The following is a 119,302-nucleotide window of genomic DNA, read 5'->3' as shown; positions in this document are numbered from 1 at the left end:
CTTTTATCCCCCGTATTACGGGGTTGTTTTACATTATTCATTTATAATCTATAATATATACTCTCTCCGTCCCATTATAAGTGTCCATGTTTGAAAAACACAAAGTTTTAGGTGGATTGAATGATTTCCTTTTTTTCTTGTCAAATGACAATAATGCTCTTGAAAAGTGGGTCCATAAATATTGTTTATTAATTTTAGTTGTGTGTGTTTAAGGATAAACTTGAAAATTGTCTAATTAATTTTGAAAGTGGACACTTGTAATGAGACAAATAAAAAGGAAATGTGGACACTTATAATGGGACGGAGGGAGTGTAAATGAAACCTTAAAAAGCTCTCTTGTATAATCTATAAATTGTTTCTTAATTATAAATAATATTAAATAAAAGAAATCATATATTAATTTTTAGTATATCTCTATTTTATAGGATTTTCATATCAAATATTTAGTGAGATTAATTTTTAACTTAATGAGATCTTATAACCCATTTAAGAAATATCTGGGTTCGGTGAGACCCATATCGTGAATTCGGGTAAAATGACAGAGAAACCTCCATTTACAAATAATGCAATCTGGTGACTTGAGAGAATGTAGGGAGTAACCAGAGAGCTTTTAAAGGTTTCGTTTATAGGGTTAAGTTATTCTACAAAGGCAAACAAAAATGAGAAGTGTGAGAAGCCATAAATAATTGACATGTGTCAAAGTGGGGACCAAAAGAAAAAGAATATAAAAATAATAGTATATATTTTCTCTCTTCACATGCACATGTTAATACCCCATCATATTAGAACGTCTATAACTTTTTTCATATGATATTTAAAAATAATTCATCTTGATAACAAGCGTTTTTTTATCTTTAATACGAGTATGATTTTGTTATATAAAATTTAAAACAAAAATTACGTTATTGTGTCTTTTCGCACGTCATTGTGTCTTTTTTGGCATTATGTTTTTTTGTCATTGTGTTTTTCAACTCATCATTATATTTTTTTAAAATACTAATAACACCGTTGTGTAATAATAATATGTAAAAACAATGATAAAATTACCACAAATTATCTAATACATAAAACACAATGATGAATACATGTTACACAATAACTTGAAACGTAAAACACAATGGCGAATTCGTTTAACATAATGACCTAAAAGGTAAGACACAATGATGAATACATATAACACAATAACTTGAAACGTAAAACACAATGGAAACAACATATTACACAATGACTTGAACAAAATATACAATGAACAAAATATTATTTTTTCAAATTAAGTGAATGTCATATCTCAATCCGAATAAAAGACAATGAACGTATTACACAATGACTAAAACATAATGTCGAACAAAAAGACACAATGATGTAATCTTTGTTTTAATTTTTGTCTTTAATATGAGTACAAATTGAAAAACACAATGATCAAAATCTATAACACAATGTATATGCAAACTCAATTAAAAGACACAATGAACAACAAAATAACACAATTAAAAAAACTAATTAACTTTTTTTATTTTTATATAACAATATGATACTCATATTAAATATAAAAAAAACGCTTGTTATTTTGGTGAAAAAAAATGTCGTATGAAAAAGTTATAAACGTTTTAAAATGATGGGGGATTTGACATGTGTCTTGCATGTGGAGAGAGAAGTCAACAAACGTGGGTTATTACCTTCATGCTCTTCCCATTAAATTTTATTTATTAAATTAAGAGAAAATTCCAATTTGCCTCCCTGTGATATATCAGCGGTAGATGGATTAGCCCCTGAAAACTAATCTGCACATGTTGTGCACCTGTATTTCTCCGGCGAGTTCCTCTGACTCCTACCGTCAGTTGACTTACCGTTGACTGTTAATGGTGAAGGGTAAACTCGTCTTTGCACATCTTTTTCTCCCCTGCTCCATTATAACCCCCGAATTAGGGCTATTATCATCACAAAATTGATTTCTTGTCCAGTGTTAGATCATTGAATCCCCCATTTTTTCCGATTGTTCTTCACGTCTTCAGACATCGCAATGCCGAGCTCGTATTCTATTAGGCCGGACAGTGAGTATTGTGACCCGGACGACCTATATGGTAAGGTTTTATTGTTTGCACAACATTTCCGTTTTTTGCTTGATTGTTGTTAACGACTGAATGGTTGTTCACCATAAAACTTTTCCATGGAGGGCATTTCACTACCGAGGGGCAGCGAAGATACGAAGGGGGGAAGATAACTTACGTCGATGAAGTTTGATGGTCGGTTAAGTTGTATATGTTTTAGTTTCTTTATTATTTAGTTTTAACTGTTTATTCTAGAACTATCGATACTTCATACGTGTATTATTGGATTTCAGGTCACAGGCGTTATACTCAATATGGACCTGTTGTGACACGGAATGAAGACTCGGGATGTCCAGCACGCAAAACGAGGAAAAGAATAAAGATTGGCTGTAGCAGAACCCATCGCGGTACACGATGGGTGTGCTGAGGGTCCCATCGCGTACCGCGATGGGACTTAATGAAGACTTTGACTTTTTGGTCAATCGCGGTACGCGATGGGCCATAGAAGACCCCGTCGCGTACCCCGACGGGAGTGCAGACGGGATTTTGAGTTTATATCTTCTTTTTCATCAAACAAGAACGCTAACTCTGTTTTGACGAACGATAGGCGATTCCAGCAGTCCAAAAAGGCGATTTCTACCATCCTAGCTCGTGTCAAGACCCTACATATGATTTCTATCATCCATATCGAAGATTCAATCATGTCTAGGCTCGGCTAATCTCCTAGAATCGCACCTGGGATGTATAGTTTGTAACTCTTTACAGTTTTTCTCTTGTGATTAAGAATACTTATGTTTTGATTATTGATGATTGATATATGATTATTGATGTTTAGTAATTCTGTGTGTTCGGCCGGTTTAGGTTTACGTTGGTCTGAACGATCTGTTACCAGTTGCTAGATAATTAGTCATATAACTGTTTGGTTAGATTGAATACGATAAAACGTGCAATTACCCTTAACTGAGTCACACTAGCAAGGACTGTTTGATAACCAGTGCCGTGTGTAAAGTAATTGTTGGCGTCTAAGGTTTTGTCTGGTTGATCAGTTTTCAGTTAATCATTGATAATCAATCTGTTAGGTTGCATAAGATACTGTTTGGTTGCTTACTTGAATTCCCGGGTGTGATTTGCTTTGTTAACTGTTTACAACTCGTTTATTTGTCCCGGGTGTGATTTGCTTTGTTAACTGTTTACAACTCGTTTATTTGTTCGTTGCTTAGTTCTCTTAATTCAAAATATTGCTTGTGTGATCAGCACTAAAACCAGTTACTTCATAATTATAAATATGTTACACGAATTTCATTGACCACATACTCCTTGTGATACGATACCCTACTTGCTCTGTCTATTTAGAATAATTAGGTTTTTGATTGACTCAAACGACAGTCATCAAAGTTCAAGTTTCTGAATTTTGTAAAAGTTTGTTGGTTGGAATACTTTGTAAGTTACAATATGGTTGTGGTACAACTTGTTGTTTTCATTACAAACATCCGCGTATTAGTTTGGATTTGGGTTTAAAGCCATTGATTAAAGATTATCATTTTCTAGATGTTTTGTGCTATGGTTAGAGGTAGTGATGGTGTAGGTAGTAACATTGTTGAGATTTTTGTAGAACATGGCAGGACTAGTGGTACTGAAATTGTGGTCTATGATTCTGGATTTGTACCTGGTTTTGAAAGTGTTAATGAATTGAGTGGTGAAAGTGTCCATGAAGTGAGTGGTGAAAGTAGTTCTAGTGAGGAAGATGATGACAATTATGATAGTGATCGATCAGATGAAAGTGATCCTAAGTATACGGATGTCTTTCAAACACCCTTGGAGGATGTAGAAGTTGACATGAGGTTGTATAAAGCTGTTGTAGATTTTGATGTGGAAGAGGTAGTAGGTGATCGATCATAGGGCAGCATCGGCCACTTCTATCCCATACTTCAACATGGCAATGGAGGAGATTAACAAAACAAATCTTAATATGTTTTTCTAGCTTAGTGAGATCCCGGCAGCAAGATGGTCAAGATCACATTTTTTTGACAGGGCAAAAAGTGATATGTTGTTGAACAACCTTTGTGAATCTTTCAACAAGCAACTTGTTGGAGCAAGAGACAAGCCGATCATTACATGTTTGGAGTATATTAGAGAGTATATGACCATGAGTATTGTGAATGGGAAGAAGATGCAAGCTACTGCCAGTGGCCCATTAACACCATAAGCAACTAAAGCATGGGATGAAATCCAAACAGAAGCAAGCAAACTGTCGGTTATGATGGTTGATGAAGTCACTTACCAGGTATCATTATTTGCCTTACTATGATATTACAACCAAACATTTGTTAATATGCAATTATGTTCATAGGTTAAAAGTCTGAGAAGCCAATGTGTGGTGAATGTGGAGGATAAGACATGCATATGCAGGAGATGGGACTTGACGGGTATGCCATGCAAACATGCGGTGGCAGCCCTATATGACATGATAGAAAATAACATGCATGTCGGTCTATTGGAGAAGTGGGTTGATGAAGATTACTGGTTAGAAACTTGGAAGAAAGTGTACAACCACCAAATCAGGCCCATACCAGGCCCTGATATGCAGACCGAAGAAGAGCAGGAAGAAGGTACTCAGTGAGAAGAAGAAATTTGCAGCAAGCAAGAAGAGGAAGATGAAGATTGAAGAGGTTCGGGAAGCGTTTTCTGTAGGAGGCAGGCTTACTAAGTTGGGGCAGTCCAAGAGTTGTGGTAGATGTGGAGGTTTAAGACACAACATCAGAACTTGCAAGGCACCGAGTCAACCATAATGATGTCAACAAGGTGTCTTTGAGTAAGATTGATGGTGCGTGTTATCATGGTTTGTGGTTGAAACACTAGACTTGTGGCATGTATGTTTCATTTGGGATATGATGGTTTTTATGTTATTTTGACAGTTTATGTTTAATGCTTTTGAGACAGTTTGTGTTTATTTGACAGTTTTTTTTTACTCAAAACATGCAAACATTTCAATACATTAAACCAAGTACGATGCTATTTTCAATGACAATCGTCATTTGACCAGCCAGAGTCCCACACTGGATCGTCTTCATATGAATCATGATAGTAATCTTCCTCCGGCTCACTGGTGTAGTCGAAAGCTGCTTTCAAAACCTCAGGGTCATAATCATCACCCGGATCCATTTCATGTTCTTCACTTGGTCTAAATAATTCATCTTCTTGCACCAAATAAGCCAGCAACTCATCTTCTCCCAAATGACATTCTTTGTCTCCCATTTGACTTGCTTCATTGTCAAACTGCACTACATCCTTCCCAAACTCAACATTCTCATTGTCATCCTTCTCAGTTTCATCATGGCTGCAACATGACTAATAATGTGGAACAAAGATTCAAAGTAAATATATGAAACAAGAAACTCTAAACATTTAACATAAACTACAATAATAACAACAAAGATTACATTATCCAATACTAAAAATACAATGTTAACAACTAATCAATAAACCCAAACATAAACAAGGAACAAAAACCAACTAATTCCTAGCAACATCTTCAAGCTTGTTACTTCTTTTGTTTTCATTCTTGCAAACTCATCTTTTTTGTTCATCATCTTCACCATTGCTTGAATTACCTTTTCACAACTAGGGCATGTGGGATCATCAACCCATTTTAGCCATCCAAAACTCTCATTCTGTAACGGACTAAATATATCAACAAAGAAACAACCCTAATTCGATTCACAGACTAGAACAATTACCCCTAAAATTGACCTAAGCCACACGACAGCCGGAATCATCATCGATAAACATACTAGAACCCTAATTCGTGAGTAATTAAACACTTACACAACATAAGAATCGACGACTCGGGTTCGCATCGGTCCTGGATATCCGGTAAAATGTCCTGGCACCACATGGGCATCTCACACAACAGTCGTCTACACGGGAAGGCTTGGAAGGTGACCCCGAGGAGTATTGACTTGACATCCGATGTTAATCGATGTTTATTAGATTAACGAAGATTATACGGCAACAAGATGAAGAAGACGACCAGGGAAAGAGAGGGAAACAGGGTAGGTTATGTTATAATAAGGATAGAAGGGTAACATAGTAAATTCGCCAATTTTTAACGAGTCAACGGTAAGTCAACTGACGGTAGGAGTCAGAGGAACCCGCCAGAGAAATACATGTGCACAGCATGCGCAAATTAGTTTTCAGGGGCTAATTCATCCCCCGTTGATATATCACAGGGAGTCAAATTGGAATTTTCTCTTAAATTAATTTCAGTCATTCAAATCTAAGATCAATGGATTGAAATCTTTCTCACACTTCTCATTTTTGTTGTTATTTGTATTTTAACTTTATCCTTTATTTATATATATTATAGATTTAATCCGGACTATTAATTATCTGCCAATAATAATCCCAACTAACATTTTAACGAGTGGCAATCTCAATTTTTAGTTTTGTTACCAAAACAAAATCAGTCTAAAAAGTAGTTAAATAACTGAATTCGCGTGGCATATGACATGACATGTGACTGTTTAAACCGGGTTGAATCGGTGTGACATGGCATGTGACTGTTCAACCGGATTTAAAGTTTAAAAACCCTATATTTCCTATAATTTCATTCATTTATTTCCCATAATTTGTATGTTTTCATTCCTACAAACTTATTGAAATTGTTTCAAGCATACCATAAGGGTAGGAAATGGACCACTCCAAAGAATACTAAATTGTCTTTTTATCAATTTATTAATTATGAGGGTGGGTCTTATATCAAGCGGTAAAGTTGTTGTTTTGTGACCTACAAGTCATGAATTCAAGCCGTAGAAACAACCTCATGCATAGAAAATTGTAGAGTAAGGTTGTGTATATCATATCGTCAACCCCTCCCCAGACCTTACGCAAACACAATTAATTAATAACATTTCAATTAATTAAATATAAAATAGCATTTGCATATATCGAGAAGACAAACATAATTAATTGTGTATACACAATTTCAATTCTATGAAAATTTAAAAAAATACAAATTTAATATGAGTAATAAATGAAAGAATTTATACAAATTTAACAGAACAAAAACATTTTTCTGAAACGAAACATGTAACCTCACTAAGTGTTTAACCATAGATCGACTAGAAGACATGCGATTCAGGTCATTCACTTCAGAAATGTTAAAACTTGTCATAACATAATAAGCATACTTTTAGATTCATAAACATTCAATTTTCGAACTTAGTTATCGTAGATATTTTAAAACTTCATAAGCAGGGTCAAAATTGCCTTAAAGTAAGATTTAGACAACCCGGTCTAAGCGCAGTTTCTTGTAAAAGTTCCAGAGGAGTTGTGTTTGGTAAAACTTTCTTCACCCCATGAAAAACAAGTCTAGACTTGCCATCAAATATCAAAACGTCGCCCGGTTTCAACAAAACACCCTCTGACTTGTATTTATCTCTCGTACGCCCATACAAGAATTCCACAGTGTCACCAATAGATATTGAAACCATTGGTTCTATCGTCTATCTGGTTATATTTTCCCGTTTTCGTATTGTTATCAAATGGTCTTTCAGAGCAGTTGGTTGGGTAATGGTTTGTTGGGCTGGAAGGCTCGGGTTTGAGACCCCTCCAAGCCCGTTTTTGTTATATTCTTTTTGTGAGTATCCTTTTAGCAAATATATTAATGCTTTAATCAATTAATTTATATTATAAATGTTATAATTATTATAAAACTTGTAATTAATTGATATTTTGTTAAAAACCGACATGTTATCTAGTCACGTTTCCGAACTTTGAATTAAACACTATTTATATATAAATATGTACGTATAATAAGTAAAGGTTTTACAAAATGCTAAAGATTTAAAAAGGTGAATCTTTATACTTATGTATATTGACAAATTAATTAACTATAAAAGATGTGTTTTACTTTTACGTAAATATTTTTATATAATAAAAATATCATATTAAATATTATAATATACTTTTAAATGGATTAATAAACTAATAATATTTTTAAGATGAGTTTTACTTATATTTTTATAAAGTATTATAATATACTTTATTTGTAATTTAACCAAACCAATAATTTTTCATATAATATCTTTATATAAAATAAAACATCATATTAATTATGATTAAGGGTTTAATAGTGACTTAATAATAATTTTAATTATCGAATTCACTTATCCGATCTAGTTCATTAACTTAGCGTATCTTCGTATTCTTTTTCCTTATTAGGCCTTATCGTCAACGCGCGTGATCCGCTTTCGTCATTTTTATTGTTATCTATTCACTATTGTTCGTCTACTAAGGTGAGTACCACATTCTCCTATTTTACTTGTTTTCAACGTTTTGGGGACATATGCGTAAATTGTATTTCTCATATATATTTATACTCAAAACTGCAACTATTGTCTTATGTGTTAACAACTTATACTTTACTTGTTTATGTGCTTATATGCCGCATTCGGAGAGGTCCAACGTAATCTCAGTCTAGTATTATCATACGCCAGTCGTTATAGCCTTTGTGCTTCTTGACATCTCAGTTATCCTTGCTCATTTGGTTAATTTGTTATTCTCATATGACATGTTGCACTACTTATTTTTATACTACACTATATGTACATTTAAACTGGTGTGTTACTCACTCAACCTTGTGTTGACAAAACTACTTTATTTTCAATGCATATGCAGGTTATCGTTTGATGTGAGCTAATTGAAGTTAGAAGATCACTTAAGGATTTATGCTAGAAGAAATTGATTGAGATAATATTAAATAAGATTTTATAATTGTTTGATGCCTTATTTGTTTTTGAGATATTGTAATGAATATTTGTTTTATTTGAAATTATTAAATAGATATTGAAACTTATATTGTGCATGATAGTAACTTGAGAGCTGTGACAATCAATTCGGGCCCCGGCATTTCCGTCGTAGGTTGGGGTGTGGCAAAAACATTGATTTATAACTATTATATGTTAATCAAAGTTTCGGTTTTAATTCAAAATCGACTCAGACTGAACCGTATAGTAAAAATATATGCTATTATAAGTATTAAAATATATTCTTATAACCATTAAAGACATATTATTGTTTTTTCTTTTTAAAGTATCCTAATAAAGGATTATTCTCAAATCCTCAATAATATATTACAGATCATTAAATATAAGGTCCAATTCATAAATTAAACTAGATACAAAATGGGACTCTAAGCCCATGTGAGGCCTCATATTGTTCACAACCAGTATCAAGTAACAACCCTACCACTCTTCCTAACCTCTGCTTGTCTTGCTCACTGCAGCCAGCCGAAACAAAAGGCCAGATCAAGTTAACAATCATAAATTTTATCACTGGCGTCATCTCTGGTTGCTTATCCGACACAATGCCTCTAGCTAACCCTCACCCATTTCTCTGTTATCTTTTACTCCATCTACAATCAACCGGTATGGTGGTCCGGACTGGTCGTGTAGACAATGTTAATGAGAAGATTTATGACGTGTTTTTGAGCTTTAGGTATGCTTTCTTTTTGCTAATCTTATTATTAATATTAGTGGCTTACTAGAGATTGTTTTTATTTAAAAGGTTTTGTTAATATAAAAAGTTTTATTTATGTAAAATAATAAATTAATGTAGCATGTATACTCACTAGATCTACAATTCTATGTGTTTCAGTTCAACTTCACATTCATAGTAGAGATTAAATGTAGCATGAGTAGAATGATTGGAATATGTGATTGAATATGTGTTCCAACCGTTATTTATTGACTGATATATTGAAGCTTTGATGATTAATTGAATATGTGTTTTAAACAATTATTGATTGATTGAAGCTTTATTCAATGAATACAGAAAACCCAACGTGATATTTCTCATCGGGTCACGTGACATAGTTTATGTTGAAGGCTACAAAGTTAAGCAAAGTTATTCTTAAAACTATTTTGAAGAAACACGGTGACATTACAGCAGAATGTGTATTGAAAACAAATTCGATAAGATCGGCAATCCTTGAGACTGTTTGTGAGGTTGCGATGCAGATTCAAGCTAGTGATATTACTGAGAGTTGAAGATTTAGAGCGGATAGGGTATGGTTTTTAAAGACAATACCCGAACCCGACCCGGGTCTTACCGATACCCGGTTTCATACCTGAACCCGGGTATTTGAAAAACCCAATTTGTGCACCTCTAGTTCTATGAGGACCTCCTACAGACCCTATAGGTTATAATATCTAATTCTTGTTCAACTTTTTCAAAATTTTCACCTTCACTCGTATACACATTATAAGACTCATGTAGGTTTTTGTCAACAACATTTGACACCATCACGACTTGTTTGTATTCATCATCTCCATCACCAATCGACTTGTTTACCAACCTCTCTATCATCAAACGACTATGTTAACTTACACCTTTTAACTAATTAAGCAAAAAAATTTTAAAAAAAGTTATATCTATTTGTTTTTAACCATCCTCTCCATCATCAAATGACTTGTTTTTAACCAATTTCTTTGTTGTATTATCTTTTGTGTTCTGCACTCAATATATGACCACTTTGCACTTATGCCCCCATGAACTTTTGTCCCATCAAATATCCCATTTATGGACACCAGATTGGCTTCCATGAGTGCTTTTGTACACATCTCTTCAGAAATCTTGATTTACATGTTTTTTTTTAATCATTTCGCAACAAAAATAACCGCAAGTTGTATAGTTAGTCACCACATTTCGTTTTCTTGGTCCACTTGGCACGATTAGTTACTCAACACGATAGGGATACGCGTGAAACTATAACAAAACCCTCACGTCACGTTCTTTTCATAAATATTATAACCGGAGAATTTTTCGTACCTAATCTTGAAGAAATTCTTCTATGTAAAAGCAAAGAGAATGATACCAAAAGATGATACCTAATATGAAGATATGGAATGAAACTAGAGGATGATTGGATTATAGTAATCAAATCAAAACAATGGAAAAAGAGAAGACAAGACATAAAATCCAAGGTAGAAGGTAGTACATTAATGGATGTTCAATAATTGTATTCATATAATAATTATTTAGAGAGTGAAAGGAAGTGCTAAAAGGTCATTACTTTTGGTTCATCATGTAATTCTTTTATGGGGAAAGTCAATGAGCTAAGGAGATGAAAAAAAATTTGGATGGTCCATTGCTTTGAAGATCAAGTACAGTCCAAGAGTACTTATTGACTAAATAGTTTTAATTAATTGATAGCAATGACAACCATTATTGGAAGTCCAATTTCTTATTATCCTTGTTTTTAGATAAATATGTATGGGGTAACAAGTGAAAATGGTAGAATATGAGAATAACATGAGTTATGTAACATATAACATATAAATGTAGCATTTTTTCCTTGTTTACTAAATTTGGATTCCATTAAAAAGTATCGTTTGCATTGATACAAAAGACAAATGAGCAATAAGTTGCGTCAATAAGTCGTTTAAAAATAACATTCACAGAATGTGAGATCATAACAAAACTAAGCAGTTTAAAAATAAGAATCATAAAACGATGGGTCATAATAATACTATTCATGAACCGCTGAACACGACTAAGTAGATCTATAGCCTTATGGACTAGGAAACCAAGTATCAAATGCAAAGGTAGAAACACGTGTTGGTTGTCAAGACACGTTTATTATCTGGTAGTTTAATCATCCGATCAAAGCGACCTTTATTTGATGCATAAGATGAATGAACCATGATTTGGTTGATCTTCCAACCAGATTAAAGTTCAAGATGAAAGCGAGATTTACGTAGTACTTGATAATGCGTTATGTGTTTCTAATTCTACTAACAAGACCTAAGCCTCTGTTCGGTTCAAAATTTGGCAGCCCAACGAGTGTGACAGATTCGGCTTGGAAAATTAAAAACTAAAAAGAAAAAAAAATACCGCAACCTAGAAAAACAGGAAGTCACTTGGTCGTTCAAAAACCAGTCAGCCGCCTAGAAAATCTGGCAGCTGGAGGGTGAGTTTTTAAGTTAAATTACATTTTTTATTTGTTTCCTTCGACTTGGGAGAAATGACATATTATGGCTTAAAACTAAATAGGTTAGTTCTTGTTAAGAAAAGGATCAGTGGGGACCGATAATGAAAGTTATGATTAATCTAGGAAATTTCTTAAATTGATATTAATATCGACCAATAGATCAAAGTTTGGATTATTAAAATCCAATATCCCTATTTTTTTTATATATATACAAGCTTGGTATTGTACAAGAAGTCCCTGGGCTCTTATCTTGTGGACTGATTTGGGTAAACAAAGGAGCTGGGCTGTAGGCTGGTTGAACAGGAGAAGCCCCAATTGGGTTGTTATCAAGCTCTATAAAGTTCAAATGGAATGAGACATTGAGACTAGGGTCGTCCAAACCGTTCGTCGTTCGAACTCGCCCGTCACTCTATCACAAATTGCTCGGAAAATGCTCGCTCTTTTTTTACTCGATTGCAAACGAGTCGCCCTGCTCGGTTCGGTTTGTAAATGAGCTAAGCAACTGCTCGGTTTGGTTTGATTTTTTTTATTTTATTTTTTATATAATTATAGGAATAAGTATATAAATATATAGGCGAAACACATAACGTTTTAGCTAAACAAACACAACACATAGTCTAAACAACATATACACAAGTAATATAAATAAAGAGTTAAGATATTCAATAAACAAACAACAAAAATATGAATCCTGTACAAAATAATAGCCAAAGATCAATCTTTATATTCTGTTAACATATTTTAAAAAAAAAACACGAAACTGGGACTAAATACTAAAAAAATAAGTTGGTAATGTTTAAGATAATATCGACACTTGTATAGATATGTATAAAAAAAGAAACAAAATAAATAATATATAGCCAATGACGTGGAAAAAATTGGCCCCTAGGTGGCATTATTGGAAATCTACACTACCACCGACAATGTATTTCTAATATAAAGTTAGGTAACAAAAGCTCTACGTTGCTGTGATTGCAACGACGCTAAATACAAAAAATAAGTTCGTGACTATCCAAAACAGTTTTGATACATATACATCATATGGTTATAATGACACAAACTCAAATGGTATTAGTTAGCTTCATTATAGTATTGACCTAACCCAAAAAATTAAATTAGTAAACACAAAGAATACTTGTATACTTTATGATACATAATAATAACATTTTTTAAAGGGCGTTAATTTGATCCTTAAAACCCGGACATTATGGTGACGAGTGAGTGCGAGTCGACACAATTTTATCGATTTCGATTACACTATTTTTGTATAGGAACTAAAAAACTAAAAAATAACTAAAAATTACATATTAATGCAAAAAGAGAAAATAAAATAAAATAACTAAATAATAATTCTGCTGGCCGGTAAAAAAATACTACATGCATGTGTGTGGACCATTGCGCGTTTTGTACCCTCCTTCAAACGACACCGTTTTGTCTTCAACTTGTTCATAAAAGGACACCATATTACTTTTTAGTTAAAGATGCCATTTACTTTCCGGTGATAACGACAATACATGTGAATTCAACAGATTATTTACTTTTCTTTTTTGTCTTTTCCTTTTTTTTGCCATGAAATACAGAACAAAAATGCGTGACTTTATTATTGTGTGTTTAAAATATTTGATTCTTTTGTTAATGTTAAACTTTTCTCTCTGATTTTGAAAACTCTACACACAGCAAAGTTATTATTCTAAACTGAAGAATATATAAAATGTATAATGTGACCCTTCAGAGTTTAGTGTAATTCGTCACTAAATTTTTTTTACCCGTCACTAAGTTTGTGTAATCCGTTCAAATAGCAAAGACAAAAAAAGAAAAATATATAGCCATACAATATATAGCAACTCGGGCATAAATCCTTAAATAAAGTTTAGGGTCTAGGACACATTGACCGACCATGGTCAAATTAACTGTATTATTCATTGTAAATCTATGTCTTAGTTTGACACGCATAATTGTTTGAATAGTTGAAGTGAAGAACCAAAGAGAGAACTTATTAGAAATTTACCAGTCATGTGTGGCCTATGTGGTGCTGTTGTATTTCTTGAGGAAAAAGAGGATTGCGAAAAAAAGAAGAATATATGGTATAAGTTGTTTATTTTGTTATTATTATTATTATTATTGGGTTTAATTTACGTGTCTAGTCAAATGAGTAGTTTCATAAAATTTGGCACTTATGAATACAATTTGATACTGGTAATTTACTTATTTTTATCAATTTCTCTTTTTAAATATATTTTTGTGGTAAAAAATGTAGTTGTATTTTAATTATATATATAAATAGAAAGTTTAACTTATTTAAAGTTAAAAGACCAGTTAAAAAGAGAAGAAACATACAAAGTAAAAACAAATAAATAACACAAAAAATCAATTAATCTTTTTATGTTAAATAAATTATTAATTCACTTTCCTTCTTATTCTCTCCACATCCTAGTGAGGTTAATATATATATATATATATATATTGGGCTTGAGCCTTAAAGGAGGCCCGGTTTAGTTATTATATATATTAGTTTATCTTCTTCACATTTATACCATTTTTCCCAATATATATTAGTAACCATCGGCACCATCTCCGGTGGCTTCTCCGTCACAATGACTCTAGCTAACCCATCTACAATCAACCGGGCTGTCACTAGCATGGTGGTCTTGGCTGGTCGTGTAGACAATGTTAATGAGAAGATCCATGAAGTTTTTTTAAGCTTTAGGTATGCTTTCTGTTTGCTAATCTTATTATTAATATTAGTAGTTTACTAGAGATTGTTTTTATTTAAAAAGTTGTGTTAAAATCAAAAAAATTATTTATGTAAAATAACAAATTCAGAGGCAGAACTAGAAAGTTACAATAGGGGTCATAATTAGGCTTGTAAATGAACCAAACGAACATGAACATGCATGCACATATAGCTTTAACTTAACAAAAGACATTATGAATAAGTTAATAACGGTTCGATTTTCGTGTTCATATATTTTACTTAATAGTATAAATGAACGGTTCATGTATAGGAACACTAACAAAGATGTACAGCTTTAAATAGATGATATAACGTTACTATACGAACACCAACCCAGGGGGTGTTTGGGATTGCTTGTTTTAGCCAACTTAAAACTTTTTAAAAAGCTATAAAGGTGTAAGTATTGCTTATTGTGTGATATTGTAACTTATCAACTTGTCCCAAAAATAAGTTACAAATAGGTAAAAATAAAGAATCCCAAACACCCCTTAAAACTAAACGTAAATATTAATATGTTATACCTAAAAACATAATTAGATTAAACAAATTTTAATAAATTATATTTTTGGTTTTATAGAGCTCAATTTAATTTATGAGTTTAAAAGAACTTAAATGACTGTAAAAACGAACGTAACCAAGCCAAATTAAACATACGTATCTGATTATATTTATATTGTACATATTTATCTTTCTAAAGAGATCTGCAAATTATTAGAAAAATAATAGTATCTGATTATATATGTATTTTAAAAATCTTATAAAACAAATTTGTCATAAGTTATATGAATAGAACCCTAAATCAAACTACAAGATACAAATTTGTCAAGTTATATAAACGAGATCGGTACCAGTACCAAAATATTCGGTTCGGTACCGGTATTTCATACAAAATTCGGGAAATATCGGTTCTGCACCGGTACCGAATACCCAAAACTTGGTACCGATTCGGTACCGGTACCGAATTTTCTCATCCCAAGATACAACCGGTTATTTCATTAGGCCAAGTGTTGTGGCCGAAATTGGGCGCAAACATCGCCCCTCCAGGCACTTTTTGGGGCGAGAGGGGGGGATATTACTCGCCCAAACATCCATTTGTTTTAATATTATATTCAAATGTTATATTGCAATAATTTGATTTCTTTCTTGAACTTAAACCTATATATATATATATAGGGGCTACAACACCACTAAAACAAAACCCACATTCTACTGACCGGGTATCACATGACACAAAACGCCCCATTTTATAGTCCTTCCACTACACGTAGCCTTACTATTTTTGGAGTTGGCTTCTCGAAACCAAAGATAAAAAATGTATATGAGTGGAAATTTGAGGGGGAAAGTGAATGGCACACTAGGGTAGAATTCATCATGTTGATATCACACTTTTTATGGCCATCTTACTTTAACATGTATAACGAATCCACCACTACACCACTAGGGTAGGGGGGGTATATGACTCGCCCAAACATCCATTTGTTTTAATATTATATTTAAATGTGTTATATATATATATATATATATGGGCTATAACACCACTACACCCTTAAAACAAAACTCACATTTTATTGACCGGGCGTCACATGGCATAAAACGTCCCATTTTATAGCCCCTTCACTACACATAGCTCTATTTTGGGAGTTGGCTTCTCGAAACCAAAGATAAAAAATTGTATATGAGCGGAAATTTTTAGGATATGAAGGGGAAAGTGAATGGCACACTAGGTAGAATTCATCATCTTAAAATAACACTTTTTTTGGCCATCTTACTTTAACATGTATAACGGATCCACCCTCAACCTTATGGAATAAGTAAAATAAAGAGTTCTTAACTATAGTTGGAAAAATGTTTTAAACCATCATTGATTGATTGAAGCTTTATTATTTTTTGAAAGGCTTGCTCCAGTGGTTATCCTGGATTCCCTAAGTGCGCCGAGACGCTACCCACCCGAGTTCGAAACTGCGTGCAAGCATAGGCAGCATAATCCCCTTTGCATGAGCTAGCTGGGACTCGAACTCGGAACCCCAGGCGGGAACCCCACAAGTGGATAAACCCTCCTACCTCCATCTTACCACTGGGCAAGACATCATTGGCGATTGAAGCTTTATTTGATTGAATGTGTGTTTTAAACTATTATTTATTTATTGATTGAAACTTAAGTGAATTCGTGAGAGTTTACCTAGGGTTAAATGGCTGTTAATTATAGTTTTGTACTCATTAATTCACTGTCTTATACCATGACAATGAGTTACTCTTCTTTAGTTAAAGTCTTCTTAAAAGAATTCCAAACATGTAAGAAGGTTCTTAGGCTATTCCCATTGGAATGAATTCAGCCGGTCAATTGTGGATTTTACCATTAAAGAAAAATGAAAATTCAATAAAAGTTGGCGACTTGTTCGGTCAACCAACTGAAAGTCGGTCGTTGAATGAAAGCAAAACACAATATCCTTTTTTATTGTATTTGATTGTTCTGCACTTGTTCACCAATTATTGATTTTACATTTATCAATCAAAATTCATAAACTGAAATTTTATATAATTTAAACAAATAAAATTTTAAAATACACTAATATAGCTAAACGCAATTAAATATTAGAATTAAACAATAAAGTATGATACTAAAACATAATTATTTTTAATTTAAACCGTCGTTCGACCAATCCAACGATATTGATATGTTTCTAACTCTTAACTAGTCATCTAATCATCTTCGTTATAATAATCGTTATTTATATTTTTTCTATTGTTTTTAGTACAATAAATCCAATCATAATAGATATTTATCCGTTAAAAAAATTGATTTGGTTGGGTTGTTAGTGGGGGTGAAAATCTTGGGTTTGGTTGGTTGTGTAGATGTAAGAAAGAGAAAATATTTTTTTAATAAAAAGTAAAATTTGATTGAGTTGTGAATAGGAGTGGTCTTATAGTGAATGAAACCAACTTGATTGGACAAAAAGCTTTGTGAGCTTACTGGATCGAGGTCTACGTTCTTACCCCTACTCCCTAGCCAATAGTTAATTTAAAGGAATTTTTATCTTTTTTGCCAATAGGTAATTTAGAGCAAATTTTATTTGTTTTATCTTTTTTTAGCTAGTCATGTGATTAATGAAGTCCTTGCAGGTGGCCCTTCAGTCAAACGCTTTGATGTGAAACGATTTGAAATATTTGAAAGCTAGAATTATGACTATTGTACCCAAAGTTTTAGTAAATTTCATGGACACTGGAGAAGGGATTGCCATTGAGAGAGTAATTTTGGCTGACAAAGATGTGATATTGCCATTGCACTACAACAATATATTTTCATCAAACCTCCTAATGTTGAGATAGCCAACCAAATCATCAAAAAGGCAGAAAAGATAGCAACTAATGAGCTTCTCTTTATCAACCCTCAAAAGGTTTGACCACACAACCTGGAATCTTCAGCATCCATCAAATCGCTAAAGATCACAACAGGAAGTTTGAGGAGCACACCGATGATTCGGAGTATTTTGGAAGATTTAAAGTTGGTGTGTAATGAAAATTAATAATGGCATCCCTATTCATTGCTTAATGTTTCCAAATTACAAACTTTAAACATATTACATTTGCTATGTTTTTACAAATGTTACTACTCTTGATGCATAAGTATACTCTTGTTGAGGTTATTCTTGCTACTTTTGCACATTGTTGATTTTTTCCATCTTTACATTTGCATATTGTTAACTATTATGCTTCCGTTTGTCATTCTGACCACTTCTAAAACCTGAGGAAACATGTTGCTGCTGCTCAAACTTGGCTTTATCTTCTAAATGAAGAAGACTTACTCTCATACCCTCTAGACACCCTTGACTGAAAGCTTGAGGTTGACGTTTGGGCTGCCAATGAGAAGAACGATTTTTCTTTTGAAGAAGCAAGTCTGTCTGTATGGTCAACCTCCACTTGTGCACCACTTTGTGTTTCTTTGGCCTTTGTAAGCTAGTTTTTTTCCTTTATTCGCGCTTCTACCTTCATCTTTCACAACAGGCGTAATTTTAGTTGTTGGATGCTCATCTGACGGTTGAGTTGTAATTGGTAATCATAAGTAGACCAAACCAATTTGATTAAACAGTTGTTACTATAATTTGTAAGTTCAAACAAACAAAAGTTTCTAAATTGAGACTCATAGTTATCAATAAGATGAAATATTGTACACCCATCCTCACTACCTGTCATTTATGCAAGCTAAGAAAATAAAACCCCAAATTTAATTTAAAAGATTCCTCCTGGAATAATCAATCATCAAGAATTAGGGTGTAAAAAATTGAGGATTTAAAGATGCAAACTTGATGTAAGGGAAGATGGTCGGTTGGAGGAGATTGAAGTTTTGGAAGGTGGTCCCCATCCGGCGGTGGTGGTTCAGACTTTAAACCTGAGATGACGGTGAGGAGTATGGATAAAATAAAAGGATAAGATACGCAAATTAGAAAAAGGCACGAGTCCAAAATGTGTCAAGACCAAAGTAACCAAAAACGATGTTATCAGCAGCCCCCAATACGTGTTTGGCGTTTTGTTGGTGTAGTTTTGGACTTTTGGTGCCCTTCCAAGGTAGGGGAATGAGATGGCTTTTAACGGGAAGTCGGTGCAACTAAGGGATGTTGGTGTCTATTCGTCGTATAGGTATGTAGGAGTCGTATAGACAACACGTGATTGATAAGTGTACGAAGGAAATTAAGAGAGTTTTTCAGCAGCCTATACGACTAGCCTTATGTCTCATATAGTTAGTTCTATGTGGACCTCCTACAGACCCTATACGCCTTTTATAATTCTTCGTGGGTGAACCATACGCCTCGTATAGGTTATAATATCTCATTCTTGTTCAACTTTTTCAAAATTTTCACCTTCACTCGTATACACATTATAAGACTCGTGTAGGTTTTTGTCAACGTCGTTTGACACCATCATCAATCGACTTGTTTGTATACATTCTCTCCATCACTAATCGACTTGTTTTTAACCAACCTCTCTATCATCAAACAACTATATTAACTTACACCTTTTAACTAATTAAGCAAAAAAAATATTAAAAAAAAAGTTGTATCTATTTGTTTTTAACCATCCTCTCTCCATCATCAAATGACTTGTTTCTAACCAACTTCTTCTATTTCAAACGACTATATTATTTCTATAACTTTTAATTAATTAAACAACAATTAAAAAAAAGTTGTTTTTACAAAAGAGTTAAATCTAACCCGACAGATGGACTTGCTTTAAACACTAATTATACTTGGGTATTATTGAGTAGAGAAAAATTGGATTTTATCTATTTATTTATTTAATCCGGACTACTAATTATCTACCAATAATAATCCCCACAAACATTTCAACGAGTGGCAATATCAAATTCTAGTTTTGTTACCAAAACAAAGCCAGTCTAAGAAGTAGTTAAATAACTTAATTCGCGTGGCATATGACATGACATGTGACTGTTCAAACCGGGTTGAATCGGTGTGTCATGGCATGTGTTCAAACCGGATTTAAAGTTTAAAAACCCTATATTTCCTATAATTTCGTTCATATATTTCCCAGATTAATTTGTAGATTTTCATTCCTACAAACTTATTGAAATTGTTTCAAGCATAACATAAGGGTAGGAAATGGACCACTCCAAAGAATACTACATTTAATTTTTATCAATTTATTAATTATGAGGGTGGGTCTTGTAACAACCGGTAAAGTTGTTGCTTTGTGACCTAGAGGTCACGGATTCAAGCCATAAAACAGCCTCGTGCATAAAAGAGTGTAGGGTGAGTTGTGTATATCAGATCGCCGTCCCCCTTCCCAGACATTATGCAAACATAATTAATTGCAATATTATTTACAAATTTACAATAATTAATTGTGTATACACACTTTCAATTCTATAAAAAGAAAAAAATACAAATTTAATCTGAGAAAATAATTAAAGAATTTACACAAATTTAACAGAACAAAAACATTTTTCTCAAACGAAACATGTAACCTCACTAAGTATTTAACCATAGATCGGATAGACGACATGCGATTCAAGTCATTCACTTCAAAAATGTTAAAACTTGTCATAACATAATAATCATACTTTTAGATTCATAAGTTTTCAACTTTGTCATAAACATTCGATTTTCGAACTTAGTTATCGTAGATATTTTAAAACTTCATAAGCAGGGTCAAAATTGCTTTAAAGTAAGATTTAGACGACCCGGTCTAAGCGCGGTTTCTTTTAACAGTTCCAGAGGAGCTGTGTTTGGTAAAACTTGCTTCACCCCATGAAAAACTAGTCTAGATTTGCCACCAAATATCAAAACGTCACCGGATTTCAACAAAACACTCTCTGACTTGTATTTATCTCTCGTACGCCCATACGAGAATTCCGCAGTGTCGCCAATAGAGATTGAAACTACTGGCAATCCTCTTCTTAGACTATCATTACTCTCATCACAATCCTACAAAAACACATAAAAACTAACTCTATGTTTTACATATTATGTGACAAATAGCAAGTAATATTAAACTAGAGGTGGTAGATGGGTTGGGTTGGGTCGAATGGGTCATGGGTCTAAACGAGTTTGGGTCAGAATGAGTTTGGGTTAGAACGGGTCAATTAAAAAAAAGGTTATTTTGGTTTGGGTCGGAATAGGTTAGGGTCCAAACAGGTTTCAGGTTTTTTTTTTGTGAACGAGGAAAACGGAGGAAACATTTTAATAATTCCAGAGGAGCTGTGTTTGGTAAAACTTGCTTCACCCCATGAAAAACAAGTCTAGACTTGCCACCAAATATCAAAACGTCACCCAATTTCAACAAAACACTCTCCGACTTGTATCTATCTCTTGTACGCCCATACAAGAATTCCGCAGTGTCACCAATGGAGATTGAAACCACAGGCAATCCTCTTCTTAGACTATCATTGCTCTCATCACAATCCTACAAAAACACATAAACATTAACTCTATGTTTTATATATTATGTGACAAATAGCAAGTAATATTAAACTAGAGGTGACAAATGGGTTGGGTTGGGTCGAAGCGAGTCATGGGTCGAAACGAGTTTGGGTCAGAATGAGTTTGGGTTCATACGGGTCAATTAAAAAAAGTTTATTTTGGTTTGGGTTTTTTTTGGTAAGCGAGGATAACGACGGAAACATTTTAGTTTTTTAAGATTTTTTGTTTTTTAATTATATTTTGAGTTATGATTTTTTTATTATTTATTTGAATTATTTTTGTGGGGTTTTCTATTAACATCAAAAACCCTCAAAAAAAATTTAAAAATAATAATAAAAAAATCATAACACGAAATATAAATCATAAACAAAAGAAGTAAAAACACTAAAATGTTTCCTCCGTTGTCCTCGTTCCATATAAAAAAAATAAAAAAAAATACCACCAAGAATCGAACCGAAACCGAAAAAATTGACGAAAATGAAACAAAAAGCCAAAACTGAACCAAATCAATCAAAACGAAACTAAAAGACTTCAAACCGAACTAAAACGAAACTGAAAAAACCGGACAAAAACGAGTCCGAAATCGACCAAAAAGAAACAAAAGAAACCAAAACCCAACCCGTCCCTTGTGAAAACTCGTATTGGCTTGAAACCTGAACCAAACCCATTCCAATCTAAAACTCGTTTCGTTCCGAAACCTGTCTTGTTTGAAAACCCGTTCTGCTCCGAAACCTGCCACATTTCCTTAGGACACTAACCCACGTCGACCCATTTCTTTAAACGTGTTGACCCATTTTGACCCGAAAATAACAAGATGGAATTTCAAATGACTCATTTTGACCCATTTAGTTAAAACTTTTACCCAAACCAACCCATTTAATTTTTAAAACAACCCAAATTGACTCATTTGAAAGGGTTTGGGTCAAGATTGCCACCCCTATATTAAACTAACCTGATGAAGGCCAAGTCGACCATAGATGGGTGAATAGAAATTGACTATACATATATCCGGGCACATTGAAGGAAGTTTTCGCAAATGGGCTCGAGCATCTTGAATAGTGGCTTCAGTCAATGAAATAAGTTCATGTGGAAGCGGTGGTGCTTCAGAACCGTCACTTCTGCAACGTTTCTTATATTTTGTGACGGGATCCTAGTTTCGACCAAAACACATCATTTGTAGTCGAAGTTTAGCTCCATTTTCATGACTAGGCTGGTATAAACCCCCGGGGCCCACACCCGACTTTTCGCATATATTCACTATATCAACCTAAAATATTATATACAAATTCAACCATAACAATTTACAAACCAACATGTAAAAAATTGTGATTTTGCAAAAACTACCTGGTCCTTAATGCTGATGTAATTCTTCATAAGAATCATTCCGTGTCCAAGTATTTCGTAACTTGTTGAAAGACCGCTTGTTTCAGACACGGGTATTTTAGTGAAGCAAGGGCAACAGAGTAAATTAAATGGTTGCGATTCATCGGAAACTTTAGCTAATGGAGTGTTGTGATACTGTTTCGATATTCTAATTAAAGGACGACGAAACGCAGTCTGCACGTATATAAAACAATGTTATCATACTTATTCTTACATTTATGATTTAACACTAACTAATAAATCTTTGCATATTAAAGCAACAATCGACTAAATTTAGTCGGTGCGTAAAAACTTAAGAACTTTTAAAACTCTTAAACATAAGTTTTATAGATCAAACTCGAACAAAATGAAAAATACTAGAGCTTTAAAATTTATTTACCATCCGCAAAGTCGGCCTTAGTATATTACCAGTTCTGTTGAAGAGCAGCATGGTTGTATCTTGCAGCCTTGCTACAACAAACCAAGGGATCAATTCCATCATAGAACCTAAAAAATATTTAAAACATAAAAGTATGCAATAAGTGTGAAATTTACACTTAAGCTCATTCTAAAATCATATCTACCATTGATTGAACCGGTTAGACTAAACAAAAATAACATGAAACAGATAATGATAATCGTATACAGGGCTATAAACGAACCGAACATCCGAAGGGAGGTTCGTTTATGTTCATCCATTTAATAAATGAACGAACATGAACAGATAATTCCGTTCGGTAAGCTTAACAAACGAACAGTCAAACACAAACAGAGGCCACGTCCATTCAATCGTGTTCATGAGCGTTCAGTAGTGTGTTCGTTTACATCTGTCCGGTTACATTCGTTTACATACATGTCGTTATTAGAATTTTACTATTACTATTTTTATCTATTTGTTTATTTTCAAAAACTATCAATTACTATGTTAAACTTATTTTGGATATAATGTGGTGTACTTCTGGATTTTTGGGTGATTTTGTGTTGATTTAGCAATTAATATTCTCAAATAAATATTTGTTCGTTTATGTTCATTTGAGTCCATTGCGTCCGTTTACAAAATTAATGAATGGACACGGGCAAGCATGAAAAAGCTCAATTCCTTAACGAACGAGAACACTGACACAAAGTTTCATTCACTAAAGTGTTCATGAACCATCCGTTTGTCCAATAAAAGCTTAACGGACGAACACGAACAAGGCCACTTCATTTACAGCCCTAATTGCATACGTGTATAAATCACACTAATATATAATAAACTATTAAATTAACACCCCCAGAAGCTGTTAATCGCACAAAGTGGCATAATAATACACGCAAACGTACAAGTGTGTTACCTCTCGTGTGCTGATCTTTTGAGTGTCGTTTGATATAATCCCTTAGACTATGCCCATTGGTGATCCAATGCCTACAAGATCGGACAAAAAAAAAAATTAAAAAAGCATTGCAACCACGATCAAAATTGCAACCATGTTTGAAGATAATGGAATCCAAGTGTCACACTTGGGTTGGTTGGTTTTTATTTTTTTTTTGATTTTTCTCTTAACATAATTAATTTTAATTATAATTTGATTTTTCTTAAATAACTTATAATATTTAAAATTTTAAAAAATTTTAAAAACACAATCTTGTTTAGTTTTTTTTTGTGAACATTCCGGTATAAATTTTATTAAAAACGGAGTTCGTTTCAAAATTTGCATTTTTAATACAAATTAAATATTAACATTATCTTCGTTACCACATGTCACGGTTTTACTAATTGCTTGGATTTTGTTTAGATAACATTATCTGGCGTTATCAACTAGATATCCAAACATTATCTTTGTTTCCACGTGTCACCATGTTACTGGATGCTTAGATTTTGTTTATCCCACATATCCCACATTTTATTATTTATTTTTAATTCATAACAATTATTTATATATATATATTGGTTTTTGTTTTATAACTTATTATCTTTGACTTTTTAAAAAAATCTAATTACTTAATTATATTTATATAGTTAATCAAAACTAATTATAAATTGAATTTATATAATAAAAAAAGGATGAGATTGGGTTGTTAATGGGAGTAAAAGATTGGAGTGGGTTAAATTTTGTAGATTGAAGAGAGAGAAATTAATTTTATAATGTAGGATTGAGATTCTGAGATTGTGAATGTGAGTAGTCTTATAAGATTTTTGAAGAAATGGTTTGTGACTTTAAAGAAAATGTTAATTTTACTATGTTAGTTTTAAGGATAATTTGGTCATTTTACAATTTTATAAAATTAATAAAAAGGTTTTGGTTTTCGCCTATGAAATTTACTCGTTTTAGCTAGTTGAGTACCAAGGTTGTGATATCTTGGCTTGCGGCTTTGTCATTTTACAATTTTTCTATTACGTACAATGATATTATAGTCATTTTACTTTATTTTATACGTGACGGCTTATAGAAGTTATATTTTTCTTAATAAGGTGCAAACCAATAAATCACAAGATATAACTCCCAAATTGGAAATTGGTGTTTTGAACCTTGTTTAAGGCATTTTAATTTATATGTGTTTGCTTAATTATTCGGAAAGTCTAACCAAAACCTAATCCTAATAGCAATCGGTATAATTTGTTCTGAACGGGATTATGGTATTAAAGAAATATGAAACCAAGAAACAATATACATCTTTTACAGCTCTTAGATTCATGATCTTTTGTGTTTTCTTCATTTCGTGATTACTTGTGAATTTTAGACCCGTTTTTGTCCCCCCGTCAAAACCTTTTGTTCGGCATTAAGTTCGATGAAAAAGAGTAAAAACTCGTACTAATGGCCATATATGGAGCCCTAAGACAGAAAAAATTGATTGTTGATCAATCAACCGAGTCCAAGATGAGCTCGAGTTTAAACAGCCAGCTTTCAGCCTTAGAAACAGAACACAAAACGATCCGAGTCTAATAATTCAAACACTAAAAGCAACTTTTACATAGATTATTTACATCCGTGGTTCACCATAGCATTTCTCAAAATTATAAGGTTAAAACAAGAGCCATTCTTTCTATTTCTAAAAAATGAAATTTTGTTCTAATAGTACATAAAATAACTTTTTTTATGTATTCATTTTTTTCTAAAATGCAGAAGCTTGTTAGGGCTGATATAACATATTTAGAGTATAAAAACTTAATCCTACCTTTAAAGCCCACACATTATGCATCCTACTAAACACACATCCATCCAACAACCAGTATTAAAACAAAAAACCTTAAAAGTTCTCCACTTAACCAATATTTAGGGCAAACAAGACCGGGCACATTTCAACAATTCACCAACAGATTCCACAACATGTTACAACTCCCAGAACAAAAACATTTTTTTCAAATGAAACCACATAACCATGCGAATGCAACCCGTTTGCCCTCAACAACCTTGTTCCGTCCCTGCTCAATGAACCTGGCGTAACAATCAGAGGTTTCAAACTATGCGTTAACTTGCGGATTTACAAGTCACTATATTTAAATTCAATAAAGCATACCTGATATCACCGATCAATTTTCTGACTAAAAAGAAATAAAGTAAGCTCATTTGAATGCACTTCAATGATTCCGCCCATAAAAGTCACCGCCACCTCGTCTAGGTTGACCCGAACCCCTCTCTTTGTATCTAGGAGCTGCATCTGCATGTGCGTCTAAGTGGCTTGACTTATTATTATTATAATTATTATTATTATTGTTATTATTGTTGTTTGTTGATCCAACTGGCTGATACTCGTAATGCATATTCTGCCTCGGTTTTTCCCTGTTTGCATTTGCATACTGTTGATAATTATTATGCTTCCGCTTATCATCTTGACCACTTGACCGATTATTATTTTGGCCTCCATACTTCCTAAAACCTGAGGAAACATGATGCTGCTGCTGCTGGTCAAACTGGGCTTCATCTTCCATGTTACCATAGCCTTGATTTTGGTCTCGGCCTCTGAATGAAGCAGGCTTTCTTTCTCTCCTACCCTCTTGATGCCCTTGATCATGTACCAGTTCATCGGGTTGGGAATATTTTCTGGATTCCCTTTTGACCCCGGCGGTTTGACCTCCACCAGACCAACCACCTTTATAAGCTTGAGGTTGAGGTTTGGGTTGCCAATGAGAAGAACGATTCTTTTTTGAAGAAGCAGGTCGGTCTGTTTGGTCAACCTCCACTTCCTTCACTGTGTTTCTTTGGCCTTTGTAAGCTGGTTTTTTACCTTTATTCGTGATTCCACCTTCATCTTTCACAACAGGAGCAGGTGCAGGTGTAATTTCGGTTGGCGGGTATTCATCAGGCATAAACCACCCGTCGGATGGATCCCATTCATGCACAACATTAGTTTCAGTAGAAACAGGAATAGGATTAGGATTAGATTGGTCACTTTGGCTTGTAGATTTGTGAAAACCTTTCTTTGAATCCTGTTGATTACGTTGTCGTGATGTTCCATGAGGTTTCACCTGCTGCTGCTGCTTATTATCACCACTTTTAGTAGGCCCCACATTTGAAGGCACTGGGATTGCATGTGTATCTGACATATCTTCGAATGTAGGTTTCTTGGGTGAAGATGGTGATGTTGATTGGATAACGGTTCCCTGTTGAGCAAGCTCTTTAGCCACTGGCTTGGGAACATATCTTTCCATTTCTGCCCTTTTGCTTTTCAGATTAGTCTGACCCGAGTTAATGGCCTTTTCTGGCAAAGCCATGTAATCCTGCATGGTCTCTTCTTTGTTATGGGGTCGCACAGGGGCCCACACAGCAACATCACCTACATGAAATCTATTAGCTTGTGGATTTCTTGGCGTCCTTCTTGAGTGTTGTGGTTTATGCTGGTTACTTGGTAAAGATGAAATCTGGTCCGCATGAGGTTGTTTTGCATCCTTGTTGTCAGTTACCACCATGGTAGTTGGATTCGGATCAAGTGGAGGCGATTCTGGCTTTACAAGATCAACGTCTCTTGATGCAGAAGCATCATCAAGTTTGTGTTTATTCTTGCTACTTTTGTTATTTCTCTTTTTCTGCTGTGTTGACTCTTGACTTTGTACGGCTTCACCAGATACAGCCACACTACTTGCTGGATTTGTTATAACTTCGCCAGCTGTCACGCTCAGAGTTGACTTGTCAACCGTACTCTCCACCACTTGTACACTCTGCTTTTGTCTATGACTAGCACGCTTCGGCCTGTTAACACCAACATCATTACCGTGAGTAGCTTTGCTTTCGGTATCACTTTGTTTGGAATGCATTGACTGGTCAACAGGGTCTTGTTGACTGATCTCACTAATCTGGGTAGCTACTTCAGCTTTTGAATCGATAGCTGGTTCAGTTGGTTTTTTGGATCCATCCACATCTTCCTGCTCAGAAACACTAGTGCTGTTCTTTTCTGCAACCTGAATTGTACGCCTATTCAACTCTTCTAATTTTGCATGAGCTTTTGCTTTCTGCTCTCTTATCCTTTCTTCCTCTTCCTTTTGTAGCTCAATTGCACGTTGTTTCGCCAACTCCCTCATCCTAGCACGCTGAAACTGCATAAAAACGTATAGTAATTAGTCACACGTATACTGATTGAATCAAAAAAGAAATCATAAATAAAGTTTACCTGTGCTTGACCATCAGCAGGGTCAACCACTTGAGTCAATGATTCGGTTGTATCCTTAGTCTCAGAAGTTATATGATTCTCTGGTGCAGCAGCCTCTGAACCTATAAATGAAGGTATCTTTCGCCACCCATCAGTATCTTGATTACTTAATCTTCCTTTGGTATGATGATCTGCTCGTGTTCGAACTCCAAGATGTGCTTGCCTACAAAGGCCAAATTCAGTTTAAACAAACATGTTACATGTTACATGTTAAATGTTAAATGTGAAGTGTGACATCAGCAAATCCGTATAGGATAATAAACCTTGAATTGTCATGTGGATGAGCAAGATCTCCAGTGGTAGAAATGCTACCGAATGCAATTGTAGAGTTGTTCTTTGGATTAATTAATAACTTATTGGTTTGCTCTCCGTCCTCTCGAATATCAGAAGCCCGTGCTTTTGCATTCAAATCTTCAATCTTCTGTATCAAGGTTGAATCCTTTGAGTCTTCTGAGAAAGATGACTTGTTTCCCCAACTCTCATTGGATGTTTTAGACTTGTGTGGGCCCTGAGATGCATGCACCGTCACAGGGTCAGAAGGGTATCCTTGATTTGTATGTATGTTTCTTCTTGAAGACATGTCTTCATTCCTCCTGATGTCGGGTCCCCGTTCGTTCTTGTGAAATGATGGTCTCAGGTGGTCATTCTTTTCTAATTCTGCTCCCAACTGTCTTCTTCCATGTCGGCATTCCTTTCATTTTCATGTTTTCTGAGAACTTTGTAGGGCCCATGAGACTCGCCATGAGGATGAGAATCCATTTGTTCAGAGACAAACATATTTTCAACCGGTCCACGTGCGCAACCTGGCCCACCTCTAAAGTGGGGATCATTAAGTTCTGATGGGTTTTGAGGTGGACGCATGTTGTAAACAGGCGGTCCATGGGGTCCAGGTGGCATTCCCATGTATGGCATATCACAATCATTGTGATTGTACCCGATTGGTGGACCATAATAACCATCATAAGGGACTGGACCAGGGTAGAATCCAGGCCTCATCGGCGGCATACCTGTAAGGATAAAAGCATCAGGCATTTGAGGTATGTAACTAAAAATCTCCGTTTCTTGGATGGTGTCCTCTTGGGCCAGGCCCAGGTGGAGGGCCAGATTGTGAATTTGATAAAGGAGGGGGCATCTGGGGGCGATACTACGGGTATGGTTCCATTGGATACCCACCATGAAGAACATGTGGATATGGCGGGCCTGCAGGTGGCGGTCCTCTATACCAAACACCAGGAGGAGGGCCATTCATTGGTGGCCCTTGCCAGGCATCATAATGTTGAGGGGGTACATTAGGATTCCCATATTGATGTGGATCCCTCTGCCAGTTGTCAGCATGAGGACGAACGCCTTCATCAAAATGTGATGATCCATCTCTTGTCCAAGTATCAACGGTTAATTGACAAAATTTAACAGTTAACAGAAAATGAGAAACCAGCTTGGCCATCACATTACCATCTTTCACAGGTGCAATTCTGCCAGAGCCTGAGCCAGGACGAACATGAGAGCCATGATCTGTAACATAAGCAAGTTCAGATTCAGTAGCTTGCACATGGTAAAAAAATCTTACAGATAACAAATATGTACAGAATAAAAAGTCACAGCAACTGCTTAAAAGTGTACCATAGTAAGTAAAATTTACCATGTGGTTCACCGCTCTTTATTGTGTTATCTTTTTCTGAACCCAGTGTTGGAAAGTCCCCGGAACTGAGAAAAATCATTGACTTTGGACGGTATTGACTACACAAAATAGCAGAGCAAATAGCTGATTAAAAATGAGTTTTTGATTCAGCATTCTAATTGTGGAAAAACTAAAGAGATTCTATTTTAAGGGGCAGAAAACATCAAGCTAAAACTTACCAGCTTATCTGCAGTACCATTAGGGCCCCAAGCTCCTGAATTATCATATGCAGGCTCAGCAAAACGAGATAAATGTGAGCTGCCTGGTCTTGTATCTGCACTGAGTGGACGTGAAGTTAATGGTGTTTGGTTTGAAGGCAAGACTCCTGAAGCTGATGAAGGCCTAGAATTTGGGTCCCACGTAGAAGCTAAATGATCATGTCTATCACTTCCTGCTGTTGATGGCCGATTAAGGCCACCTGATGATGTAGGGCGGCCACTAGGATGATGTGGCGAGGCAGTAGTTCAGTCAACATTTGGAGACGCTGCTGATGAACCCCAAGGATTTGATGTTGAAGAAGATGGACGGCTTCCCCAGCTAAGGCTACCCCTGCACAATTATAGAGTCTAGAGCTCTCACCACCTGCACAAATCAAATCATTTCTTGTTTTGGGTCGTTTCACGCAAAAATTAATAATTACGTGTCAACGAAACAACTATTAACTGGCACATATGTGGTCGTTTTGGGGCTAGATGGTGAATGCAGGCTGCAGCTCCTTCAATCATCCCAAACACTTTGACTTGCACGTAATTCTTTCCCAGCCTTGGATCTACCAGTTTATCAAAACCCTCGTTTTTAAGCGCTTTATTCAGTAGATGTTGGGCCTGAAAGTATATGATCATGATTCATGAAGACCAATAAATTTAAGTTTAATAAACTAAAATGGAGACCAATGCAGCATAGCAGCATACTCATGAGCTATATATCTGAGTAAATCACAAAAATGTTTCATTTTCCCGCTGTTAGATATATAATTTTATTTACAATTGTTAGCATTAAGAGAAACTTATGTAATACTCTGGATGAACTAATTTTAAGCAATCCTTTATCAGTCTATTGTACCCAATTTGTACTCGAGCTACACAATGAACTCATAGGAACCAAGCTTATAATCAATATGACCTAACCAAGGTTCCAGCTTTAGGTAACCCAACCCGGTCGAAGAAACCGTGCCTGACTACTTTTTTCATGAGCTGACCAAGATTGGGATTAGATCAGTTCATATAGCCAAATTCTGCTTAATATTTCTCAAAATCGAAGTTTTCACTTCTCTTCCAACCAATTCAAAGTCATTGCAAAGTGTTATCATCATTAGCAAAATTTCATAATAGAAGATTAGAAGGCTCAATCGAGCATCATAGCCCTGAATGCTCAGCCAACATGACTAAGCACAAACCAACATATTTTAAAATCGTAAACAAAAACCAACATACCTGCAACAATTTAGACAGAACGAACTTGAAAGCACAGGTAGCAACCGGAGATGAAATGGGGTGGTCGCCCCACATCACCGCCGTACCTCCACTATTGCCATAGACAACCGTTGCCGCCTAGGGTTCCTGGATTACAGCCAATTGGAGCTACAGAACGTCGCACAACATCAAACAATCGAAATCGGAGATATAAACAGAGTGGAAGAGCAACATCGCAGTGGTGGCGCTGATATCTGCTGAGATTGATGGAACAAATTGCAAAGCAGAAGGTACAAGTGGGAATGCCTACCGAAATCTCTCTGTATAATAAACAAGTGGATTTGCATAAAAATCTCGCTTTGTTTTTTACCAAATTTCTTTAAATTGTTACATGACATTTCGTAATTATTTTTTAACTATTTTAACTCTTTATATAATAAACAAATTTGGTCCATCAAATTCTTCTTTTATTTTTCATCAAATTTCTTTAAATTTTTACAAGGCATTTCCTAATTATTTTAATTCAATTTCAAAATCAAGTTTGTGATACCTATTAATTTTTTATCATCCTAATTCACATGTTCTAACCATTGCAATCACCATATACATATTACATTAAAATTCATCAATATTCAAGGTAACTATCAAACATTTGTAATCGGATTCACATAATCAATTGTTTCACCTTTACATATTCATTTGGATTAATAGCTTCACATATTCAATCGGATTTAATTGATTCATAGGTTCAATCTTCTTAATGCGATTCATTTAATCCGAACCATGTAATATGATTCACGTAATTGATTTATATGTAATCCGTTGTCTTTCAATTGAAACTCTAATTCTATGATCATTATATAACACAAATTATTTACCTAGAGATATATTACAAAAAAAAAAATTAAAGTATGTCATCAGTTATCGATAAGTATTATTTAAATAAATAGATATTATCTTTAAAAATACACCATAAAATGTCCAAAAAAGCAAGTTAATGTAGTACAACACTCAATGTTTAATAAATTAACGAGTAAATGTCTTTGAATATGCAATGTTTGAATTACTTTTATTCTTAATGGATTGTTTTTGAAGAATTATGAACTTTTATTGTTTTTAAGGAGATGATTTGTGATAACAAAAAGAACAACCCCTACCAACTGTCTTATCAGTCTGCATATCATAATGCAACCTTATATCACCCTTATTATACAGTTAATTATAAGTAATTCTAAATAACCGGTTTGGGTTCATGTTTAGTTTAAAATAAATTTGGTCAATGTATTTTTTAAGTAAAAATGAGTTTGGCTCAAACGAGCATGATCTGAACAATTACTTACATTTTTTTGTGTCTAATATTATTTTTATATTTAAATATTTAAGTGTAAATATATTTTTATGTGAATCATTGTTAAATAAAACAAAACGGAAAAAAGAAAAAAACAATCACTTTACAAGTAAAATGTTTTTTTTTTCTTTTTGGTTTTTAACTTTTAATATGCCAACATGTTTATAATTTATTGTAAAACATTCTCATATTAACACTTTCTTCACTACAAAGAATTTCATATGTAGACATTATGATTTCTTATGTTACAAAAACTATTTACATATTTAATAATTATCAGTTACCTTAAACAAATTGGTTTGGAAAGGGTAAAAAGATGACTTTTGTGAACCGGAAGATAATGAAGTTGGTGTTTCTTGCTCTATACATTTAATATTTTTATGTAGAAATTGATTTTTTAGGGTTTGATGTTTGAAGCAGTTGAAACAGGACTTTCATGACTTAAAAAACAAATAAATAAAATTAATATTGTAAATGAAATTCGGATCTGAAGGATAATTATAGAATTTTTTATTTGTTATTTTTGTAACATAAAATTTGCAAACTAAAGGTTATAAATGTGTAGGGTAAACATATCAAATAGTTAGTTTCGAGTTAAGATTTTGAGTGCAAGTCAAAATTCTTCGGTTTTTTGTCCAATGGTAGTTTAGGGATTTGTGAAAGTTTGGTTCGTTTGAGTTAAAAATTGCAGATTTTTGGTCCTATGGTACTAAGAAGATTTTTTGTCTTGGTTTGGCTAATATTTTAAACACTGTATTTGTTTTTAACATTATATTTGTAGTTTGTGCATTTTCAAGAATTTAGATTTTTTGACTAACCCATGTGTTACACGGGTTATAACCTAGCTGTATATATATAAATAACTAGGTTATAAATCCGGTTTAAAAATCAAATCTCATTCATTATTCTACTACCAAATACCATGTACAAATAACATATCAAAACTTTTAAAAAGTCATAAAAGCTAAAAAAATAAATAAATAACTGCTTCTAGTTATATTGTTTTTTTAGTTTCAGGATATATTGCTACTGAATTAACAGTTGCAAGACTTTTTATGGGTATAAAAAATTATCAAAGGATTCAAATTCATATTTTAATGATATTAAATATTAACCAACCAAAGCAACAAAAAATAAACTTGTATGGCTTACTTCATGTCTTTTTTTTTCTAATTTATGCCTTAAATTATAAAATTAGAAGCAAGAACAGCTATATATTTAGTAATATCGGCAAAGAATTGTAACACTAATAAAGTTATAGGCATTTTATAACCATTTTTTTCGGTTTCAAACACCCCATCTTATTAACGCATTTTACTCAATTTCAATAACATACAAAAAAACTAAACAGTTATAGTGAGTTTTATATTTTTGTGTAAATGCAAAAAAAGTGTAAAGAAAACATGTTCGGAACCAAAAAGTAATATTTTTCTTAAAATAACCAGTTCTGGCCTTAACTTGTACCGACCAAATCAGTTCTTATGCGTTGCGCCGACTTATACGACCCGTCCTTTTTTCCAGTTATAAGAGAACGCAAGTAGCAAACTTGACCCATTTATTTAAAGGGTCGAATACAGGTTGAACTTCCCCTAAATGTTTCAAGTCATATTAAAAGTGGGCATGTTTCAAATGAAACTTGTTGTGACCATTACATAAATTAGAGTAAAAAAAAATAGTTACAAAGATTTTATGAATTTTGTGCCTATAACAACACAATGTCATCATCACCAGGATACTCCTCCGAAAATATGAATTTTGCTTCATGAATATAAATGGATATTATCAAGGAAACAAAACTCGCTATGACATCAGTGTATTTTAGGTATTAAAACAACTCATTTTCTATATCAGTTTGGTTCGAGACTCTAGTTGATGTAAGTTTGTGACAATGAATAAGCACAAGAAATTTTACTATCAGTTAAAAAATGCAAATAATTATTAAATATGAAAGAAAGAGTACTGGTATACACCATCATCAATCTACTATTCTCCTTAAGTGCTGAATTATGTCACTTTAGCAAAAGTTATCAATACATATAAAAAGGTTTATATATAGAATTAATAGTAAAATAAAATCGAGGAAAGACGAATCATGGCACCCTCTAAATCGGTCACTAATAAATAAAAAACATATTAGTATACAATGCAAATTTACACACACTACAATGAGTTTCAAAAGTTCTACATACGTTTTTTTTATTTCTAATTTTATTTTTTTTACTACTATAAAATTATAGATAAATCATTAATATGGAATGATTAAAATATATATTAATTGTTTTAATTAGATAGTTATGACTTTTTTTTTACTATTATAAAATTATAGACTAATCATTAATATGGAATGTTTTTTTTAATATTTATTAATTGTTTTAATTAGATAGTTATACCTTTTAAAATTAAACAATATTGATGCCACTTGGCAAAATAATGCGATAATTAATGTCATGTGGCATAATAATGTTTTTGTTTATTATAATAGTAGATTAACATGTTAAAAAAACACAAAATTGAGACTAAATACAAAAAAATAAGTTAGTAAATATTCAAAGTAATATCGACACTTGTATAGATCTATATACAAAAAAAAAAACAAAATAAATAAATATATAACCAATGACGTGGAAAAAATTGCCCCTCGTGATAAATCATCATGTACGATCTAACAGAGCATGAAAAGCTAAAAATAATTCCGCGTGCCGGTAAAAAATGGTACATGCATGTGTGTGGATCATTGACACGTTTTATACATTCCTTTAAGCGACACCCGGGTTTTCTTTAGCAAGGACACCATCTTACTTTTCAGTTAAAGATATAACTTTTCAATAATAATGACAGGGCAATACATATGAATTCAACAAATTATTTACTTATTTCTTTTTATTCATTTTCTGCCATGAAATACAGAACAAAAATGCGTGACTTAGTTATTGTGTATTATATATTTGATTTAATCTTTTTATATTAAATAAATTAATATTTTGATTGTAGTGACATTCCTTCTTATTCTCTCCAAGTCTTAGTGAGTTTAAAATATATACATATACATACATACATATACATATACATACATACATACATATATATATATATATATATATATATATATTGGGCTTGAGCCTTAAAGGAGGTGATGTATATAAAACTATACATGTTTTTAGCATCAATCTATCTATAAAAACCGCAACATCCATCAAATAATATAGCTCAAATAGCTATTTATCATGTTTTCAGATATAACCAACCTCAAACGTAGAAACGAACCGACAGCCAAAGAAAAATGAAAGAAACCCAAAAAAAACAAGGAAACACACCTTCATGCCTCCGTGAACACGCCCCCATGCGTTCGTATGCAAGAAAAGATAAAAATCTGCAAAAAAAGATAAAATACTGGACAGATGTGCACGTGGTCGTGCCTCCGAAGGCATGGGCCATGATCACCTTTCAAAAAAGATAAAAGAAATATAACAAATGACAAAAAAAACACGGGGTCGTGCCTCAAGAAGCACGCCTCGTGGTAAGTCATCATATACGATTTAACAGAGCATTAAATGCTAAAAATAATTCTGTGGACCGGTAAAAAATAGTACAGGCATGTGTGTGGACCATTGACACGTTTTATACATTCCTTTGGGCCTGAGCCTTAAAGGAGGTGATATATATAAACCTATACAACTTTTTAGCATCAAATTATCTTTAAAAACCGCAACTTTCATCAAAAAATATAGCTCAAATACCTACTTATGAGGTTAAAAAGTATTTTCAGGTAAATCTAAGCCTCAAACGAAGAAACGAACCGAAAGTAAAAGAAAAATGAAAAAAAAAACCCAAAAAAAAACAAAAAAAACACGCACTCATGCCTCCGTGAACACGCCACATGCTTTCATATGTAAGAAGAGATAAATCGGTATAGGCTGCGATTAGTATTCATCGCCATTGACACTTTTCAAAGGGCAACGACGTCCTTTATATATTACACCTGGGTTTTACGGTCAAATCATAATGAGACTACGAAAACTATCCTAAAAGATAGGAGTAAACTGAATTCGATATGTCCTATCAATTACATTGAACACCCCCTACTATCCTAAATAAAACATACCCACCTCCCTTTTCTCTACTAAACAATATAAAGTTATAAACACTAGATAAGGTGCACCCAACGTTTGCTACGTAACAACCAACTGAGTTCACAGGTGAGTGATAATATAAAAAAACGAGTATCTATAACGACTTAAATTATTCATTCCAAATAGTCATTAAAAAGTGTTTTACCTTTTCATGGTAATGACTGGTTAAGTTTCACATATTACGACAAAAGTTATCATTATCTATGCGATCTAACTTGAACTAAAAATCCAAACGTTGGGTATAGAGATATTCGAGCCCCGAAATAATCGATGCATGTGGAAAAGGATATTTTGCTCCCTATTTAAGGTCCTTAAGGAAAAGAAAAATGCCATCATTCTCAGTTTGAAATGAGTCGCCAACTAAAGGCAAACTATGAAAAAATTTTAAAAATAGGAAAAATGAAAGGTAAGAAATGGTTTATAGGAGAGAAATTTTTTTTTTGTGTTTCTAGGTGTTTCGTCATTTGAAATGGCGGAAACTACATTGGTTGTAGAGCGTGTCAGAAATTGTCTGGTGACATGGAGGTTTTTCTGGTGTTCCGCCATTTCAAATGGCGGAAGTCACTTAATTTCCACGTGTTCCGCCATTTGAAATGGCGGAACACCACTTTTACCCCTTTATGCATTTCCGTCATTTCAAATGGCGGAAGTGAATAGTAATATTCTGACACGCGTCTGACGAGGCATTTGACCACACTATTCACTTATGCCATTTCAAATGGCGGAAGTGAATAGTACTGACAATTATGACAATTGACAAGACTTTCTCTCCCTTTTTACTAATATTATTCACTCATGCCATTTTAAATGGCGGAAGTGAACAATACTTTATTTTATTATTTTCTTTTATAGTATTTTTTTTCTTAAATTTTTTTATTTGAAATATATATTTATAAATTTTAATACTAATTTAAAATATATTAAAGTTTAAAAATATATTTTTCAAATATTTTTTTTTTAAAAAATAACTATAAAATAAAATAATAATATATATTAAAATATCAAAATATATTTTTCAAATTAAAATTTTCAAGAAAAGTAATATTGTATTAAAAAATAATAATATAAAGTACTGTTCACTTCCGCCATTTGAAATGGCATAAGTGAACAGTATGGTCAAACACCTTGTCAGACACGTGTCAGAATATTACTATTCACTTCCGCCATTTGAAATGACGGAAGTGCATAAAGGGGTAAAAGTGGTGTTCTGCTATTTCAAATGGCGGAACACGTAAAAAATAAGTGACTTCCGCCATTTGAAATGACGGAACACCAGAAAAACCTCCAGGTCACCAGACAATTTATGACACGCTCTACAACCAGTGTGGGTTCCGTCATTTCAAATGGCGGAACACCTAGAAACACAAAAAAATTTCTCTCTCCTATAAACAATTTCTTACCTTTCATATTTTCTATATTTTCTATTTTTAAAAATTTTTCGGCAAACTATGCTCTCCATTGTCACACAAACATTGATGATTAACTTGAAGGAACATGTAGAACTTAATATCAATTTTTATTGTTAATTCAAAGTGAATACATCGATATTTTATAACCACAAAGGGTACTACCACTAGTACAATTTACAAATCTTAAATAAACCAAAACTGATGTTATTTAGCAATATTTTTTTAGCGGGGGCTCATAATTCAAACCAAATACATAAGATAATATTTACGTTCAAAATTTAAATTTTAACTTATTATCTAGAGCTGCCTGCCTAATTTATCTTTTAAATAATTGAATTAAAATCTCAATTTTGTTAACCTTTAACTTCTCAAATAAAAATAAAAATTGAATCTTCGTTGTCCCAACTGCCTAAACAGGTTTTTTATATCCATCGATTTTTTTTTAATGCGTATTGGCAGTCTCCAAGAAATATTAATATTTTTTTTGCATTGAAGGCGAAAAAATTTTGTTTGTTATGTAGAAATGTTTTCTAATAGGTTTAAACAGTTAAATTATTAAATGACAGTTTAATATTTTTTTTAATAAACATGTAATGAAAATATATAAAAATAAGTTGGGTAATCGGGTTTAAATATTAAAAATACATATTATTTCATAAAAAAATATAATCTTTTTTTAAACAAATTTGAGGCTGATCTGGCTGGTTGACTACCCTGACCTCCTATCCAAGTCGGCCATGGAGTACATGTATGTATAGTTGTAAAACTGGAACGGGAATTATTATTACTATAGTCTATATATAGTATAATTTATAAGTTTGGCGTCACAGTGTCATTTAGCAAGCTAACGTTATCATCTCTTGGGTCGCCACGCATCAGTCTACTGCCCCTTTATCCCATCAGATCAATTTTACTACAATCAATTACAAAGCTTGTCCACAATCTTCATCAAAATCATTCTGAAATCGACGGGTGGTACTTGAAACTCATTCAAACGTAGTAGGATTTTTATGCTTTACTCTTACCAACTCTAATTTTGATTAACTTCTTTTAATTCCATTCTCTTTGGTGTTAAAGATTACATTGAAAATCTGTATAACGTAGAAGACTGAGTTATATAAACTAATGCTTCTTGGAGACTCAACTACGCTGTTGGTTGCCAAATATGAAATCATTAATTGATGTCACATTCATTTTAGGCTGCCATCATGTTTCATTTGGATCTACGTTTGTATCTTGTATGTTAGCTGACTAATCAGAGCAAACTGTATCTCATCGACAAAGAATTAAAGTGAGTGGGTCATAAGTTGTTAACTTGGATTATAACTATTTTAATATCGCTATTTCTTGGGGGGGGTTTTGTTTCTTTTCAGGTGCTTAAAACATCATAAGTGAGCTTCAATAACAGGGGGCACCTCCAAGGATTAACTGAAGGGTTTTATCGCTGCATACACGTTATGGGCCAAGGTTAGTTGGTTACTCTGTTACAAAATTTATTCGACGTTGATTTTGGCATGTTTTCCGAATTTGAGTAGAAGGTTCATGTTGCTAAGATATATGCCGATAATATACTATTTGTTTTAGTTAAGTTATGAGTGATACTAACATTAACATCAGAAATAACTATCTATGTAATCCCCATAGATACGTCTTGATTTATGTCATTTTTAGAGGCCATATAATGGACAACCTGCAGGTATGCTATGGTTGTTGTATTATTATGGGTCTTTCTTATGGACTTGAAAAGTTTTAACCTTTTTAAATACCTGTTGACATTTAACATATTAAAAGTTGTTACGAAAACAAATGTATCTGTTATGAAATTATCTCTCTTTCAAGCTATTTTACACTAATATCAATTGGTGTCATTCTTAGCAGTGCCGCACATTATATAAAAGGCTCCTCAAAAAGTTTGCCAAAACACAAAATCAGATATGTTTCATAACACAACGTATACATCCATTTGAACTTAATTATGTTTGAAATATACCCATATTTTACCCGAAATACTCTTTAATTTGGTCTTATGCCATGCAGCGCATGGGAAGATCTGCAAGATTGAGTCTGATTGAAGGTTTCTTGCATCGGATACATCGGGTAATCGAGATACTTTCAAATAAAATTTTTACTTACATCGGATACTGTGGGTAATTAGTGTCTTTTATTAGCTCATACTGATATAGAGGTGGCAAAATGGGCTGCTTGGGAAGGGATCAAAATTAAGATATGTATTGAAAGCAAAAATCATTGATTAACCACATATGGGCGGGTAGTGCAGCCACCACATGTGTTCGAAAACCATAAAGATCATTCATTTGCCAAATGTGTTTGTTATTAGATGCATTGATTCACAAAAAGATCCAACTTTTGTTTGGCCCTGTGTGGATTTAATTATTTGGGTCTAACATTAAGAACATGAACGAATTCACAGATTTGTTACTTAATGGACTTGTAGTTAGGATTTATTTTCACATATTTGTGAATCAATGCACACATCATTAGGATTTATTTGACTATTCAGTATCCAAACCACAGTTGTTTTTTTCACCTAATTTTAAGTTACATTTTCGACAGGGAGGCGCAACCGAAGTAGCAGCCAGCTTCAGCGATTAAGCTCTACATGGAGTCAATATATGTAATTAGGTAAACATGGATCTACAAAAAGTATGAAGTCAGATTTATCTTGTGATACATATTAAGCTATAATAAACGAAACCAGTTAACGAACTTTGCGCAATGCGTGAGCATGGTAGACATTGCGCAGATCAAATTAATTTATGGCAAAGGTTGACTTTTATGGTCAAAACTGACCAAAAGAGTTGTTTTGGTCATATCCAAATCATGTGCATTTTTTAGATTGTGTGGATCAAAGTTGATTTTTGCCAAAGGTTTAATTTTATGGTCAATGCTAACCAATTAATTAAAATCTGTGACATGGAGTTTCCTTGGTTATCTTTTTTTCCTAGGCAATTTTGACATTGCGCGGATGAAAATTATTTTTTAGCAAAGGTTGACTTTTATGGTCAAAGCTGACAAAAAAATTCAAAACTTACATTATGGAGTTGTTTTGGTTATTTTTACTTCCTGGGCAAATTTGACATTGCACGGATATTTTTTGGCAAACGTTGACTTTTATGGTCAAACCGACCAAAAAAATTAAAATTTGGCTAATATAAATTTGAATGTGATTTCGTAACATGTGATTTGAATTATAAATTTCAAACTCCATGAAAGAATGAGCATAACATTTGCATTATTGCATACGGTTATTTCAGCGCAAAAGTAATATTAACCTTCAAATCATACAAGTCTTCCGTGTAATTGTACAGATTCTGTGACTACTTTATGCAAGAACCTATTCGCTTCTGGGCTGTTGTGTCACCACTGTAGGTATCAACAACAAATTACTTTTTGAAGGTGATTATGTGATCATGAATAATGTGTGTTGATCAAAGTATAGATTTGGATGTTTGATTTGAAACCCTTTAATGCTTAGACAAATCAAAGCCCAACCGTTTGGTCGGTTTGATTAGTAATTGCAGTTTGTAATGTTTGGAAATTGTTTCTATTTTTTTGCATACATTCTAAACCTGTTAAAACAAACATAACTTATTTAACAATTGTGTTATGGTATACAATAATCATAAACCATTACTAATGGTTATGACTCGCGGTTTTGACAAATGTTTGTGCACACTATATGGATACTCAAGCAGCCTGGCGCAACGTGCCTGGTCGAAAACTAGTTATAGATAAAAATTAAAAATGCAAGTTGTTACAAGATAGTAAACAATACCAAAGTTTTATGGAAATTAAATATAAGGATGAAGTAATGAATTATGGCCTATTTCCAACTGCTAGTATATGGCAATCGATGTGGATTTACATATTGTAACCGACAAATTAGGAAGTAATTAATTGGTTGTTTAAAATCGAGTATGGTTTTCGCCTTTTCGGGATAATTGAGTTCACTCGATGATGATCTTTTCAACCCGTTAACCGACGTAATTAAATGCTATTGGGTTAGGGTCTATGTTTACTTGGGTTCGGGTAGGTTGGGTCTGGTTTAAATGGGTTTCGATTGGCTTTTTTTGATTTTTCTTATAATAGTCATATTTGTCGAACGAAAACCAAGCCCTACATTATAAATTGTCGACATGAGATATGTGTCCTTATCGCTTGAGTTGAGTTATTTATTAACTTACTTTTTTGACTTGCTTCGGTGTCTTTTCTGTCCATGAATTGAAAAAACTCAAGCATTAGATTCGGTAAATTTAAAGTATCTTTTTGGCCATTCAGAGCTTTTGACTTTCTATTTATTACCATCAACTTCATAACGACTTAATCCTATATAAGTGACAGAATATTCATGAATCATGATAATAATGATAAATAATAAAGTATGCATGGTAGCGGCTAGGGGTGCAAACGAGTCGAGCCCGAGCTCGACTAGGCTCGAGCTCGGCTCGTTTAACTTACACAGAGCTCGGCTCGTTTCGAGCTCTATTTTCAAAGCTCGAACTCGGCTCGTGAATGGATTTTGAAGCTCGAGCTCGGCTCGGGCTCAGATCGTTTATTATTAACCAATTATTTTTATATAATTATAATTATTTTATATATTTTTCTCTATTAAAATTTAATGTATAAAAGAATATATATTATTAAGTTATTTTTATTTATTTTTTCATAACATTATATTTATTAATTAATAATTATTAAATGTATTTTAAAAAAATATATAAATGGCGGGCTCGTTTAGGCTCGTGAGCCGGCTCAAGCTCGATAAGTAAAGCTCGGGCTCGTTTATTAAGCGAGCAAATTTTTAGGCTCGAGCTCAAGCTCGGGCTCGATAAGCTCGGCTCGACCTAGCTTTTTAACGAGCCGATCTCGAGTAGCTCGCGAGCAGCTCAGCTCATTTGCACCCTAGTAGCGGCAAACTCATACTTATGTTTTTTCTTTAATATACCGGTAAGCATAACTTAGTTACATATATGCATATCAGTTTCATTCGTTAACTTTAAAAGAAAAACGTAAGTAATTGTCTTTAATTTAGTTTACGATAAAATTGTTAGAGAAATTTCATATATTTTTGCATCGTAAACTAAACCGGCTGCAAATTTGGCCAGTGGCGGAGCCACATGTGCTTCACTGGGTTCGCCCGAACCCAACCAATTTCCGGTTAATGGTTAACATATAGGTACGATTTAACGAGCGAACCCATTATTATTCTAGCGAACGAACTCAACATCATTTTAAAAAAATATTCAAACCCATTGATTATGAAAATTTTAGTTAAAAATTTTTTTTAGTAACGAATAATTGTCTAAAAATATAAAAACTTTTAAAAAGAACTACATAATTAGTAACAAAATTTATTAATCGGCCAATAATAACCCATATATGTTATATAGATTATAAAAATCCCAAAATAATTAATAATATGTGTTAATAGGCCCTACCCAATTAACATTAAGCATAATACTAAAATAAAAATTAAATTGAAAAATAGACAAAAAAACGACGTGTTAATTTCTTTTCTATCAATCAGGTCCAGACTATAGCCTCTTTCGCCGGTTCGAGCTGAAAACAATGATGATGTGCATTTGTTATGATAGTGATATTGCGTTTTATTTAGTTGGCCGAATGACGATCCGACCCATCCGGCCCCGGAAATTTTGACGCCGGAAAAATATCAAGCATCGAAAAATTCCAAACCCATAAGAGAAAATTCTTGACTCCGCCACTGAATTTGGTTATACCAAAAGTCAGTACCATAACATACCGATCCCATACCGGCCGAATCTCCCGCCGCAACACGAGAACCCTTCCACCGGTTATATGTAAATGCGTAAAGTGTTTATAGGGTTCATCACTTAAAGTATACTAGAATAGTGCCCACGCGATGCCCAAATGATGCTGGTTTGGTGACCGCACAATCTGGTTCCTTTTTTTGGTTTTTTTTTTGTAATTTCCAGAAAACAAATAATATTATATATAATATAATATGAATTTCCAGATTCCTAAAAACCCAAAGCTAATAATATACAGAAAGTTTCATTTTCACAAATACATATAGGTTTAAAAGTTAAACTAATACACAATAACTTTCAAAAACCACATCTTCATTCTAACAACTTAAACCGATGTTTTCATTTTTGCAACTTGAACCGACGTCATCATTATCGCAACTCAAAATGTAGAAATCACCTAACAAAACATATTACATTAGTAAAATGAAGCTTAAAATTTTGTAAGCGTTTTCGATAAGAAAATGAAAGCATTCGTTTATGTTCGTTCACTAACAAAATAAACATAACAGTTCACTAGCATTAATGAATGAACATAAATGAATAAACATGTCATCTTCATATTAAGATTTATTTGCAAACAGATCGGTTGTTTTCTTATCAAGGGTATTTATGGTAATAGGCAATTTTAAGAGACTTGCAAAAAGAAAAATAAACTTCAAGGACCAAATTCAAAACTTTTTACAAAATATAAGGACCAAAGATGTAATATAATCTGTGTCAAATAACCGTCACCAACAACAATATTCGCGCTATACTCATTGGATCCGAATTACGCACGTGATTGTCATCTTCGTCAATTCATCTTGCTGCATGTAAGCGTAAATTCAACTCAAATCGTTCATAATCATTTCATCGAGCAATTATTTGATCTCTGTGATAATCATTTGTGTTTAACGGCTTGCAGATTGACTGACTCCGCGTTCTCTTCTTCGTTGTTGTTCGATCTCAACCTGCAATTGTAAGTGTTCCAGTTCAATTTTAGTTATTATTTAAATTTATGTCTCAATTTCGTTGATTAGGTTGTAGAATTGAGTGTTAATTTGTCTGTTAAGCTAGTTTCGATTGATTATGTAGCATGTATACTCACTAGATCTACAATTCTATGTGTTTCAATTCAACTTCACGGTCACAGCTGAGATTAAATGTAGTATGAGTAGAACGATTGAAATACTTGATTGAATAAGTATATTAAACCGTTATTCATTAGTTGATTGAAGCTTAGTATGATTGAATATGTGTTTTAACAATTATTGATAGATTGAAGCTTCATTTGATTGAATATGAGTTTTAAATCATTAATTATTGATCAATTGAAGCTTAAAACGAATGAAGAATAAATAGATTTTGGATATGATATATAATAGTATTATTTCAGTCTAGTTTTAATAGTGTTTAGTAATAGTTTGGATTACGTTTTGAGTTAGAAGTATATAGAACAAACTAGTTAACATGGTTGAACCTCCCGATACAAGTATAGATCGGTACCGGTACCGAAATGTTCGGTTCGGTACCGATATTTCATGCAAAACTCGAGAATTATAGGTATATACCGAACCGTACCGGTACCGAATACACAAAACTTGGTACCGATTCGGTACCGGTACCGAATTTGCTCATTCCTAGATACAACACTTTTTGTGGCCATCTAACTTTAATATGTATAACGGATCCACTCTCAACCTTATGGAATAAGTAAAAAATAAAGAGTTTTAAGTATAGTTGGAACCATAATTCATTGTCTTATATCAGGACAATGAAAGCCTTCTTAAAAGAATTCCAACATTGCAAGAAGGTTCTTATTGTGAATGAAACAACATTTGACTGGACAAAGAGGCTCTAATTTAGAACAATTTTTATTTGGCTTTTACCTTTTTTGTCAATAGGTAATTTAGAGTAGAGGTGAATAAATCGGTTTAAAACTTAAAATCGGTTCGGGTTGGTATAAAAGTCAAAACCGGTATATGATTGGCTTTGGTTCGGGTTGAAACCGGTTGTATAAAAAGTGACAAACGGTCTCGGTTCGGTTTTTGATCGGTTTCGGTTCGGGTTGGTCAATAAAAGTCAAAACCGGTATATGATTGGCTTTGGTTCGAGTTGAAACCAGTTTTATAAAAAGTGACAAACGGTCTCGGTTCGGTTTCGGTTCGGGTTGGTCAATAAAAGTCAAAACCGGTATATGATTGGCTTTGGTTCGGGTAGAAACCGGTTGTATAAAAAGTGAAACGGTCTCGGTTCGGTTTTTGATCGGTTTCGGTTCGGGTTGGTCAATAAAAGTCAAAACCGGTATATGATTGGCTTTGGTTCGGGTTGAAACCGGTTTTATAAAAAGTGACAAACGGTCTCGGTTCGGTTTCGGTTCGGGTTGGTCAATAAAAGTCAAAACCGGTATATGATTGGCTTTGGTTCGGGTTGAAACCGGTTGTATAAAAAGTGACAAACGGTCTCGGTTCGGTTTTTGATCGGTTTCGGTTCGGGTTGGTCAATAAAAGTCAAAACCGGTATATGATTGGCTTTGGTTCGGGTTGAAACCGGTTTTATAAAAAGTGACAAACGGTCTCGGTTCGGTTTTTGATCGGTTTCGGTTCGGGTTGGTCAATAAAAGTCAAAACCGGTATATGATTGGCTTTGGTTCGGGTTGAAACCGGTTTTATAAAAAGTGACAAACGGTCTCGGTTCGGTTTTTGATCGGTTTCGGTTCGGGTTGGTCAATAAAAGTCAAAACCGGTATATGATTGGCTTTGGTTCGGGTTGAAACCGGTTTTATAAAAAGTGACAAACGGTCTCGGTTCGGTTTTTGATCGGTTTCGGTTCGGGTTTTGGTTGGTTTTCGCCCGGTTTTGACCGGTTTCGGTTTGGTTAACCGGTTTGGAACCGTAAATTACAAACCGGTTCCAAACCTACGGTTTCAATCGGTTCCAAACCGATTTCTAAATAATCGGTTTCGGTTCGGTTAACGGGTCATTTGCCCAACTCTAATTTTGAGCAATTTTTATTTGTTTTTATCTATTTTTAGCTAGTCATGTGATTACTTGCAGGTGACCCTTCTGTCAAGAGATTTGATGTAATCAACAACTTGAAAGCTTTGAAAGCAAGGAAGGTTACTGTTCTTCCCAAAATTTTAGTCAACTCCTTGGACGTTGCAGAGGGGATTGCTTTTGAAAGAGTTATTTGAGCTGAAAAAGAAGTGATACAGCCATTGTTCTACAACAAAGTTGTTTTCCTCAAACCTCCAAATGTTGACATAGTCAACCAATTTTTAAAAAAAGCAGAAAAGATGGCCACGGATGAACTCCTATTTGTCAACTCTCCAAAGGTTGACCATGCAACTTGGAATCTCCCTCAAGTTGCTAAAGAACACAAATTGAAGTTTGAGGAGCACTTTGATCAATCGGAGTACTTTGGAAGATTCAAGGTTGGTCAGTAATGAAATTGTTATGTTTTTAGTTTTTTACAAATGCTACCGCTACTCTTTAGTCTTTATGCATAAGTATCCTATCTGGTTTGAGGTTATTCTTGCCTCTAATACTTTTGAATATTGTTGATTACTACTTTTGAATATTGTTGAATATTGTTGATTACTATTCTGCCTTAGTTTAGTTTTTCCATCTTTACATTTGCATACTTTAGTTTTTCCATCTTTACATTAGTTAAAAAAAAACTACTAGGAATGCTCTAATAAAAATGTTAAAGTCAGTTTTCGCATCTGAAATTTACTCATTTTTAACTATTTGAGTACCTAGGTTGTGATATCGTGGCTTGCGGTTTCAAAGTTTAAACACTTTGTCAATTTTGCTAACTCCCTTAGGTTTTCTATTAAGTACAATGGTATTATAGTCATTTTACTACTATAAAATTTTACTACTATAAAATTATAGTCATTTAAACACTTTTTTTATTTCTAATTTTATTTTTTTTACTACTATAAAATTATAGATAAATCATTAATATGGAATGATTAAAATATATATTAATTGTTTTAATTAGATAGTTATGACTTTTTTTTTACTATTATAAAATTATAGACTAATCATTAATATGGAATGTTTTTTTTAATATTTATTAATTGTTTTAATTAGATAGTTATACCTTTTAAAATTAAACAATATTGATGCCACTTGGCAAAATAATGCGATAATTAATGTCATGTGGCATAATAATGTTTTTGTTTATTATAATAGTAGATTAACATGTTAAAAAAACACAAAATTGAGACTAAATACAAAAAAATAAGTTAGTAAATATTCAAAGTAATATCGACACTTGTATAGATCTATATACAAAAAAAAAAAACAAAATAAATAAATATATAACCAATGACGTGGAAAAAATTGCCCCTCGTGATAAATCATCATGTACGATCTAACAGAGCATGAAAAGCTAAAAATAATTCCGCGTGCCGGTAAAAAATGGTACATGCATGTGTGTGGATCATTGACACGTTTTATACATTCCTTTAAGCGACACCGGGTTTTCTTTAGCAAGGACACCATCTTACTTTTCAGTTAAAGATATAACTTTTCAATAATAATGACAGGGCAATACATATGAATTCAACAAATTATTTACTTATTTCTTTTTATTCATTTTCTGCCATGAAATACAGAACAAAAATGCGTGACTTAGTTATTGTGTATTATATATTTGATTTAATCTTTTTATATTAAATAAATTAATATTTTGATTGTAGTGACATTCCTTCTTATTCTCTCCAAGTCTTAGTGAGTTTAAAATATATACATATACATACATACATATACATATACATACATACATATATATATATATATATATATATATATATATTGGGCTTGAGCCTTAAAGGAGGTGATGTATATAAAACTATACATGTTTTTAGCATCAATCTATCTATAAAAACCGCAACATCCATCAAATAATATAGCTCAAATAGCTATTTATCATGTTTTCAGATATAACCAACCTCAAACGTAGAAACGAACCGACAGCCAAAGAAAAATGAAAGAAACCCAAAAAAAATAAGGAAACACACCTTCATGCCTCCGTGAACACGCCCCCATGCGTTCGTATGCAAGAAAAGATAAAAATCTGCAAAAAAAGATAAAATACTGGACAGATGTGCACGTGGTCGTGCCTCCGAAGGCATGGGCCATGATCACCTTTCAAAAAAGATAAAAGAAATATAACAAATGACAAAAAAAACACGGGGTCGTGCCTCAAGAAGCACGCCTCGTGGTAAGTCATCATATACGATTTAACAGAGCATTAAATGCTAAAAATAATTCTGTGGACCGGTAAAAAATAGTACAGGCATGTGTGTGGACCATTGACACGTTTTATACATTCCTTTGGGCCTGAGCCTTAAAGGAGGTGATATATATAAACCTATACAACTTTTTAGCATCAAATTATCTTTAAAAACCGCAACTTTCATCAAAAAATATAGCTCAAATACCTACTTATGAGGTTAAAAAGTATTTTCAGGTAAATCTAAGCCTCAAACGAAGAAACGAACCGAAAGTAAAAGAAAAATGAAAAAAAAACCCAAAAAAAAACAAAAAAACACGCACTCATGCCTCCGTGAACACGCCACATGCTTTCATATGTAAGAAGAGATAAATCGGTATAGGCTGCGATTAGTATTCATCGCCATTGACACTTTTCAAAGGGCAACGACGTCCTTTATATATTACACCTGGGTTTTACGGTCAAATCATAATGAGACTACGAAAACTATCCTAAAAGATAGGAGTAAACTGAATTCGATATGTCCTATCAATTACATTGAACAACCCCTACTATCCTAAATAAAACATACCCACCTCCCTTTTCTCTACTAAACAATATAAAGTTATAAACACTAGATAAGGTGCACCCAACGTTTGCTACGTAACAACCAACTGAGTTCACAGGTGAGTGATAATATAAAAAAACGAGTATCTATAACGACTTAAATTATTCATTCCAAATAGTCATTAAAAAGTGTTTTACCTTTTCATGGTAATGACTGGTTAAGTTTCACATATTACGACAAAAGTTATCATTATCTATGCGATCTAACTTGAACTAAAAATCCAAACGTTGGGTATAGAGATATTCGAGCCCCGAAATAATCGATGCATGTGGAAAAGGATATTTTGCTCCCTATTTAAGGTCCTTAAGGAAAAGAAAAATGCCATCATTCTCAGTTTGAAATGAGTCGCCAACTAAAGGCAAACTATGAAAAAATTTTAAAAATAGGAAAAATGAAAGGTAAGAAATGGTTTATAGGAGAGAAATTTTTTTTTTGTGTTTCTAGGTGTTTCGTCATTTGAAATGGCGGAAACTACATTGGTTGTAGAGCGTGTCAGAAATTGTCTGGTGACATGGAGGTTTTTCTGGTGTTCCGCCATTTCAAATGGCGGAAGTCACTTAATTTCCACGTGTTCCGCCATTTGAAATGGCGGAACACCACTTTTACCCCTTTATGCATTTCCGTCATTTCAAATGGCGGAAGTGAATAGTAATATTCTGACACGCGTCTGACGAGGCATTTGACCACACTATTCACTTATGCCATTTCAAATGGCGGAAGTGAATAGTACTGACAATTATGACAATTGACAAGACTTTCTCTCCCTTTTTACTAATATTATTCACTCATGCCATTTTAAATGGCGGAAGTGAACAATACTTTATTTTATTATTTTCTTTTATAGTATTTTTTTTCTTAAATTTTTTTATTTGAAATATATATTTATAAATTTTAATACTAATTTAAAATATATTAAAGTTTAAAAATATATTTTTCAAATATTTTTTTTTTAAAAAATAACTATAAAATAAAATAATAATATATATTAAAATATCAAAATATATTTTTCAAATTAAAATTTTCAAGAAAAGTAATATTGTATTAAAAAATAATAATATAAAGTACTGTTCACTTCCGCCATTTGAAATGGCATAAGTGAACAGTATGGTCAAACACCTTGTCAGACACGTGTCAGAATATTACTATTCACTTCCGCCATTTGAAATGACGGAAGTGCATAAAGGGGTAAAAGTGGTGTTCTGCTATTTCAAATGGCGGAACACGTAAAAAATAAGTGACTTCCGCCATTTGAAATGACGGAACACCAGAAAAACCTCCAGGTCACCAGACAATTTATGACACGCTCTACAACCAGTGTGGGTTCCGTCATTTCAAATGGCGGAACACCTAGAAACACAAAAAAATTTCTCTCTCCTATAAACAATTTCTTACCTTTCATATTTTCTATATTTTCTATTTTTAAAAATTTTTCGGCAAACTATGCTCTCCATTGTCACACAAACATTGATGATTAACTTGAAGGAACATGTAGAACTTAATATCAATTTTTATTGTTAATTCAAAGTGAATACATCGATATTTTATAACCACAAAGGGTACTACCACTAGTACAATTTACAAATCTTAAATAAACCAAAACTGATGTTATTTAGCAATATTTTTTTAAGCGGGGGCTCATAATTCAAACCAAATACATAAGATAATATTTACGTTCAAAATTTAAATTTTAACTTATTATCTAGAGCTGCCTGCCTAATTTATCTTTTAAATAATTGAATTAAAATCTCAATTTTGTTAACCTTTAACTTCTCAAATAAAAATAAAAATTGAATCTTCGTTGTCCCAACTGCCTAAACAGGTTTTTTATATCCATCGATTTTTTTTTAATGCGTATTGGCAGTCTCCAAGAAATATTAATATTTTTTTTGCATTGAAGGCGAAAAAATTTTGTTTGTTATGTAGAAATGTTTTCTAATAGGTTTAAACAGTTAAATTATTAAATGACAGTTTAATATTTTTTTTAATAAACATGTAATGAAAATATATAAAAATAAGTTGGGTAATCGGGTTTAAATATTAAAAATACATATTATTTCATAAAAAAATATAATCTTTTTTTAAACAAATTTGAGGCTGATCTGGCTGGTTGACTACCCTGACCTCCTATCCAAGTCGGCCATGGAGTACATGTATGTATAGTTGTAAAACTGGAACGGGAATTATTATTACTATAGTCTATATATAGTATAATTTATAAGTTTGGCGTCACAGTGTCATTTAGCAAGCTAACGTTATCATCTCTTGGGTCGCCACGCATCAGTCTACTGCCCCTTTATCCCATCAGATCAATTTTACTACAATCAATTACAAAAGCTTGTCCACAATCTTCATCAAAATCATTCTGAAATCGACGGGTGGTACTTGAAACTCATTCAAACGTAGTAGGATTTTTATGCTTTACTCTTACCAACTCTAATTTTGATTAACTTCTTTTAATTCCATTCTCTTTGGTGTTAAAGATTACATTGAAAATCTGTATAACGTAGAAGACTGAGTTATATAAACTAATGCTTCTTGGAGACTCAACTACGCTGTTGGTTGCCAAATATGAAATCATTAATTGATGTCACATTCATTTTAGGCTGCCATCATGTTTCATTTGGATCTACGTTTGTATCTTGTATGTTAGCTGACTAATCAGAGCAAACTGTATCTCATCGACAAAGAATTAAAGTGAGTGGGTCATAAGTTGTTAACTTGGATTATAACTATTTTAATATCGCTATTTCTTGGGGGGGGTTTTGTTTCTTTTCAGGTGCTTAAAACATCATAAGTGAGCTTCAATAACAGGGGGCACCTCCAAGGATTAACTGAAGGGTTTTATCGCTGCATACACGTTATGGGCCAAGGTTAGTTGGTTACTCTGTTACAAAATTTATTCGACGTTGATTTTGGCATGTTTTCCGAATTTGAGTAGAAGGTTCATGTTGCTAAGATATATGCCGATAATATACTATTTGTTTTAGTTAAGTTATGAGTGATACTAACATTAACATCAGAAATAACTATCTATGTAATCCCCATAGATACGTCTTGATTTATGTCATTTTTAGAGGCCATATAATGGACAACCTGCAGGTATGCTATGGTTGTTGTATTATTATGGGTCTTTCTTATGGACTTGAAAAGTTTTAACCTTTTTAAATACCTGTTGACATTTAACATATTAAAAGTTGTTACGAAAACAAATGTATCTGTTATGAAATTATCTCTCTTTCAAGCTATTTTACACTAATATCAATTGGTGTCATTCTTAGCAGTGCCGCACATTATATAAAAGGCTCCTCAAAAAGTTTGCCAAAACACAAAATCAGATATGTTTCATAACACAACGTATACATCCATTTGAACTTAATTATGTTTGAAATATACCCATATTTTACCCGAAATACTCTTTAATTTGGTCTTATGCCATGCAGCGCATGGGAAGATCTGCAAGATTGAGTCTGATTGAAGGTTTCTTGCATCGGATACATCGGGTAATCGAGATACTTTCAAATAAAATTTTTACTTACATCGGATACTGTGGGTAATTAGTGTCTTTTATTAGCTCATACTGATATAGAGGTGGCAAAATGGGCTGCTTGGGAAGGGATCAAAATTAAGATATGTATTGAAAGCAAAAATCATTGATTAACCACATATGGGCGGGTAGTGCAGCCACCACATGTGTTCGAAAACCATAAAGATCATTCATTTGCCAAATGTGTTTGTTATTAGATGCATTGATTCACAAAAAGATCCAACTTTTGTTTGGCCCTGTGTGGATTTAATTATTTGGGTCTAACATTAAGAACATGAACGAATTCACAGATTTGTTACTTAATGGACTTGTAGTTAGGATTTATTTTCACATATTTGTGAATCAATGCACACATCATTAGGATTTATTTGACTATTCAGTATCCAAACCACAGTTGTTTTTTTCACCTAATTTTAAGTTACATTTTCGACAGGGAGGCGCAACCGAAGTAGCAGCCAGCTTCAGCGATTAAGCTCTACATGGAGTCAATATATGTAATTAGGTAAACATGGATCTACAAAAAGTATGAAGTCAGATTTATCTTGTGATACATATTAAGTTATAATAAACGAAACCAGTTAACGAACTTTGCGCAATGCGTGAGCATGGTAGACATTGCGCAGATCAAATTAATTTATGGCAAAGGTTGACTTTTATGGTCAAAACTGACCAAAAGAGTTGTTTTGGTCATATCCAAATCATGTGCATTTTTTAGATTGTGTGGATCAAAGTTGATTTTTGCCAAAGGTTTAATTTTATGGTCAATGCTAACCAATTAATTAAAATCTGTGACATGGAGTTTCCTTGGTTATCTTTTTTTCCTAGGCAATTTTGACATTGCGCGGATGAAAATTATTTTTTAGCAAAGGTTGACTTTTATGGTCAAAGCTGACAAAAAAATTCAAAACTTACATTATGGAGTTGTTTTGGTTATTTTTACTTCCTGGGCAAATTTGACATTGCACGGATATTTTTTGGCAAACGTTGACTTTTATGGTCAAACCGACCAAAAAAATTAAAATTTGGCTAATATAAATTTGAATGTGATTTCGTAACATGTGATTTGAATTATAAATTTCAAACTCCATGAAAGAATGAGCATAACATTTGCATTATTGCATACGGTTATTTCAGCGCAAAAGTAATATTAACCTTCAAATCATACAAGTCTTCCGTGTAATTGTACAGATTCTGTGACTACTTTATGCAAGAACCTATTCGCTTCTGGGCTGTTGTGTCACCACTGTAGGTATCAACAACAAATTACTTTTTGAAGGTGATTATGTGATCATGAATAATGTGTGTTGATCAAAGTATAGATTTGGATGTTTGATTTGAAACCCTTTAATGCTTAGACAAATCAAAGCCCAACCGTTTGGTCGGTTTGATTAGTAATTGCAGTTTGTAATGTTTGGAAATTGTTTCTATTTTTTTGCATACATTCTAAACCTGTTAAAACAAACATAACTTATTTAACAATTGTGTTATGGTATACAATAATCATAAACCATTACTAATGGTTATGACTCGCGGTTTTGACAAATGTTTGTGCACACTATATGGATACTCAAGCAGCCTGGCGCAACGTGCCTGGTCGAAAACTAGTTATAGATAAAAATTAAAAATGCAAGTTGTTACAAGATAGTAAACAATACCAAAGTTTTATGGAAATTAAATATAAGGATGAAGTAATGAATTATGGCCTATTTCCAACTGCTAGTATATGGCAATCGATGTGGATTTACATATTGTAACCGACAAATTAGGAAGTAATTAATTGGTTGTTTAAAATCGAGTATGGTTTTCGCCTTTTCGGGATAATTGAGTTCACTCGATGATGATCTTTTCAACCCGTTAACCGACGTAATTAAATGCTATTGGGTTAGGGTCTATGTTTACTTGGGTTCGGGTAGGTTGGGTCTGGTTTAAATGGGTTTCGATTGGCTTTTTTTGATTTTTCTTATAATAGTCATATTTGTCGAACGAAAACCAAGCCCTACATTATAAATTGTCGACATGAGATATGTGTCCTTATCGCTTGAGTTGAGTTATTTATTAACTTACTTTTTTGACTTGCTTCGGTGTCTTTTCTGTCCATGAATTGAAAAAACTCAAGCATTAGATTCGGTAAATTTAAAGTATCTTTTTGGCCATTCAGAGCTTTTGACTTTCTATTTATTACCATCAACTTCATAACGACTTAATCCTATATAAGTGACAGAATATTCATGAATCATGATAATAATGATAAATAATAAAGTATGCATGGTAGCGGCTAGGGGTGCAAACGAGTCGAGCCCGAGCTCGACTAGGCTCGAGCTCGGCTCGTTTAACTTACACAGAGCTCGGCTCGTTTCGAGCTCTATTTTCAAAGCTCGAACTCGGCTCGTGAATGGATTTTGAAGCTCGAGCTCGGCTCGGGCTCAGATCGTTTATTATTAACCAATTATTTTTTATATAATTATAATTATTTTATATATTTTTCTCTATTAAAATTTAATGTATAAAAGAATATATATTATTAAGTTATTTTTATTTATTTTTTCATAACATTATATTTATTAATTAATAATTATTAAATGTATTTTAAAAAAATATATAAATGGCGGGCTCGTTTAGGCTCGTGAGCCGGCTCAAGCTCGATAAGTAAAGCTCGGGCTCGTTTATTAAGCGAGCAAATTTTTAGGCTCGAGCTCAAGCTCGGGCTCGATAAGCTCGGCTCGACCTAGCTTTTTAACGAGCCGATCTCGAGTAGCTCGCGAGCAGCTCAGCTCATTTGCACCCTAGTAGCGGCAAACTCATACTTATGTTTTTTCTTTAATATACCGGTAAGCATAACTTAGTTACATATATGCATATCAGTTTCATTCGTTAACTTTAAAAGAAAAACGTAAGTAATTGTCTTTAATTTAGTTTACGATAAAATTGTTAGAGAAATTTCATATATTTTTGCATCGTAAACTAAACCGGCTGCAAATTTGGCCAGTGGCGGAGCCACATGTGCTTCACTGGGTTCGCCCGAACCCAACCAATTTCCGGTTAATGGTTAACATATAGGTACGATTTAACGAGCGAACCCATTATTATTCTAGCGAACGAACTCAACATCATTTTAAAAAAATATTCAAACCCATTGATTATGAAAATTTTAGTTAAAAATTTTTTTTAGTAACGAATAATTGTCTAAAAATATAAAAACTTTTAAAAAGAACTACATAATTAGTAACAAAATTTATTAATCGGCCAATAATAACCCATATATGTTATATAGATTATAAAAATCCCAAAATAATTAATAATATGTGTTAATAGGCCCTACCCAATTAACATTAAGCATAATACTAAAATAAAAATTAAATTGAAAAATAGACAAAAAAACGACGTGTTAATTTCTTTTCTATCAATCAGGTCCAGACTATAGCCTCTTTCGCCGGTTCGAGCTGAAAACAATGATGATGTGCATTTGTTATGATAGTGATATTGCGTTTTATTTAGTTGGCCGAATGACGATCCGACCCATCCGGCCCCGGAAATTTTGACGCCGGAAAAATATCAAGCATCGAAAAATTCCAAACCCATAAGAGAAAATTCTTGACTCCGCCACTGAATTTGGTTATACCAAAAGTCAGTACCATAACATACCGATCCCATACCGGCCGAATCTCCCGCCGCAACACGAGAACCCTTCCACCGGTTATATGTAAATGCGTAAAGTGTTTATAGGGTTCATCACTTAAAGTATACTAGAATAGTGCCCACGCGATGCCCAAATGATGCTGGTTTGGTGACCGCACAATCTGGTTCCTTTTTTTGGTTTTTTTTTTGTAATTTCCAGAAAACAAATAATATTATATATAATATAATATGAATTTCCAGATTCCTAAAAACCCAAAGCTAATAATATACAGAAAGTTTCATTTTCACAAATACATATAGGTTTAAAAGTTAAACTAATACACAATAACTTTCAAAAACCACATCTTCATTCTAACAACTTAAACCGATGTTTTCATTTTTGCAACTTGAACCGACGTCATCATTATCGCAACTCAAAATGTAGAAATCACCTAACAAAACATATTACATTAGTAAAATGAAGCTTAAAATTTTGTAAGCGTTTTCGATAAGAAAATGAAAGCATTCGTTTATGTTCGTTCACTAACAAAATAAACATAACAGTTCACTAGCATTAATGAATGAACATAAATGAATAAACATGTCATCTTCATATTAAGATTTATTTGCAAACAGATCGGTTGTTTTCTTATCAAGGGTATTTATGGTAATAGGCAATTTTAAGAGACTTGCAAAAAGAAAAATAAACTTCAAGGACCAAATTCAAAACTTTTTACAAAATATAAGGACCAAAGATGTAATATAATCTGTGTCAAATAACCGTCACCAACAACAATATTCGCGCTATACTCATTGGATCCGAATTACGCACGTGATTGTCATCTTCGTCAATTCATCTTGCTGCATGTAAGCGTAAATTCAACTCAAATCGTTCATAATCATTTCATCGAGCAATTATTTGATCTCTGTGATAATCATTTGTGTTTAACGGCTTGCAGATTGACTGACTCCGCGTTCTCTTCTTCGTTGTTGTTCGATCTCAACCTGCAATTGTAAGTGTTCCAGTTCAATTTTAGTTATTATTTAAATTTATGTCTCAATTTCGTTGATTAGGTTGTAGAATTGAGTGTTAATTTGTCTGTTAAGCTAGTTTCGATTGATTATGTAGCATGTATACTCACTAGATCTACAATTCTATGTGTTTCAATTCAACTTCACGGTCACAGCTGAGATTAAATGTAGTATGAGTAGAACGATTGAAATACTTGATTGAATAAGTATATTAAACCGTTATTCATTAGTTGATTGAAGCTTAGTATGATTGAATATGTGTTTTAACAATTATTGATAGATTGAAGCTTCATTTGATTGAATATGAGTTTTAAATCATTAATTATTGATCAATTGAAGCTTAAAACGAATGAAGAATAAATAGATTTTGGATATGATATATAATAGTATTATTTCAGTCTAGTTTTAATAGTGTTTAGTAATAGTTTGGATTACGTTTTGAGTTAGAAGTATATAGAACAAACTAGTTAACATGGTTGAACCTCCCGATACAAGTATAGATCGGTACCGGTACCGAAATGTTCGGTTCGGTACCGATATTTCATGCAAAACTCGAGAATTATAGGTATATACCGAACCGTACCGGTACCGAATACACAAAACTTGGTACCGATTCGGTACCGGTACCGAATTTGCTCATTCCTAGATACAACACTTTTTGTGGCCATCTAACTTTAATATGTATAACGGATCCACTCTCAACCTTATGGAATAAGTAAAAAATAAAGAGTTTTAAGTATAGTTGGAACCATAATTCATTGTCTTATATCAGGACAATGAAAGCCTTCTTAAAAGAATTCCAACATTGCAAGAAGGTTCTTATTGTGAATGAAACAACATTTGACTGGACAAAGAGGCTCTAATTTAGAACAATTTTTATTTGGCTTTTACCTTTTTTGTCAATAGGTAATTTAGAGTAGAGGTGAATAAATCGGTTTAAAACTTAAAATCGGTTCGGGTTGGTATAAAAGTCAAAACCGGTATATGATTGGCTTTGGTTCGGGTTGAAACCGGTTGTATAAAAAGTGACAAACGGTCTCGGTTCGGTTTTTGATCGGTTTCGGTTCGGGTTGGTCAATAAAAGTCAAAACCGGTATATGATTGGCTTTGGTTCGAGTTGAAACCAGTTTTATAAAAAGTGACAAACGGTCTCGGTTCGGTTTCGGTTCGGGTTGGTCAATAAAAGTCAAAACCGGTATATGATTGGCTTTGGTTCGGGTAGAAACCGGTTGTATAAAAAGTGAAACGGTCTCGGTTCGGTTTTTGATCGGTTTCGGTTCGGGTTGGTCAATAAAAGTCAAAACCGGTATATGATTGGCTTTGGTTCGGGTTGAAACCGGTTTTATAAAAAGTGACAAACGGTCTCGGTTCGGTTTCGGTTCGGGTTGGTCAATAAAAGTCAAAACCGGTATATGATTGGCTTTGGTTCGGGTTGAAACCGGTTGTATAAAAAGTGACAAACGGTCTCGGTTCGGTTTTTGATCGGTTTCGGTTCGGGTTGGTCAATAAAAGTCAAAACCGGTATATGATTGGCTTTGGTTCGGGTTGAAACCGGTTTTATAAAAAGTGACAAACGGTCTCGGTTCGGTTTTTGATCGGTTTCGGTTCGGGTTGGTCAATAAAAGTCAAAACCGGTATATGATTGGCTTTGGTTCGGGTTGAAACCGGTTTTATAAAAAGTGACAAACGGTCTCGGTTCGGTTTTTGATCGGTTTCGGTTCGGGTTGGTCAATAAAAGTCAAAACCGGTATATGATTGGCTTTGGTTCGGGTTGAAACCGGTTTTATAAAAAGTGACAAACGGTCTCGGTTCGGTTTTTGATCGGTTTCGGTTCGGGTTTTGGTTGGTTTTCGCCCGGTTTTGACCGGTTTCGGTTTGGTTAACCGGTTTGGAACCGTAAATTACAAACCGGTTCCAAACCTACGGTTTCAATCGGTTCCAAACCGATTTCTAAATAATCGGTTTCGGTTCGGTTAACAGGTCATTTGCCCAACTCTAATTTTGAGCAATTTTTATTTGTTTTTATCTATTTTTAGCTAGTCATGTGATTACTTGCAGGTGACCCTTCTGTCAAGAGATTTGATGTAATCAACAACTTGAAAGCTTTGAAAGCAAGGAAGGTTACTGTTCTTCCCAAAATTTTAGTCAACTCCTTGGACGTTGCAGAGGGGATTGCTTTTGAAAGAGTTATTTGAGCTGAAAAAGAAGTGATACAGCCATTGTTCTACAACAAAGTTGTTTTCCTCAAACCTCCAAATGTTGACATAGTCAACCAATTTTTAAAAAAAGCAGAAAAGATGGCCACGGATGAACTCCTATTTGTCAACTCTCCAAAGGTTGACCATGCAACTTGGAATCTCCCTCAAGTTGCTAAAGAACACAAATTGAAGTTTGAGGAGCACTTTGATCAATCGGAGTACTTTGGAAGATTCAAGGTTGGTCAGTAATGAAATTGTTATGTTTTTAGTTTTTTACAAATGCTACTGCTACTCTTTAGTCTTTATGCATAAGTATCCTATCTGGTTTGAGGTTATTCTTGCCTCTAATACTTTTGAATATTGTTGATTACTACTTTTGAATATTGTTGAATATTGTTGATTACTATTCTGCCTTAGTTTAGTTTTTCCATCTTTACATTTGCATACTTTAGTTTTTCCATCTTTACATTAGTTAAAAAAAACTACTAGGAATGCTCTAATAAAAATGTTAAAGTCAGTTTTCGCATCTGAAATTTACTCATTTTTAACTATTTGAGTACCTAGGTTGTGATATCGTGGCTTGCGGTTTCAAAGTTTAAACACTTTGTCAATTTTGCTAACTCCCTTAGGTTTTCTATTAAGTACAATGGTATTATAGTCATTTTACTTCATTTTATACATGATGGTTCATATAAAGTCATAAAGTAATTTTTGTTTTAATAGCATAAAGTTAAAACCATCACAGCACAATGTAAAACTCTTTGATAGAACTATTAGACCTCTCCACATCACCATCTCCCAAATTGGAAATTGGTGTTTTGAACCTTGTTTTAGGATTTAATTTAGATGTGTTTGCTTATTTTTTAAGTTACTTGTTATGATTATTGTGTTCGGATATTCATGTTTTCGGATTTGTTTGTTTATGTCCACCTTCTTAGAGATGTTGATTTGGTATGGTATTTGAGTTTCAGTTATTCAGACGCTAGATTTTTGAAAGTCTAACTAAAACCCGACCTTAATAATAATTGGTTTAATTTGTTTTGGTCGGGATTATGGTATTAAAAGAAATATGAAACCTAGAAACAATATACATATTTTCCAGCTCTTAGATTCGTGATCCTTTGTGTTTTCTTCATTTTGTGACTCCTTGTGAATTTTAGGGCCCGTTTTTGTCCCCTGTCGAAACCTTTTGTTCGACATTAAGTTCGATAAAAAATAGCCTCAAAAACCCATACAAAGGGCCCTAACTGGAGCCCTAAGACAAACAAAAAAATTAATAATTGATCGATCAACTGACTCCAAGATGAGCTTGAGTTTAAACAACCAGTCTTCAGTTTTAGAAACATAACACGAAACAATCCGAGTATAATAAACCAAACACTAAAAGTTCCAACTTTTTTACACACATTATTTACATCCGTAGTTCACCAAAGCAATTCTCAAAATTGTAAGGTTAAAACAAATCCAAATACTTCTAACTTCAAACACTAAAGTTATTGAAACAGAGCCATTCTTTCTATTTCTAAAAATAAAATTTTGTTCTTCAAATAGCACATAAAATAATTTTTTTATAAATTCTTATTTTTTTCTAAAATGCAGAAGCTTGTTAGGGCTGATATAACATAATTAGAGTATAAAAACTTAATCCTACCTTTAAAGCCCACACATTATGCATCCTACTAAACACACATCCATCCAACAACCAATATTAAAACAAAAAACCTTAAAAGTTCTCCACTTAACCAATATTTAGGGCAAACAAGACCGGGCACATTTCAACAATTCACCAACAGATTCCACAACATGTTACAACTCCCAGAACAAAAACATTTTTTTTCAAACGAAACCACATAACCATGCGAATGCAACCCGTTTGCCCTCAACAACCTTGTTCCGTCCCTGCTCAATGAACCTGAGGTTTCAAACTATACGTTAATTTGCGGATTTACAAGTCACTATATTTAAATACAATTTCATTTCTATGAAAAGAAAAAAAATACAAATTTAATCTGAGAAATAAATGAACTAATTTATACAAATTTAACATAACAAAAACATTTTTCTCAAACGAAACATGTAACTTCACTAAACCATAGATCGGATAGACGACACGCAATTCAGGTCGTTCACTTCAAAAATGTTAGAACTTGTCATAACATAATAATCATACTTTTAGATTCATAAGTTTTCAACTTTGTCATAAACATTCGATTTTCGAACTTAGTTATCGTAGATATTTTAAAACTTCATAAGCAGGGTCAAAATTGCTTTAAAGTAAGATTTAGACGACCCGGTCTAAGCGCGGTTTCTTTTAACAGTTCCAGAGGAGCTGTGTTTGGTAAAACTTGCTTCACCCCATGAAAAACTAGTCTAGATTTGCCACCAAATATCAAAACGTCACCGGATTTCAACAAAACACTCTCTGACTTGTATTTATCTCTCGTACGCCCATACGAGAATTCCGCAGTGTCACCAATAGAGATTGAAACTACTGGCAATCCTCTTCTTAGACTATCATTACTCTCATCACAATCCTACAAAAACACATAAAAACTAACTCTATGTTTTACATATTATGTGACAAATAGCAAGTAATATTAAACTAGAGGTGGCAGATGGGTTGGGTTGGGTCGAATGGGTCATGGGTCTAAACGAGTTTGGGTCAGAATGAGTTTGGGTTAGAACGGGTCAATTAAAAAAAAGGTTATTTTGGTTTGGGTCGGAATAGGTTAGGGTCCAAACAGGTTTCAGGTTTTTTTTTTGTGAACGAGGAAAACGGTGGAAACATTTTAATTTTTTTAGATATTTTGTTTTTAATTATATTTTGAGTTATGATTTTTTTTATTATTATTTTGAATTATTTTTGTGGGGTTTTCTATTAAGATCAAAAACTCTCAAAAATATATTCAAAAATAATAATAAAAAAATCATAACTCGAAATATAAATCATAAAGTAAAAACACTAAAATTTTTCCTCCGTTGTCCTCGTTCCATAAAAAAATAAACAAAAAAATAAATAAATAAAAACACCACCAAGAATCAAACCGAAACTGAAAAAATCGACGAAAATGAAACAAAAAGCCAAAACCGTACCAGATCAATCAAACCGAAACTAAAAGAATTCAAACCGATTTAATTTTTATTTTTTACCCATTTAGTCAAAATCTTTTACCCAAACCAACCCATTTAATTTTTAAAATAACCCAAATTGACTAATTTGAAAGGGTTTGGGTCAAGATTGCCACCCCTATATTAAACTAACCTGATGAAGGCCAAGTCGACCATAGACGGGTGAATAGAAATTGACTATGCATATATCCGGGCACATTGAAGGAAGTTTTCGCAAATGGGCTCGAGCATCTAGAAGTGCGGTTTCAGTCAACGAAATAAGTTAATGTGCAAGCGGTGGTGCTTCAGAACCGTCACTTCTGCAACGTCTCTTATATTTTGTGACGGGATCCCAGTTTCGACCAAAACACATCATTTGTAGTCGAAGTTTAGCTCCGTTTTCGTGACTAGGCTGGTAAAACCCTCCGGGACCCACACCCCACTTTTCGCATATATTCACTATATCAACCTAAAATATTATTATCCAAATTCAACTATAACAATTTACAAACCAACATGTAAATTAATTTCTAAAAAAATTGTGACTTTGCAAAATTTAGGGGTGTGCAAGAAACCGAAAAAACCAATCCGGAACCGAAAAAACCGAACCGATACAAAAACCGACGGTTTGGTTTTATGTTTTTGTAAAAACCGAACTAACGGTTCGGTTTTGATTTTGCATATAATAAAAACCGAAAAAACCGAACCGAACCGAATTCCTAAATTTTTGTTTTTTATATTTTATATTAAGTAATTTATAAGAATTTAATAAACATGTAACTCAAATATTTTTGATGAAATGTTTAATAATCTATTATTTTACAATTAACAAAATTATTTAGACATAAATTAATTATTTTTTGAAAACTTTCTTTTGACCTAAAATTTTCAAGATCTAATGGCAAAAACCGAAAAAACCGAAACCGAACCGAAACCAAAATGAAAACCGAAAAACCAAAACCGAAAGGTTTCAAATACTACAAAAACCGAAGTTTTGGTTTTCGGTTCGGTTTTAACCAAAAACCGCACCGAACCGAAACCAAAATGAAAACCGAAAAAAACCGTAACCGAACGGTTTCAAATACTACAGAAACCGAAGTTTTGGTTTTCGGTTCGGTTTTAACCAAAAACCGCACCGAACCGCACCACGCACACCCCTATTGCAAATACCTGGTCCTTGATGCTGATGTAATTCTTCATAAGAATCATTCCGTGTCCAAGTATTTTGTAACTTGTTGAAAGACTGCTCGTTTCAGGCACGGGATTTTTGGTGAAGCAGGGGCAGCAGAGTAAATTAAATGGTTGTGATTCATCAGAACCTTGAGCTAATGCAGTGTTGTGATACTGCTTCGATATTCTAATTAAAGGACGACGAAAAGCATTCTGTGCGCATATACAACAATGTTATCATACTTATTCATACATTCAACACTAACTAATAAGTTTTTGCATATTAAAACAACAATCAACTAAATATAGTCGGTGCGTAAAAACTGATTTGATCATGTTAAAAACATAAAAACTTTCAAAAAACTCATAAACATAAGTTTTATAGATCAAATTCAAACAACATGAAAAATACTAGAGCTTTAAAAGTTACCGTCTGCAAAGTCGGCCTTAGTATATTGCGAGTTCTGTTGAAGAGCAGCATGGTTGTATCTTGCAGCCTTGCTGCAACAAACCAAGGGATTACTTCCATCATAGAACCTAATTTTTTTTTTAAGTTAACAGTGTAATACTGTAATGCAATAAGTGCGAAATTTACACTCAATTTCACTCTAAAATCATATCAACAGATAATGATGATTGTAGTCAAGCGGGAAGTTCGATTATGTTCGCCTGTTTAATTAATGGGCGAACATGAACAAATAATTTCATTCGGTAAGCTTAATAGAGGCCAGTTCGTTCACTTGTGTTCGTGAACGTTCAGTAATGTGTTCGTTGAGGTTCATCCATTAACGTTTATTTACGTTCGTTCATTTACATTCGTTTACGTCTGTCCGGTCAAGTTCGTGTAATAAATACTTTCGTTTATTAGAATTTTACTATTACTATTTTTATCTACTTAATTATTTTTTTACTGTTTTTATTTTGATATAATTATGTTTACCATTACTATGTAAAGCTTTTTTGGATATTACGCGGTGAGACACGGACGAACACAAACAAGCTCAATTCCTTAATGAACAAAACATGGACACAAAGTTCCGTTCATTAAAGTGTTCATGAACCGTTAGCTTGTCCGATAAAGCTTAACGGACGAACACGAACAAGGTCTCATCCGGTTCAGTTCATTTACAGCCCTAATTGTATACACGTATAAATCACACTAATATATATAACAAAATTATAGAATTTAACATCCCAAAAACAGTTAATTGCACAAAGTGGCATAATAATAATAATAATAATAATAATAATAATAATTATAAGCGCAAACGTACAAGTGTGTTACCTCTGGACGCTGTCGTTTGATAAAACCCCAAACAAGGGTTTATGAAATTTTGAAGAAATGGTTTGACTTCAAAGAAAATGTTAATTTACTCGGTTAGTTTTAAGGGCAATTTGGTCCATTTCATATTTTAATGAAATTAGGAGCATTTACAACTTACAAGTCATAGCAAACATTGAGTTGTTTCATATTATATAGAGTGGTTATGAGTGAAACTGATAAAAAAAATATTATTGTTCATAAGTAAATTTGTAGCAATATTATTCACTGTTAATAAAGTTTTAATATTTGTTGAGAGTGGAGGACTGTGAAAAAATAAATAATAAAAGTATTAAAAAATATTATGTAATTGAAAATTATAAAAGGAAGTAATTTTTAATGTAATTAAAGAGATTGAGATTGAGATAATAAACTACTAGGATTGCTCTAATAAAAATGTTAAAGTCAATTTTCGTCGCTGAAGTTTACTCATTTTAACTATTTGAGTACCTAGGTTGTGATATTGTGGCTTCAAAGTTACACTTTACGTTAATTTTGTTAACTATGTTAGATTTTGATGTGTACGATGGTATTATAGTCAATTTACTTCATATTATACATTAAGGGTAAAGTATTTTTTTTAATAGCATATGGTTCAAGCCATCAAAGGCTCAAAGCACAATATACAACTCTTTGATATAACTATTGGACATCTCCAGGTCTCCATCCACCAAATTGGAAATTGGTGTTTTGAACCTTATTTTAGGTTTTAATTTAGATGTGTTTGCTTATTTTTTAAGTTACTTGTAATGATTATTAAGTTTGGATATTCATGTTTACTATTTAATCGGTTTTTATTTTGTAATGTTCTTTCGGATTTATGTTCATGTATGTCCGTCTATGTTATAGGTGTTGATCGGGTTTGGTATTTGGGTTTCGGTTAATCGGTAGTTAGATTTTTGAAAGTCTAATCAAAACCCGATAATAGCAATCGGTCTGGTCGGGATTATGGTATTAAAAGAAATATGAAACCTAGAAACAATATACATCTTTTCTAGCTCTTAGATCATGATCTTTTGTGTTTTCTTCATTTTGTGATTCCTTGTGAACTTTAGTACCCTTTTTGAACCTGTCAAAACCTTTTGTTCGACATTAAGTTCGATGAAAAAGTCACATAACTGGAGCCCTAAGACACAAAGTTTGATAATTGATCGATCAACTGAGTCCAAGATGAGCTCGAGTTTAAACCAGTTTTCAGTCTTAGAAACAGAACACCGAACGATCCGAGTATAATAGTCCAAAGCATTTCTCAAAATTATAAGGTTAAAACAAGTCTAAATACTTCTAAGTTCAAACACCAAAGTTTTCGAAACAGAACCATTCTTTGTATTTCTAAAAAATAAAATATTGTTCTTTTAATAGTACACAAAATAATTTTTTTATAAGTTTTTTTTCTAAAATGCAGAAGCTTGTTAGGACTGATATAATATATTTAGAGAGTATATAAGAATTTAATCCTACCTTTAAAGCCCACATTATGCATCCTACTAAACACATATCCATCCAACAACCAAATATTGAAAACAAAACAACTTAAAAGTTCTCCAATTAACCAATATTTAGGGCAAACAAGAACGAGCACATTTCGACAATTCACCAACAGATTCCACAACATGTTACAACTCCCAGAACAAAAACATTTTTTTTTCAAACGAAACCACATAACCATGCGAATGCAACCTTTTTGCCCTCAACAACCTTGTTCCGTCCCTGCTCAATGAACCTAGCATAACAATCAGAGGTTTCAAACTATACGTTAACTTACGGATTTACAAGTCACTATATTTAAATACAATAAAGTATACCTGATACCACGGATCAATTTTCTGACTAATAAGAAAATAAAGTAAGCTCATCTTAATGCACTTCAATGATTTCGCCCATAAAAGTCACCGCCACCTCGTCTAGGTTGACCCGAACCCCTCTCTTTGTATCTAGGAGCTGCATCTGCGTGTGCGTCTAAGTGGCTTGACTTATTATTATTATAATTATTATTGTTGTTATTATTGTTGTTTGTTGATCCAACTGGCTGATACTCATAATGCATATTCTGCCTCGGTTTTTCCCTGTTTACATTTGCATACTGTTGATAATTATTATGCTTCCGCTTATCATCTTGACCACTTGAACGGTTATTATTTTGACCTCCATACTTCCTAAAACCTGAGGAAACATGATGCTGCTGCTGCTGCTGCTCAAACTGGGCTTCATCTTCCATGTTGCCATATCCTTGATTTTGGTCCCGGCCTCTAAATGAAGCAGGCTTTCTTTCTCTCCTACCCTCTTGATGCCCTTGATCATGCACAGTTTCATCGGGTTGAGAATACTTTCTAGGTTCCCTTTTGACCTCGGAGTTGGCGGTTTGACCTCCACCAGACCAACCACCTTTATAAGCTTGAGGTTGAGGTTTGGGTTGCCAGTGAGAAGAACGGTTCTCTTTTGAAGAAGCAGGTCTGTCTGTTTGGTCCACCTCCACTTCCTTCACTGTGTTTCTTTGGCCTTTGTAAGCTGGTTTTTTTCCTTTATTCGTGATTCCACCTTCATCTTTCACAACAGGTGCAGGTGCAGGTGCAGGTGCAGGTGCAGGTGCAGGTGCAGGTGCAGGTGCAGGTGCGGGTGCAATTTCAGTTGGTGGGTATTCATCAGGCATAAACCACCCATCGGATGGATCCCACTCATGCACAACATTAGTTTCAGTAGAAACAGGAATAGGATTAGGATTAGATTGGTCACTTTGGCTTGTAGATTTGTGAAAACCTTTCTTTGAATCCGGTTGATTACGTTGTCGTGATGCTCCATGAGGTTTCACCTGCTGCTGCTGCTGCTGCTTATTATTATCACCACTTTTAGTAGGCACCGCATTTGAAGGCACAGGGATTGCTTGCGTATCTGTCATATCTTCTAATGTAGGTTTCTTGGGTGAAGATGGTGATGTTGATTGGATAATGGTTCCCTGTTGAGCAAGCTCTTTAGCCACTGGCTTTGGAACGTATCTTTCCATTTCTGCCCTTTTGCTTTTCAGATTAGTCTGACCCGAGTTAATGGCCTTTTCTGGCAAAGCCATGTTATCCTGCATGGTCTCTTCTTTGTTATGGGGTCGCACAGGGGCCCACACAGCAACATCACCTACATGAAATCTATTAGCTTGTGGATTTCTTGGCGTCCTTCTTGAGTGTTGTGGTTTATGCTGGTTACTTGGTAAAGATGAAATCTGGTCCGCGTGAGGTTGTTTTGCATCCTTGTCTTCAGTTACCGTCATGGTAGTTGGATTTGGATTAAGTGGAGGCGATTCTGGCTTTACAAGTTCAACGTCTCTTGATGCAGAAGCATCATCAAGTTTGTGTTTATTCCTGCTACTTTTGTTATTTCTCTTTTTCTGCTGTGTTGACTCTTGACTTTGTACGGCTTCACCAGATACAGCGACACTACTTGCTGGATTTGTTATAACTTCGCCACCTGTCATGCTCAGAGTTGACTTGTCAACCGTGCTCTCCACCACTTGTACACTCTGCTTTTGTCTATGACTAGTACGCTTCGGCCTGTTAACACCAACATCATTACCGTGAGTAGCTTTGCTTTCGGTATCACTTTGTTTAGAATGCATTGACTGGTCAACAGGATCTTGTTGACTGATCTCACTAATCTGGGTAGCTACTTCAGCTTTTGAATCAATAGCTGGTTCAGTTGGTTTTTTGGATCCATCCACATCTTCCTGCTCAGAAACACTAGTGTTGTTTTTTTCTGCAACCTGAATTGTACCATCTGCTGCTGCAAGTGTACGCCTATTCAACTCTTCTAACTTTGCATGAGCTTTTGCTTTCTGCTCTCTTATCCTTTCTTCCTCTTCCTTTTGTAGCTCAATTGCACGTTGTTTTGCCAACTCCCTCATTCTAGCTCGCTGAAATTGCATAAAAATGTATAGTAAATAGTCACACGTATAATGATTGAATCAAAAAAGAATTCATAAATGAAGTTTACCTGTGCTTGACCATCAGCAGGGTCAACCACTTGAGTCAATGATTCGCCTGTATACTTAGTCTCAGAAGTAATATGATTCTCTGGTGCAGAAGCCTCTGAACCTATAAATGAAGGTTTCTTTCGCCACCCATCAGTATCTTGATTACTTAATCTTCCTTTGGTATGATGATCTGCTCGCGTTCGAACTCCAAGATGTGCTTGCCTACAAAGACCAAATTCAGTTTAAACAAAGCATGTTACTTGTTAAATGTGAAGTGTGACATCAGCAAATCCATATAATAAACCTTGAATTGTCATGGGGATGAGCAAGATCTCCAGTGGTGGAAATGCTACCGAATGCAATTGCAGAGTTGCTCTTTGGGTTAATTAATAACTTATTGATTTGCTCTGTGTCCCCTCGAACATCAGAAGCCCGTGCTTTTGCATTCAAATCTTCAATCTTCTGTATCAAGGTTGAATCCTTTGAGTCTTCTGAGAAAGATGACTTGTTTCCCCAACTCTCATTGGATGCTTTAGACTTGTGTGGGCCCTGAGATGCATGCACAGTCACAGGGTCAGAGGGGTATCCTTGATTTGTATGCATGTTTCTTCTTGAAGACATGTCTTCATTCCTCCTGATGTCGGGTCCCCGTTCGTTCTTGTGAAATGATGGTATCGGGTGGTCATTCTTTTCTATATTCTGCTCCCAACTGTCTTCTTCCATATCGGCATTCCTTTCGTTTTCATGTTTTCTGAGAACTTTGTAGGGCCCATGAGACTCCGCATGAGGATGAGAATCCATTTGTTCAGAGACAAACATATTTCCAACCGGTCCACGTACGCCTCCTGGCCCACCTCTAAAGTGAGGATCGTTAAGTTCTGATGGGTTTTGAGGTGGACGCAAGTTGTAAACAGGCGGTCCATGGGGTCCAGGTGGCATTCCCATATATGGCATATCACGATCATTGTGATTGTACCCCATTGGTGGACCATAATAACCATCGTAAGGGACTGGACCAGGGTAGAATCCAGGCCTCATTGGCATACCTGGACGGATAAAAGCATCAGGCATTTGAGGTCTGTAAAAATCTCCGTTTCTTGGATGGTGTCCTCTTGGGCCAGGCCCAGGAGGAGGGCCCGATTGTGAATTTGATAAAGGAGGGGGCATTTGAGGGCGATAGTAAGGGTATGGTTCCATTGGATACCCACCATGAGGAACATGTGGATATGGTGGACCTGCAGGTGGCGGTCCTCTATACCAAACACCAGGAGGAGGGCCATTCATTGGTGGCCCTTGCCAGGCATCATAATGTTGAGGGGGTACATTAGGATTCCCATATTGGTGCGGATCCCTCTGCCAGTTGACAGCATTATGACGAACGCCTTCATCAAAATGTGATGATCCATCTCTTGTCCAAGTATCAACGGTTCCACTCTTGTGTTCTGCACTCAAGAAAATATAGCATTTATACGGTCAATTGACAAAATTAACTTAAAACAGTTAACAGAAAACAAAAAACCAGCTTGAGCCATCTCATTACCATCTTTCACAGGTGCAATTCTGCCAGAGCCTGAGCCAGGACGAACATGAGCACCATGATCTGTAACATAAGCAAGTTCAGGTTCAGTAGCTTGCACATGGTAAATATATCTTACAGATAACAAATATATACAGAATAAAAAGTTACAGAAACTGCTTAAAATTGTACCATAGTAAGTAAAATTTACCATGTGGTTCACCGCTCTTTGTTGTATTATCTTTTTCTGAACCCAGTGTTGGAAAGTCCCCCGAACTAAGAGAAAAATCATTGACTTTGGAAGGTATTGACTACACAAAATAGCAGAGCAAATAGCTGATTAAAAATGAGTTTTTGATTCAGCATTCTAATTGTGGAAAAACTAAAAAGATTCTATTTTAAGGGGCAGAAAACATCAAGCTAAAACTTACCAGCTTATCTGCAGTACCATTAGGGCCCCAAGCTCCTGAATTATCATATGCAGGCTCAGCAAAACGAGATAAATGTGAGCTGCCTGGTCTTGTATCTGCACTGAGTGGACGTGAAGTTAATGGTGTTTGGTTTGAAGTCAAGACTCCTGAAGCTGATGAAGGCCTAGAATTTGGGCCCCACGTAGAAGCAGAATGATCATGTCTATCACTTCCTGCTGTTGATGGCCGACTAAGGCCACCTGATGATGTAGGACGGCCACTAGGATGATGTGGCGAGGCAGTAGTGCCGTCAGCATTTGGAGATGCTGATGATGAACCCCAAGGATTTGATGTTGAAGAAGATGGCCGGCTTCCCCAGCTAAGGCTACCCCTATTGGTAAAATGAGATGAAGGAATAATTTAGCATAAAAAAATTTGAAAATGAACATGTATGAAATTAAATAAAAGAAACTCACTTGGGAACAATTTCCACATTTGGATCCAGACCATGATTTTCTAACCTTGAAACAGCAGCACAAAGTGTGAGATTATTGGTACGTAAATGGTAAGACAATTTACCATAATTTGAATGTAAAGCCTTACTTTTGGCTAGGTAAATTAATTGGTTTAGGAACAGCAACTTTGCCCAAAACAGTCATACCACCTCTTCTTGAGGAGGACCACCTATAAAAACAGAAAATAGAAACATCAAGTACATCCAGATTTCCTGAAATTTGAATTTTTCTTCATAAAGTAGCTATTTCATCATTGTGTTTTTAAAATCTCAGCTGTTATACTATAGCGATATACCATGAATAGTTCATAAAATTAATCAGGGATGAAAAAAATCAAAAAAGAAAAAAGAGATAAATCAGAAGTTTTAAAATTGTTGTAATCTAAATGTGTTCTTTTTCCCCACGAAATACATGCGTTATAAAATTAAAATATGAAAAATGCAACTAAGCTCATGTGAATATATAAATGAAAGAATTATACTTTCGTTCTCCTGCCAACATGCTTGATGACATTGTTCAAATACACTCCCAAGATCATCCAAGAACTATCTACAAAACCTGGAGATGAAATAAATAAAGATATTAGTTTTCCACTACAAAAGCAGAAGATTTAACTCGGTAACGCAACAAGATATGTTATGTGGATTACAATACGAACAACCTAGTACGGTAGCACCTAGGCATTGGTTCTATGTGCGTGGTAAACTAGCTAAAGCGTATAGTCGTATACTATCATACAGCACATCGATGCCATTAAAAATAAGATCTGAACGAAAAGAAGAAAAAACCCATAACTAAAGTAATTTGCACACCATTTTAATAAATGAGCCAATTATTGTCTTTTTCCTAAACCATAGTTCATGTAAACTTTGTTTAACAGAATCCAAAATAAATGAAGCAATAAACATGATATCACAAGTCAGTATGAGCTCAACTCGTTCGTTCTCATAGATCTTGCTTCGGAGGATAATAGAATACATGACCCAAAATTTAACCAAATCACTAGAGAGCAATGTACTTCAGAGTTCTTACTTTAATTTGTTTAACATTATCTACTGATACACTGAATAAAAGAGTGAATACTTAATACGTTCGGGAAATTAAAAGAGCGCGAAAATCTCAAGAACGATGACACTGTCAAAAAATTATTCTGAAGTTTATATATGGTAACAACAATTAACCTAAGTAACGTCGATAAAGACCCAAAAATAATTCTGAGGTTTTAAATATGGTAACAACAATTAAAAAACTTATGAGAAGATCTTAAAAATATGTAGCAGTTGAAGATCAGATGACGAACTCACTAACCAGTAACCATCTCTGAATTTTCTGAAAGCATGAGTCTTTAAGATAATGCTAGCGATACTCATATGCCAAACTTGACAACCCATTATGAACCCAGCCCATATGTAGTAATTAGATCATAATCAGTACTTTGACACGCAAACCTAATACCGATCTGATCAATATCTAATGCACACCTTTTAGCAAAAGATCAAAGCATCAACTCTCCATGAATATAAATTCCAAGCCTAACAAGACAACTGCTTTTCCGGTTTTTCACTTTTTGGTTGAATTTTTTTATGGCAACTCAACTCAAATGTCTCAAAATATGCATTATGGCTTCCCCTAGAGCCGGATGCTAACCCTAGTTATTAAAAGCCCGCACTTCTTGTGCTTGGGCGCAATAATCTGGCAACTCAAAATAAATGTGCTCCTACTTACTAGAAGATGGTCCAGCTCTCCAAACGCAGATGCAATAAATACATATTAATTCATTTTTGTACTTCTATTTAACGCACAATTATTCATCTACTGCTCCATATAATGGACCTTCCACAGACCACAATACCACTGTTTGACGCATCTCATCGAAATAATTCATCTCACCCAGATTACTTGAAGATCTACATATCCAGTTATTTGTCTATCTTAGAATTTGGTACTAATTAGATTATATTTTAAAAGTTAGAACTTTAGCATATCCAATTGAAGCATCTCATCTAGTGCCTCATGTTATTCAACTTTTGGAATATACAATATATTTTAGCTTTTCCTTCATCAAGTTCACTAATATTTTTTCAAAAGCCCACATTTTTTTTGCGCATAGCACCTTCAACAACTACGATGCTAACAAAGCCTAAACCTTGCACATGTTTAGCTAACAAAAGGTAACCAAAGACACTACACTACTCATAAAAAATATCTTAAATCAATGACTGTAATTCTCTGGCGTTGAGGAACCTAACAAACAGATGTTACCAAAACAATAAACGCATCACTAGATAAAGTAAACCTGAAGTCTACACTCTGCATAAGCAACATAATCCACCACCACCAACTACAACTTAAATCTCCAGCTGCTTACTTCTCACGCAATTAATTTCTGAAAACAATTTGTTTAATGTCATTTAACTCCAATCAATCAACAACATTCAAATTCATCCAATCTTTTCAATTTAAATTTAAAAAAAAAAAAAAAAACTATATCCGCAATATAGCCTCCTCCGTCTATACACATACAGTTACACAGATACATACGTTATAACCTAATAGCGTTCCGAAACCCTAATTAAACTCTAGTTAAACAAAAACAGAGAAACAGTAATCAAATTTGTAATACTAATAATAATAATAATAATAATAATAATAATAATAATAATAAAAGGAGAAATCGCACATACTTAGGGTTGATAATTCGGATCTAGGAGTAGGAGTCGGATCTGGAGCACGGATTATTAAACGACGGTGACGGTTGTGGTTATGGTTACGGTGTGAGTGAAGAGGCGTTAGGGATACGGTGGTTGTGTGTGGTGGTGAATACAATTGATTCCAATGGGTTTGGTTGGGTGGGTTGAGAGTGAATGGTAAAATGTAAAATGGCTAAGCCCAAAACATATTAAACCTGACCTGAGTTATGAGTTAGGATTCGTGACCCACTACATTAGATTGCGTGACCTTTTACGATTATTATTATTATGGTGTTTGTTTCAGGTAGGATATCTTTTTTATTAATTGTAATGGGTGATAACATGGAAATAAATTAATGGCTAATTGATTGACTAATTCTTAACAGGTTAGGAACGACGCGCTTAACCCAGGTATCAAACATGATACGGCTCGTTTAACTACTTTATATGTTATAATTATAAGACAGTTTTAACTTTCATGTACTAATAATGGAAAATGATGGAGTGTAGCCAACTAATTTCAGTTATTTAAGAAAATAAAAAAATCAACCACCGCACTTTTTTTATTAACGTCTTATTGGTACTTAAACAGGTACTCAATTGTTAGCCCTGTGATTAATTAATTAGATATTAAACATTAGGGAGGAAGTGAGAATCGATGGTTAAAAGTGGAAATGTGAAAGGTTTATCTGATTATCAAGACTTTGGAATCGGAACTTTCGATATGGAGGGCTAAGTCGGTCTTTATTGATTTGAAGTTAAATTTTTGCAAATCGGTTATTGACGGCCTTTCGATACACTACTTATCTTTGTACGATGTTTCGGTGAAGGCTGTTGAGAAGATGGAAAGCTTGAAAAAGTTTTTTTTTTTTTTTTGCTATTATTATTTTTGGGGCAGAGCCCAGTTGGACCCGCAAGACTCACCTTGAACAGGGACGTCTGCGCAGAAACCAACTGGATCCGCAGGACCAACCATGCTCAGAGACGTGACGTCCTTACGCGCAGTACGCAAGCTGTTCCCGCAGGAAATGCCTCCCAATGGTGAAGGACTCCGCCTGTCCCCGCAGCCTCGGATACAAGCCATAAGGGAAGGCCACCCGCGCAGCAAGGCTACACGCACAAGGCACTTAGCTCTCAATCACTCAGTGTCACCTGAAGGAATGAGCGAAGCCGGGAACAATCCCGCACAAGGGCGGGAGGGGGAATACTCCCGCCCAAATAAGCCAGTCCGTACAATACGGGAAGATCTTCTGTACTGTACCTGACGAGGTATGGGAAAAAGATCTGACTAAAGATACGACAGCTTATTGACAACAGTATGGCGAGCAGCATGCTCCTGTACTGTATGTCACTATTAGCCGCTGCCTACTCACCAACTCCTGTCATACCACGTGCGTAGCCGGCAGTTGGTGGAAAAGGAATAGTATACAGCAGGCCTGGTCACTATCAGCCGCTGCCTACCCACCAACTACCAGCAGGGCACGTGCGTAGGCTACTGTTGGTTGAACAGGAACACTGTTGCAGCCGGCCACACCTCCTTGGAAACCTACATTCGGCTATAAATACCACAAATGGTATGACCATCTCATCTTATCTTGTATTATCATATTATACCTGATATCTGCTCTAGCAATCTCTTAATATACATTTATATTTAAAGAGCAATCTAGTCTGATTCTCACGCCGGAGGGTGGTCACAAGGAGGAACCCCCCCCCCCCTTCTCAGTGACAAGCTCACGGTGTCTGTTTTGCAGGTTATCAGAAGAACCATCTTCTCAGGGTCTAACCCCTCGTGGGAAACATCTATCTAACCCCCAGGTTACTCGTAATCTGCCCGGGGTTCGGTTAGTGTTTCTTCATTGGCGCCATCCGTGCATAAAGGTAGAACTTTATTTTTCTCCAGTTTTTTCAAACTTTTAGAAAAGATGGTTAAAGAAATTCCGGTAACCACAACCCCAGCTACTGGGGGGAATACCGGCTACACAGTTTTTACAAACACTACCCCGGCTACCCAAGCCGGGGCAAGTGAAGTAAATTTTACGAACACTACCCCAATTACCCAAGCTGGGGCAAGTGCAGTAAATGATCGCCCACTGGGATTCACCGATACCCAGTTTGAAAAACGAACAAGACTCCCCCGCCAAACTCTCGATGAAGTTAAGGCATGGGCGGAGGCACGTCAAAAGGAATTCCAAGCTGAGTTGGACGAACGCTTGCGTTCCGTCCAACAGGCCGACGAATTCGAAGATTACTTGGACAATGACTCGGAGGAATCCGACTCCGACGCGAACCCTCGCCATAGGGCAAAAGGGAAGCGTAAGGAAACGGACTCCCAACCGAGAAGGCATTTTGGACAAGCCTTCAAACCAAAAAGCACAGGTGGAAGTCCACGAGACTTCTCCAAAACATTCAGACCAAACGTTGCAAATGTGGGAACGTCCAAATTTGCAAGGGACATTGCAGAAGCAATTGCCCCAAAAAGTGCCAAACAAATGTCCAGCATAGGCACATATGATGGTATATCCGACCCAGATGATCATTTGAACAGATTCATAGCGGGGGCAACCGTCAGTAGTTGGACGGAACCTACGTGGTGTTACATGTTCCAAATGACGCTGGTCGGGGCTGCTAGAGCGTGGTTCGATCGTCTACCGGTCAACCACATCTACGACTAGGCTGACTTCCAACAGAAGTTTAGCCAACACTTCAGCCAGCAAAGAAAGTATACAGAGGATCAATGGACAATCCTCAAGTGCATTAGAGAAAAAGACGAATCTTTGCTAGACTTCATCACTCGCTTCAATTCGAAGAAGCTAAGTCTGGGTAACATTAGCGAAGATCTGGTTCGCGCTGCCTTTATTCAGGGCGCGAACGACCCAGAGCTCATCCGCACCTTAACGGGTAAAGATGGCATGCCATCCACATGGGATGCCATCATGACAGCAGCTAAACGCTTTGCGGAAACGGAGAAGCAACTGGGTAGAGATCTCCCACAGAGCACAAACCTCTACACCCAGAAAACAAGGGAAGACAACGTCCTTACCGCCCGATTAAACAAAAAGCGAAAGCTAGGCATTTGCAGTCAAGGGTAAACTTTGACACCTCATCCGGCTTGCAAAATCGGTTAGGCGGAAGGGATAACGTACAGTCAAATAAGAACTCCAGATGGACGCCGCTCACCAAAAGCGTCACAGAGATATTCGCTACTGAGGAGCTCCCATGGCCAAAGCCTCAAATAATCCGACATCGTCACAATGCTGATCGGAGTAAATACTGTGACTTTCACAGGACAAAAGGCCACAACACCGAAGAATGCATAGACGTAAAGGACATGGTCGAAGCATTTGTCAAAGATGGGACGCTCGCGCACCTCGTGGCGCAATGAACGCTGAGCAGGCTGATGCGTGTAGAACCCCAGCTGGGGAAAACACGAATAAAATTCCAGCTTCAATATGGAGACTACATGCTGCGTAAAGAACGAGATCCCGAACCAGGTGCGTATCGGCTCGATGGCACTCCCATCCCAACAACATGGAAGGGAGCTCATTTACACAGTTTGCATGTAAATCAATTCCAAATTTGTAAAGAAAAGGCCAAGAGCCACTTCTAATGGAAATGATTCTCCTTAAAACATCGAAGCTGATGATTTTACATTTATACTTTTATGAACTATTAACACGGATATGCCGGTTTTCACCGCATAATTACGTGAAGTCGTTGCATGGGGAAGGCGGCAAAACCCGCATAAACCCAAAAAACGGCAAACCTTCACGCAGGTCAGATATGGGTAAAGTTTAGCCATCCTACTAAGTGCAAGTGACGGGTCCTACCCGCACAATCACGAAAGAGGAAGCAAAACTTCACACCTATTATCTACCACGTTCAAAGGTTAACTTATCCTCAAGAAAAGGATGAGGAAAAACTACACGCAGGTCAGATATGGGTAAAGTTTAGCCATCCTACTAAGTGCAAGTGACGGGTCCTACCCGCACAATCACGAAAGAGGAAGCAAAACTTCACACCTATTATCTACCACGTTCAAAAGTTAACTTATCCTCAAGAAAAGGATGAGGAAAACCTACACGCAGGTCAGATATGGGTAAAGTTTAGCCATCCTACTAAGTGCAAGTGACGGGTCCTACCCGCACAATCACGAAAGAGGAAGCAAAACTTCACACCTATTATCTACCACGTTCAAAGGTTAACTTATCCTCAAGAAAATATGAGGAAAACCTACACGCAGGTTAGACGCAGGTAAAGTTTAGCCATCCTACTAAGTGCAAGTGACGGTCCTACCCGCACAATCACGAAAGAGGAAGCAAAACTTCACACCTATTATCTACCACGTTCAAAGGTTAACTTATCCTCAAGAAAAGATAAGGAAAACCTACACGCAGGTCAGATATGGGTAAAGTTTAGCCATCCTACTAAGTGCAAGTGACGGTCCTACCCGCACAATCACGAAAGAGGAAGCAAAACTTCACACCTATTATCTACCACGTTCAAAGGTTAACTTATCCTCAAGAAAAGATAAGGAAAACCTACGCGCAGGTCAGATATGGGTAAAGTTTAGCCATCCTACTAAGTGCAAGTGACGGTCCTACCCGCACAATCACGAAAGAGGAAGCAAAACTTCACACCTATTATCTACCACGTTCAAAGGTTAACTTATCCTCAAGAAAAGATAAGGAAAACCTACACGCGGGTTAGACGCAGGTAAAGTTTAGCCATCCTACTAAGTGCAAGTGACGGTCCTACCCGCACAATCACGAAAGAGGAAGCAAAACTTCACACCTATTATCTACCACGTTCAAAGGTTAACTTATTCTGCACATGGAAAATTGCTAATTTAAACTAAAGTATGCAAGTCATATAACGTTTATAAAGCAAGGAATCCAATAAAAGAAGCGGTCCTACCCGCACAAAGATTTATATTTCAAAATGATTCATTACAAGAATGGCCGGATAACTACCCGCCTACAAGAAAATAAATCTATACAAGCTAAATCTATCATAGCAGTGGGAATGGATCTTCAGGATCAGGCTTCAGGGCCACTTCCACTTGGACCAGTCCCATCAGTAGAGCGTGGCAGTTCAAGGAAAGCTTTGAGGATAGTTAGCCCATCATCAGCAGCAGCGACTTCGTTCACCTTCTCCACCACCGGATGCGGGAAGGCAGCATACTGGTTCACTGCTTGGTCGTAAATAGCTTCAGTATCCACATTATACAAAGGGAAGTTGGAAGGCGGGACGCCTTTCTCAACGAACCCTAGACCAAGCAGGAAGCCGGCCCGTTCCCCATCCTCGTGAGAAGCGTTGAGGGCTGCGCTCATAGCATCGTTGTAAGATGTCTCTGAGAAGACCCGATGCACAACCTACAAAAGAAAATATATAAGTGTCAAAACCTTTTCTATTTACAAAGAAAAGCGTAAAGACAATAAAAGCTTACCTGAGACAACGCTTCTCGAAGAAGCCATTCCTTGGCAACCAGAGCTTCCTGGAGGGCAGCTTGAGCTTCGTTACGGGCGCGATCGGCTTCACTCCTGTTAAGGTTGGCAAGCAACACTTCTTTAGCCGCAGCCTCTTCGACACCCTTTAGCTTACGCTCAGCATGGTCAAGCACCCCCCTCTGGTCCAAGATTTCTTGGAGCTTTTTAGCGTCTTCCATCGCCAAGGCATCATGAGCCTGCTGGAGAGCCTCTAATTTGGCTTTAAGTTCTTCATTCTCCACGCGTAGAGGCTCAGCAACAGCTTCAGCCTTGGTGGCCCTCTCGGTTGCGTTCCTCGCAGTTTCCTTAGCCAGCCGAAGCTGTTCATTAACAGCTTGGGCAGCCTTGAAACGGGCCTCGAGTCGAGCCTGAACTTCAACCTCGAGGGCCTTGAAGGCCTTCTCCTTCTCCGCAGCCACTGCGGCAAGTTTTTGGTTCTCCTCCCGGACAGCCCACGCCTAAGCTACTTCCTTAAGGCGAGCTGCTTTTAACTTGTCGTTTTCACGACAAAGCAGCTCGACGCGCGGCTGCATCCGGGCCAGGAGAACCCGAAGCTCATTGGTTAGCCTACCCTCCTGGTAGCTAGCCATGGCTTCCCCCAACGCACCACTGGGAGCAGCGTGACGAGCCCATTCCACGCACTCCACAGGGGTGCGAAGGGTTGTTCCTCGGCGAATGTTCCATCGTGGAACATACACTTCATTGGAATCCGACACTGCAAAAAAGCAAAGCAGTTAGGAAAAAATGATAAAAATATATATATATATATATATATATATATATATAATGGGCCAAAATAACCCTACGCATCTGTAGGGTCAATAACAGGCCGATAGCCGCCAAACCCATCACCTGAACCCAAAGGAAATCCATCCAAGAGGTCAGGCAGATGAGAAGGTGGCAAAGATTGGCGAGAAGCCCCATGCATACCTGATGGACCGGCCGTCGTTGCCGGTGGCGGGGGCATGGTAGCAGCCGCCGCGGTCGTCGCCGCGGGATCCGCAGCAATAGTAACCGCCGGCTCGGTGTAAGATGCTGTAAAAATAGCACTCACAGCCGGCGGTGACGTCATCTCAGTTGGAACAGTCGGCTCAAAGGAGTGAGCAACTGAACCAGCGGAGGCAGGCGCAGGCGCCTGAGTCGTCGCCTCAGGTAGGCTGACCGGGCCTACCGTCATTGGCGGGGAGGTACTCCTCTGCGCTCCACCCTGGAATGCGTCAACATCCACGCCTGCGTAAAGAAGATAAGTGTTAAAAGGATATTAAGCTATGAAGATAAAAGCTAAAGGAATTTGTACTTACGGGTTTTCTTGAGCCTGAAAGTACGGACGGGCGGGGATGAACCCGATGGAGCCGGCCTCTTCACGCCGGTCACCGTCGTCATCCTGGGCTCTTCGGTGACAGTTGTCACAGCCTCCGGAATGGTGATCTTATCACCACCGGGATTCCCCGCCACCTCTTCGCTCTCGGTCCCCGAGTCAGACAGAGGCACCGGATCGGCAGTGGAGGCCACCTTATCTTTCCCCTTCCCGCCGGCAGCCTTCTTCTTCCGCACCAACGGAGGACCATCTGCGGATTCTTCATCAGAACATATGATTAAAGGAATTCCAGCAGAGGTTTCAACATTGAGGGGGCGAGGGTCGAATAGCGCCTTACCTGGCCGACGGGCGCTAAGGATCTCATGGCCTAGCGGATAGACCTCCACGAACCGATCCGCAGTTTGTTCTAGGATGGGCAACTCGTTCTCGTCTAGAGCCCGAGTACCCATCCGAGCGGGACCGTCAGCCTCCCGCGGGTTCAGGAGCGACTTCAAGTCGTTCCCCTCTGAAATAAACAAGAAAGAAGTTAGAAGAAATTCAAAATCAACAAAAGGAAACAAAGCATACCGTAAGGAACAGAGTTCGAACCATATTCAAGGACGATTGGGATTTTTTGCGCATCCGCCGCCTTCCACACCCGGCTCATCCCCAACATCACCATCCCGGACTCCGCAAACCGGTAAACCGGAGATTGGACCCGGGAAATCCTCGAAAACCATTCCGCCTCCTCGTAGTTGGAGGCGTGAAGGCTGGGAAGAACTTGCCCGTTCTTAAACTTCATGGCAAGGGGGATGGCGCGGGCGGAGATGTAGAAGAACTCCCGCCTCCACGCGCGAAGACTGCGCTCGGTGGCATAAATCTTCAAACCCTTAACCCGGGTTATCAACGTATACCACCCCTGGATGCACCTCCAAGTGTAGAAGGTCATCAGGCGGTCAACATAGGGCTCAACGCCCAAAATCCGGCACACCCACTCGAAGTGGCGAATCTTGGCGATCGCCATGGGGTGCAACTCGGTCAAATGAACACCGTGCCTCTCAAGGACACGGTAAACAAACTTTGTCAATGGGAACCTAAGATTCCCATAAACAAAGAATGCAGCATAAACCCCGATCTTGCCTCTGGGGGCATCGTACACCGTCTGGTGGGGTTCAGGAAACTCAGGCTCGAGAGACTCGAGCATGAACTTCCTGACGACGTACCGATACAGATCGCCAGGCAGAGCACACTGGCACTCGCCAGCAGTACTCTTGTCGTCAGCAGTAGATTCGAGATCACGAGACATCTTGTAAAAGAAGAAGAAAACGATTTCGGGAGAATGCTTGCCTGAAAAGGTGAGTATTCGCCGGAAATCGCAAAGAAGATGAAGAGAAGAGTGAAAGTGTGGATTACAAAGAACCCTCTCCCCCTTTATATACTAATCGCAATTAATGCGATGCATTTAATGCGGAAGAGAGAGAAATCGAAGGTGCAATGAAACTATGACACGTGGCAAAAAGCAAGCTGGCAACAGCTGTTGACAGCTTGCATACCATTAATTTCGCGGCCACGCGCCCGAAAAATCGCGCCCACGCGCCTGAAAAAGCGTCTGGAATGACCATGTACTGTCACGTCACCATAACTTCCTGCACGTCCTGACACAGTCAGAAGAAACCGTCGCACGACGTTTCAGAGGTTTGGACTGTTCTTATCCTTTCACCAACTCTTCGAATTTCAAAATTCAAAATTCAAAAAGATTCAAAAGTAAGCGGGAAAATACCCATTACCTTGGCAAACAAGTAACCATAAGACGGATGCGGGTACAGTGTTAAGGCAAAACCCTTCACATACCTAGCACCCGCAGGGAATTGAAGCCAAGTAAACCTTGGCGAACAAATAACCGTAAGACGGATGCTGGTACAGTGTTAAGGCAAAACCCTTCACATACCTAGCACCCGCAGGGAATTGAAGCCAAGTATACCTCGGCAACCAAGTAACTATAAGACGGGTGCGGGTACAGTGTAAAGGCAAAACCCTTCACATACCTAGCACCCGCAGGGAATTGACGCCAGGAATACCTTGGAAGTAAAGTAACCGTAAGACGAGCGCTGGTACAGTGTTAAGGCAAAACCCTTCACATACCTAGCGCTCCGCTGGGAATTGAAACCAAGAAGGATCTTCTGGGCAATGCTTGCGGAAACGGAAATAACATCCCCGCATAGCGGGAACGTCGAGAACTACGTTGTTTGAAGCTCCAGGATGGAATTGGTGGTTTTAACATAATTGATCACTATGTTCAAAACTACCAAAACCTCATGGAGAATCCATACAAGTGGGACTCAACGCTCCTGACTTGCGAGGAGGTTACAGACCTACCCGCACCATACCCAAAGACCAAGCAGGAAACTCGGGAATTTCTGCAAGTGACAAGGACTTCCGCGGGAAGAATCCCCATGGAAAACCTTAAAAAACCCTTTCCAAAACCCTTTGCTTAAGTCCAAAAGTTCACCTCACTTTATTAAACACGCATGAGAAGAACATTGGACTGGGGGGACTTGAAGAGGTAGGTCCCAGCAGAGCCCAGTTGGACCCGCAAGACTCACCTTGAACAGGGACGTCTGCGCAGAAACCAACTGGATCCGCAGGACCAACCATGCTCAGAGACGTGACGTCCTTACGCGCAGTACGCAAGCTGTTCCCGCAGGAAATGCCTCCCAATGGTGAAGAACTCCGCCTGTCCCCGCAGCCTCGGATACAAGCCATAAGGGAAGGCCACCCGCGCAGCAAGGCTACACGCACAAGGCACTTAGCTCTCAATCACTCAGTGTCACCTGAAGGAATGAGCGAAGCCGGGAACAATCCCGCACAAGGGCGGGAGGGGGAATACTCCCGCCCAAATAAGCCAGTCCGTACGATACGGGAAGATCTTCTGTACTGTACCTGACGAGGTATGGGAAAAAGATCTGACTAAAGATACGACAGCTTATTGACAACAGTATGGCGAGCAGCATGCTCCTGTACTGTATGTCACTATTAGCCGCTGCCTACTCACCAACTCCTGTCATACCACGTGCGTAGCCGGCAGTTGGTGGAAAAGGAATAGTATACAGCAGGCCTGGTCACTATCAGCCGCTGCCTACCCACCAACTACCAGCAGGGCACGTGCGTAGGCTACTGTTGGTTGAACAGGAACACTGTTGCAGCCGGCCACACCTCCTTGGAAACCTACCTTCGGCTATAAATACCACAAATGGTATGACCATCTCATCTTATCTTGTATTATCATATTATACCTGATATCTGCTCTAGCAATCTCTTAATATACATTTATATTTAAAGAGCAATCTAGTCTGATTCTCACGCCGGAGGGTGGTCACAAGGAGGAACCCCCCCCCCCCCTTCTCAGTGACAAGCTTACGGTGTCTGTTTTGCAGGTTATCAGAAGAACCATCTTCTCAGGGTCTAACCCCTCGTGGGAAACATCTATCTAACCCCCAGGTTACTCGTAATCTGCCCGGGGTTCGGTTAGTGTTTCTTCAGGCGGGCATAAAAGTGAAACGCAAGATAAAATTGGTTAAATTGGAAAATGTAACAACTAAGAGCTCGGGTGGATTGTGTGTTGGGTAGCTTAGAGACGTTAATTTCAATATGGTGGTTGTGGTACAAGACGAAGGAGAACAAGATTTGGAGGAGGGGTGGTTCACGCCTTGCGCAAGTGTTATTGTATTTCTAATAGTTGGAAAATATGTTCGAATACTTATCATCAAGCAAGGTTTTTTTTCAACGGTTTTATTTTATATTTTCATTTAAAAGATAAGTTATAAAGAAAATAAATTTTCAATTTATATTATTCGTTTTTATAAAAACCTTAATTTGTTTTAAACTCGTTTTGGTGTTCAATTTTAAGTTGCGTATTTGTTATATCTTAGCTATTTTTTCATTAAACTCATCATGTTGTAAACCTTATAGAGTACTATTTTATAAAAATATGACTTAATAATTTATGAAAGGGCATGTTTAAAAGCACAATGGTCATAGAATTAGTTTGATAGTTGTTATAGGCGATTGAATTCATTTCAGTTTAGTCGATATGAAAGCTAGCATAGCTAATGTCGCATTTGAAAGTGAGATATCACTATTGATTGATACATTAATGCCCTCTATAAGCATGTCTTCCAACTGCTAAGAAGCTTCACAGTTATCATATCAAGGATATGGTGTAAAAACATGAATGTTTCTCACATATATGTCTCTCACCAGACGTTTCACACGCTTCTCCACCAGACCGACCGTATTGGTTATGTCTAGTCAGTCTTGTCGATTATGGGTTGGTTATCGCTAATTCGTTATGTGGGTTATGTTTGCTCACTCTTATTCAAAGGTTGAATGCAGTGGCGAATGATGCTTATAACTTATTGGACAATTTTAATACGAAACATAACTCAAATATGCTCGTTCGTACGCATAAGAATCCAATATTCTATCTTTGTTAGGATGGACACTGGTATGAAAGTAATGAAATGACAATACATATTGAACATAACTGCATAAGATCAGTATTAACTAGTAACTTTGCATTAGGTAATATAACTCCCAACTAAAGAGTTGATAATCAATCCACCATAATTACAAACCAAACATACACAAGTTACAGTCAAGTGATTCTAACCTTGAAACCGACACTGACACTAGCCGACTGAACAAAGCCGAGGCCACAGTCAACAGCAGTTCAGTATGCAGCCACACTAGCAGACTGACAATCATCAGCATCCACCCAAACTTCATTTAACCTCCCAAAAAACTTTAGCGGAGAATTATACTGCGCAATCGAGTATGCAAAGTTACTAGATGCAGAAGCAGAGTATTGTGACACTCAAGCTGGTGGCCAGCTTCTCCGCCTCTTCAACCGTGTTCTTTTCTCTCGCGAAACCAGAGAACTGGCGGACCGCTTTGCAAGTGGTGGTCCATGAATCAGGTTTAAGGTTAAGTTCAGGAAAAGGAAGTGGCGGCGAAGTTTGGAATTTTTCAGGTAAGTAGAAATGAACCACATATGTTGATGAATCAAGAGGACCTGTTCTGCTTGTTAAAACTGGTATAGTCATCGGTACACGCGAATTGTTCAAATTCGTACCTTCGATGTACTGGAACAACCTGTAAAATATTACTATATCGGATTAATTTGGGATGTCGGTAGAGCGCAGGCACCACCGCAGGCAACCTTTTAAAAAATTTGTTATTTAGTTATTTAATTTAAAAGAATATGTTCTTTTTTGGGCTTACGAATTTATGTTTACAACTTAACGTCGATACTGTCAATATCGACTGAATTTACGTTAGTTCGCCTCTGTAATGCGCATTTTTTTTGTATATGGGCGTTGACGAAGTCACGAAGTTATTTTTTGGTTTAGTTTTTCTAGTGCCGTAACCCAATAAAAACCGAATTTGTGTCGACTCGCAGCCGCACGCGTAGGCTTGCCAACCAACTATTAATTTCTTTTAAATCATAAGCTATACGAGTGCTAACATCACTTTGGCAGTTACTAATTTACCTTTGGGGTTTATTTTAGCTAGGGGTGCAAACGAACCAAGCTTCTGACACTCAGATCGATAAAAAGCTCGAAACGCGCCAAGCTTTTTCGAGCTCGAGCCAGGGCTCCTCAAATAAAGCTCGTTTAGTTTTCGAGCCCGACTTCGAGCCGTGTGTATCTTTAAGTTCTACTTATTTTGGACTTTTATGCATTAATTTTATATGTCAGCCAAGCTAAGCCCGAGTCTCAAATAAAGCTCGTTAAGTTATCGAGCCCGAGCTCGAGCCATGTGTATCTTTAAGCTCTACTTATTTTGGAATTTTATGCATTAATTTTATATTTCAGTCAAGCTCGAGCCAAGCTAAGCCCAAGTCTCAAATAAAGCTCGTTTAGTTTTCGAGCCCGCTCTCGAGCAGTGTGTATCTTTAAGTTCTACTTATTTTGGACTTTTAAGTTTTATGCATTAATTTTATATTTCAGTCAAGCTCGAGCCAAGCTTTGTCTTGTTTAACCGAGCTTAGACTCAGTTAAGATATTTCCCAAAATGTATTAAATTATTACTTAAAAACTTATATAAATTAATTAATAAGTAATAAACGAGCCAACTAGGGGTGCAAAGGAGCCGAGCCCGAGCTTGACTTGGCTCGAGCTCGGCTCGTTAAACTTATATGGAGCTCGAGCTCGGCTCGTTTTATTTATTATTTATATATAAAAATTAATAATTGTAAATACTTTAATATACATTAAAAAATTATATAAATGCCCAGGCTCGTTTAGAATCGTGAGCCAGCTCGAGCTCGATAAGCACAAGCTCGTTTATTAAACGAACTTACTTTTAGGCTCGAGCTAGGCGCTGGCTCGATTAAGCTCGACTCGATCGAGCTTTATCACGAGCCAATCTGGAGTACACCCCTAGAGCCAACCCCAAGCTTGAAAAAACAACTCATAAACCTCGAGCCTAACCGATACAGACCAAACTTGGGTGATGGGACCCAAGTTTAAAAATTATATTAATAGATGTCGGGTCATAACATTACAATTCATGACCCGGTAAAATTAGGGATATTTTAATTAATTTCTAAACCTCTTATCATACAATAAGCAAATTGAAGGTGAAACCCGTGGAAGCCATTGTTGGTGGCTTTACGAAAGTTGGTTTGTTTAACGGGAGCAGTCATCCAGACGGAGTGGCTGTATAATCTGATCTCGAATTCTGATTCGGAGTGGATCACGGTGTACGGTGGTGATTCATATGCGTTGATTAACACTAATTTGCAGACGATGAAGATGATGATTGTTAATAAGAGGGTTAAATTCATCTTCTCTATTGTTCTGTTCTATCAAGAAGGTTGGTCAGATTAATATTTTGTACTTAGGATTGAGTGCTTGAGAAGTCGAACGAATATATTCATTTGATATTTTAAGTTCGCATGTTGTTCATTTTGAGTCGAACGAATATATTCATTTGATATTTTAAGTTCGCATGTTGTTCATTTTGAGTCTAACTGATGGGTCATTGGCTACGCTTACTGCTGATTTCTCCAATGCCTTCAACTTAGTAGATAGGACGACCCTTCTACATGAGGTTCGGAGTCGATGTCCTTCCATTTCTCTTTGGGTGGATTTTTTATATGGGCAGTCGGCTAGGTTATATGTGGGTGATACTTTCATTAAATCCACCACTGGGGTTCAACAGGGGGACCCTCTTGGGCCTCTCCTTTTTGCCTTAGCTTTGCACCCACTTGTTCACCAAATCAGAGATCGGTGCAAGCTTCTCTTTCATGCTTGGTACTTGGATGATGGCACGATTATCGGGGATACTAGAGAGGTAGCCAAAGCATTAGATATTATCAGGTCTGAGGGGCCTCGTTTGGGTCTTGAATTAAACGTTAAGAAAACAGAGTTATTTTGGCCAACTTGCAATGGGGTGAAGGCACAGGATGGGTTGTTCCCTTGCGGGATTGGAAGGCCGGTGCTTGGCGTGAAACTCCTTGGTGGTGTTGTAAGCCAGGATGCGGGGTTTATCAGCAGTTTGGCTATGAAAAGGGCATCTAGCGCTGTGGAACTGATGAGCTGTCTCCCAAGACTTCGGGATCCTCAATGCGAGCTTCTTTTGCTTCGCTCATGTATGGGAGTCGCCAAGCTTTTGTTCGGTTTGAGAACATGCCAACCTATGTATGTGGGGGAAGCTGTTTCTATATTTGACAATGGTCTTAGAAGGGCGATTGAGGACATCGTGGTTTGTGGAGGTCCGTTCTTTGGGGATCTCCAATGGAGGTTGGCGTCACTTCCGATCCGTTATGGGGGTTGGGTCTCTGTTCGGCCGAGGATGTATCTACATATGCTTTTGTGGCTTCGAGAGCACAGTCGTGGTGTTTGCAAGACCATATTCTTCGGGGTTGTGATATTCATAGGTTGGACTCTGATTATGGGTGTGCGATGGATCGTTTACGTACTTCACTTCCAGATTTTGATCTTAGCGGGTTCTCTAATAAGGACACCGCCCCCCCTAAAGCCCAACATGTTGTGGCGAGTGCCTTATTTAGTGGAATCGTCAAGAGTTTAGAAGTGAAGTTTGATCTATCCCCTCGCCAAAAGGCGGTGTTTGAATGCCTTCGGGCTCCTCGGGCTCAGGATTTTCTAACGGCTATCCCCATTGAAGGATTAGGCCAACGTATGTCGGGTTTGGAGTATCGGGCTATCCTTAAGTACCGGTTAATGATCCCTATGTTCCCGACGGATGAACCTTGCCCAATTTGTCGCAAGGTCTGTTTGGATTCTTTTGGTGACCATGCGGTGCATTGCAAAGAATTGCCTGGCTTTAAATACAGACATGATCTGGTTAGTGATGTTCTTAAACGGGCAGGGATTTCTGCTAAAAAGGAGGCCCCTGTTAATTTTCTCACGGATCCTATTGAAGGGAGGTCTACTTTACGACCAGCTGATATTCTTGTGTTCGGGTGGGCAGGGGGAAACACGCCTGTGTGGATCTTACAGGAGTGTCTCCTCTTGTTGGGCTCAGGGACCGTGGGTTTGTTGTGGGTCAGGCTGCGTTGAAGGCTGAATCGGGCAAAGTTGTTAAACACGAGAAAGCTTGTTTAGATAATCAACATGTCTTTCTACCATTTGCCTTTGATACATTTGGTTTTCTGGCTCCAGAGGCTGTGAAATTTTTGAGTAGGGTTCAGCGCGTCGTACACGGAACCTCTTCAGCTTCTAGGTCTCAAAGCTTCGTTTTTAGCAGGATTGGCTTTGCTGTTCAAAAGGGGGTTGCGGCGCAGCTTGTTGCCCGTTTGCCTGCCACTTTATTGTAATCGTTTTATAGTAAATTATATAAAACTTCGATTATTTATAAGTTTCGGTTTGTTAAAAAAGAAAATAAAAATTAAATTTTTATACTTATTGAATGATAGATTGATCTTATATGTGGTTAAACAAATTTCTTTTAACATTTGAGTTCTTGTTGTGTTCTTTATACGTGAGTTAGGGTGTAAACGAGTCAAGTCAAGTTTTAATTTGGCTTGCTTAACTTATAAAGGGCTTGAGCTCGAGCTTAATTTTTTAATAGTTCTACAAGCTTAAGTATGGCTCGGGCTCGACTCGTTTATTATTTATTATATAATTATATATTATTATTATGATTATGTAAATTTTTTATTTATAACTTTTGATGTAACATAAGGTTTACTATATGGTAATTTCTATCATATTTTTGTATATATGATAATTATCATATAAATAAATGTTAAATATATTTTAAAGAAGTCGTCTAAATAATAAGCCCGTTTAGGCTCATGAGCCAGTTTGAGTTCAGACTTTATTATTAAACAAGCTTATTTGTGAGGATCTCGAGTAGCTCGAGACCGCATAATGTTACACCCCTAGTTGTAGGTCGGTACTTTAAAAGTCTAGTACTTTAAAAATTAAAATTAGTTAAAATCATTGGTCATTCATGATTTTTATACCATTTATAGCTGTAATTTAATCATTAATCATTTTAGTCACTACTATAACCACTATTTAATTAAATTAAATCGTTGTCTATCAAAAATATTAAAACACTATGAGTCCTATTTAATTAATTCTAACAAACGTAGATTGCCGAATCATATGTCACCACGATTTTTGTTTATCCATACCGAATCCAAAATGGGATTCCCGGACCAATAAAAAACCCACTTGAAAAAGTTGCTTTCAAGATCTCGTCGCTTCGGTGAATTACTTGAGCCCTGATACATTTTCGGTGCCATGGAGCTAGACCAGTGAGCTATTACGCTTTCTTCAAAGGATGGCTGCTTCCAAGCCCACTTCCAGAGATGTTCCAGAAGTAGTCTCAAGGAAAGTTAGCTCTGTTTATGCCAAGGCAGAGGAAGAACTGGTTGGCAATGAGTAAGAGAATGAATCCCCCACCGAGTCAGTTGATGAGAAAGAGTCTGTTGCCGTGTCCACAGCTTTTTCAGGAGAGTCAGTCATCGGGAGAGAGGTGGCAGGTGTGGCTGTAGTCTTTGTTGCACGAGTAGCTGGATATTCTAGTCTTTTCGAAACTAACTATGACACTACGCTCCCATAAGACATCGAATTAGACTGTTTACTCGAAGTATGGAATAGTTGTACCTTATTGAGCGAAGTCTGCTCTCGTTTCATCCGGTGGGGAGTTTCACTCAAGAATGAATCTGTTGTTTTGTCTCATTCTTTCTCTACCTACATTAGCACGGGAATGAGTGACTAATAACGAGTGAACGAGAATGGCTTTGCATGAACTTGTTCCTTCTAGCTTCTTTGTTTTGAGCTGTGGTACCTAATTCGAAGTAGGGAACAGCGAGCATCAAGCGTCAGGCATCGGTAAAAGAGGTTGGCATCGACTAAGTGACCCTAGCCTCGTGCGAGGTATACAAAGGCAAGGTGTCAGAAGCTGGTATCAGAGGTAGGTGAAATCAAGTTAGGTTTGAAGACATATTATGAATCTGTTGGTGCTATTGATTCTATTAGGTCTGCTAGCGCTTCGATTCAGCTACAAGAGAACCAAGAACGGAGAGCTTTCCCCCCTTTTCCGCTGACTCTTTGGCCTTAAGAACATTGGTTTTAAGAATGAGTGATTGCCCTTCTCCGACCCTTACTGTCCAACCTGAGAGCGGACAGCTAATGCGTTCCACTTATTGAACAGGGTTCTATGGTCGGTCTGTGACCCCTGGATGCCGAAGGCGTCCTTGGGGTAATCTCGTAGTTCCTACGGGGTGGAGATGATGGGTTCGGTCCATGGATTTTCCTTCCTTTTGCCGTATTTTGCTCAAAGGGTTGAAAGGAAATAGTGCATCAAGCTGTTCGCAAGGGCCAACTTGATCCTCTTCCCCGAAACCGATCTATCTAGCCATGAGCAGGTTGAAGAGAGCTCTAACAGGCCTTGGAGGACCGAACCCACGTATGTGGCAAAATACGGGGATGACTTGTAGCTAGGGGTGAAAGGCCAACCAAGATCGGATATAGCTGGTTTTCCGCGAAATCTATTTCAGTAGAGCGTATGATGTCGATGGCCCGAGGTAGAGCACTCAATGGGCTAAACCATTCGTTTCCTTATGTGAAAGTCTTTACTGGACCTCCCTGGTAAAAGAACCTGTCGGAGGCCTCTTATAGTAAGGAATCAGCTATGGGATTTCCTCTGTAGGGAATCTTTGACTTGATACCCCACCCGAGCTCTCCATACTCAATCAGTTTTTCCTAAACGGTGATACCGCCTTGTTTGAAACTTCAATCTTTTAACAGTGGCAGCCTCGACCCGAGCGAAGTGCGATGTGTCTGGAAACTCGGGAACGTAAATGGATTCGAGTACTATTCTGATCGCCTCTTTCATGATCCTTTCTATAGGTAGAACTGTTGTGAGCGGTCTAAACTTCGACCCTTATTTCTTTCTTCATATTATATTGTAAAGGGGAGCAAAGCCCTTTTTTTCTCCCTATATTGATAGATCAAGGGCCCTCCTGCCGATCGATTCTTTTTTTTTAGAATCTTTAATGGTGATAAAAAAAATTTCGGCTAAGTACTTGACTTCAAAGACAGCTAGCTAGTTTCATTCAATAAAGAGGATTTGTACCAAAAGAACATGCTTTCTACCCCTTCTGAAGAACTCTATTTGGCAGGACAGCTCAGATTTGACTCGGCACACCCTAACGATACATCCAATACCAATGATCTGTGCTTAGAATGTGTTGCTAGATCTCTACTCTAGAAAGCTATACAGGCAACAACGAGCGTGGGTTGACCCAGGGAAAACGCTCGGATGTGATCAATTTTTCGTAGGGGTGGGAGGCCTACGCCCCATAGAAACTGTCTACCTGAGACTGTCCCTTGGCCCGTACGTCCTGACACAAGGTTAGAATTCTAGCTCTTCCAGAGTGGTCAAAGACAGAGAATTGCGTAGATAGGAGGACGAAACGAACCAACCCACTTGTCCTGATCGGAACGATTGAAGAAAGAAGTTTTTCTTTTGTCATTTTTCATCAATGCTGGCCTAGTCGTCCATGCCCAATCCCAATGGACAAACCTTAGCCCCTAGCTCTATAATCCACCCTACACAGTCCCTGAAAGCCCTCCCGGGGGCCTAGCCCTTCGAGTTTTTTCCTTGACCTTTTCAAGAGTTTCTTCTATTTCGCAAAGGTTATCTAGAAGGCGGATTTGGTATTTGGATATTGTTTGTATCAATGATTTGGCCAATCATGCGTGCAGCGACGGAGGACACATTCTCAATTCTTTTGTCAGAATGGTACCTCAAAGAATAAAGAATGTTTGATTTTCTTCTTTAATATCCAGCGGGCAATGGGAACTAGATGCCATGCATTAAATTTACACGTAAAACATATTTTTTTATAGTCTAAAAATAATAGTAGAAAATACTTGATTAAGAAATGGGTTATGAAAACCAGCAAGCTGAGAAACGGGCCATGACATATACCGAAACTTTTAGACTAAATCTGCTAGGTTAGCATAAACAATATTAACGAATTTTGGCTATAGTTTTTAAAGTTTTTGCATTATATTTCGTTGGTCGGTTTATGTATGTGTAAGCACAATAAGAATAGAATGTCTCAAGACCCTAAGGAACATGGTGTGGACTGTGGTGATAAGGTGACTCCCTTCTATTATGAAATCGGGGAGTTCAAATTCTGGAAGGGGCAGGTTTAAGATGGTTTATAGATGCATTATGTTTGGGATTGAGTTTGAAAACAACTTATAAGTCATTTTACAAAGCCCTGATTTGATGCTTTTAGAAAACTGTTTTTTGACCCTATCGAAAAGCTAAAATAAAAAGAATTTTTGTAATGGGCAAACACCTTTTAACTTATTGGCTTTTTAAAAAAACTAATAAGGGTTTCAAACTCAATCTCAAACATACTCTAAAAACACGTTAGTTTACTATTAAAAAATACAATAAGAACTAAACAAACATGTATAGGTTGTAAGTTGTAACCGTTGTATTGTGGCCACAACCCACAAGTTGAATAAAGGGCCTTGTAAGGTGTAAGGGCTTTTTAATTGACTATGGACCGGGTTTTAAAGCCCATATTATAATATGTTAGTTTGATTTTTTTAGATTAGTTTTACTTATTTTGGGATAGGTTTAGTGGTTTATCATAGTGGCATGGTCTAATAAAAAGTTTATCATGAGTAGAATAATAATCTTCATAACTAATTTTGAAAATAAGAATTTATTTTGTAACACCGTCTAAAATATGAAGAAAACATGACATTTAAATTGGAAATTATAGTTATGGTTTCCATTGTTTGTCATTTGTGTTTTCTTAAAACTAACTAATTATAACTAAATTATTATTAACTTTATTATTTATATTAGAGGGCACTAGTGTGGGTAAGGTTCATGGGTAGTTTACCACATGATTAGGGCTGTGCAACGGTTCAAAACCGCGAGAACCAAACCGGAACCGAAAATGACTAAAAATAAGAACCGGAACCGGAACCGCTTATAGTAAACCGGATCGGTTCCATAACCAGTAAATTCGGTTCTCGCGCTAATCGGTTCTTGCCAGAACCGTTTCCATTGTATATTTATCAAATATGTTGTGCAAACTTTGCAAATTACAAAACAAGTTTATATAATTGTATGTCTTCTTTCACGGTAAAATTAATTTAAATTACAACATAAGCATCCGTTATATTTTTCATTAAAACCTAATTGTTTAAGTTAAATAAATTATTAGCAATGATTGATTAAAGGAAGATCATATCATTTTCTATTAAATTACCTTGATATCTTAAATCAAAATTGAGCATGGTTGCTAGGTTTTGAACGAAAAGAAAGAAGATTTGAATTAAATAATGATTGAATGGATGCGGGTTAATAAGTTACTATATAAAAAATGGGTATTGGTAAATTTAGTTAAAACGTTTTTTATATTTCGGTTCTAAGTCTAGAACCGCCGGTTTTACCCGGATTCAAACTGCGAACCGTTTAATGCAAATTCTGATAACCAGGAACCGTAATGTAACATAGGTTAGCGGTTCTGAGGCATTAGCTCGGTTCCGGTTCTGCGGTTCTGGCGATTTCGAACCGTTTTTTGCTCACCCTTACACATGACAAACTCACCCCTAACTATATGGGTAGTTTGTCAAATTACAATTTGTGGCAAAGATTTATCGTGTGGTTAAATGATTGTTGAAGACTTTTGAATAAATTAAAATACCTATTAATAATCAATTTATTACATATATTACAAAAAAAAGTTTTATGGTGCTTATGTGCAGATGTTTCCGGTTATTTCTGGTTTATGGGTATTTGATGGCAAAATTGAAATACTGATATATGATTGACCGGTATATAGATAGTACCCATGTCACCATGAGTGCCCCTTCCCGGCCTCCTCTCTTATAAAGTGGCCCATAAACACTTGTCCTCTTTTAAGCTAGTGGCAAACTATCGAACCAATGCCTATGGGTCATCTCAAAGGGTCCAAATGACAATAAAGAAAGATGAGTTTTCTATTATTGGCTTTAAAAAGTTAGTGTCTTTTGACAACTTGAGGTACAACTTATTATGAACTACGTACAACCATGTGAAGCAGCAATCTCTTTTGGATAAAGCTACAACACAACAATGGGGACTTTCATGTTGGTAGTACAAAAGGTAAAGGTGTTCTTGACATTAATGATAAAAGTAGTTTAATAATAGTGAAAGGCATGAGGATGAACATTTGATTCATTTGTTTTTAGATGCTAGTCGTATAGTTATATTGTATGTACAACCATTTATGTACAAAGTACTATTATGAGAAGCATGATGTCACTAGCAATAAGGTTACACTCCAATGATCAATGGATAATATTCACAATTGCTTTTCTATGTTATTCCATTCACACTTTTGAGAAGAAGTTGTAAGAATACAAAATTAAACTAGACAAAATGATGCAAATAATGATTAAAACATTCATTTTAGGTTCATAATGTCGATAATGACATTCGTGTATTAAGAAAGTCACATTCTCTAAAGCTACAACACATGTGTTCGTTGTAAGACTAAAACTCTCAACCATTAATGAAGGAACTTTATTACACACCTGGGTACTATCATGCTACAAATCCTTTGATATATACTCGATTAATATGAAGTTAGTTTTGCCATCTATGTCAAATGTCAATTATCATTGATTCGTATAATATAAATCTTTTGCACCATAATCAAATTTTAATCTAGAAATAGTTATTATACTTCAATTTGATTAGCACCTTAACTCTAGATACCAATGCAATTGAATATATGACACTACACTTCCAAATTTTCTGATATGATTATGTTTGTGACATAGACATTCAGGGTAACATTGAAAAGTAAAAGGATTAGACATGTTTTGGAATTTGTAGGTGGGGATAGTATTGCCATAATTATGGATGTTATAGTTTGTACATGACATATTTCTCATACGAATAAAAACTAACCAAAACGCATAGTGTAAAATATAACGTGATCCATGCCACGTTAAGTGAAACCTACATTGTTATGTTGATACTCTGTCACGAAGAATATAACATTTCAGAAATCATCAACGCGTTTTAAACGTACTGACTGTAGTTGAGCGTAAGTGGGAAGTGGAAACTATTGCTAAATTAAGAATTAAGTTGTGGTGTGACTACATTTTTCCTTCTTTAATCATTTAATATTCTACAAATAATATAGTTTCTTCATATTACATTCTACAAATTTTCGTTATATAACCTTTGTTAAAAAGACAAAAACTCTAATAATATAAAACACAATTTGTATATCCCATTTATTATTTGGTTAGTTTAGAAGAAAAAAAAGGTAGGAATATACATAATACTAGTATATTATATATAAAAGTGTTATGTGAGTGTAAAGTGTTAGTGGGGTTTTTTTTCCTACCTATAAGTAAAAATGAATTATTTCAAAAGAACCCTAAACTCTTTTGTCTTTTAAAGAACTCAAGCTTCAAGCTTCATCTCCTGTAGTTCTGTCTTCAGTCTTGTATGCATTTGCATTTTCTATGTTTTTTTCCATGTGACAAAATCTTGTAATAAAACCAAACTGTTTCTTGAAACACACCCACCTTAGAATACAACCAAATACCAAAAGAACAAACATGGCTTCTTCTTCTTCTTCCATTTTCTTCATATTTGTTTGTGTACTACTCCTGTTCGTACCCGTTGAACCAAAGAACGAAACCGATTTCAAACCAGTGAAAGAGTCAAAGAACATAAAGAGAATCAAAGATCATCTCAAGAAGATCAACAAGCCTTCAATCAAAACCATTCAAGTAATATTAATTTTATTTCATTTTATAGTTATTAAATGCGAAAAAAAACTACAAAAGTTACATTTTATTAAATGTGAAAGTGTAGAGTCTTAATGGAGACTTGATAGATTGTGTTCTTTCTCATCTTCAACCTGCCTTTGATCATCCTAAACTCAAAGGACAAAAATTATTGGTACTTTCGCCTTTTCTATTCCGTAAATTTTGGTGTTTTCTAACTTTCTATATATAGAAAGTGTTATATGATCTTAAATAGATTTAGTTTTTTAAATAAACTTTTAGGAACCACCATTGGAGAGGCCAAAAGGACACAAGTCACATACCACAAGTGATGAAACCATTCACACTTTTCAGCTTTGGACATAATCCAATGAATCATGCCCCAAAGGCACGGTCCCGATCAGAAGAACTACACAAACTGATGTTTTACGAGCAAGTTCTCTAAGACGATTTGGAAGAAAGATCATTAGGTGTGTCAGGCACGACACAATGAGCAGCGTCATGAAGTAAACACCAAGTTTAACTTAAATGTTACACATAATATGGTTATTTATATAATTTATATTGTAGCATGCAGTTGCTTTTGTGAATGGAGATAAATATTATGGAGCTAAAGCTAGTATAAATGTATGGACACCCGCGGTTACCAATTCATATGAATTCAGTTTATCGCAGTTGTGGGTTATCTCCGGTTCGTTTGGAAATGATTTGAATACCGTAGAAGCCAGTTGGCAGGTAATTTCAAAATCTTAATTTATTTATGTATTAATATTACAAATACACTTGTTAATTTGTTATTTCTACACTGAAAATATAGTTTTTTTTTTCTTGAGTTAAAAAGGATGCATGCTATAGCAACTTATATGAAAATAATATACAGAACAAAAATCTTAATTAAAGTTCTTGGCTAATTTTGTCACGTTTCGTTTAACACGATTAATTATTGATGATTACTCAGGTAAGCCCAGAGTTATATGGAGATGGTTACCCAAGATTTTTTACTTACTGGACTGTAAGTATATATATATATATACCTCAAAAATATTTTCTACTTAACTTGGCATAATATATATAACTTGTCTTTTTTACCTGGCGAAATACGCCGGGCAGCTGACAAATCACCAACGTTAAAATCCGAGCGTCGGTAAAACCCGAGCCTTACTTTGGTCGGTATCCGATACGTTCGTTACGGTATACACACCACTGGTAAAATTTGAGTGTTAAAACCCAAAAATTTAATTCGTCAAATTAATGTACAAAGAAAGAAAATATTTAAAATGATGTTTATTTGGTCGGCAAACGCTGACGGTTCCCAAGTGTTGTCGGTCCCAAGAATTGAAGCAATAACTCGACACGGATGCGATCGGTTTTGATTACGGTCGTTACGGTACCGGAGCTAAAAAACGAAAAATATATATATAAATGTTGAGGTGGACCAGTGGCCAATTGGGGGGGGGGGTCGGTCAATAACTTGCGCTTTGGTTAAACCTGAGCATTGTCGATCACGGGCATTGAGATGGCGAGTGCGTGAATTTGGTCGGTTTCCGTGAGGTTTATTATGCTACCAAGGAACTAAAACAAAGAAAAATGACGTTTGGTTGGTTTCCTTTACGTTTTTTCATGGTAATTGAACTAAAAAAAATTGCGGACCAATATGGTGCCGCCAAGTTTCCCAATAGGGCACTTGCGGCACCAAAATTCATAATTATATATAGTAGTAATTATTTGCCATAGATAATAATCTTAAACAATATTTATTATTTTGACAGACTGATGCATACCAAACCACCGGATGCTACAACTTATTATGCTCCGGATTCTTTAAACAAACAACAAGATCGTGATAGGTGCAACAATCTCTCCAAGATCATCTTACAAGGGTAAACAGTTCGATATCGGCATTATGATATGGAAGGTGAATTGCATAATAAATTTGAGCTAATATGGTAACATCCTATGCTTGACTTAATATTTTCTAGGACCCTAAACATGGACACTGGTGGCTGGAACTCGGGTTGGGACAACTTATAGGCTACTGGCCGTCTTTCTTGTTTACTCATCTACATAAGCATGCAAGTATGGTTCAGCTTGGAGGCGAGATAGTGAACTCGAGATCAAGGGGACATCACACTACAACGCAAATGGGTAGCGGTCATTTTGCGGATGAAGGGTTTGGGAAAGCTTCTTATTTTAGAAATATGAAGGTGGTTGATTGGGATAACAGTTTGCTTCCTCTCACAAATGTTCATTTATTGGCTGATTATTCAAATTGTTATGATATAAAATCAGGAAAAAAATATTGTTTGGGGGGATTATATTTATTATGGAGGTCCTGGTAGGAGTGGAAGATGTCAATAAACTAAGTATTTTGGTATATAATTAACCTTTTTAATTTGTCACATGGTTATATCACTTATATGGTTAGTTGTTATAAGTGTTTGGTTTGTTTTTTATATGTTTTATGTATATAGTACTGTACATAGCTTAAAACTGAAGTCAATGGTTTGGATATCTACTTCTACTTTTTTCTGTTTGCTGTATTGAAAGGAACTTAAATCAATGCAACCTAATATTGGTGTACCAAACACCCTTCTATCACTATCATAATATGTAGCCCTTAACTAACAGCGGGCCCACATATATCGGACATGCGACTAAGACCATCCGTAACGGCCAATTGGGGGTGGTGTTTTGGCCTCGGGTCCAAAATGTCAGGGCACCCCGTTGCATTTTGGATGGCATTTTGAGGATGAAAGTTGTGTACAAAACGCATCCTTCATATCTTCCAACCAATCATATTTTTTTCCCTTTTAATTTATATATTTTTATTTATATTAAAAAGAGTAAACTGCGGTTTTCGGCCATGTAGTTTGTCTAAATCTGCGGTTTTAATCCAGCAGTTTCAAATTTGCGACGTCCTTGTGGTTTCATTTCACCTACAATAAAACCCGAATTCATTAACCCTGTTATGTCTGGTTGTTAAACCCATCAGCGTACCCTTCACGTGAGGGCAATTATGTCCCTTTTTTCCCCAAATACACCCCAGCCCTTCACGTGAGGGGGGCTTGCGAATTACGAGTGGGTTTATTTGAGGAGAAAAATAACCAAAATTCCCCTCACGTGATGGACACGCTGATGGGTCTAACGACCAGACCTAACGAGGTTAATGAATTTGGGTTTAATTGCAAGTGAAATGTAACCACATGGACGAAAATCACAAATTTGACACTATTGGACTAAATCAGCAGATTTGGACAAACCACAGGGATGAAAACCGTAGTTCACTCTATTAAAAAATTAATAATAATAATTATGTAATGATTGCTGTAGAGTTTTGACTACACTCATTTTTTGCAAAATGTTGAAATACTGACGGGGCGCCACAAGTCTTAGTTTTGACTACGCATGGTCTAAGTCATAAGTCTTAGCTGATTCAGTTGTAAGAATATTACATAACTTCCATAAACTAATTTAAACTAAAGTTGCAAATTATTCAAATCACTATATTTTATGTTATTACAAGATTCTGCAAGGTGTCATCTATAAGAATCACTAGATTTTCAGGATTACAAACAACAGCATTCAACAATTTACAAAGACCTATGTCAAGTAAATCGTCCATTAAATTTTTTTTCGTTTCACTAACCGGTTCATGTTTATCGTGTATGAAAGCATATGTTCTTTCCAGTTGGAAACACAGTTCAGAGAATGCAGGCTCCTCCAAAACACTTTTAAAATCCAGTGAAATGTTATGATTTTCAGACAAGCATGTGAGTTTCATCTTTATTGCAATATCTTTTACAGATTCAAGGTTGAAGACTAAATGCTGAGCTGTACGAGAGGACCGCCATTTGACAGTCGCACTGCTTTTAGCAAGATGGCAAAGTTGGACGATGTTTGCAAACGAAAAACGCACCATGAAGTTGAAGAAGTCATAGAAATTCATGCCTGCATAGAAAAATATACACATACACTTTGTTATATAGTAATGATCACTTGTACTTGAAACTGTACCCCTAAGGCCATGTGTAGTGGGCTACAAATCTGGGCGATAAAAGGGGGGGGGGGGGGGGGCACGAGAACTCATCGCCTGTTCTTGTTTATGATATATTATTATTATTATTATTATTATTATTATTATAATAGTGTGTGTGTGTGTGATATATATGTATATGAGGCTACAACACCATTACACCCCTAAAACAAAAAACACATTTTGTTGACTGGGTGCCACATGTCGCAAGTCGCCCCATTTTGTAGCCCCTCCACTACACATAGCCTAAGGCCACCCGTAGTGGGCGAGATTCGAGAACACCGCCCCCCCCCCCCCCCCCCCCGGGAGATTTGTGGGGCAATAAGGAGGGGGGGCATCTATTTAGTGCCTGCTTCCTCTTTTGATTTTATTATTATTATAATTGATTGTGTGTGGTATATATATATATATATAGGATGAGTATCATTATATAGGATGATACCAACCCTATATATATATATATATATGCATATATTAATTGGGCTACAACACCATTACACCCCAAAAACAAAAACCCACTATTTGCTAATTGGGCGCCACATGGCGCTAATCGCCCCATTTTGTAGCCCCTCCACTACACATAGCCTAATAAGTTGAACATGTGCATATATTAAATGAGTACCTGTATTAGCTGCGAGATTCCGTTGACAGAGCCCCTCAAAATCATCACAAATATCTTTGATGTCTTCAATATACTCTCTAGCTTCCTTGTAATCTCTCAACATAAGATCCCACTATAGTGAATATATATAAATCAAAAGCTTAATGATAACTTCGACATAACTACTACTACTATGCTTTATTTAGCTCTACTTACGACCCAGGAGAGGTTATAGGCGTTGAACCAGTTGTGATTTATAGATATTGTGTCTTCCTGTAAAAAAACACATATAAGATATATGATATATACAAGAAAAATGACTCACATAACCAAAAACATCATGAAATCTATATACCAGATTGTGAACTTGATGATACCATCCGCTAGGAACAAATATTATTTCATTCCGTTCTTGGGTGCATTCCAACCATACAGTCTGCATACAAACAAATCAAATATATAAAAGGTAAATTAATAGGTAAATGTTAGTTACTTAATATTCTACAAAGTAACAAAGGAAAAGTACCTTCTTAAAGTTTGGAAATATTGTGTCATCAACCTCTTCAAATATATCATACACAGAATTTTTCATGTTTCTGGATGTGCAAACAAAATTTAACCTTGTAAAGAATACATGCATAAGTTTTAACTAGGGATGTGCGTGGTGCGGTTTTCGGCTAAAACCAAAACTTCGGTTTTTGGAGTTTTTAAACCGTTCGGTTTCGGTTTTCCTTTTGGTTTCGTTTCGGTTTTTGCCATTTGAGCTTGAAAATTTTAGGCCGAAAAAAAAGTTGGGAAAAAATAATTAATTTAAATATAAATTGTTTTGTTAATTGTAAAATAATAGACTATTATACATTTGACCAAAGATAATTGAGTTACATATTTTTAAGTTCTTACAAATTACTTAATATAAAATATTAAAAAAAAATTAGGAATTCGGTTCGGTTCGGTTTTTCCAGTTTTTATTACATGCAAACCAAAACAAACCGTTAGTTTGGTTTTTACAAAAACATAAAACCAAACCGTCGGTTTTTGTTTAGGTTCGGTTTTTTCAGTTTCAATTTTTGGGTTTTCCGGTTTCGGATCGGTTTTTTCGGTTTCTTGCACACCCCTAGTTTTAACAAAATACCTACACTGAAAATCCATATATACCTGTCGAAGGCAAGGTGATGTTGGTCTGGAGATAGAAAGTACCATTGCTTCTTGCCACATACATTTGCTGACCAACTGTAAGACCTAAACACATCAGCATGGAAAGGCGTCCACGTTCCTGAATACAAAATATTAAAAATTAAAAAACGATAGACAAAAAAGGGGTCTTGCAAGAAAATGTGTTCTAACCTTTTGCACCCATGTACACAAAGCGATAGTCAGAACAGCTTATGTTATCTCTCCTTTGATATGTATCAAGGTCTTCATGCATATGATAATGGTCAAGATACAAATTTAGCCAATCGTCAAGAAAAAATAGTGGAGTTGTATAAGCGGTATACTCCGGGTACTCCTGCAAGTTTTCAAATAAGATAAATATACATAACAAATAATATTTCACTTCACTGTTCAAAGTTTAAACAGTCCAAATTTAAGCAGCTTAAATGCACCTTTACAAAGTGCCAATCCTTCAGATACAGATTGTCATGTTCCACTGTGGAAGGCTTAAGCCAGTGATCAATAAACTCTGCTACTGACATGTCTAACCTCTTCTGATCACTGAATTCTCTGCTACCACAATCAGCAACCTACAGATTCATATTCCAATTGGTCCATATGGCATTACAAATAGCATTATAAGAGTGCAAACGAGCCGAGCCGCTTGCAAGTTACTCTAGCTCGGATCGATAAAATGCTCGAAATGAGCTGAGCTTTTTCGAGCGTGATCCGAACCCGGGCCTCACATAAAGCTCGTTTAGTTATTGAACCCGAGCTCAACCCTTGTATGGGATGATTGTATAGGCTTATCGAGCCTAAACGAGCCTTGTGTAACTCAGAGTTTTACCTCTTTTGGGCATTTTTGTATTAAATTCACACTACACAGCCGAGCTCAAGCCGAGCTTTGGCTCTTTTAACGTACTACACGAGCTCAAGACGAGCCTAGACTCGTGTAAGGTGCTTCTCATGTAGTTAAAAATGGTATGAAACACATATAAATTTATTAATAAATAATAAACGAGCCAAGCCTCGATCTTGAAAAAACAACTCACGAGCCCGAGCCTCGTGTATCTTTAAGATTTACCTCTTTTGGACTTCTTTGTATTAATTTCACACTGCACGGCTGAGCTCGAGCCAAGATTTGGCTCGCTTAAGGTACTACACGAGCTCAAGCTGAGTGGAGACTCGTTTAAGGTTTTTCTCAGACATATAAAAATAATTAAAAAAATATATAAATTAATAAATATATATTGAGACAAGCTCCAGCTCTCGTAAGTAAAAACGAGCCAAGCTCGAGCCCATTTGAGCTCAGCCTCGGCTCGCTTACACCCCTGTCTATTTAATTTCACACTGCACAACCAACCTCGAGCCTAGCTTTGGATCATTTAAGGTTTTTCTCAAAATATATAAAAATAATACGGGGAAAGTTAACGTACAAATAATATTAACATGCTAACTGTGCGAATCTAATAGTGTAATTATAAATACAAGTAGTGTAATTATGTAATTACATCGTAGTGTAATTACACTACACTATAATAGATTCGCATAGTTAGCATGTTAATTTTATTTGTACGTTAACTTTCCCCGTATTATTTTTATATATTTTGAGAAAAACCTTAAACGATCCAAAGCTTGGCTCGAGGTTGGCTGTGCAGTGTGAAATTAAATAGACAGGGGTGTAAGCGAACCGAGGCTGAGCTCAAATGGGCTCGAGCTTGCCTTGTTTTGAATTACACTACACTATATAATTACACCACTTGTATAGTTGTATTTATAATTACACTAACTGATTCGCACAGTTAGCACGTTACTTTTATTTGTATTTGATCCAAACCCAAATAATATAAAACGCATATAAGTTTATAGCCTGAGCTTGAGAAAACAACTCACGAGCCAAGCAGTAGCTTAGAAAGCTAAAAACAGGCGCAGTCGAGCTCAACGGGGCTTGTCTCGTACCGTAGCAAATTGTTAACAATCATATCACCTAATTTACAAATGCAAGTTCTTAAACCTAGGGTTTTAAACTTATATAATTAAGGCACCTGAACTTTAGAACTACCAAAATTGGAGGCGATGAAGTGAAGATTAGGTTTTATTATTCCGTCATCAACCACCACCCAATCTCTACAAGCTTTCCAATCGGACATGAGTCCGGTTATAACTACCGGTTCGTTCTTCGACAGGTATTTATTTGCAAAATCACTGTAACTCATTTCATTACCGTTCACCTTCTCTACGCCTCCTGTTATATTCATATTCAATCCCATACCTTTTTTATTTTCCGGTCAGTTTGTTTTGTTTCCGCCGGAGAAGACGCTGCAACCGTATTTCAGAATCTCCAGCGGCTTCGAACTACAGAATATTACACCAAAATGGCAAATAAACCCTCGTTCTTTCGGAGAATTAGTCCAAGGTAAACTCCAAACTTTTTAAAATTGCCGGGGTGAGTAGGGGATGGCAAAAAAAAGCCCGAGCCCGATGGGTATACCCGAAATCCGAAAAAAAATGAGACGGGTATACCCGAAAGCCGATTGATATGGGTTGGGTATGGATTTAGAATTTAAAAATTTTCGCGAGAATGGGCCGGGTATGAGAGTAGATGATAATCGGCCCGGTTACCCGAAAACGCATACTCGTTTACCGGAACTATATAGCCGAATCGTATACCAGAAAAATTCTTTTTATTTTGTATTTTATGATGTACATATATAAAAAAGTATATAAAAGTTGTATTGATATTATTATTTCTCATAGCTCTTATATATGTGAAGTGTATTATATTTTAGTTTGTAATAATTTTTGTATGAATAAAAGGTATATAAGAATTTTAATGATAAAAAAATGTACTTGAAAATCCTAACGGGTATACCCAATACCCGACGGGTAATGGGCCGGGTATGAGACACAATTTTACAAACGGGTATGGGCATGAGATTACCAATACCTGGACCGAACCTAGCCCATTGCCATCCCTAGAGGTGAGTAATAACTGAACTAGGCTGAACCCTAAAGAAACCAAATCGAAATTAACCGAAAATTGATTATAGGTTTTTTTTCGGTATCCTTGGTTAATTGAAACTAATCGAATTAAACCATTTATATTTTCAATTTTTATACCTTATTTTCATGTAATTTCTTCACTTCTTCATGTATTTATACCACCTCCATTCCATGTATTTCTAAGCAAAAGTGATTTTGGTTATAAACTCACATTAACCAAACCAAAAACCAATAAACTAACCAAATAAGCCGAAACAATTAACTGAAAGCCAATTGGGTAATAAAATAGATCTGATGACTTTGGTTTCAATGTGACTGAACCATGCACACCCCTAATTATTCGTACAAGCTCTTATTTTACTGAAAAAAAAGACACCAATAGGATTTCTTTATGAAAGTAGGGATTAAAGGTCGTCTCGTTTAGCTTAAGAGAATTGAAGCTTATTTCGTTTCAAGCTTCATTTAAAGTTTGAAGCTTGGATCTGCTTGACTCGTTCATTATTTTCAATCTCAAGACCAACTCGTTTATAATTTGTTTTAATTTTTGTTACTTCTGCTTGGCTATTTTTCCAGCATATACTTTTTTTAGCGTTTTTCTTTTTTGTTTCACATAAAAATACTTTTATCTATTTTTTGATGGTAGAGTAGCGACGTGGATTTTATTTTTTATTTTCGAATTTTAATATAATTAACGTTTTTTTTAATTTTTAAATACAACTACATATACTGCAAATTTCGACCCCCCACATCTTATTCTCCATTTATTTCTTGACGCACAAAAAAATCGGTGAGACTCGATTTTTAGATTTTGTGACACAATTTAAGAAAAACATGCATGAGTGACCTAATCGGAACACTTTTAAAAGCTGGTCACTATTCTATGAGATATTTCTGATTATAATATTCGTGAAAGTTGATTGAATTTATAATTCTCATTTTTTTGTGAGTAAAGTGCCATTTTCGTCCTTGTGGTTTGGTAAATAATACGAATTTAGTCCAAAAAGTTTATTTTTTTGCATATGGACCCTCCACGTTTCCCAGTTCTTGCCAATTACATCCAAATCACTAACCCCGTTAAATTTAATCGTTAAGTTAATGGTAGACATGTCTTTTCACCCTTTCTTTATTATAATACTTATTTTAGTGAACTGCGGTTTTCGTCCCTCTAGCTTGTCAAAATCTGCGGTTTTAGTCCAGTAGTTTCAAATTTGCAATTTTCTTCCATATGGTTTCCTTTCACTTGCAATTAAACCCGAATTTCCTAATATCATTAATTTTGGTCGTTAAACCCATTAGTGTGCCCTTCACGTGAGGGGCAGTTTTGTTTCTTGTTTTTTTTTTCATTTTCCCCCAAATACAACCTAGCCCCTCACGTGAGGGGTCTTGCGAATTAAGACTGAAGTTTATTTAGTTAGAGAAACGACAAAACTGGTCACCACGTGAGGGGTACGCGAATGGTCCAACGACCAAAATTAACGAGGTTAATAAACTCGGGTTTAATTGCAAGTGATCACATGAAACTACAAGTATGAAAATTGCAAACTTAAAACTATTAAACTAAAACCGCAGATTTGGACAAACCATAAGGACGAAAACCGCAGTTCACTAAAATAAATATTATAATAAAGACAGGGTGACAAGACATTTCTACCCCTGACTTAACGATTAAATTTAACGGGGTTAGTGATTTGGACGTAATTGGCAAGAACTGGGAAACTTAGAGAGTCCATATGCAAAAAATAAATTTTTTAGACTAAATTCGCATTATTTGACAAACCACAAGAACGAAAATGACACTTTATTCTTTTTTTTTGTTCTTTCAGCCTTCAAGACTCAAGTTCTTCACTTTTCCCTTCATCCAAGTTCCAACCCTATGGCCCAATGGTCTAAGTTGTAAAAATATTTGGGCCGCACAGTGCCAGAATACCGGTGAGCCCAATAAAGCTACTGTACTATGTTTTCTTTCAGCCCAACTTTTAAATACTCAATAACCAAGCCTAATTTCACTTGTTCAGTCTAGGAGGTTGGAGTTTGGATATGTATTTATACATTAGAAATACAGGTATTTTTTTGAAGACTTTCAATTTACGAATCCGGATGACGTCACAAACAAGAGAGCGAGTTAAATATTAAGACATAGACCGATTGTGGTAGGGACTAGGGACCGAACAAAAACGTAACAGAAAATATTTCCGTCTAGTTAATTCGCGTTACTATTTACACTGTGCTACTTACATATATTATTTGGCACATCTAATTAATTCATTAGACACAACAGAAAAGAGAAAGCAACATTTTCTTTAGCAAACCTAAGAAAATCGCGATTGATTCTAACGTATCAGTTTATACAGTAGTACAGTACATGTTGATTTTGTAGCTAACAATAAAATCATTAAAAAGGATAATCAAGTTTTGTTTTTATGGATTTTATTATATGACTAGTGCATATCATCTACAACCCATATCAAATTCACATGGCATGGGGTCCTATGATGAATTAGATGCATGAAGGTGAGGAAGGCTTCTTGCCACTTATGGACAAAATATGGATGTCAATTAACATCATATAGAGGGCCACATGCCCAAAAGCATTTTGTGAAAAGAGCCAAGCAAACAAACAAACAAACCACACAACTCATTACAAACATACTCTTTTGAGTGTGACATGATCCTACATCCAACCCTAATGGGGTCTTACTTGTTTTCAATCACTAGTTGATTGGATAGCCTTGAATTTAATCATCATTGCTCTCCCTTTCACTCCCTAACATTCCATCTAATAGTTGGTGGGGTTAAATCTTCGGTTTAAACTTCGTCGTATAATATTTTTTTTTACGTTCGTTTCAATGACTTTACCTGTGATAGTTTAAGGAGTTTAAGCCATAAGGCTATGTGTAGTGAATGGCTACAAAATGAGACGTTTTGTGCCATGTGACGTCCAATCAGCAAAGAGTGGGATTTTGTTTTAGGGGTGTAATGGTGTTGTAGTCCTATATATATATACATATATATCTCTCTCACGCACATACAATATAATAATAATAAAAACAAAACACAAACCGGCGACAAATAATACCCCCCCCCCCTAGCGCCCCATTTATCGGGCCGGGGGGGGGGGGTTGTTCCCTTCAAAAATCGCCCAAATTCGCCCCTCAAAATCGGCCACTACATATGGCCTAAGAAAGTACCGACGAAATACCTTTTTTAGTATAAAACTTTGGTTGCCAAGAGGGTTAAAAAACACCGAATCCTCTCTTGTTTTTTGCCAACGTGCGTATACATGATTTGTGACATTTTTGGTATTTTAATTTATATATAGTTTTCTAAAAATAAACTGATACCAAGAACAAAAGAAGCAACAAAAAAGATTGCAATTTTAACAAAAATTGAGAAAATATAAATACGTTACAAAAATTGGATCTGACTCCGTATTTATGAAATTGCCTTCTTAAATAAACGCGGGAATTACTAAAATAAAAAAAATCAAACATTTTAACACAAAATTAAAAACTCGTAAATTTAGTGAAAAACCATTGAGCCTGAAACCAGTGCTCTGGCCTCTAGATGATGGAATTCAGGTTCGACAGTCAAAACAAACCACATACGGCCGCGTGCCCACTTAACTCCAGATAGCTTAACTTATGCTGTTTTTAGTTGAATCATCTGATCCAAGTATGAGTACTTTATGTTATGAAACAGCCTCACACATGTGTATAAATTAAACTCTACATCTAATGTCGGCAAACTTATCATAGATTATAAACCAATAAAAAAATGTTAACAAAAGTTTGATAGAGATATATGACTCAATTATAAGAGACATCTCTCCCTCTCAAGTTACCATCAACCCACAATAATAGATTAATATTAATATCCACTATATAATGATTAAAAATTAAAATCTTGTTATCTATATTTAATATCTAAAAATTACAAAAACAAAAATAAATAATAAAAAGTAGCCAGGCTCATTTTTACAATCCTAATATATGAACTAAACCTATAAATTTATTATTCCGGATTAAGCATTAGGATGAGTAAGCAAGTGAGCAGTTTGATGAACCTTGAACTAGCAACTGAGCCGGGGTCACCGAAGACGACGAATACAGACCCGAAGTGTTTGAACCTTTTCGTGTATTGTTCCCGTTGGTCTCTTTATGGGCTTCGTTGTTTGTTGTGGACTCGTGTCTAATCTCTCTTAGTAACGCCACCACGTCTTTCATCGTGGGCCGGTCTTCGGGCCGGTTACTAGTGCATAATAGGGCTATGCCTAGAGCTTGTAACATTTCTTGTATTTGTGAGTCCGGATTGCCATGTAACTTTTGGTCTATAATGTGAACCGGGTCCTTTTTGCTTTTGAGATGATCGCGTACCCATTGGATAACGTGTTGCCCCTCGGAAAACGATTCGTCTACCGGCTTTTTCCCGGTTATTATTTCCAATAACACTACTCCGTAGCTAAAAACATCACTCTTTTCAGTAATTTTCAACATACTGGCATATTCTGCAAACACAAATAATTATTTACACAATTAATTAAATGACAAAAATTAACACTACTAGAAAACTGAGTATCATTTACTTTACCTGGAGCCATGTAACCATATGAGCCTGCGAATTGAGGCTTCACCGAAAACGAGGCGTTATCGTCCTCCACCAATCTTGCAAGCCCGAAATCCGCAAGACAAGCGTCATTTCGATCACCTAATAATATGTTTTCCACCTTCACGTCACGGTGAAGTATCGGTGGCACGCAGTCGTGGTGCAAATACGCTAACCCTTCCGCCACACCTAAAGCGATCTTGAACCGCGTTTCCCACTCGACCACCTCGATGTTAGTGTCATGTAACAATGTGCCTAATGTACCATTAGGCATAAAGTCATAAAGCAACAGTTTGTTTTTCCCATTAGCAGCCCAACCCAATAACCGGACAACATTCCGATGTCGGATACGCGCCAGAGTCGCGATTTCCGACAAGAACGCGGCGGCGGAATATTTTTCGGATTGTTGGAATCTTTTCACCGCGATGGGGAACCCGGATGGAATATTCGCCCGGTACACAACCCCTGACCGACCCTGGCCCACCACATTATCAGGTGTTAGGTATTTCGCCATGTCAGCAATTGACAAGTCAAGTTTTTGGTATAAAGTGATCTCCCAAGGCGGTCCCATTTCCACGTCAGCGTCATCAATACCCCGGTCTCGGGCCCGCATTTTGCCAGCTAGTATAATGTAAACCGCTGACAACAAAAGAACACACGCGACCCCAATCAACACCACCATCGCCACCCGCGCACCCTTGCTCCGCCGAGAACCCTCGTTCTCAGCGGAGCATCTGTTACCGGCCAAACACAGTGAAGGATTGGCCGATAACATATTAAGCGGTAGCTTAGCAAAAAATGGCGTGCTCGGCACGTTACCTTTAAAATTGTTGTGTGACACGTTAAGCGTCACAAGATTTTCAAGGTCCACTAGATTTTGCAAATCGCCTGAAAGCGAATTGTAAGATAAATCTAGTACTCCAAGTTTATCCAATGCAGCAAACTCTGCGGGTATTTTACCCGAAAGTTTGTTGCAGCTGAGATTTAGAGCAATCTCTAGTGCTGGAATCTTTCCTAGATTCGCGGGTATCTCGCCACAGAACCCGTTGCTGCTTAAATCCAGCAACTGTAGGTTCACGCAAGAACCGATTTCCTGAGGAATATTCCCAGAAAATCGGTTCTTGCTCAGCACGAGCTTATTTAATGAAACAAGTGCCCCGAGAGTACGACTCAACCCGCCTTCGATTTGATTATCCGACACGTCAACTAGTTGTAGCGACACGATCTTATTTAAACTCTCGGGTAAGCTTCCGGCGAGCGAGTTAGAATGCAAGTCTAGAAATGTCAAATTCTGGCATCCGGATATCTCTGGCGGTATGATCCCGGTCAATCTATTCGACCCGAGATCAAGGAAATTTAAATTATTTAACTTTCCAATCTCGGGTGGAATCGATCCGGTTAAACGGTTATCGTTCGCACGAAACCTGATCAACGCCGAACAGTTCCCAATCTCGGGCGGTATTTGACCCGACAACTCGTTTCCCAATAGTAACAACTTGTTTAGATTCTTCAAATCGAAAAGACCCTTCGGGATCGGACCTATTAGACACAATGTAATTAGTAAAATGTTAAAAACAACATTATGTAAATATAAGTATATAACACTGTCCGGGTTTTACTAACCTGTTAGCGAATTCTGCGATAAATCAATCGCTTCAAGATTTTTACAAGATGATAACGAACTAGGAATCGCGCCTTCTAAGCGATTCTGCCACAAGAACAACAAAGTAAGGTTGTCAAAGTTTCCGAACTCGGATGGAATGGTACCGGTGATCTGATTATTATCGAGTTCGATATGAGTCAGACTTCTGCAGTTCCCAATCTGACTCGGTATCGAACCCGAGATCTGATTCACACTTAATTGAAGCTCTTGCAACGAGGTCAAGTTACCAAAAGTAACCGGAATGACTCCGGTTAACGAATTCATTGAAATGTCAATCAATTCTAGTTGTACACAGTTCCCAAGCTCAGGCGGGATAACGCCTACTAAACTGTTCTGCCACAGTAAAAGATTTTTTAAATTCTTTAAGTTCCCTAAAGTACTCGGGACCGAACCCGAAAGCGAGTTTTCGTATAAATAAATGTTCTCCAAGGCAGTGCATTCACCAATCTCTACGGGAATTTGACCCGAAAGCAACGACGTGTAAATCGCAAGCGTTTGAAGCTTTTTTAGATTGCCAATCGTCGAAGGAATGGATCCCGATAAGCTCGTTTCGGCGATTCCTAGCATGACTAAACTCGTGCAGTTTCCGATTTCGTTCGGTAATGTGCCTTCGATGTTTTTGTTTCCGCCCGCTCGGATAACTTGTAAGGATTTCAACTCTCCAATAGAGCTCGGAATGTTTCCTCCGAGCTGGTTATCGTAGCATGTTAACACGACCAGGCTCTTAAGGTTTCCAATTTCCAAAGGAATGGAACCTTCGAGCCTGTTCGTGTTAATATAGAGCTCTGCGAGCTTTTCAAGCTCACATAGCTCTACAGGGATCTCCCCTGTGAGCCCGTTGTCACTTAAATCCAAATAAGTCAGGTCCTGTAAGGACCTCACTGTTTTTGGGATCGAACCTGTAAGGTTCGTTCCTGATAACACAAGCCTTCTGAGTGTCCGCAGAGCGGTGAACTCAGAAGGCAAGGTTCCAAGTAAGTCAACATAAGTTAAACTCAACTCTATAACATTCTTGTTGTCATCACAAGTGACACCAAACCATGCACAAGGGGTTTCATTAGTTGAGTCCCATGTGTTTAGGACATCTAGATTTGGTCCTTTTAAGGTTTGTTTCCATGATATAAGAGCTTCACCTTGTGGGTTAAGTGAGAAATATGAAGGAATAATAATTACAAGAAAGAAGAGTAGAAGAAAAGAGAACTTAAGTTGAAAAGTTGACATTACAAGAATGTTAATAAGTTGTGGATTTCAATGAGAAGGAAGAGGATGAGCATGAGCCTAGGGAGGAACAACAAACAATATGGGAGAAAAACAAAAGAAACCAAATCATTTGTGTGTGTGGAGTTGGAGTTTGTGTGTTGTGTTTGTGTTAGTGGGGTGGTTTTTTAATGTTATTATTATTATTATTATTATTATTATTATTATTATTATTATATATATATGTGATGAAAAGGAGGGTATAGTGAGAGATGGAGACCCAGAATCTACGGATCAAAAGACAGCTAGACCATCATGTTTGATGGGGGTTGCCTTACCTTACTAATTAAGTGTGTTTTATGTTACATATATGATTTGTTTATATAGTTGTTTTTTTATGTGTGTTTATACATAAGCAAGCACCTCATGTAAGTATATGTTTTTTATATCAAAAATACCGTAAGGCTATTCGTAGTGGGTCGATTAAAAAGGGTGACATGGGCTATTTTGGAGAGGAACAACCCCCCCCCCCCCTTCCCGAGATAATAGGGGCAATAGGGGTGGGGGGGAGTGTTATTTGTCGCCTGCGAGGGTTTGTAAAATATTATTATTTTATTGTTGTGTGTGTGCGTGCGCGGTATATATACATATATGTATATTGAGCTACAACATCACTGCACCTCTAAAATAAAACTCACACTTTGTTGACTCCGCATCACATCACACAAAACGCCTTATTTTATAACCCCTTCACTAAGAGTAATAAAAATACTAGAGGGTGTTTGAGCCAATCAGAATGGAATATAACACACGAACACGGACACTTGTAAGTATTACATAGGTTTAATGAAAATTTATAACAAAAAAAAATTAACATGAAATCGTAGAAAATAAAACGGTTAAAATTTAGTTAAATATGAGGACGGTTTACATCAATATAATAATTGTTTATACTTTTTTTGGACGGATTCCAAAAGGCTTACAATCTGCATACAAATGAAAATACCCGAGTTCGAATCCCACTTATAGTAGTCATGTCCATATATCAGAGCGTGCACATGAGCCGTGAATCGAACTTGGGACCCGAGAATTAGGTAGTCAAATTCATAAAAAGGAATTCCACTCCTTAAACTCTTGAAATTTAATGTAGAAAGACAATTTCGTACCCTCAAATGTATAAGAAATTGATAATACAATAAAGATCTATAACACGGTTTACAACTTACAAAGAATAAACTGGTGTGAAATAAATAATGTAAAAGAATTTTGCTATTTTTATGATGTTGATGTAGGTGAGGATAATTATAAAAGCATACAAATAAGGCTATTCAAGCATTGACTGATTGTATAGTACAAGTTCCAAATGCATGAAAAGCAAAGGGCCTACACACTTGTTTTTAAAAAAGGAGGTTCAGAGAGATCTGAGTGAGTATACAATTAAACAGTGAATGGGTGTTTTATAGGACATGACTTTTAAGAGCATCACATGTGAGGCCTTTTTATGTTTTCATACCCTTTAAGCACGTACAATCTTCTTTTAACTTTTTTGAAAATAGATACATCTTGAACCTTTGATTCTTGGGGCCAAAATCTAGCTACACTTTTGGTAAATCAAGGATGAAAATGTTAGTGATACCTTAAAACATTTGATGAAATAATAACACGTGTTGAATCAAACGTAACGTTTGAACATTTTGTGATTGAGAAATAAAGAAAGTGTCTTTCGGAAAGGTGATCGATAGTTGGTTTCGGGTGTATTGTCATGATTCAATTGCGAGAGATACAAAAGGGTGGAGTTTATCTTTATTGTTAGATTCGGCACTAAGAAATGGAGGTTACCCTTTTTGCTAAATTTGGCAAAAAGAATCGGACACGTCTACATATCTTGGTCAAATGAGCAGTTCAAAAGCTACCCGGGGCACAACCCAAAAATACCGAATAAAACCAAATTATACGGCCAATCACGGGAGACTGTTGGACTTATTTCTTGTCCTCGAGTCATTAACAGGGGGGTGGGGGATCTCAAGTAATAGGGCAGTTCATGTTAGGCCGGTTTCGAGTTATGCAATTGGGTTAATTAATTAAATCAAATGGTTATGAGTTTGTAATCGGTTTTAGTTTATATTTTTCTAGTTATAAGGCTAAGAGTTATTCAATCCAAATTTGTTATTTACGCTTTGGTGAGTTATATCAATTTATTCTTGAGAGATAACTCAAAACTACTCAAACTAACCTAAATTGATAAGGGTAGTGTTCCGAAACCAAATCACCAAACTGAATTGTTAGGGTGATGTTGCCGAGAACCCAAATAAAACTGAATGTGGTGCTCGAAGGTGCCCCGAGTACCCTAAATTCTATACCGTTAAGGATGCATGTGATCATCAATATTTTTTCTGCTCGCTTAAAATACTTAACTAGCTAATGGCTAAATTTACTCAAGTTTCATATGTAACTTAAATTTAGGGGATGTAATAAGTAAAAACCCTATTTTATAAGGCAATAGTTCTAATATCATAATTGTTTCTTCATAGAAACGCCCACAAATTTTATCAATCACTACTAAACTTTTTTAAAATTTTAGGAGGATATAATTTTGTATGGTGATTAACATGTGAAAACATTTTAAATGCATTTTAATGTATTAGTTTTTTAAAAATTTCTTTATATCATATATCAATAATGTGACTTATTTTAATACATAGATAGAAGCATAGCCAAGACCCATCATCCACTAAGAAAGAATCGACCTTATGTATGATAAATTCATTGTATACGACATATTCAAACCACTTACTCATTCACGTTTAAAATCACATTATGTTTTTTTGTTTTTTCTATTCAACCTATATTCCATATTATTATATTACAATTTTATTGAGTTAACCAAACAAATGTATCAAAAAAATAACATATATAAACACATGAGTGTAGAGACACGTTCATTTCATAACCTAGAGTATGTAACTATGTATACTAAAAAAACAACAACCGTTAAAACATGTTAACTCATATTTCTTATATTAAAACTGTAATTACAGACTATATTAGGATAAATATAAACTAAGAATATATACATAAAAGTTGAGACTTGTGTTTTGACTCACAAATTCTTTGGTTACTAAAAGTTCAATGATACGGTTGTACTACCATAGTTCACTAACGTACTTTAAATTTACAGGTAGCTTAGTCATCTATCTCATTTCATTGTAATTTGTGAAGTAAATCTTTATCTAAGTTGTAAAGATTTGATCATAAACGTATCTTGTGTATATATTGGATTACAACACCATTACACTCGTAAAACAAAAATCCTCTCATTTTGTAACATCTCCACTACACATAGCCAGATAAACTCAATAATTAAATATAATGACTTCAAACAACAAGATAAACTTAAATAATCGAGTCAAACTCAAACTCTAATCTTTAAAATTTTATCAAGTAGGGGTTGGTGTTATAATGTTATATAGTTGTGGGTGAATGTAGATCAAAATGTTTCAAACGAGTTAACGACACTCCCCTATGTTTCCATGTATGCATTTATGTAGTTTTGAAATATTATTTATTAGCCTCTATTTCTTATGAAAAGTTTGGGAAAATAAAAAATACCATGATACATGACATATTTCGTTTAATTAGTTCACGTGACTCGTCTTTTAGATAATTTAAACAAATATCAAGTCTTCCAACCATCATATGTAATATTTAATAAGTTTAAAACTATAATAAGTTAATAACATATGTAAAACTTAAAATATGGAATATAAACATAGTTAATTAATTAATTTAAACCTTACCTACTAAACAAATGTAGCTAAATTAGCAGAAATTGCAAACCCTGCCACATTGGATCTCGATCTACATCTACATCTACATCTAGAGGCAGTTAAAAACCAAACACACTTTTATATGTTTTTTATGCGACCAGATCTGCTAATCCACTTGAAAGTTCATGTAATCAGACAAAAGCTACTTACAATGTCAGCCCCGTTCAACAAAATCATAACTATGTTTACATCTCACTGTAATTTCATATAAGTTTTATTCACACTTCTATAGAAATAAAAAATAAGCAAAATAAAAGTCATGAAAGTTGAATCGTTAAATTTATGTTTGAAAGTATAAGCTATGAAACACTTATGATTTTCTTTAAATTCTATATTCATAATAGTTTTCTGTAATTTAAATTATAATTAGGAATTTGCATACTAATTTTGTAAATGCTCATGTGATGTTTGTATATCTATAAAGTGTCCTACAAAGCTACATGTAAATAGATAGTACAGTTTTATGTCACATACTCAAATGCATCTAACAATACATTGTATGAGTACGGTGTGGTAGCGTACTGAACCAAAACCGACCAAATATAATTGGCGCTATTGCCGGGATTTATTTTCAATGTTGTTGTTTCGGACACCATTTAACGGTATTGGAACCAACTATAATTCGCTTGCGGTATAGGTATATTTAAGTATTATAATATCGGTACAGATCTCATCCCTAATTATTATTACATAAAAACTAAATTTTTAATGATAAAAGAATAAAATTGTAATACTTTTACATTCAATT

At 35.8% G+C, this 119,302-nt stretch overlaps 3 protein-coding genes and 4 pseudogenes across 6 annotated transcripts; 1 reads left to right on the top strand and 6 right to left on the bottom strand.

Annotated features, from left to right (window-relative positions):
• Positions 1-20,852: 20,852 nt before the first annotated feature.
• Positions 20,853-25,426, bottom strand: LOC143562438 (DNA N(6)-methyladenine demethylase ALKBH1D-like; annotated as a pseudogene).
• An 856-nt stretch (positions 25,427-26,282) lies between these two features.
• LOC143562442 (protein MODIFIER OF SNC1 1-like) lies at positions 26,283-73,837 on the bottom strand. The gene is made up of 11 exons (XM_077050235.1): positions 73,178-73,837; positions 72,785-72,865; positions 72,658-72,702; positions 72,203-72,572; positions 71,983-72,082; positions 71,796-71,855; positions 70,560-71,697; positions 70,276-70,477; positions 69,170-70,195; positions 26,566-27,724; positions 26,283-26,483 (listed from the first exon to the last, which is right to left on the bottom strand). The coding sequence occupies exons 1-10, from the start codon at positions 73,207-73,209 to the stop codon at positions 26,627-26,629; spliced, it is 4,152 nt and encodes a 1,383-aa protein (XP_076906350.1). The 5' UTR covers positions 73,210-73,837; the 3' UTR covers positions 26,283-26,483; positions 26,566-26,626.
• On the bottom strand, positions 61,369-64,324 carry LOC143562450 (DNA N(6)-methyladenine demethylase ALKBH1D pseudogene; annotated as a pseudogene). Its single transcript, XR_013140488.1, has 3 exons — positions 64,319-64,324; positions 63,961-64,275; positions 61,369-63,232 (listed from the first exon to the last, which is right to left on the bottom strand). The product of XR_013140488.1 is annotated as a DNA N(6)-methyladenine demethylase ALKBH1D pseudogene (transcript).
• Positions 73,838-86,776: 12,939 nt separating the features above from the next.
• On the bottom strand, positions 86,777-89,068 carry LOC143562426 (uncharacterized; annotated as a pseudogene). Its single transcript, XR_013140480.1, has 2 exons — positions 88,820-89,068; positions 86,777-87,323 (listed from the first exon to the last, which is right to left on the bottom strand). The product of XR_013140480.1 is annotated as an uncharacterized LOC143562426 (transcript).
• A 9,015-nt stretch (positions 89,069-98,083) lies between these two features.
• LOC143562425 (uncharacterized) lies at positions 98,084-99,199 on the top strand (annotated as a pseudogene). The gene is made up of 3 exons (XR_013140479.1): positions 98,084-98,479; positions 98,565-98,651; positions 98,759-99,199. The product of XR_013140479.1 is annotated as an uncharacterized LOC143562425 (transcript).
• Positions 99,200-101,924: 2,725 nt separating this feature from the next.
• On the bottom strand, positions 101,925-106,624 carry LOC143562424 (arginine-specific demethylase JMJ20-like). Its single transcript, XM_077050227.1, has 9 exons — positions 106,308-106,624; positions 104,715-104,852; positions 104,455-104,617; positions 104,266-104,383; positions 103,637-103,706; positions 103,466-103,546; positions 103,327-103,383; positions 103,132-103,243; positions 101,925-102,424 (listed from the first exon to the last, which is right to left on the bottom strand). Exons 1-9 carry the CDS (start codon positions 106,530-106,532, stop codon positions 101,985-101,987), a joined length of 1,404 nt encoding a protein of 467 aa, XP_076906342.1. The 5' UTR covers positions 106,533-106,624; the 3' UTR covers positions 101,925-101,984.
• Positions 106,625-111,132: 4,508 nt separating this feature from the next.
• On the bottom strand, positions 111,133-114,941 carry LOC143562440 (uncharacterized). Its single transcript, XM_077050234.1, has 3 exons — positions 113,491-114,941; positions 111,853-113,406; positions 111,133-111,769 (listed from the first exon to the last, which is right to left on the bottom strand). Exons 1-3 carry the CDS (start codon positions 114,749-114,751, stop codon positions 111,294-111,296), a joined length of 3,291 nt encoding a protein of 1,096 aa, XP_076906349.1. The 5' UTR covers positions 114,752-114,941; the 3' UTR covers positions 111,133-111,293.
• Positions 114,942-119,302: the final 4,361 nt, after the last annotated feature.

Source organism: Bidens hawaiensis, unplaced genomic scaffold, assembly GCF_021521415.1.
Source record: "Bidens hawaiensis isolate Kalapana, Puna unplaced genomic scaffold, B.hawaiensis_p1.1 tig00021017_1, whole genome shotgun sequence".
NCBI lineage: Eukaryota > Viridiplantae > Streptophyta > Magnoliopsida > Asterales > Asteraceae > Bidens > Bidens hawaiensis.
Note: the sequence above shows the minus strand (reverse complement) of the source record. Positions and strands in the feature narration are given on the sequence as shown.

Excerpts from the sequence above, each read along its gene's own strand:
- LOC143562440 (XM_077050234.1), bottom strand. The coding sequence starts at position 114,751 with ATGTCAACTTTTCAACTTAAGTTCTCTTTTCTTCTACTCTTCTTTCTT. Across the intron at positions 113,407-113,490 it reads ATCGCAGAATTCGCTAACAG|GTCCGATCCCGAAGGGTCTT; the intron begins GTTAGTAAAACC and ends TGTGTCTAATAG. Across the intron at positions 111,770-111,852 it reads ATATGGTTACATGGCTCCAG|AATATGCCAGTATGTTGAAA; the intron begins GTAAAGTAAATG and ends TTGTGTTTGCAG.
- LOC143562424 (XM_077050227.1), bottom strand. The coding sequence starts at position 106,532 with ATGGGATTGAATATGAATATAACAGGAGGCGTAGAGAAGGTGAACGGT. Across the intron at positions 104,384-104,454 it reads TGTGTACATGGGTGCAAAAG|GAACGTGGACGCCTTTCCAT; the intron begins GTTAGAACACAT and ends TTTTGTATTCAG. Across the intron at positions 103,244-103,326 it reads CCTATAACCTCTCCTGGGTC|TGGGATCTTATGTTGAGAGA; the intron begins GTAAGTAGAGCT and ends TATTCACTATAG.
- LOC143562442 (XM_077050235.1), bottom strand. The coding sequence starts at position 73,209 with ATGTCATCAAGCATGTTGGCAGGAGAACGAAA. Across the intron at positions 72,866-73,177 it reads ATGTTGGCAGGAGAACGAAA|GTGGTCCTCCTCAAGAAGAG; the intron begins GTATAATTCTTT and ends CTGTTTTTATAG. Across the intron at positions 71,856-71,982 it reads AAAGAGCGGTGAACCACATG|ATCATGGTGCTCATGTTCGT; the intron begins GTAAATTTTACT and ends CTTATGTTACAG.